The sequence below is a fragment of the Phaseolus vulgaris genome, chromosome 9 (genome assembly GCF_000499845.2).
Source record: "Phaseolus vulgaris cultivar G19833 chromosome 9, P. vulgaris v2.0, whole genome shotgun sequence".
NCBI lineage: Eukaryota > Viridiplantae > Streptophyta > Magnoliopsida > Fabales > Fabaceae > Phaseolus > Phaseolus vulgaris.
Genome location: NC_023751.2, coordinates 6,254,693 through 6,398,871, shown reverse-complemented (window position 1 = coordinate 6,398,871; position 144,179 = coordinate 6,254,693). Strand labels below are relative to the sequence as shown.

General features: G+C 31.4%; 12 protein-coding genes and 1 non-coding gene across 23 annotated transcripts; 6 read left to right on the top strand and 7 right to left on the bottom strand.

Annotated features, from left to right (window-relative positions):
• Nucleotides 1-19,424: 19,424 nt before the first annotated feature.
• LOC137821393 (F-box/kelch-repeat protein At1g22040) lies at nt 19,425-21,962 on the top strand. Its single transcript, XM_068625962.1, has 2 exons — nt 19,425-19,632; nt 20,262-21,962. Exon 2 carries the CDS (start codon nt 20,281-20,283, stop codon nt 21,709-21,711), a length of 1,431 nt encoding a protein of 476 aa, XP_068482063.1. The 5' UTR covers nt 19,425-19,632; nt 20,262-20,280; the 3' UTR covers nt 21,712-21,962.
• Nucleotides 21,963-27,857: 5,895 nt separating this feature from the next.
• LOC137820158 (uncharacterized) lies at nt 27,858-40,790 on the bottom strand. Of its 4 annotated transcripts, none has more exons than XM_068624024.1 (11): nt 39,654-40,790; nt 38,628-38,821; nt 36,138-36,338; nt 35,466-35,588; nt 35,190-35,231; nt 34,979-35,108; nt 29,881-34,644; nt 29,424-29,555; nt 29,107-29,211; nt 28,894-29,033; nt 27,858-28,438 (listed from the first exon to the last, which is right to left on the bottom strand). In XM_068624024.1, the coding sequence occupies exons 4-11, from the start codon at nt 35,492-35,494 to the stop codon at nt 28,198-28,200; spliced, it is 5,583 nt and encodes a 1,860-aa protein (XP_068480125.1). In that variant the 5' UTR covers nt 35,495-35,588; nt 36,138-36,338; nt 38,628-38,821; nt 39,654-40,790; the 3' UTR covers nt 27,858-28,197. The 4 variants fall into 4 exon arrangements, with proteins under 4 accessions (XP_068480125.1, XP_068480122.1, XP_068480123.1 ...); XM_068624021.1 differs by having other exon boundaries at nt 35,190-35,227; nt 39,654-40,001; XM_068624022.1 differs by having other exon boundaries at nt 35,190-35,227; nt 39,645-39,875.
• Nucleotides 40,791-48,473: 7,683 nt separating this feature from the next.
• Nucleotides 48,474-51,123, top strand: LOC137820030 (tRNA (carboxymethyluridine(34)-5-O)-methyltransferase). Its single transcript, XM_068623804.1, has 3 exons — nt 48,474-48,709; nt 48,948-50,010; nt 50,617-51,123. Exons 2-3 carry the CDS (start codon nt 48,974-48,976, stop codon nt 50,702-50,704), a joined length of 1,125 nt encoding a protein of 374 aa, XP_068479905.1. The 5' UTR covers nt 48,474-48,709; nt 48,948-48,973; the 3' UTR covers nt 50,705-51,123.
• A 1,547-nt stretch (nt 51,124-52,670) lies between these two features.
• On the bottom strand, nt 52,671-56,782 carry LOC137820029 (uncharacterized). The gene is made up of 7 exons (XM_068623803.1): nt 56,578-56,782; nt 54,819-56,165; nt 54,564-54,619; nt 54,217-54,450; nt 53,825-54,116; nt 53,456-53,652; nt 52,671-53,015 (listed from the first exon to the last, which is right to left on the bottom strand). The coding sequence occupies exons 2-7, from the start codon at nt 56,112-56,114 to the stop codon at nt 52,862-52,864; spliced, it is 2,229 nt and encodes a 742-aa protein (XP_068479904.1). The 5' UTR covers nt 56,115-56,165; nt 56,578-56,782; the 3' UTR covers nt 52,671-52,861.
• A 20,427-nt stretch (nt 56,783-77,209) lies between these two features.
• LOC137820190 (transcription factor TGA3-like) lies at nt 77,210-81,468 on the top strand. Of its 3 annotated transcripts, none has more exons than XM_068624110.1 (9): nt 77,210-77,833; nt 78,138-78,559; nt 78,654-78,728; nt 78,918-78,977; nt 79,045-79,122; nt 79,245-79,311; nt 79,852-80,123; nt 80,387-80,611; nt 81,032-81,468. In XM_068624110.1, the coding sequence occupies exons 2-9, from the start codon at nt 78,434-78,436 to the stop codon at nt 81,182-81,184; spliced, it is 1,056 nt and encodes a 351-aa protein (XP_068480211.1). In that variant the 5' UTR covers nt 77,210-77,833; nt 78,138-78,433; the 3' UTR covers nt 81,185-81,468. The 3 variants fall into 3 exon arrangements, with proteins under 3 accessions (XP_068480211.1, XP_068480213.1, XP_068480210.1); XM_068624112.1 differs by having other exon boundaries at nt 77,663-77,833; nt 78,398-78,559; XM_068624109.1 differs by having other exon boundaries at nt 77,686-77,833; nt 78,299-78,559.
• A 309-nt stretch (nt 81,469-81,777) lies between these two features.
• On the top strand, nt 81,778-84,728 carry LOC137820189 (uncharacterized). Of its 3 annotated transcripts, none has more exons than XM_068624107.1 (5): nt 81,778-82,300; nt 82,680-82,754; nt 83,155-83,294; nt 83,925-84,062; nt 84,363-84,728. In XM_068624107.1, the coding sequence occupies exons 1-5, from the start codon at nt 82,060-82,062 to the stop codon at nt 84,573-84,575; spliced, it is 807 nt and encodes a 268-aa protein (XP_068480208.1). In that variant the 5' UTR covers nt 81,778-82,059; the 3' UTR covers nt 84,576-84,728. The 3 variants fall into 3 exon arrangements, 2 of the variants coding, with proteins under 2 accessions (XP_068480208.1, XP_068480209.1); XR_011082568.1 differs by having other exon boundaries at nt 81,781-82,300; nt 83,925-84,175; XM_068624108.1 differs by lacking the exons at nt 81,778-82,300; nt 82,680-82,754 and adding an exon at nt 82,774-83,028.
• A 1,520-nt stretch (nt 84,729-86,248) lies between these two features.
• Nucleotides 86,249-90,230, bottom strand: LOC137821746 (phosphopantothenate--cysteine ligase 2-like). 3 transcript variants are annotated; one of them, XM_068626484.1, is made up of 10 exons: nt 90,073-90,230; nt 89,673-89,835; nt 89,462-89,585; nt 89,328-89,372; nt 89,165-89,250; nt 88,836-88,888; nt 88,634-88,693; nt 88,250-88,351; nt 87,547-87,666; nt 86,249-86,751 (listed from the first exon to the last, which is right to left on the bottom strand). In XM_068626484.1, exons 2-10 carry the CDS (start codon nt 89,818-89,820, stop codon nt 86,512-86,514), a joined length of 978 nt encoding a protein of 325 aa, XP_068482585.1. In that variant the 5' UTR covers nt 89,821-89,835; nt 90,073-90,230; the 3' UTR covers nt 86,249-86,511. The 3 variants fall into 3 exon arrangements, with proteins under 3 accessions (XP_068482585.1, XP_068482586.1, XP_068482587.1); XM_068626485.1 differs by having other exon boundaries at nt 90,019-90,106; XM_068626486.1 differs by lacking the exon at nt 90,073-90,230 and having other exon boundaries at nt 89,328-89,391.
• Nucleotides 90,231-95,395: 5,165 nt separating this feature from the next.
• TRNAW-CCA (transfer RNA tryptophan (anticodon CCA)) lies at nt 95,396-95,467 on the bottom strand. The gene has a single exon. It is a non-coding gene; the product is annotated as a tRNA-Trp (tRNA).
• An 88-nt stretch (nt 95,468-95,555) lies between these two features.
• LOC137821050 (inactive RHOMBOID-like protein 8) lies at nt 95,556-98,615 on the top strand. The gene is made up of 6 exons (XM_068625461.1): nt 95,556-95,887; nt 96,148-96,311; nt 97,011-97,174; nt 97,246-97,517; nt 97,649-97,775; nt 98,202-98,615. Exons 1-6 carry the CDS (start codon nt 95,619-95,621, stop codon nt 98,319-98,321), a joined length of 1,116 nt encoding a protein of 371 aa, XP_068481562.1. The 5' UTR covers nt 95,556-95,618; the 3' UTR covers nt 98,322-98,615.
• A 16,222-nt stretch (nt 98,616-114,837) lies between these two features.
• On the top strand, nt 114,838-116,860 carry LOC137820917 (protein BPS1, chloroplastic-like). Of its 2 annotated transcripts, none has more exons than XM_068625256.1 (3): nt 114,838-115,761; nt 115,875-116,097; nt 116,130-116,860. In XM_068625256.1, the coding sequence occupies exons 1-3, from the start codon at nt 115,405-115,407 to the stop codon at nt 116,480-116,482; spliced, it is 933 nt and encodes a 310-aa protein (XP_068481357.1). In that variant the 5' UTR covers nt 114,838-115,404; the 3' UTR covers nt 116,483-116,860. The 2 variants fall into 2 exon arrangements, with proteins under 2 accessions (XP_068481357.1, XP_068481358.1); XM_068625257.1 differs by having other exon boundaries at nt 115,875-116,140; nt 116,179-116,860.
• Nucleotides 116,861-117,956: 1,096 nt separating this feature from the next.
• On the bottom strand, nt 117,957-123,400 carry LOC137820916 (serine hydroxymethyltransferase 7-like). The gene is made up of 4 exons (XM_068625255.1): nt 122,126-123,400; nt 120,755-121,157; nt 118,855-118,947; nt 117,957-118,407 (listed from the first exon to the last, which is right to left on the bottom strand). Exons 1-4 carry the CDS (start codon nt 123,005-123,007, stop codon nt 118,184-118,186), a joined length of 1,602 nt encoding a protein of 533 aa, XP_068481356.1. The 5' UTR covers nt 123,008-123,400; the 3' UTR covers nt 117,957-118,183.
• Nucleotides 123,401-132,619: 9,219 nt separating this feature from the next.
• Nucleotides 132,620-137,644, bottom strand: LOC137821621 (uncharacterized). Its single transcript, XM_068626303.1, has 3 exons — nt 137,369-137,644; nt 136,247-136,759; nt 132,620-133,422 (listed from the first exon to the last, which is right to left on the bottom strand). Exons 1-3 carry the CDS (start codon nt 137,555-137,557, stop codon nt 133,213-133,215), a joined length of 912 nt encoding a protein of 303 aa, XP_068482404.1. The 5' UTR covers nt 137,558-137,644; the 3' UTR covers nt 132,620-133,212.
• A 1,687-nt stretch (nt 137,645-139,331) lies between these two features.
• On the bottom strand, nt 139,332-143,182 carry LOC137821945 (auxin response factor 17). The gene is made up of 3 exons (XM_068626762.1): nt 141,924-143,182; nt 139,942-140,573; nt 139,332-139,543 (listed from the first exon to the last, which is right to left on the bottom strand). The coding sequence occupies exons 1-2, from the start codon at nt 142,986-142,988 to the stop codon at nt 139,983-139,985; spliced, it is 1,656 nt and encodes a 551-aa protein (XP_068482863.1). The 5' UTR covers nt 142,989-143,182; the 3' UTR covers nt 139,332-139,543; nt 139,942-139,982.
• Between the last annotated feature and the right edge of the window lie 997 nt (nt 143,183-144,179).

The window sequence follows — 144,179 nt, the reverse complement described above, 5'->3', positions numbered from 1 at the left end:
TTCCCTTTGTCTGATTCCTTTTAACTCCTCCCACATATTCATTTTCAATTGTAAATTACAAGAAGAATACACATTTGCAATAATAACAGGAATATTACTCTCCCTAAAGATCCCAGAAAAAACTATGTACCACCTATTAATAATATGATTTGAGCATTGAAATTTTTTTTTGTGCCAAATTGTAAGAATACCACCTGCTCCATTAACCGGTTCGCTGTAAAAATAATCTAAATCATTATCCCCCCATAACTGATAACAATTATTTAAACTGAAACTAGCCATTTTCACTTCTTGCAAGCATATCATTTTGGCATCTTCCTTCCTAATGATATCCTTAAGATATCTCCACTTTACAGGATTCCCGAAACCTCTCACATTTATAGATAAAATTCTCATTTATAACCCATATGTTCCCCTTCTTCCCTTTGGGATTTTAAAAACCTATTCCTTTTTTCAAGATCTTCCAGATTTACCATGGTGTTTCCCTCATCCCCGTATGTAGCACCTAACTGTTTACCCAATTCCCATAATCTAATTGTTTCTAAACTTCCATGTTTTAGCCAAAATAACTGATTACAATTGTTTATAGCCATGTTAGATACTGAATTACTAATCTGAGATAAAACTGACCTTATATGCTTGCGACCTTTCCGCTTACTGTTTCTGCTTGATTCACCCATCCAGAAAACTCTTCTTTCCGTTGAGTCGATTGTGTTAAAAGACATCCTTTCATTGCCTTCCTTATTTTGTTTTCCTGTTTCATCTAAGATCGGTTGAGACTCCCTTTTACTTTGCTCATTGAACGGTAGATATCTTTCAATTATTCTACACGATCTCGACCCATAATGAAGATGATTTAGCGTGTGATTGTGCTCCGCGGAGGCTGAAGAAAGATGTGAAGGAGATCGCCCTTCCTCTCCCAAAGGTGTTGTGCTAAGAGAATCCTCCACCCTCGAAATTGATAGCATTGAAACCGCCTCCCTCACAATCACTTCTCCCGCCGATGACGGAACATGATAGGATGAAAATCCTTCCCTTTGCGCTGCCGATTTCCACGAATGCAATGGTTGACTCTTCTTCTCCTCCAAATCCTCTATTGAGTGGGATTGGAGTGTGATGGTTGCGTCATTGTTCGAGGGTATCTCGTGATCGTGGTGCGCAGATGCTTGGTCTTTCTGGGGTTGGTCGTGCGCACGGTGTACGATGACGACTTCGTCCCGATGTTGCCCAATCTGTTCTTCCTCTCCCAAATCGTTCATCCTTGCCACGCTAGACTGGCTTCCCAACGGCCCAATCCAAACTGAATCCTCCACCCTTCCAGTATTTGGGCCAGATTTAGAATCCATCTCAATGTGATTTTTTAATTTGCACCTCTCTTTTTCGTCCGTTGAGTGTATCCGGTTCGAAATGCTTTGGGCCTTTTCTGAAAGCCCATATTTCTTTGCCTTGTCAGCCCTACTTGTAGCCGTTAATGTTGCAGACCCTATATTTTCCTTTTTTTGTGAATAGGCATAGATTAGGTGCAGGTGTAGCTCTTAGGGGTTTTGTCGAAAAAGTGTCGCCACCGTGTGGCTGTGTTGATGGTTCAGATCTCCGGTGATCTTGTACACACGGTGACTTTGCGTTGCTCATCTCCACCGTTTGTTCCTCCTCTTCAAACTTTCTTGTATCTTCAAAAGCCCCACTCCCTGAACGCACTGATGCTTGTGACGCCATTGAATCTACTTCAGTATCTGCTCCATCAGATGTTTCGCCCAGTGGCATTGACAAAGTTTGTTTTCAGGAACTGTGCATTCTTCCTCCACTGATATCTGATATAGGACTTCGTTCATACTCATAAAAGTGGTTATCTTTGCCTCACATCCCACTGATACTCTAACTTTAAACCTTGCGTATTCTGACTCATCCAAAGCCATCATTGCTTCATCAACCTCAACCAGAGTTCCTAGTAATGCAGCAATATGTTTGAAACACTCTGTATTCCATAACTTCAACGGTAAGCCCCTGCATCTCACCCAAACCAATTTATCCACCTCTACGAATTGATCTTCCCGTGGTATAATAGTGTCAAACAAATCTTCGAACTACTCTTTGTTCTCCTCTACAACTTCTTTAACCTTCGATTCGTTTTCTCCCATCAATAAAACATGAAATCCACCCAGAAATTTCACCTTTAAGTAGCTGAGGCTTCCCAAAATAAAGCTTTCATTCAAACCTGAAATTTTGCTTAGATCCGAGACCCTCCCAATATAGCATTGTTTTAACCATTCTCTTGGTGTTTCTTCTGCTTTAAAGTGTATAACATTCATATTTGCCCTATTTTTTGTTTGTGCTCTGTTTCGGTCGCCATTGTTGACTATATTTGCGTAAGAATTTGTTCCTTTTACCCTCCACTCTGTTTTAGTCACTTTCTCTGATTCTATTTCCTTCTCTTTCATCTTTTCATTCCATTCCTTTCTTGTTTCTGCTGACTTGTTGTATTTCGGTCTATTAGCATTTAGTTTCCAACTTCCAATCCATATTGTCTTCAACTGATTCTCCAACTCCTTAATATTGTGTTCAAATTATTTTACATGACAAACTTATTTTAAGTTATTTAAATTTATAATTTAAATAATTCTTCATTTGTTTATACAGGAGAAGTTAGATGAAAGAAATAATTTCATTTAAATATTATTATTTTTCGATTATATTAAATTCATGTTAGCCAAAATTAAATAATGAAAAAAAAAGGCAAATAAATCATTTTCCATAAATTCATTTAAGTGAATGTTAAGGTTTTGGTTTTGGAATTTTGAAATTTAGAAGCCAATTCACTTCTATTTTATTACAAAATACGATCTCTATATATTTATTTATGATTTACTGTATTTATATTTTTTTATTAAGGTTGTGTTTGAATAAGAAATATAAAAAAAAATAAAGTTACAATTGTTTTAATTTAAATATGTTCTATCTTAAATATTTTGTTGAAAATAAGCTTCTTAAAATTTAAAATTCTTAGTTTGCACAGGAATGTTTATTTTTTACTATGTGGAAATTTCTAAATATATAATTAAAATTTGAAGTTTTAATATAAAACTGTAAAAAAATAAAAATAAAAATAGTGTCTAAATATTTAATACTTAAATTTAATGTGATATTTAATAATATGAATATGAACACTTGTTGCCTTAATATTGATAAAGATAAAGATTGAGAGAAATAAGATAGAAAAGAAAGTGAAATAAATAATGGAAAAAGACAAATTAAGTGAAGAAAGTAAGAAAGAGGGATAAGAAGAAAGACAAAAGATAAGAGATAAAAAGGAAAAAAAAACGAGAAAAAGAATGAGAAACGAATAAAAGAGTGGATGGAGGTGAGAAAAGAGACATAAACGAGACTCTGGTACAATTTTGATGAAATTTTCAATTTTCAATTTTAAGTAATAAAATTGTTTTAATAAATTTCTAAATTTTCCTCTAAATTCTCACTCTAGGTAATATATTTTATTACAAAATATTTTAAATTCTAAAAAAAAAATTGAATTATGTAACACTAAGTTATATTAAAGAAGTTATTTACATCTTATACATACGACTATACATGAAAAAAAATCATTTTTAAGACACCGATATATTATGAAAATGCCATGTATTTATTAACAGAATTATACACATAATAACAATAAATATCTACATAACACAAATAACCATTTCATACTAATAAAAGATTATTTTGACTAATGTATTAACTCATTTTCGTTTATTTAATAGCTTCTATTGGTAGAAGAAAAAAACAATACAGAGACGCTTTCAAGTTGTAAAGTTTATAAAATAAAAATAAATACCTATTCTAGAGAAATTTATTTTTTGAGTTTTAGGCTAGGATCTTTTTGTCGATTTTGATTAGTGTTGATTAAAAAGATTAGTATCAATTAATGGTAAAGAAATTTATATAAAAAATCATAATATTACCTTAAAAAAAATTTAAAACAATTAATGTGAGCTTTTTTTTCTTGTTGTACTGTTTTCATGTAGATTTCTAGTGAATGTGGGACTTATAACTCAATTGAATTCTTAATAAATGTGAATGATCATTAGAGTAATATTATTATTATAATGATTTTATTATTCCATTTGCACTTTACGCTAAATTAACATTTGAACGATTAAAAAACATTCCTCTAGAATTTAAATACGCAACTGTTTTTAATTGTTGCCTATGTAATGAATTTTATTTTCCTTTAAACCAAATATTGGCTAATTTTTTGAAAGCAACCGTTATTAAAGTGTATAATTAATATCCCACACTTTGTAAACTATGGGTATTTCTCTGTCTCCCTAAGGATGTGTCTATAGCCTTTCTTCTTCAACTTGGATGATCTAGTGGCAAAGTCAAGTTCGCCTCTGCAATTTGCGTCACCTAGCCCCAATTGGAGAAATTAAGGTTTAGGATTTTAGTTCATCAATTGAAGTGAGTTTCTGAGTTGCTATGTGGCCAATGCTTATCGATTACACTATGATTATGATGTTAGAGGTAAGTCTAGGAGGTTGCTTTGTTTAAGAATTCCTTGGATGTTTCGATTCAAATTGCATGTCAGAGTTACATATAACTACCTATCTGCATAACTATGTTACTGATGTTGGAAATTGTGTTTTTTAACTGCATATAACAGTTAAAAAAACACAATTTTCAACACTCCTCCTTTATTTTTTGAATTGTAAATTCTAATTTTCTTTCTTGAGAACTCAAACTTGTTAGCGGGAAATGGTTTGGTAAACGAATCTGTAATTTTTTTTTCATCCTCGTTTTGTTTAATCTCCATTCAACACCTTTTGATTTGACATAAGGTGCAAATGATGTACCTTTCTATCTCGAGGTATGTCAACAAGCTCCCAAGTTTTGTTCTTCTCAATCATATACACCTCTTCCTCCATTGCCTTTTTCGACTTTGGGTCATTGATAACTTCTTTGTGATCAACAGGTTCACATACTGCAACGTTACATTTATGATATATGTCAGAGAGTAATCGATTGCCTTTAATTGGTGGAACATTTTCCATTTCATATTTTTGCATCTTGAGAAGCCCTTGACTAGTCAGCTCCTCCTAAAATAGATCTAATGGGAAACTTTTGCCTCTCATTTGTACCTTGAACAAATCTTGTCCTGTAGTATGCTTGATCAAATAGTGGTTATCTTCAAAAAACACCTTGAAGCCTTTTTGTAGCAACTGACCAACACTCAATACATTTTGGTCTATGTTAGGTATATATAACACACCAATAATAGTTTTAGTACCTGAATGTGTTGCTACAATAATGGTTCCTATTCCTTTTACTGAAATGTGACCCCCATGGCCTATCTTGACCTTTGAAATTTTTGAAGGCTTCAACTTCTTGAAAAGTTTTTTGTCATGTTTTTTGTCATAAGTCATGTGATTTGTGCATCCACTATCAATTAGCCAAGATGCACTTGAAATATTGTTGGAGAAACCAGTTGCAACGAAAAGTACATCATCCTCCTCATTTGCAAATTGAGCATCTACATCTTGTTGCTCACTTTGGTTTCTACAAATGACTGCTTCATGCCCAAGTTGATTGCACTTGTTGCACTTAGCATCAGGTTTTCGCCAGCACTTAAATGGTGGATGACCTAACTTGTTGCAATGCTTACAAGGAGGGTAATTTCTCCTTTTGTTGTTATTGTGTGCAGCAACTTCTCCATTTTCTTGTTGATTTTGCTTGATCTTGCTATCTTTGTTTCTCTAGCCACCTTCATGTTTGGCTGTTAAGGCTCATTCTATTGCTCCATCTTGTCTCATGGCTCTTCTTTATTCTTGTGCTTGTAGAGCATTTAAGAGCTCTGCAAGAGAAATTTTTGATAGGTCCTTTATGTTCTCTAGGGTTGTTACGGTGGCTTCAAACCTCTCTGAAACTGTTACAAGCAGTTTTTCCACAATTCTTGAATCTTTTAACACAGATCCAAGCAACCTCACTTTGTTGGCAATGCTTAGAAGTCTGTCAGAGTACTCTTTTACGGATTCTGACTCCTTCATTCTCTGTAGTTCAAACTCCCTAATTAGATTCAGCACTTGCATTCCACGAATCCTCTCATCACCTTCATATTCTACCTTGAGGTAATCCCATATTTCTTTTGCTGACTCCAAGGACATTATCCTTGTGAATACCATAGGAGATACAACTGCAAATAGACATATTTTTGCCTTTGATCTTTTCATCTTCTTTTCCTTTTATGATTTTATTTGTGCCACAGTAGAGCTTTCTGGAAGGGACTGAATTTCTTCTTCTACAGCTTCCCATAAATCCAATGCTTCTAGGTAGGTCTCCATACGAACAACCTGTTGGGTTTAATAGTGCCAAAGTTCAAGAGGGGGGGTGAATTGATCTTTTAAAAGTTTCTCGCAGAATCAGTATTTAACACAGTGATGGAAACCAAGTAGAGGACGCCTAAGCCCATGAAGCCCAAACCCAACAAGGGGCCCAAGCCCAAAGAATCACTAGGAGCATGGCAAGAGCTTTGGGACAAGAGTATCAATAGATGACTCTTCTTATTTCTATTGTATAGAGTAGGGGTGCGGATATTAAATAAATAGGTGTGAATGTATTAGAGAGAGTCACATTGTCCATGTGACTTATTAGGGGGGTGTAGGTGTCATATAGGAGGTGCCAAAACTAGGAAGGAAGTCACACCTTCCTCATGCTCTAGTTGGCGCCATTTTAGTGTCATTTAGGAGGGAATTTGAATTTGATTTAGCTTCTCATTTCAGCACCTCTTAGGCTATAAATAAGGTGCTTGCCTTTGTAAATTTCTGAATTGGAAATTAGATGTAGAGAAACTCTACTCAAGTTGAGAGAGAATTGTGAGTTTTGTTGTCTCCTTCTTCCTTTGCCTTATCTTGTGTGCCAATGGCGAGCTTCAAGTGGCGGCAACCTTTCACTTATCTTGGAACAAGACTCCAAGTGGCGTGATGCAGTTCCAAATTCTCAATCCAGCAAGCTTCATCCAATAAGTGTTCATTCTTTCATCTTTTGCAATTTCAATCGGTAGTTTGGTTTGTTTTAGTGATCTTCATCCTTTTCACCGTTTGGTTTTGTATTTCTTAGCTTGTTCTTCATTTTCTGTTCGGTTTTTGGTATTTCTGTTTTCAATTACGTTTTGTAGCTTGTTCCATGGAAGTGTACAAGGAAATAGCACTCTTATTGAGTTTGGATCATCATTTTGGAAGGCTATGACTCCTTAAGCTTCCTTGATTCCATTTCTGTTTTCAGCTTGTTGTTTGTTGATGTAATTTCGTTTCCTTTGTTTTAAGCACTCTTTGATCCTGAAATTGTTGTTATCTTTCTCATAAAAATTTCTATTCAAGAGTTTTAAAGTGTCTATGTTCAATTCAACTCATATCACCCAATATCCATACAGGTACAACTTACACACCCAAAACAATACATTTTTAAAGCTAAGTTTTCCCTCTACCAGTGCTCATCACAACAAATTTTACCAAATAATCAAGCTTTCCCTCTTGTGTTGTTTGTTATGATGGTTTTAAAATTCAATTTAGAAGGTAAAAGTTATATCTTCCAAATAATTAACTAACCAATATTTAATATATAATCTCTCATTCTTGTTTGACAAATAAACAGTGACCTACCTCTTTTGATTGTCTAGCTGTAGTTTAATTTGTTTGAATATTGAAAGGTAGGAAATATAGTGTGGATTGTTGGAGATCCCACATCGACTAGAGATTAGAGCCTTTCATTGTATATAAGTCGGTGCAAACCTCAACCCTATGAGCTGGTTTTATGGGGTTGAGTTAGGCTTAAAGTCCACTTCGTAATATGGTATCAGAGCCATTTCGAGCCTATCCTAGCGAGTGTTTGTGTTGGGCCTATCGTGCCACCCGCTATCGGGCCGCTATCGGACCACCCATAATATATAGTCCCACGCACGAGTTGGTAGTCTCGGCGTGAGGGGGGTGTGTTGGAAATCCCACATCGACTAGAGATTAGAGCCTTTCATTGTATATAAGTCGGTGCAAACCTCAACCTTATGAGTCGGTTTTATGGGGTTGAGTTAGGCTTAAAGTCCACTTCGTAATATGGTATCAGAGCCATTTCGAGCCTATCCTAGCGAGTATTTGTTGGGCTTATCAGGCCACCCGCTATCGGGCCGCTATCGGACCACCCATAATATATAGTCCCACGCACGAGTTGGTAGTCTCAGCGTGAGGGGATGTGTTGGAGATCCCACATCGACTAGAGATTAGAGCCTTTCATTGTATATAAGTGGGTGCAAACCTCAACCCTATGAGCCGGTTTTATGGGGTTGAGTTAGGCTTAAAGTCCACTTCGTAATATGGATCTTGGAAATTACTTTTGTAACTAATTTTTCTGATAATAAAAATTTGTTTTTACCATTTTGCATGGTGGAGTCAAGACCATATTGGAAACAGTGACCCAATTTAGAAATAAATTAAATATTTTGTTAATTATAGGTCGTAATTACTTTTAATTATATAAGTGTGCTTTACATTAAAATATGTTTTTTAATGTTTTCAGTTGGACAATTATCTTTTCAATTATAATTATATTAGTTACACATTAATTACATTGCTAGATGTTATAAGTTATATATATATTTATTTATTCAATTTTAATTATATAATGTATTATACTTTTATATTACGATAATAATGTATCAAATAAATTAGTGACTTAATGCATAACTCATATTTTTATAAATATTATATTTGCAGTTTAAAGGAATAAATCACATTTCAAAATTATTATAAGTGTTGTTTAAGATGCAACTTCAAAATAGTAAACACATTTATAAAAGTGTTAAAATTGTTTAAATGTAATTGCAATAGTTAACTATCAATGACTTAAACGTCAACGTAACACTTAAAAAATCTTAAAATTATGAATTAAAATGTTGGTTAAATATAGATAAAAAAAAAGTGACTCATGGTCAAATTATTGCTAAAATTAAGACTATATTTCAAACAATATTTTTTATTTATTGTCTAAAATGGTGTAGTGTTTACACAAGTAAATGGTAACTATAAGTTATGACATAAGTATTTAAATTTGAATAATACAGTATAGATAAAATGTAGGTGTTTTATAGGGAAGAAGAAATGAAGATAAAAATTATTAGTGTAAAGTTATGGGTTTTGCCTGATTGTTGGTAATTATTTATGATCGTTATCTGATCCTGTATTTAATGTAATGTCAAAGCATAAGTCATGGAATCTCAATCAATTAGCTTTAATAATTTAATTAAGACAAAATTATGACCATAAAAAGAGAGGGTAGGGTTTTGTCCATATACACCATGTAACACTCTACAGAAATGATCATCTAATTCATACTAGTGAAAGGTACACTTATCCTTCGCTTCGAATGCTCTACGTTAGAGAAGGAACATTTTGTCGCTCACTATGGAATAGGTAAATTTACTCCTGCACCACTACACCACAGTATCAAGACTTAGGTCAGAATGAGAGGAACAAGACGAGCAACGACGGACGAAGAGGCAAATGGGGGGCACTAGATGGAGGACCCCCCACCGGATACAACTCGTATGTTGATGGAGATGATGCAGGAAATGAGGATATGCTTAGTTGATCAAAGTTCCTATGTGGATATGCTTTTTTGGGACGCTTTTGTGACCATGGGAGGACCATTAGACGAACTGGAGTCGTATGAAAGGGTATTGGTTGGCTTCTCAAGCGACTCAGTACAGGTGCGGGGCTACCTAGAGGCTTGAACGACCTTTGAAGATGGAAGGGAGGTCAAGACGATTAATATCAGGTACATGGTTGTCAACACTCCTTCATCGTATAATATTATGTTAGGAAGACCAACCATAAATAAGTTAATGGCAGTAGTACCCTCAGTTCATATGAAGATAAAATACCCCACTAGTAGGGGTAATGTGGGAGTAATAAGGGTAGATCAGAAGGCAGTGCGGAAGTGTTATGAAGGGAGTTTAAAAAATTAAAAAAAAATGTTGGCAAGTGGAAAAGGGCGAACGAGGTTGTGAGGAGGTAAAGTTGGATCCAATGATAGATTATAAGGGGGAGAGACCACAATCGGTGGAAGAAATCAAAACTATAGTATTGGGGGGAGGGCAAGATTTTGAAGGTCAGTAGCCACATGGAAGATGAGGTGAAAAAAGAGTTGATAGAATGTTTGAGAGAAAATTTAGATGCTTTTGCATGGGCGGTATAGAATATGTCAGGATAGATCCAGATTTCATGTGTCACCGATTGTTGGTAATTTATGGTCGTTATCCGATCCTTGTATCTAGTCATGAGATCTCAATCAATTAACTTTAATCACCCAATTAAGGCATAATCATGACCATAAAGAGAGAGGGTAGAGTTTTGTCCATATATACAATGTAGCACTATACACGAAGGATCATCTAATTCATACTGGTGAAAAGTACACTTATCTTTAACGGCTTCAAATATTTTAGATTAAAGATCGTCTATACTTTTGTCTGAAATAATTAATATTCAATTAAAAATATAAGAATCACATATCATATAAAATCTAAATCTAAGCTAGAATAGAATAGAATGAATGTTTTGGAAATACACTCAATTGTTATTTATTTAATGTGACTTTTGGCAAAAAAATAGTAAAATTACTTATTGACTGATTTATTATATATTTAATTTAAAATATTAAGTCGTCTTTTTGTTGAACCAACGTTGCTTTGGTCCATTTCTCCATCTAAGCATTGGACGAGAGTCAACCATGGAAGCAGGCAACAACATCGTCAAAGACAAGAGTAACGGTTGCATTTCTTCTGTTGCTCTGCACCCCAATTCCACACTCATTCATGCACACAATCAAACATATCATTGGAAACAGAACATTAATGTAGATTAGCTTTTTTCATTTACTATTTACTATTTACTATTTACTATAATCATGTAAAAACATTTTCCAAGCATATGATAGCACCTCAATCCCTCCACCAAGGAATGTAAGTCAAATTTAATTTAGATAAGATATGCTTTGAGTCTTTCAAAATTTGGTCAAAATAGTTTAAATTCTTCCATTTTAAAACCGGTAACGTAGGTCTGATCTTTGACTTTGCACTTCACTCTAGTACTAACATCACATTCTCAAATATAGAAATTAAAATTATTTAACCAAATTGCAAGAGAGATATAAAATAGTTTTATCCTTTAAAACTAAAAAAAATAGAAAAAAAAATAATGAGACTCATACAATATGCAATTTTCAATCATGTTTAGTCAATGCTCTTTTTTATTTCTTTCTAAGCGTAATTTGACTTGATATTTTAATAAAGTTGTATATGTACATTTATTTGGATATAGACATAAAAAAAATTAAATAAATTAAGAAAAAGAAGAAAACGCAGTAATAAATAATGTATTAATTAGAGAGTGTAGAGAGAGTATTATGGCAAAGAAAATAAAAGACATATATGAAGAAGAATTTAGGTGTGAGGAAGCCAGCTGGCATCTAAGATGGAAGGCAGCAGGGTTATAAAAGCAAACAAAATATTTTGAATGCGTTGATGGAAGTTCTTGTCCTCTCACCCTTTTCATTCGTAACGCAGGTTTTGCTTAATCAACTCCTTGTTTTACATATTCATTCACCACAACCCACGCCAAAAGACCTTCATATCCTTCAAACCCCTGTGGGAACCACTCTCTTTCTTACTCTCCACAATTCCCGAGTTAACCCAAACAAGGGGTATTTAAGGTAATTAACGCCACTGTGTAATCGCATACATCATCTACGTTTTCTTCGCTGTAAAACCGTAGCCTGCAACGCGTTCCAGATTGTCATCATTTTTCTTTCATTTTCTCTGTCCTTTTCCGATCTTTCTCGGTGTCAGAGAAAATGAAGTGACGCGGCGACACTCACTGCGGGCTCACTACCAAAGTAAGATCTCTCCTCTTTTCATATCTATTCTTATGTGTCTTTTTCGCTACCACTGTTCGATTCATCACCCCCGTAACATTGTTTTCTGCTTCATCTCAGATTTAATTTTCGAAAAACAGATATTTTTATTTTCATATCTTCGTTCTAGTTTTGCTCAAAACCTTTAAAGTTCTATAGTTGGTTTTCAAATTTTAAAACGGTTTGTGAATTTGATACGAATTCCTGAAAAAACATTGAAAGTCTTAACTGTATTTGACTAAAAGTAATATCTTTTCAACAAATTAATCCATCAAATAGTTTCTATCCTGCATTTTTGTAATTCTTCGCGCTCAATATATTTTATGAGGCGATTAATTCTGGGATGTTCTTGGTTAATCCGTGCAATTGCTCTCGTAAATCTGGATCGGTATTCATATATATGTTAACGTAGTCACAAGAAACGATAACTTAGCCTTTATTTAAGTCCTAGATTTATAAAGAAACAAAGTGTTTGGATTAATTGCTTCAACAATCCACTTCTTTTAACCCGTTAAGAGTCAACATTTTCAGTTTTAATTATGAGAACACCAACCAACCTTTTTATTTTTGTTTTGTTCTTATTTTCATGCTCAGGACACTAATTATCTTCTTTCTTTTATATTTTTTTTCCTGTGCACCGAAAGCCTACGTTGGGAAAATAATCAAAGGATACGTATAAAAAAAAAACTATAAGAGCCGAGTAGAATACACCTATGGAAAAATATTATTCGACACCCACTTTTTCATTGCTCCAAATTACATACAATGCAAAAATATATGAAATGTAAAAGGATATTTTTATCAATTAAAAAGGTGTAATTTAGAGAAGAGTGTCAAATTATCATTGTTATATATAGATACATGTCCTAACATTTCCTTTCATCACCAATTCAAATCCACAATTTCTTTTCAAAATTCATGCATTAGCATCCATCTTAATTTCTTTATTCAGTTATGATTTTTTTGGAAACATACAATGCAATCATTTACATCTTTTTATTTTTAGTTTAAGTTTAATATATTACTTCCTTGCTCTTCTTTATTTGAAAAAGTATTCTAAATTTATTTTCGTCTTATAAAATAGGTATTAATTTTTTTTTGAATTATCTTTAATGAATACTTTATATGTTTTTATATCTTTAATCAATGGACAGTCAATGAGAGCAAATGGGATAATTTTTAATTCAATGAATAATTAATGAGAGAAAAGATAATTCTTTTTAATGAACTGAGTAATTTACGATAGATAAGAAAATTATTTCATTAACAATAAATTTAACTATTTTCATAAGGATTAGAAATAGTACTTAAGGTACAATATTCTTGTTTTGATATAATAAAGATGTATATTTATTTTTATTTGTTTGAGGATGATTCTCCCTCTTATGCTGGAAGAAGCTGCTGGGCATAGGAGAAAAAGGAAATAAACTATCGATCTGTGTCTATGCTTTTTCAGGAAAGTTTATCTATCGAAATGGTGAGCAAATATCTTTCACACATCACATCATCGTTTTATAGTTCCATACTGCCGTGGAAAGCCAAACTAGCATTCCCATCGAAAAATACCCCAAAACGACACCGTACAGGTGAAGCAGGTCTAAAAACCCTATTTCACTCAGAATTAGAACCAGCCACGAGAGTTGTTCATCGCTGCACCCCAGAAGAAGCCGCGGAATCAGAACCGTCATCACCGCCGCCGCCGATATCACGGATGTGGTCAGCGGCCTCACGGGCGTTCCGAACGACAATGATGGGAGACGTGATCGGAACGGAGAGCGGGGACTGCATGATAACCTACGTAGAGGAATTGAGAATGGAACGTGAGTCTCCGATGGTGATTATAAGGTGCAGAGAGACGAGTGAGAAAAGGAAGAGGCAGTTGCCACCGCCATTAACGTTGATGAGAGAAACGGGAGAAATGCCTTGGACTTTCAGGAGGGAATGTAACGGTGACGGAAGGTTAACCGTAACGGCGGAGAAAATGAAGCGTGGTCACAAGCAGCACTGCACTATGGAAGTTCGTACAGAAGGTGATAGAGTCACGATGAGGTTGGTCCCTGAAGACGAAGATTACTGCGAGCAGTGTGATTACCCTATCGTCGACGACGAAGACGACGGAGAAATGCAATTTAATGAAGGGTTCGAGATTGAAGAGTGTGGTCTTGAGTTAGAGGAAGAGTTGGCGAAGAAAGTTTCGAGGGAAAGTGAGCGATGTGGGGATTTACGTGAGTGCGTCAGCCTCACTTACTATGCTTCTGGGCCTGGTGGGTTGCTTCAGCCTTACCATTCGGACTCATTCCCTGACATTTACGTGGGCCGGCCCGCATCTGCTCCAATAAGGCCCATGACCCCTTCTAAACGTTTATGTGGACAGTTTCTTTCTAGAGCTTCTACATTTGTTAAACAACCATGTGAAACTACAAATCGTAGTTTGACCTTGGTTTAGAAATTAAGCAGATCTTTACGTTAAAGGGAAAATGACAATTCATTTATGTGTTTCTAAATTCACGGATTATTAGTGTACTGGGCAGGACCGGTCAATGGTTTATCTTGAGAGTAGCTCGATCTTCAGTGTGGTGGGTTGGTAAGTGGTTAGTTCGGCTATTGGGTCTGGACAGAGATTATGAGTTTTTGGCTCAATGGAAGAGCCTTTTGAGAACAAACACAATGTGGCCGCCTCTATTTAGGGGTGAGACCTGTGTGTATGCGCTTATAGATAATTGTGTATGTTTGTTTGTTGCATGTGGGATACGTACACCGTATTGTGATAAATGTTGATAATAAACCTAAAAGATAAGTGTGTGCGCTTATAACAAAATAATTGACGCCCATGTCATGTGAGTTTTTCCGTTTTTATTTTATGTGCTCAGTTCTATTTACAGTTAAGATTTTATTCTCTTAATGGAGAAACTATTGCACGTGCGATTACATAAGGGGCCTAAGACCCCAGATGAAGGTACGTTGTCTTTGTACACGACTGAAATCTGTTTACTTTTTGTGAGCCCTTATTGACTTGATCGTCGAAGTGCAATCAACAGGTAGGGTGCCCTCTATCACAACAAAGCCACGTTTTAGTTCAATAGAGAGACACAAGTCAATACTCAACTGCGACAGATCTGAGAGAAGACGTTCAACCTAGTCAGCCGGGGAGAGAGTCAACCGGCAAGAACAATTAGTATGCTAAAATAAAAACTTATGACAAATAAATGTGATACAGTATCCTGAATATAATATTTACTAACAAAATATGTTTCTACTCTACCACCAACATTGAAGCTATAATGGTAACCTGCTAATGAATACACAAATTATTTGTACAGATTGAAAATACATAGTATAATATTTTTTTAGATTAATCTAAATTGTGATAATATTACTTTGATTTATGTTTCATATTAAAGTATGACTTCTTTTTTTATAAATTATATATTATATATAATTTATATTTGATATATATTATTATGGTTTAAAGTTTAAATGGTTTCAAATCATCACATTCAAGTCTGACATTCAATTCGAGTTCCTTAGTTTATAGTAGGAGATGTATTTTATAAGTTATAATTAGTTATGATATCTTCTAAATCTTATCTAATATTATATAATTCTTAAAATTTGTATTTTCCTCAACCGATTTCAAAAATCATAAACAAATATTTTTCTTATCTTTTGCTCAGATTATGAGTAGTTTTATTGGATCTTTATGTTAATGATTAATAGTCGACTCTTTAGATAAGGTACATTCTTTTTAATAAGAAACTAGGCTAAGTAACGGTACACATCTCCGAGTCTCAAGTTGAGTAGGCAAAGATGTTTATCTAGCAAAAAAACTCATAAATAAATTACGATGTAAGTTGTGTCTAATCGATTTAAGGTCTTTTCCTCTTATAGTTTTGTCTTAATTTAAATTACCTTACGAGTTAGACGATTGCCTAAGTTAAAAAATAAACTTGTATTAGTTGCATAGTGTTAGATTTTAAACACTGTCATGCTTTCTGATAAGGTAAGTATTGACCAGTGCAACCTAATAAGGTCAGCTTGCTTCCTCAAAGGTCAACTTTTGTTAATGCCACCTGATAAGGTTAATCGTTGTCGATGTCATTGAATAAGGTCGGTTAATTTCCTGATAAGGTAAGCTCTCAAAATCTTTTTGGGGGACTGAACGTCACAACGTTCCTTGTAAATTTCATTATGTTTTTATAGCTCCTAAAATTGAAGAGCTTTGTCTGCTCGTTGTTATGTCATTTTTTACTGTCTTCTTAATTTGTCAACTACTTGCATGATGTGTTGTAAGGTTGTAGAATCTCCTTCTTCTGGATCATTGTCCTCTCATGATGTATATTGAGTAGTCTAACTTATTACGTTTTTATTAAGATCAGTTTTATTGTTTCCCACAAACGACATCAAGACATTTCAGCAAAGTTAGATGGTCGCATTATGTTAGAACTTTTGAGTGTGTGTGATGGTGAAGAATTAGAAGGCTGGCTCACCTACCTCCACCCACTGGGTTAGGGGTGGCAAAATGGGTCAATCGTGCTCATTTTGGCCCAATGCCCTACTGGTCTGGCAAAAGTGGGCTAGCCTAAGCTAATCCATGTAGGTTATACGAGCTGAAATTTGTAACCTGCTTCGTTATAAGATAGGTTGATCCATCACCTTTCATTTTTTTTTAAATTATCTATTTTTTTGCAGTTTTTTTGTTTGTTTTGAACTTATTTATTTGATAGTAGTCATTGATATCACTTTTTGGACAATAAAAATGCATGGAAGAGCAATAAAATGGAATCAAACAAAGTTTAACGCCTAACAAAATAAAGTAAATATCAACAATAATCCAATAAAGCAAATTATATATAAAGAAATTGATGTAAATAAAGTTTCACATAAAATATTGACAACTCCAATTTTGATTCCAAAATCATGTCCTTCATGTTCAAAAGCACTATAAATAAAGGTGGATGGAATGGAAGTTTGACCCGTCCTACCTTAAATGTGATTCGGTGGATTGACGAATTAAGCGGATTAGACAATTTAGACTAACATGTTTAAAAGCTTAACTTATCTTACCTAAATAATGAATGGTTGGTGGGCCGACTAAATTTTTTACCCCTACCAGATTTTTTTAAGAGAAAACACTCTATTAAACCTTAATTTATTTTTTATTTTAAGGGGTTGATACTTTATTACACGAGATTATTCTTATTTCTTCAAAATTTAAATCATTGATTAGTTGGTTAATTTTTCTAAATTCGCAAAATATAGTCTCAAGAGCTTCTTATTCAATCAATCAACCAACATCTTTATGATAAGTATTATTCTAAAACTTGAAGCACATCGATTAAAAATCGACAAACATACTAATATATAGTTAAACCCAATATGTAATACCTAATATTCTATTATGCATTGTACAATTAGTAACATCACAGAATCGAAGATTATTATTTTTTATCATTCCTTTTGAGATTGATGTGTTTTTTTCTCTAGTTCTACCATGCACATGTAGGAGTAGAACTCGTTTTTAAGGACGAGGAGATAACTCTTGACACCTAATATATTTTAATTAAAATACTTTGGAAATCTTATTTTTATTCTTTTTCTATTGTATTAACCTAATTTATGTTAAGCGATTGACCATTGTTTTTCATAATTTTAGACACCCAGGAAAGAAATAAAAGAGTAAATATATGTAAGTGATTGGACACTGGCTTAACAACAACAGTTTAATTCCTAGAAACAAATACTGTAATTTGTTTTTACTGATTTGATTTCCTTTTTTATATTTTCAACCAATTAGAAATTATATTTAAAGTGATTATTGCTAAAGTAAAATAATAACGTAATAATTTTTAATTAACTACTAGTATAAAACGTTTTGCAGTTTTTTATTAATAAAAAAAATTGCATGGAGGAGCTTACTTTGGAAAGTGATGGGATGAATAATGGAAGAAAGAATGGGCTATTTGGTGAAGCAACGGAATGTGAATCATTATATGTCCAAATCAAAAATTTGAATTCGACGGCCCAACTGTACGGGCTTAGGGCCCACATGGGACTTGGAACCAAACCATATCCACAAGTTCACCGATTAGATATATTTTGGAGAGTTAGTTGATTATTAAGAACGTGAGCCATATTAATTTAATTTATTGTTTTTTGGATTTAAAATAAGAAAAGGTTATAAGCTAAAATTTATAATAGTTTTATACTATTTTAAAAATGTAATAGCATGATACTATGGTTTTGTTCTTACTAACTTTTATAATAATTATTTTAAAAATTATGTCAAACAATTATGCACATTTCGTAAATTCTTTAAATTAAAATGGAAGATTTCGATTAAAATAATTAAAATTAAGTAAATATTAAATTTTTATAATATTTTTGAATTTTTAAAATATTTATGTTAAAACATTTTAATTATTGTGAATATTTTCAAGAATTTTATTAACATATAATTGTTACCATCCTCATATAATTTATAATATCATAATAATATAATTATAATTAATTTTATGACTACTACATTATTATTATTTATTATCACTATAGTCATTATTAATATATTAGTAATTAAGATTATTATTTTTTTATTGCTATTATTGATGTTATTCCTCATAATTTGACAGTCTTAATCATAATAATAAAGATTAAGAGTGAAAATGGATTATATTGGGCATATTCTTATTAAAAAATAAAGTGTAAATCTAACTTATTTCTCCATTATAAAATACTTTTAAAAACATGATTTTCTTTTTACAAGAATTTTACCTGGTTTATGAGGCTTTTAAATGTCAATGACTTTGTATAATTGGACTTTTCTTATCATTGTATAATATATGTACTGTGTATATGTTATATATAATCATGTATATACAGTATAAAATAATAAATTATTTATTTAAAAACTTATTTTGTGTAGATTTAGCTTTCAATAATATTATGGTTTGTCATGTTTTTTATAAACGTGTTTAATAATTAAGAAAAACAAATAAATATATGATTTTATTAAATAAAAAAATGAGCAGAAAAAAATATTTATATTTATTGAAATAGGTTGACATGTTAGGTGTAAAAGATCTTTTTAAAAGACCTCAGATCTGAATCTTTTAACCAAATAAACTTTTATAAAAGTCAAATAGTGACTTTTGGCATCATGTAGATCAGGTCATATGTTTTTATCGGGTAACCTCTCACCGCGGTGATAAAAACAACGGTGGAGATAGTTTAATAATAATCTATAAAATAATGATAAATTTTAATATATGTCATATTTTTCTTCTTTTTTTTTGTCACGAATTTTCTCAACCTACTCAGAAGACACTATGGAATGTCTACTAAAAGTACAAGTAGAGAGTAACTACCCACTACACACACATAAAGCTAAGATTAATACCCTTTATTAGAAAAAAAAAAATATGAGATGATAAAGAATATTGTAAATAATAATAAAATAGATAGAATGAATATGTGTTTTTATGAAATATGAAAGAGAAATATGGGTGTAGAACGCACGTTGGGTTCTTGCAACTTCCAGTTTGAACGCAAAGCAAGACTTGGTTGTGAAATGCAAAGCCACTTTCCCTCACTTTTACGTTTTCATCTTTCATTCCCTTTCTTTATTTTTGCATCCCTTCTTCTCATTCTCTCCTACTGTTATCCCTTTTTCTTTTCATTTATGTCAACGTAAGTCTCTCTCTCTCTCTCTCTCTCTTCAATTCCTTCTTTTTTTTTCATGTGATTTCAATTCATTCACTGTTCCTTTTCTTACTTCAATCTCAATGCGCATCTTTTCGTTATTAGGTCTGTGTGTGGGGGAAGTAGCAAATTAGATGAAGGGCTGGGGGAGCCTCCTTCAAATTGCTGCTTTCAAAACTCTGATTTTATTTTTTGTAAAATTAGTTTCGAAATATTGTTGTTCTCTCTGAATTGCTTCCGCGGATAGTGAATTTTGAAAAATTGTTTAGGTTTGAGTGTTTCTTTTGGTAGGATCTGCGTCTTCTGGTATATTGAATGATGTGATGATTAGGAATTTCTCTGTGGGGAAGATTTTACAGGTTGTATAGTGGGAGTTTGTTTTCCTTTTAATTCTTTTTCAAAAACGAAGTTCCTATTGCCTTTGAAGTCCTGGAGGGTGTTTAAAGTGCATTTCTCTCATGTTTAATTGCTGTGTGACTTGCGAGTGATGGATTAGTGTCTGCTTACACCGCTTTTCTGTCTCACTTTAATTTTCATCGAATGGGGTTATTTGATGCTAGCAATGACTTTTATTTTGAGAACTCAAATTTCCTCTCGTGATTTGGTTTTCCTTGCAGATATTGAATTTTGCTAGATATGGGTGCATTTTTCAGTGTGGCCAGTACAAAATCTGGCAAGAGGGAATGGAATGGAGTCTCTCCGAATGAGACGTGTAAGAGACAGAGAATGTCTCCTACTGTTGATGAAGAGAGTCCTAGGCTCATTCCTAATCTCCCTGATGAGTTATCTCTTCAGATTATTGCTAGACTTCCTAGAATTTGTTACTTAAATGTAAGGATGGTATCAAAGAAGTGGAAGTCAACTACCATGAGTTTAGAACTGTATAAATTAAGGAAAGAACTTGGGACAACTGAAGAGTGGCTGTATCTATTGATTAAGGATGGAGAAAATAATCTTTTATGGCATGCTCTAGATCCTCGTTCTAAGATATGGCAGAGAGTGCCTAATATGCCCAATTTTGCCGATGAAGAAGAACCTAGAAAAGGTTCTTCTAGGCTTTGGATGTGGAACATGGTGGAGGGTATCAGAATTGCTGAAGTTATTAGAGGTTTTCTTGGACGGAAGGATGCATTTGATGAAATGCCCTATTGCGGTTGTGCAATTGGAGCTGTTGATGGGTGTCTCTATGTTCTTGGTGGATTTTCTAAGGCTTCAACTATGAGATGTGTGTGGCGATTTGATCCGATACAAAGTACATGGAGCAAGGTGAGTCCTATGTCCACGGGCCGGGCGTACAGTAAGACAGGCATCTTGAATAACAAGCTTTATGTTGTTGGAGGGGTTAGTCAAGGTCAAGCTGGATTGGTTCCTCTCCAATCTGCGGAAGTTTTTGATCCCTCTACAGATACATGGTCGCATGTACCCAGTATGCCATTCTCTAGAGCTCAAGTGCTTCCCAGTGCTTTTTTGGCTGACATGTTAAAGCCTATTGCCACAGGGTTGACCTCATACATGGGAAGGTTGTGTGTTCCACAGTCTCTGTATTCATGGCCCTTTTTTGTTGATGTTGGGGGAGAAATCTATGATCCTGACACTGACTCATGGATAGAAATGCCCGCTGGAATGGGTGAAGGCTGGCCTGCACGACAGGCAGGAACCAAATTGAGTGTAGTAGTGGACGGTGAATTATATGCTTTTGACCCTTCTAATTCTATGGATAGTGGAAGGATCAAGGTATATGACCAAGGTGAAGATGCTTGGAAAGTAGTTATTGGAAAAGTGCCCATATATGATTCTGCTGATTCAGAGTCTCCATATCTACTTGCTGGTTTCCATGGAAAGCTCCATGTTATTACAAAAGATGCCAACCATGATATTGCTGTTCTGCAGGCAGGCCTGCGGAATAATTTGGGATCCTCACCATCACTCTCAACTCTGTCACAAAGTACATTGCATGAATCTCCAGAATTGGCTTCTGAATCAGATGCAGCCGTTGTTTGGAGGGTAGTTGCCTGCAGGGATTTTGGGCGGGCTGAACTAGTCAGTTGCCAAGTTATTGACATATAGATGGAAAATCAGGCAATAAATGTGGCAAGCAGTTAATGCATCTGTTTGTTGCAGTTACACAAGTTAACCTTATGGGAATTGAATTGGGTCCATTTGTATTATGAGTCAGGTATCAGCAAAACAGCGAGTGCTAATAGGTACATAGTGCTGCACCTATTTATCTTTTCTCACAAGTAAATAAGTGCCATAGCAATTGTCAATTTCGTTATTGATAAGCTACAATAATATCACACCAATTCATTATTATGCCATTAGATTGCAACTGATAATCCAAAAAAATATGGCGCGGAAAATGTTAAAAGAGCATTCAGGCTCTGGTTTAAGGAATTAAAAGAATAATAATAGTGAATTTTTATGGAAAATGTAATATTTAATGTGAATAATACACTTCTGTTGTTACTTTATACTTTATTCATTTTCAAATTATATCTCATTTTAAAAAGTATTTTTGTTTTAAATTATGTTATTTTAGAAATTAAAATATTATTTATTCAAAAAATCTGATTGATTATTATTTTATCAAAATATTACAAGAAAATTATCAAATAAAAATTAATTTTAAAAGTAAAATATAATTAAATTACATATTATTTTAAATATTAAAAAATTATTAATGTATTGAGTAATTTCTATTATTAATAAATAATTTTTAAATTGATATTTAATTAACTGTTTGGTAACTAAAATCTTTATAGATAATTAATTAGATATTTAGATAATTAGATATCAATTTGATAACTAAAATCTTAATAAATAATCCATATCAATTTAATAATTAATAATTAAAATATTGGTAGCTAATTAGATAAACTAAAATCTTGATATTTAATTAGATATCAATTTAGAAAAATTATTTATCAATAATAGAAATTACTCTACATATTAATAATTTTATTTACTGAAATATTTAACTGATTAACAATTATACTTTCTTTAATAAGGATATTTTAGCCAAAGGGGATTATTTTATATATGAAGGTTTTATAATTGGGGTGAAGATTGAACTATTTGAGGACAATTCAATACTGAACATATAACACAAATAATGTGAAAATAAAAAAATATTCACAATTTTATAATAAATTTAAGCATTAACATAACTAATAACATCTGATATTTGAAATTAAACATGAAGCTAAATTAATATATAGTTACATTTAAGTTTAACGATCTATAATTAAGGCAATGATCAATCATCTTAATATATAGCTAGAATTGTATGATTATCATAATAACAGATCATCTAATTAAAAAAATAGTGATATGTTTCAATGGATTATATTCAATTGCAAAAATTGAAATAAGAAAAGAGTTTTATTTATTGTGGTATGTACTAAAGAGTGTAAACAGTGCCTGAGAGATTTGTTTTGGAAGCACTTATATGGTATCACATTGACATCCATGTGATGGAAGGGACAGAAGAGAGAGAGACATTATGACGTCTTTTAAGGGTTCTTCAATTTTTTTTATGGAACATGTTCCATCCACACCCAACTTCTTTAGTTATTATTACCAGACGTTTGGTAAATTATGAATATTTGGTATTATTTGTATCTATTCATTTATGTTAAAAAAGAAGGGGGAATTGTGACTGAAATAGGAAAGTTGATAAATTAAAGTATTTATTATTTATCAATTTATTTTCAATAAATATGTCCATTTATATTGATGGGTGAACGAAAAATAATTGAAATTAGTGCTTGCATTTTGGGAAATTTAAATTTAAATTGAAACCATACTATTATTTTAGAATATATATATATATAATAATAATAATAATAAATTACATCATAATCGATTAGTTATTGAGAGATAATATTATGCTTTATTAGATTATGACCCAATTTATTATTATATATTTTTGTTTTAATGTAAGGGAAATAAAATATAGTAAATATGTTTCTTAAACAAGTTGAGTAGTGGTGTCGAAATTTTATTTGGACAGGTGATATTATGAAAAAAGGTATAGCTTATGTTAATTGGGATACGATTTGTTCTCCTCTTGAGAATGGAGGTTTGAAAATTATTAACCTTCACCATGAAAATAATGCATATCTTCTTAAACTTGCTTGAAACTTTGCTTATAACAACAAACCTTGGTATTTGCTCTTGAAAGTCATGGTCCTTAAATCAAAATACGAGTTTCGAATGGTTTATAGATCTTCATCTCTTTGGCCTGAAATTAATCAGTTTTATTTTACTATACTTTATTATACTTCTTGGACTGTTAGTACAAGTTCTTTTATTAATTTATGGAATAATAAATGGTGTGCTACTACTTCTTTAACAAATATTGCAGGATTATCTCATGGTGTTAGTATTCCGAATACAGTCTCTCAGTTTTGGACAAGTGGTGATTGGAATATTCCATTGTCTTTAGAGCAGATGCCTCATCTTTTTAGTCATATCATGGTTAGGGAAAAACATGATATTCCTAATTAGATTCTAGATGAGTCTGGTCGTCTCACTCTTAAATCAGCTAGGAATTTTTTATTGGATCTAGGGGTTTCCTGTGGTTGGGGTAAATTTATTTGGTCTTCATATATTCCGCCTTCCAAAACTCTTATCCTTTGGAAAGTTTTTCATGGGCGGCTTCCTACAGATCAATATATTCAAAATAAATGTTTGCATATTTGTTCTATGTGTACGCTTTGTGAAAAGCACGAGGAATCTATTCAACATTTTTTTTTGAATGTGCTAATGCTTTGCGTATTTGGAGTTGGGTTCAACACATTTTTCCTACTTATGATTTCTCTAATAAGGATGATCTTCTTTCTTTTATTAAGAGTGATGGTAGTCTGTTGGTTAAATTGGTTAAGCTAGCTGTGATAATTTTTTCTATTTGGATGATATGGCGTATGAGGAATTATGCTGGATAAGATTGATGTTTCTAGGACTATTTTGGTTATTAAAGATTTAACTTGTCTAGTGGGTAATTCGTCTAAAGCTTCAATGAAGAATGATATGTTCGATTTCAATGTGCTCAAGTTTTTTGGTATTAACACTCGTACTAGTAAAGTTCTACGCCCTCTTCCTGTTAGATGGGAGTTTCCTTCACCAAGCTAGGTTAAAATTATCACTGATGAGGCTGCAAGGGGTTATCCAGGTCTTGCCGCTTGTGGAAGTATTTTCTGTGGGAGTATGGAGGAGTTTATTGGAGTTTTCTCTGCGTTTCTTGACGTTCAGACAGACTACTTTGGTTGCTGAATTTTATGGAGTTATATATGCTTTGGAGGAAGCTCAAAAGTTGGGTCTTACTAATGTCTAGCTGGAATGTGACTCTATCTTGGTTTGTGTTGCATTTACTGTTAGGACAAATGTTCCTTGGATGCTTCGTAATCGATGGAATACTTGTCTTAATTACTGTGGAAAAATCAGGTTTATGGTTATTCATATTTTTCGTGAAGGAAATGCGTGTGCCGATAAGTTGGCTAATTTATGATTTATTCATAGAGAATCCTTTCATAGGTATAATAGACTTCTATCTAGTATATTCTTAGAATTCTTTATTAATAGTCATAGTCTGCCTATGTATCGTTTTTGTTAACATATGAGTTTTGGTCTAGTCCCCCATATTTTTGTATTTTCTTTCTTTTTCTTTTTTTTAATAATATTTTTTTCATGTGATGGCAAATGATTGTTGTTACTTGAGGTTTCAGTCTAGTTAAGATGTCAAGTAGCATAGTGATACCTAACATAAAAACTTTTTATATAAAAAATATATGCAAATTATAATCTCGCGGTTGTAGTTTGTTGTTTGTTATCATTTAATCTATTTGTAGTTTGTTATCAATGAATCATTCATATATTTTTATGCATAATTAATTTTTATTTTTTTTTACTGTATTAATTACATTCGAATTTTATAATTTTATTTCTAAATCAAATTTAGAAATCACAACTTTTTAAAATTATTTAAATATGAAAGACTAATTGAATTTTATCCTTATTTCCAATTCAATACATGAATATATATAATTTCAATATTATAATACATGGTTCAAAAAAAAATTCCAATTACTCTAACATAATTATTCGCTATTCAAAATGGAATTTTTGAACATATTCTCTAAAAAAATTTATCTAATAGCATATTAATAATATTTAATATAACATAATTTTTATAATTTTTTTTAGTCATATCAATTCAATCTACTGCAAATTTTTATATTACTTTTTTTTAAATTCAAACAATTTCACTTTCTACTTTCTTTTTCATCCTCTCTTTTTCTTTTTATCTCCATCTCAATTTAAAACACAACATTAATTCTGAAAAGTAAGTTTTCCATATTTAATTTAATTTGTAAGAAATAACATTAATAGAAAATAAGGTTTAATTATTTAATGTTGTAACAAGTTAAAAATTGAAATGAAAATACAATCATTGCCTTTTGATTTCTAGAAAGAAATTATATAGATATTTTTAAGCATACTCTTTTATTAATCAAACAAAATTTAATTATTCTTATGAATTATATTTCTCGAAATAATTTAATATTTGTTTTAAATAAATGTTTAATAATTCTCCTTAATATCGTGTTCTCTTTTTGCAAGAAATTTCCCTTGTTGTAAGGTATTTATCTCATCCTCCTTCAATTCGCTCAATCGAAAGCTTTTGTAGGCTTAACACCAAGGGATGAAATAGACCCACTAAATTGCTATTCATTTGGAAAAAAATTATACTTTAGAATATTGGGAAGAAGTCAAATAAGAAGGATGAAAAAAGGTGAAATACACCGTAACAAGGATGACAAAGAAACTGTTAGTTCTTCATTTGACTCCTCCTACAGATTAGGTTACTCATAGATCAAAGGGAGGTATGGAAATTTCTCATGTTTATAATTTCTCTAAAAGGTAATGAAGTTTTTATTTAAAATTTACTTAATGGACTTTATACTTCACTTATAATGTCTAACTTAGTTGATTTTATAATATCTAATTCAATCTCAGAAAATTAATTTAATATAAAATTATTATTTATTTATATATTTATTGACAACAAGAATTAATAAATATGAGGTACTTAAGGGGTGACTCAACCCTTATACAAGAAAATATTTCATCTCCTCCTTCCTTGCAAGAGTAACCTACCAAATAGAACAACCTCAAAACTAATAAAAAACCAACTCTATGAACAAAACATCAAATAGTCAGCCTCATACAAACCACAGGATCCAAACACCAATTAGAAAAGGAGAACATCCTAAAGCGAGACTTAGAGTAAAGCCAAGACCAAACCTTGACTTAAAACCATAGCAAATACTTTTGACACATCGGCCTTTCCCCTATTAAAAATGACATTGTTCTTATGATTCCAAATTTCGCTCACGACTCCAATCCAAATTGCTCCCCAAAACTCAATTACCTGACTTGAAGCATTACACATTCTGAACTGAATAAAGTTTGAAACAGGATTAGAGTGAATCACAAACAACACACCAACAGAAACACCAGACTAGCCAAACAAATCTACATACGAAAAACAAATATAATTAACCAGCATTCTTAATTAATATGTTCATATAATATATTGTGAAATTTTTTTGGACATAGTGCAATTCACATTTGTTATTATAGAATTTCGCAAAATTGATCAAATCATACCAATATCACTCAACTTTACATAAACACAATTTTTATTATAAGGGTGGTCAAAATAAAATTGTGTCAAACAACTTCAATTATATTAATATTAGTTTACATTGAAATCGTGTTAGCATACACAACATTAATTAAACCAAAAAAATCAACTTAATCAAAGTCGTCAAGTCAAGTGCACACAACATTTACACTAAAGTCGTGGAAGGAAGGCACAACTTCTCTTTTAACCATCTTCAAAATAAAAGTCGTGTGCCTCTCACACAACTTACTTTTCCAAATGCGTAATAAGGGATATGAATTGCACCAAAAACCGTATATTGTGTACATGAGAGTCATATACTCCACCATATTTTGTGTACAGTATATATTTTTATTGTTCTAGATGTGATGTTGGAGAACTATTGCTTAAACTAGTTAAATAGCTTTTTAATTAACCAAACAATCAATATTTGGTTTAATCAATTTTTAATTACAAACACATCTAGTTCAGCTGGAAAAAAAATAAGTTTTCACAAAATTGTTTTAAATAGAAATAATCTTGTTCCTGTACAGAAAAACAATTGCAGCATTCAGGCTTTGGTAAAAGATGTTACAGGGATATATACTTCGATTCTTAAAGCAAATTATTTTATTTACACAAAGTATTATCTGCTGCTTAACTTCAGAAATGATGTAACACCAGACCAACCCTTCAAAAATATAACCTCTTGCTATGGCTGATGGGGCCACTTATATAGCATAATCTATCTATATATAATTAACAGAAGGGAAGATATGGTGAGGCCACGAATATCTTGAGCATGAATTATTATTAGCCGGTGCAAGGGGTAAAAAATGCTTCCTCACTGTGGCTACAAGCAATGGTCCCCGAACTGGGTTGATGAATTAACTTGAAGCCTTCTTAGATGCTCGAGTATTCTTTATACTCATCATGAGTTTTTGTCTCTCACCTTCAACCTCTGCAAATTGAAGACTTAATTGAGAGTAACGGTCATGCATCTCTTTCAGTTCTGTCTCCACAGCAGAATGTCTTGTCTTTAGTTCTAACATATCTTTAATTAGCTCATTGATATCCCTGAAGCTTCGGAATACTGCTTCCTCATCACCATGTTGTTTCAAGAAAGAACTGAAACATAGGAGAGAAATGTCTCAATGCTGATACCAAATAGAAAATCGTTTGATAAGTTTTAAGTTTAAGGACCAATTACAAACTTTTCCAGTGCTTCTACACAATAAATAGCTACCTCACAGACAAAAAAGAAAACAGCCCAAATGAAATAGCTTTAGGTAAAATGGTCAGATTATTTGTTTAAAAGTTGGATTTATGTCTGGCAACACCAGCTTCTGAAGAAAAATAAATAAATCATACAATAGATATATAATAATTGAACATGTGTAAACTCAAGCAGAAGTAAACAACCAAGACAATTTACTGTTACTGAGTTCAATAGTGTGGCAAAAGTTTTTACTAGTCATCACATTTTAATCAAGTGAAGCAAGAGATGGAATCTTAACGGGAAGTTCCTCCAACACTGCAAGTTTAATTACCAAATCTCATTACTGTTGCAAATGAGAGAGTACCTCTGAAATTGGATGTTTGATTTCTTGGTCCGCAATGCTTCAGCAAGCTCAATCTCTAAAGCAAGCACCCTTTCTAATGCATTACCGCTGACTGATAATTTATCGAATACAGGGAATATGTTTCCTAATTCTTGATTGGCCTGAGCAAGGTACAAAGTTAACATCTAGACAGAGGAATTCTTCAAAGCAGTTAATGCAACAAGAATCTTTTACCTCATGTAGCTGAATCAGTTCTCTTTGCAGACCTGGGAAACTTGGGTCATCATGACTATGACCATCTACTGAAGGGAGCATATTCTCATTTTTCATCTTTTCCAGCTGCAATCAGAAGACAGATCTTAGAGTTCCCACAGGACTAAAAATGTGACAAGTGGCAACCCAAAGACCAGGAATATACAAAAGCTATCTATATTCGTGCAAGATATTAGGCAAGGAAAGTACTACTTTTAGTCTAAAGAGTAATGGGAGCTGGAATAGATGAAAAAAGGACATGTAATGACCCTAACTTGTTTGTGCACTTTAAAAATTACCTCTTTACTCAAGTGGTCAATGCTAGATTTCAAACTTTCGGTTGATGCCGCATGCTTCATTACTTCTTGTTGCAAGTCCTTTTCACTTTCAAGAGTTTGTCCTCCATTCATAACACTAAATGCAACAGGATCCTAAAATTATACAAATATATTGTTAAGGCGTACCACTCATGGAAAGAAAGCAAATATTGGATTATTGCATTAAGTGAGAGTAAATAATCTTTTCTTCAAAATTAAAGACTTCGATTAAGCTCAAAAGTAAATATAGGAAACAAAGATGAGGGAAAGAAAAGAAAACAAAAAAAATAAAGGATATCAGTTCCAAAGTTTCCTTTCTATACTGTGCATAATCTTTTTATTCCATACATGTAAATTCATCCTATTAACAAGGTGATTTCTTCTTTTACGAATTGGTAACTAAAGAAGTTTAATAAAAATAAATAAATAAATCAGTTACCTCGGGTTGCATGTTGATGAGCAAACTTGCACTCTGTGTCTCATGATTATAAATTTGTTGAGGATTCAATGAAGAAGATAATGTACCATTGCCCTTGTCTAGAGAATTTGCATGAGATCTCGAAGTCTCCACCAATTCCTTTGCCAAGGTAAGTTCTACTTCAATTTTGGATTTCTCCAAATTGCATTTTACAAGAGAAGCTTCAAGCTCTTGCTTTTCTTGCTTACAACATTCAAGGCTTATTGCGGAACACTCTTTTTCAGCCTTTAGCAGGTCATAAGCATTTAACAGATTACGTTTATCAGAAAGTACAGCCTGTAACTCAGCCTCCAAATCCAAGATCTTCAATCCCAGCTCTTCGTTAATTTTTATTTGAGAAGCTTCAGACTTTTTTCTATTCTCCGTTTCATCAATTGCATCCTGTAGTTTCCACAGCATTTCCTCGCTGTGCTTTTTTGACAAAGACAACTGTTGTCTTAGTTCTTGCAACTTCGATTCATATTGTTCCTTGATAAATGCAATTCTCAAGGACTCCTGCATAGCAACTGGCGGTCCTTCATGTCCTCTTCTATCATGAGCATTAAGACACTCGGCCTCAGCTTTGTCTTTCAGTTCCTTCAGATGAATAGACAAATTCTTAAACTCCTCTGTCTTCAAAACCTGTTCAGCAAGCCTCTTGGTAAGCTCATTACATTGGTTCTGCAGCCTTATCAGTTCATCATCTGATTGTTTTAATGAAGTGAATGCAGTTTCCAGTTCATGCAATTTGTCCTGGAGAACTATGCACTTGAGTTCAGCTTCTTCCTTAGACAAAAAGAGTTCTTCAGCATCTCTACGACAACTTTCCAGCAATTGCTCCAGCCTTGCAACCTCAACGACATTCTCTCTTTCATGCACATACGTATAACTGACCTCTTCTGTCCTATTCTTGTGATCCTTAACCTCTGACATAATTGCACTGTTTTGATCAATTAGTTCTCTATTCTGAGCAGTCAAGACCTCTAACTCGGACTTCAGGAAGTCAAGACTAGTCAACAATCTTGTATTTTCTTCAATGCATGTCAATTCTCTGCAAAGACAGCGATTTAATTCAGATTCTACATCAAAATTCTTCTTGTGAAGCAGATCAAGTTGCCTGCAAGTGAAATGAAGCTTCTCAGCCAGCTCTTCCAAATGATCATTAAACTGAGCTCCAGTAAAAGTCATGACAATATCTGTAGCTACGCAAAATTCATTCATTTCAGATAACAGAGTTTCCAGAAAACTAATAGAAGAACATTCTTTTAAAGCATCTTTAAGATATTTCTCAGATTTCTGTAGAAGATCTGAGATTCTTGAATTTTCAAATTCTAAGTCGGACACCATTTGCTTGAGATGGACAAGTTCTTTTCTGTTCAGATCAGAATCCTGTAGCTGGCATTGCTTCTCATTCAATTCTGTGGTAAGATCTGAAACTGCTTTCTCCAAAATTTCTCTGACAGTTTTCTCAGCATGCAAATCATTATGCAGAGAATGCATGTTCTTCTCCAAAAAATTTAGCTCAGATGAGATTTTGGCAGATTCTTCTGTTTTATCCTGTAAAGATGACTCCAAATCTTTCTTTCCCTGCAGCTGAGTCTGCTTCTCATTTAATTCTGTGGTAAGATCTGAAAGTGTTTTCTCCAACTTTTGTCGGACAGTTTTCTCAGCATGCAACTCATTATGCAGAGAATGTAAGTCCACCTTCAAAATATCAAGCTCAGATGATATCATGGCTGATTCTTCTGTTTTCTCCTGTAAAGACAACTCCAAATCTCTCTTTCCCTGAAGCTGGCTTTGCTTCTCATTCAATTCAGTGGAAAAATTGGAAATTGTTTTCTCCAACTTTTCTCTGACAGTTTTCTGTGCATGCAACTCACTATGCAAAGAATTCAAGTTCTTTCTCAAAAAATCAAGCTCAGATGAAATCTTGGCAGATTCTTCAGTTTTTTCCTGTAAAGATGACTCCAAATCTTTCTTTTCCTCTTCAATTTTTGCTATGGTCAGTTTACACATTTCAAGTTCACTAGATGTAGTATCTAGCTTTATTATTTCCTGTGCAAGGTCCTGATTTCTGGAATTAAGTTGTTGCAGTTCAGCTTCCAAATGATCAAGACCAGACAAAAATTCTTTGTGATGCTGAGAGTATAATTCTTCAGCTTCAAAACCAGCACTAGTCCTGTCAATGATCACCTCAAAATCTAACTGAAGTTTCTGCAACAGAGCACCCGACACAGTTATCTTATGTAACATCTCTTGCAAATCATGCTCAAACTTCTGTTTCATGACTAGAGCATTTGATTCAGCGGAATTTAAAGATACTAAAGTTTTTTGTTTATCATGCACTAAAATCTCCTTCTCTTCAGTGAGTAGTAGGATTCTTTGAAATGCACTCTGTTGCAGCTCTTCTATTCGCAATAACAGACCCTCAAAGTCTTCACATTTTGAATCCAAATAAGCAGATCTACTACAAAGAGAAAGTTCACTGTGACTTTCTTCATACGAAGCCAGCAATTTCTGCAACTTATCAGACAAAAAGGTGACATTACTCTGTAGATTATTCTTCATCGAAACTTGCTCATCAATTTTAGTTCTCACAGACTTTAACTCTTCCTGCAAAATGGACATTTCATCATGAAGATGATTATTTTCTAGGCTCTCTTTTTTCAATAAACCCTTCAACTCTGAGTTTTCTGTACTGCATGCCACATACTTTCCCTCGTAACTTCTATACTCTGTCAGAAGAACTTCCATCTCATTAACTTTATCAATAAGAAGACTTTTTTCATGAGCAAGATTTTTTAAATTTGACTCTAAAATTTGGTTTTGGAGAGCAATATCATTGCTCTTTGCTGTGCAAATCTCCTTGTACTCATTTAGTGAAAGGATATCATTCATAGCATTCTGCAACCTCAAGACCAATAACTCATTGGATTCATGTGTAAGCGCCAGCTGTTGAGAGAGTTGAGAAATTTTCTCTTTCATGAGTTGAATGTCAATACTTGCTTCAAACAATGTTTCTTGCAGAGCCTTAGAAAACACATCAGAGTACATATTTGCAAAATGCATTTGGCTCATTTCTTCTTCAACTTGTACGTATAACCCCTCTTGCACCTGAAGTGATCTTTTCAAATCGTTAAGTAAAATGTCTTCACCCAAATGTTGTCTTTGTAAGGAAGAACTGTGATTTTGACACAGCAATCGATTGGAAGTATGACCTTCTGAAATTTTAGGATACACCACTTGTTCTGGGTTATCATCGGTGTTTGGAAGTGAAGAATCAGAAAGGGTCTGCTTTATGAGATTCTCATTTGTCTCATGCATAGAAAGAACTTGGCAAGAAAGCAGTTCAAGATCTTTTTGCAATTGACCAACAGCAATAGAATAATTCAATCTGGCCCTTTTAAGGGCTGCTTCAGCAGAAATAGCCCTTCTTTCAAACTCACTGTTCAGAGTTTCCAAAATGCGCTTGTCTTCAGAAAATTTCATCATCTGCTCATTCATATTCTGGTGCATTCTCTCCATCTCGGTCTTACCAGCAGAAATTGTGTACAGACAAGTAGAATGTTCATTCCTAAGGTTCTGCAACTCAGCCATCATCTGCCTTTGATTCTGCTCAAGTTCCTGAATAAGAGCTTCATAGTAGCATTCCATCTGATCCATTTTGCGTACAAGGCTTTCCCTTTCGGTTTTGGACTCGTCTATCTCTCTCAGAAGTTCAAAAATTTTCTCTTTCATGGCAAGGGTAGGATCAACAGAATCAAACTCGTGAGACACAAGGCCAGGTATGGAAAGATAATGAGCCATGCTTTCAGGTTGAAATAAACCTGCATCAGACCCAATATCTGTTAAAAATTGTTCACTTTTATGCAAATCCATTTTCTTGTTCTCCCTTTCATTGACAACTTTGGCCCCAGAAATTGGCTCTCCAGATTCTTGTTTGAGGTTCTGTAAAATTTCAACCAGTGCTTCTAACTCCAAGTTAAGGAACCGGAAATCTCTTTCAGGAAATCCCAGAGACACCTTCTGAATATCTCTTAACTTATCTTCCATAAGCAAAAGCCCCTTAACCCATTTGTGCTGCAAATTTTGAAATAATTTATCCTGATCTGTAGCAGTAGGATCTTTGTGAGGGAATGGTAAGCTCAATTTAGAATTTTTAAGCTGCTCAAACTCATCTCTAAACTTCGAACATTCAGATTTTAGTACTGCAACCTCCTTTGCTAACTCTTCTCCAGATGAAATTTCAGTTGCAAGTTGATCAGAAAACTTATGTGTTTCAACACCTATTTCATCAGCATGAGTTTGCAAAGAACTTACATTCAATTTTAGATCAAGAATAGATGACTCAACTGCTTCCAAATTTCCCAAAAGTCTACTACTGCTCCTATCTTCAGAAGCAGCAGCCAAACTATTGGCAGCTGAATAGTCTATGCTCCAACCATGAACCCGATCACTACCCTGTGCTGGAAACTGATTATCAGGTGCCTCCCCTTTGTCTGGCTGAGGACTTTGACTGAGGGATAGTCCACCTAAATCACCAGAGACTGTGCTTTTAAGACTGTCCACTTCATGTGTACTAGAGATATCATGCTTCTCAGTATATATGCTTTCAGAAGTACTAGAAGAACCATCAAAGCCAACAGCTGAATCAGCATACTCTTCATTTACCCCAGACTCTCCTTCAAGTGAAGAAATATGGGGGACATCTTTAGATTCTCTTTTCAATTTCACTCTTGAATTAACCTAATTTCATGAAATAAAGAAGGGGGATGTGTCAAGCAAATGAAAAAAAATGCTTAATTTTAGGAAGGGAATCAAGCCTACAAACATGTTTCTCCCCATATTGATACTAGATGATACATCTTTAAAAAATGGTCAGGTTTCCTCACTATTAACACATAATTGCTTAAATATTTTTCATTAAGATTAAAAAAGAACTATGTACATGTAAGTGTTTATTTTGTCAGGAATTTTTATTTTTATTTTTAAAGAATGTCCCAGGCCTTGACCCTTCCAACCAAGTAGAAGAGAGAAGGTATATACGAGTAATGCCAGTATAGGAGAGAAGGTAGGGAACCTTATTTATATGATTATTCATATTCTGGTCGGGAGATGACTCTTTGCTATCAGCAGATTCCTCATGAGTACCTTGGTCAGAGGTTGTCTGTAGGCCCCTCTCTCTGAGTTCCCTCTGCTGCTCAAATTCTCTGAAAGTAATAATAACACCAAATAAATTTATTGTTTTTAGAAGAAGCACGTCCTTAAATGTCATAACTCACTCATGTTACCTGAAGCCAGTTTTGGAAGTGAGAAGCTGCACTGTGACCTGGCTTCAAACAAGAAGAGAAATAAAACATTAAATGTGAAAGCAATGATGTCTCTAGCAACTGAAGAACTTGAAAACAAAAAATATGAAGAGTAGTATTATGTCATTGATAGGTATATAGAATGCACACAGCCATACACCAAGATTGTACTGCCAAAAAACCATGTAAGTGCATAACCAATGAATTAATCAACAAGAGACAGTTACATAAGTGAAATTTGAAGACAGGGATCCTTACATGTAGCGTGACTCCAGGTTCAGTTCCATTAAGAGGCAAAGCAACAGCTGTTGGCTTCAAGGCATCAACAAAATCAGCTAGATTAATGTTGGCCTCGCCAAGAATGCTAGATCGCGATGAACCCTAAAGTGGTTAGACCCAAAAAAAAGTTAGTAAGTTCAAACTTTTCTAACAAGATGAATGAGCACAAGCATCTATCTCATTAGAAAACACTAGAAAATATTTTGGTATTTCTAATGGTGCGAAAAAACAATGGAGAAAATAGCTTACCATAAAAATAGTGAAACTCAAATTTTACAAATGCCATGATGTTGTTTTGTTTTTAAAATGAGTCATAGTGATAATTAGATTTTATTGACAACATTATCATGCACTCGAAATCAGAATCAAATTATTTTGAATAAGAAAGTTAATACATTAAAAAGAATGATTCAAAAGTATCTATTCTATCACACTATTAGAGATCGCAATCGAAATCTCATCAAATCATCAATCAGAAAAACAAACAAAAATATGCTCATAAAATATGCACCAATAATGTGAGTGATATAATGGAGGTTAATATGATTAATTTTGCTTCATTGGGTGCCTACCATTCACACATGACACTTCTGTAAGTGCTATGATGGCATAATAAATTGCATTCAATTAAAAGTCATGAAAGAAAATTACCATCCCCACAACAAATTTATAAAACTTCTCTTCATATTGTCTACTTTTAATGTCTTGGAGGAGTCTTGTAGTTTCGTAGATTGGATCTGCCCACTTGCAGGTTCCATTTCTCACATTTGCTTTGGTGGTCTTTGATGTAGCCTTCCCAGAGTCGGCAGGGATGAAAGAGATAAATAGCTTATCCCATCCAGATTGTGGGATCTAGACCAAACAGAAACATAACTTGTCCTTAGTAATTGCAAAAAAAACAGATCTAAAGCAATGGAATCAACATCAATAACAATAATTCTGTCTCAAGAAAAGCTGTTTCAATACAGACTCTTCCAAATATAAATTTCAACTAACCATGTAAACTTCCTAGATATATATTCTCTTCAAAATGTTATCACCCAACATTGCTGAATATATTAAGAGCCATGTAACTTTACTAGTTAAAGAATTTGAAGTAGCTTCTTTCGTATTACATTGCCAAAATGGAATTTGAAAATGCCAAATAGTCCGGATAGATAGAAATAATTTGAAACAACCAATATAAATAAGTTCAAGAAAGCTGATTTGATATAGAAATTGACACTTGCAATAAGGGACCTCAAATCCTTTCTAGAGTTCAATTAACTTTTCAGTAAGATTAAGAAGTTAAACCTAATCAGCACAGAGGTCAGATAAACATGATCAAGAATGCTGAGCAAAAAAAAACATGATCAAGAATTATAATTCTTCTTCAACAAAGGCATAAACCTACAAGTATCTGTTTCTTCACAAAAAGATAGAAGATCATTTTAGTTTTAATTATGTCTGTGAACAATCCTTAACCCAATATAAGTTTAGAACCAGTATCAAACATTGACAGTTGAGCCATCACATAACATATATATGATAATGAGGACCATTTATTTTGGTTAATACTTGATATATGACACTTGAAAACTTCCATTTAGGTTTAGGGCTGGGGCCAGTGAAAATAAATCACTGTATACATTAAAAGGCTACGTATTCATCTATCTCTCTTTTTTTTCCTTGAAAATATTTAAGTGTGTGAAACTCTATATTATTACTTCTTAACCAATAAGACATCAGCAGCCATTTTTTTGTTATTGGAATAAGAGTTTGGGCCTAACTAACCCCAAAGATTAGTTTGAGAGGTAAGGATTACTTCCACTAGTATACTCTATTTTAACAATATCACTAATTGATATGATGAATTGGTGTGTTTGAATGACACCACGAAGTTTTATTCATAGCTTATTATAATAAAAACAGATTGTGTTCCTCTAAATCAGATATGACTTGCCAATAAACTGCTACTCAATAAATACAAAATATTTGAATTTGATTTTCAAAATGCATCAACCAATCACTAATCTCATAAAACAAATTCAAATTACAGATGGATTCTCAGTTACTAAAGCTGCACAATTATTTCTAAGACAAAAATGTTTCTCTAAATAATAGATGAGAAGTAGATCGTGGTGGATTGTGTATATAGCTGCATCAGATAATAAACAAACGTTAATAATAGTTATAGCTATGTGAAAAATAGCATATTCTTTCATTCTTTGACCTTGATATAGCATTATTTTACTTGTGGGAATCTTGAGAAGCTGGTAAATAAATTTTAGCAACCAAGGTAGAGCTACATGATTCAAATAATTAGTATCTGCTCTGCAACACGCTTTTTATAAAACAACCAATTGCCAATGAATTTGGTGCTCTGATCATGTTCCAAATTGCCACACATGGAGATTCTATCAGAAGATAAAAAAAATTCATTTTTGGTTTTACAATACAACCAAAGGCAAAAACATCATGTGACTGAAGGATAAGAAATAGTTTGGTTACACAGTTCCCAGTCCTCCATTGAAGTATGGACCAAAGACGAAGGGTTAGACTGGGATAGAAATAGGATGACACTGACTGTTTCAAGGTTGCCAATACTAGCTACTAGATATATATGATTGTCATAAACTAATTACCATTATGGAGAGAATAAAAATTAAAATAAGATAATGTACCAAAGAAAAAGAAGCTTATCAATTGGTTGGAACGTTGGACTGATAAAGCAATATCATATTGGTATGTTTAACTTAAAACTGATTGAGATGATAGAATCACAAGACATATGAACAATTATAAACACTCACTCAAACACTTGAATGCAAGACAGAAATTAGTATGACTAATGAGATTGTCAACCATCATATTGACAGACATCAGAGCATAAGATAATGCAAACTAATTCAACTGAACTTTGAACAAATTCTGAGAACTGTAGGTTTCATTGGCAACTCAGACCAAATGTTCTGTGGACTCAGATCATCTTTCAGAGACAAATTGGAGTTCTCCATTCTTTTATGAGTGGGAAGGAAAAATTGAAGTTCTCTAAGTTTCAGTGATTATTCTCCCTTAACGACCTAAAACAAGCTTTCTGGTGAAATTTGAAATTACCAAACCAAAGAATGAAAAAATAAGTTATATAGATGGGATACTTACATGTGTAGCATGAAATTGGAGCCGGAAAACCACCTTTACTTTCGTTTTCTCAATCTTCCACCTAGTGACCCTCGACATTGTTCGGAAAATTAATCACACCTTATATGCATTACTGCATAAGTCGAAGGTCCCGTTTTCATTCCCAGCTCCCACACAGTGTTAATTGTTTGTTAAGATGGCCACCAACGCAATACCTGAATGCAAAAATAACGGAAGGAATCCACATTCAAAAGTATCCTTTTCTTTGGCACAAACTTAAGCAATCATACTGCTATGATTCATGCTCCATTGACCAAAACTTTAAAAGCAGCTCAGTCATTAAGAATAAAATAAAAAAATCAAAACCTCAAGCAATTTAGGACCCACTGATCCAGAATTAAGGCACTACTACATAGATATTAATTATAATATCATAGATGAGATAAACAATTTGTTCGAGAGAGCAAACATGCAGAGCTAAAAGGGCGAAGCCAGCATACATTTTGGAACCAGAGAGATGGGAGAGAAATCCAAATTGATAATGCATCAATCTATTCTAAAGCACTTCACAGTAGCAGCGAACCACTAAAATTTTGGGTTGAAAGAGATCCAGCAACATAATTATGAAGGCTATCTTCGTATTCGCGTAATTAGTAATTATTAAACCAAAATCAAAAAGCTCTGAAGTAAGAGGCACAAAGGACCTAGAACTGAGAAATGACTCATAATTTCCAACTTCAAGTTAGTCAAAAATGACCCAAAACCATGGAACAAAAACGCCAGATCTCCAAATTAAAACATCAGACAACGCTTTGTTTCCTAAAAAAATTTTCAGAAAAAAAGTTGTGAGTCAAGCACATTTTTCAATCAGACAAGACTCCCTCCATCTGAACTGAAACACTACTTTCACCAAATGGAACCACGAAATCCAACATTCTCCCCCATTCTGAGAACATTAGAAAGAAAAAAAAAAAAAAAAAAAAAGAGGGTGGGAGCGGAACCCGATTGGAAAGTAAATTAAAAAGAGAAACTTTTTACCATGCATACCTTGGTGAGAGACGAAAGGTGGAAAATTTAACCGGGAAAAACCACGGATCGAGCAGAAAGAATTCGAATTTAAGCGGAGGTTGAAGTTGAAGATGGGAAAAGGAGAAGGACCCAGAGAGATGCTGATTTTAGACAATGGCACTACTAAATACTGAACCCCAAAAAGACTCAGAACCCAAGGACTGACAAAAGCATAGAGTAAAAGAGCATCCTAAAAAACCCAATGCTAACACAAAGCTGGTAAAATAATGTAGCTAAAAATAGCACTATTTTTTGTACTTTCCTTCTTATAGATATTTTTCGAACTTGCATAATTCTAACCAAAACATTACCAACGAGAATTACCACAGGGACAAAACAATCACCTCAATGTGTCACTTAAAGGCTGACACCTAAGATTTGTCAAAGTTACTAGGAGCAACTTACTAATTACTATTATTTTAATAAATTAAATAGTGTTGTTGTTTGTGGGGGGCTACAAAGCATCTTGGGCATATTGGGTAGGTACCCTTGCCTTGCCTTGCCCCAGATCTATGGCTGCTTAAGAAACAAAAATGATTGAGACTTTCGAGACAAGCATCAAGATTGAACCAAGACCCACATGAGAGATCTGAGGTGTAGTGTTGTGTGGTTTTTGGTTTGTTAAGATTTCAAAGGAACGACATAAGGGGCTAGCGTGGCGTGGATTAGCAGAAAATGTAAGAAGCAAGAGACATTATTAAGTAAGGTAAAATGGCGCTGTGAAGGATTTAGATGTCCTATCAACTTCACAAACCCTCTAAAACTATGCCTCTAATCGCTGATTATCGCTATCTAATTATCTAATTAAACATATAACTACGAGTTAGGTAAGGTTGTAATTTGAATATTAGATGACATTCTTAAAGTTATCTTGCTAGTGATTTTTTCTGAGTTGCCCCCTGCCTCAGTGGTTCTGACTAAATTGGAACATGATGAAGACAAAGTCCCTCCTTGATTTGTGCCTGGTTTTGGGGCTAGGAGCTTGTTGCTATCTTGGTGCTGTTCTTGGACTCTACAAAATGCTTACTAATCAAGAAAAATCAGCAATTTTAAGATTTTCTTTCTTTCTTTCTTTCCTTTTGTCAAAATAAATATTCATCTTCCAAAAGCTACTCTACACTTTCTTTGTTTCCATACTTTAAAGTAAATTTATTAGCAACCTCAAACCTTAAGCCGCCATCAACTGTTCAACCATATCTAGACTTTAAGTGTTACGGAAGCTATTTGGTTTTTTAAATAATTACATTTTCACTGCAATTATTATTAAAATGAGTTAATAATGTGCGTTATTATTCAATTTACAAACTAACTTTACGATAAATTATATTGATAATTTTTTTAATCAGTTCAGAATGTAATTTTTTTACATTAAGTGGAAATTAAAATGTCTGGTTTTCTTTACGTGTATTAGGATATAACAATTGATATAATTACTAGTGTTTAATTTTTTCGATTGGATTCAACGTAAAATGCCTTTTGCATTATTAATTTTTTAAAACGTTCTTAATTAAAAGTTAATTTTCTTAGTAACGTTATATAAAATAATTTTTTTGTTTACATAAATTTAACTTTGTAATAGCACTTTTGAAAACTTTATATTACTAACGAGGGAGATTAAAAGGAACTAAAAATCAGTACAACTATTTTTAAAAATAAAGACGTATGTCTCATTCATGTTAACAAAAATCTAGATCAAATTTAATGTACTTGTTAAAATAATTAATTTCTTTAATCATTATAAATTAAAATTAATTATTTTCATATGAACATTAAATTTGACTTCTTCCCAATCTTATAAAAAGACTGAAAAATAATTGAATATGTTTATGACCTTTTTGGCATTCATCGCCGAATTAAGTGCAGTTAGATTTCTTTTTCCTTATCACATTAGTCAAGATTTGTAATGATTAGATGAATCAGATGTAAAATGTATGTTTTAAATTTGACTTATTTAGTAGATAAAACATGAGTCATGATGTTATTTTCATCTGATAGTTTCAAGTTGCTAAATGCTTGAATATCAAGATTTAGATTCCATAGTTCTCCACAGATTTAGATTGCTTTGTTGTGAACAGTTCATATTTATAAATCTCAGTAAATCAAAATCCAGAACAGGTATTTAAGATCTTATTCATCCAATCTTCATTCAACTGTCACAAAATACTATAGTTTCTGATGTCAACTTCCCTACAAGGTACTTGGAAAGTCTGAAACTACAATTCCAAAGTGCAGGTATGAAGTCAATTCAGAATCAGAAATTACGAGACACAAAATAAAGTAGTGACTAATAGAATTGATTCATAAGATACGTGAACAAAAGAACAGATAAAACAAAAAATTCTCTGGAAGAGTACATTGTTGGAGACATGCAGACAAAAGGGTAGAGCCAAGGATATATATAAGGAGGTAGCTCCAACAGCTTATGCTACATGATGGATCATGTGTACTCTATGTAGTGATCACTTTACCATATAATAATAATTGAAAGACAGAATGGGAATTGTGGGGGTCCTTTTTTGTGGTCTCCATGCACATGCCTGTGTTTTGAATTTGGATGGATTTCAATTTCATGTCTCATGTCTGTCACATGCATCATGCACATGATCATCACTTCAGGAATGGTAAAGTTGTGGTACCCTCTTTCCTTGCTGTTTATTAAATATGCAGATTCTGAGTTTTGGAGGTTTGATTTGATCTTAATGGTGAAATATAGTGTAAAGGTATGAAGATCACCGAAAATAAGCATCAAAATAAGTGCTTTGCTTAATGATGTTATTAAATGTTTGATAATGATATTATCTTATATGGGTCCTGCCATTCACAGGCCACACATTAGCTTCTTCACAAGTCAATTTCGTTTCACGAGACCTCACACTTTACAATTCAACATAGTAAATAGAGTATGGCTCTTTTATATACACTCATTAAAACGTTTCAGATCATTTTTGCTATTACAATAGCCAAAAATGTATTTCTTCTAATTTTTTTATATTAATTTTCATTATTTTTAGTGTGTATACAAAACTCGAAGTATTATACTTTCTAATAAGTACTGATACAATACCAATAAGTATTGATACAAACCAACGGGCACAGAAGTTTATATGATATGTATTAAATTATCTTTTGTCACATGTCTTATTATAAGAACAGTTTCAACTGAATGTTTTCAGTTTTTAAAACATTGATATAATATTAGCTAATAGGAAAAAGGGGAAAATATACATTTTTAAACACCTTTTTTTTTTACAACACAATAAGCGACATTCAAAAAAAAAAATAATGACAATCAACATAAACATACACTACTACAAGAAAATCATGAAATAGAAACTAATTTTTAGAGACCAAAATAATTAGTTACAATAAGAACTAAAATAGAGACCATTTTAGAAACTAAAAAAAAATGGTTTCTAAATTAGTTTCTATTATTTTTTATTATTGTTAAATAGTTTCTAAAATGGTATCTAATTAGTAACTAAAGTTTTAACTACCAATTATTTAGTTTCTAAATTTGGTAGCAAAAACTTTGGTTGCTAATTAGATACCAATTTAGAAACTATTTAACCATAATAGAAAATAATAGAAACCAAATTTCTTTTTAGTTTCTAAAATGGTCTCTAATTTAGTTACTATTGCAACTAATTATTTTGGTTTCTATAAATTGATTTCTATTTCATGATTTTCTTGTAATTATATAGTACAATTGGAGTTAAAATTATAATACAAATAGCAAGGCATATATACAATTTGAAAATTTAAGAAGGAGATCTTCATTCTAAGGTTCCTTATAACTGTTTTACTTGTTTAACATGTAAACAACATAAAACTAAATAAAAAAGTTTCCTTTGTAAAAAAAACTATATTACTCTTATTATATGATATCATATATGAATTTTCAAGTAACTCACCCTTTATATTTTCTTAAATACTGTATTTATAAACTTCCTTCAATTTCAACAATAATTTGTTATTACAATTTTTTACCCACTTTTAGTAGTTTATTGAACTAAAATTACAAAGTTGTTTAGATTTGGGGCAATTCTTGGTGTACTTTCAAGTCTTCTTCATGCACTTTTATAGAAAAAGTAAAATGACAAATTTACCATTTTTTTCATTGAACATTTCTCTTTCCCTTCTTAGTCGCAACAATCTCACCTCTAAATTCACTAGTCGTAGTAGCTTTTCACCTTCATCGTCACAATAGTCCCTACCTCCAGCGTCACCACCACAGTACCTCCCACGTCTAGCACCACTGTTATAGGAGTCCCTTACCCTCACTGTATAAGTAGAAAAATTGTATTTCAGATTGCACAATTCATTATTTGTATTTTGGATTGCACAATTAAAAAAATAAATAGTATTTCAAATGACACAATTCAATAATACAAATCCATAACACAAAGGAATGAATTTAATGTATTATGGATTGTAGAATCCCAAATACAAATTTTATATTCCAAATCTTAGAATTCATAATATAATATATTTTGGAATCTACAGTTCAAAGTATAAATTCAGAATACAATATTCTGAAGTCTACAATTCGTACTACAAATTAAAAATTATATTTTAAATTGTAAAATTTAGAATAAAAATTTGTATTCCATTTTATACAAGAAAATAACATTTTATATTCTAAATTGTAATATTCGTAATATAAAATTTAAATTCCAAATGATAAAATTCTAAATGGACAATTTTAATATTTTTAAAAATATGAGATTGTAGAAGAAAGAAACTATGGAGGTGTTGAACGAATTTGCCTTAGATTTAATGGGTTAGTATCCCATAAAATGAATACGGTCCATCACATTGATCCATGCCCAATGACCTTATTTTCATTAAACCCCTTGTAATGGAAAACACATTATAGACTCTTAAGAGTAACAAACTAAAGAATATCCTATTTTTTTCCTTAAACATGAACATTGCTGTAGAGTTTAGTTATAATGAAATTTAGAACTATACTAGATAATACACACTCATGTTTATCTACATGTAACATTTTTTTCATATATTGTGTAAAATTTAAAATAAGTGAATAAGACATATTTTTGTTGACTCCAAAGACAAATGACATAGTGAACAAATCACTTATTTATGATTATGATTACAACACTTTTTTTAAACAAATTGTCCTATATGTATTCTGTTTATATTAGTCTCAATACTAATATCTTAACATTTGGTAGAGTACTAGTTTTTACGACCATATAAAAGAAAAACCAGAGAGAAAGCCATTAGTTGATTTGTGAAACTTACTAATTCAATATAGGTTTTGTGGTTATTTTTATGAACTGTTTTTTTTAGATAAGGGTATGTGACTATGCAAAAACTTACTAGAATGAAAACAATAAGTAAATATTTTAAATTTAAATTAAACAAATATTTTGGATTAATTCACACACCATTTAGGTTATCTTATTTTAATGTAATTTTTGAAAATTCATATACGTACTTTTTTCTGTGTGGAAATAAAAGAAAAATAATTATCCAAAGAAATTTGATAAAATCTTGTTGTGCTTTTATTTTGTGCCTTTTGTATTACTAGAGACTCTTATTGTTATTAACTTGTGTTTGACTTAAAATTATAAAATTTAATTATTACTAAAATATTATTAAATAAAAATTAATTTTAAAAATAAAAAATTATTATTGTTATATTAACTAAATTAATATTATTTTATAGATTAAAAATTATTTTTATTATTAATAAAAATTTATAAACTAATTTATAGAGATTTTTTCTATCAAGATTTTTATTACGATTCTAAAAATTGGTTTTATGTTATTATTTTGCCATATAAAAGTTGTGCAATAGTTTGGGTTCTTCATTCAAATTTTAATCTCAAATTAAATCATAGTTGTAACTTTTTTAATTTCATTAACCACTTATTTATTGAATATTAACTTTAGTTATTTTTAAATTATGCCTTACAATTTGAGACTAATTCATTGTCTTCTTTTGTATTTGGATTGTATTGCAGGCTATCACAAATACAATTAAACAGCAGTTTAAGAAGGATTGTTCCAGCTTTTTAAGATAAGTTAATGATATTTGTAAGATTGACATTTTAAAATGGGAGTTAGTTAAAAACTTGGTTGTATACTAACATTATAATAGTTGGAACTTGGATTTATTTTCATCACGCCATAGTTCTGGTGAGGTTTTTACAAGTTCATTAAGCCCTTCTCACATTACTTTTATTTCCAATCCAAGTTGAAATTTTCCATAAAATAATTTTCACCGTAAATAAAGTATCATAGGATATATTTATGGAGTTATATATGTTTTGGAGGAAACTCAAAAGTGGGATCTTACTAATGTCTGGCTGAAATGTGACTCTGTCTTGGTTTGTGATGCGTTTACTGCTAGGACAAATGTTCTTTGAATGTTTCGTAATCGATAAAATACTTGTCTTAATTACTTTAAAAAAATCAAGTTTAAGGTTACTCATATTTTTCGTGAAGAAAATACGTGTGTTGATAAGTTGGCTAATTTAGGATTTATTCATAGAGAATCCTTTCATTGGTATAATAGACTTCCATCTAGTCTCTTCTTAAAATTATTTATTAATAAGTATAGTCTACCTATGTATCGTTTTTGTTAACATATGTGTTTTGGTTTAGTCTCCATGTTTTTGTATTTTTTTTCTTTTTTTTAATAATATTTTTTTCATTTGATGACAAATAATTGTTGTTACTTGAAGTGTGAGCTTAGCTCAGATGTCAAGTAGCGTAATGATGCCTAACATGTAAGTTTTATATAATAAAAAAAAAGTATCATAGGTCATAAATTAATTATATGTTGGTTAATTTAGATATTCTAATTACTAGTTTGTTATTATTATACTGGAAACTTAATACCTATACTACCAAAATTAAATAATATAAATTTAGATTAAATATATTTGTTCGTTTTCCTATTATAATAAGAAATTCATTTTTTTAATCCAAACTTTAGATTTTTAGTATTCATGGTAAAGAAACTATTTGAATAATTTTTTTATATTTCTTTTATGAAACAAACAATGTGAACAGTTTCATAGTAATATTTAGTTCACATTAAAAATTGTTTATCACGTAAAAAAATTTAATAAAGATCAATTTTAATAATTTTATTTTTATAAATATCAAATTTAGACTATGATGTCATGAAAGTATAGGAAAAAACCATATTTAATCTTATAAATTTTATATTTATTCCTAAATTGACGAAAAATATGTTAATCCTATAAATTATTGATTAGTTCCTAAATTGGTAAGCTGAAACTTTATATTTTTTACATCTCAATTTCTATAATAAATATATATGCCACGTTATTTCTTCATCTTTGTTATATTATTTATCATATTATAACTTTTTATAATTTTCTCTTAACATTATTCACCCTTCAATGTGTTTTCTATAAAAGTAGGTGTTAAAAATAGAAAAAGTAATTGAAAATTGATTTTTTAAAATTAATTATTTTTTTAACCGATTGCTTTGATTTAATAATTGAACTAAATCGTTTACATTATTTAAATGTTATAAGTTTAGAGTTAGTTAATAATTAATATACATATGAGTGTATCTTTATAATATATTATATTTAAAAAAATATAATAATAAATTTGTATTGTAATTTTTAACATGTAATTTATTTAAAAATATATAATATCATGTAATTTATTTACGAATATAAGAGAAAGTTGACATTATAAATATGATAATAATTATACAAAATTATTCATTTTTTTTATTTGATAGTTTTTGTTATAAAATAGTTAATAGTTTTTAAAGAAAATATTTAGTAATTCTATTCTAAAAATGAAAAAAACTAATTTAATTTGAATTGCAACATGTTAGTGTAATGTGGTTTTAATTTTATATTAAATAAAAATCAAACTAAACTAAATATTTTTATGTTTACTCAAGTAAAATTTTGAGGAAAAATAATCAAATTAAGCTGCTAGTACCATTTTTAATAAAAAAAATTAGATAAAAATATATTTCAAAAAGCAAATACAGTAAAACATTTTAATCTGCCGTCAACTTTTATACTGTTAATTCCCAACAATGATAAGCTCATAAGTTAAACAAAACTAAAAAAAAAGGTTATATATTAAAAAATTCATATTACAAATTAATGGATTTGTATATATTCCCACTAAAAATTAAGATAGAAAAATATTATAATTATTAGTTTCCTAATAAACATACCTAAGGCAAATCAAGTGAACCAGCCATCAATAAAATGTAGTCATGAACGAGGGTTCTCTTGTTTTAAAGTTAAATAAATTTGACTTTTAATTAAATTAATTTTGAAGTGTTGAATGTATTTGAGACTTGTGCTAAATTAATCATAAATCATAATTTTATATTAATAATATGTGTATTTTATTGAAAGTATGAAAAATGATTTTTCAACACCAACAAAGAAAGGCTAAATATTCAAAATTTTGTTTATCCTCTTTCTCCTAGACTTTGCATCTAACCTATGCTAATTGTAAAAAACAAATTCCAGAATACCAAACGACGCCGTATAAAAATGGTAAGAACATTTGAAAAATTATAACAATTAAAATTCACTTAATTAAGTATATTATATATAAAGTTTACTTAAAAACAACAACATTAAAAATATATATCCAAAAGCATTTTCTTAATGCCTCCATTGATTAAAAAAAGGCTTCAATAACTACTTTTGAGAAAACAGCTTAACCTTAAAAAGTTATCACATCAAAAGCATATTTGTTTTAACTAATTTTAAAAAGATATGTTATAAAATTTCAAAATAATTATTAAATAAAAGTAATTTTTCTTAAGATTTAAGCAAAGAACAATGGACTTATATTCCTTAGACCCGACCAAGTTTGTCAAACCGGGTTTTGGAGTGTGTTGTCGGGTCTCAGCCACCATTCACTCAAAACAAGCATCAACCACCGACGATGTTCGTCACTTCAGGATTCTCTTCATCTCTCGTTTTTTCCGCATTTATGAAAAGCTTTAATCACTTTTCTTCTCTATTCAGAAGCCCTTCTGTTAATTGGTAAGCAATTTTTTGCCTCCAAGTTTGGAGTTTTAAGCCCCGCTTTCCTTCTAGTTTTTTTGATGATCTGACCTAACTTTTCTCACATTTTTTCATTTGGTTATATTATTACAAGTTTGCATATTTTGGTTTTGTTTTGTTTTTATTTGTATATGAATATGAATGAATCACTATTGGGTTATAGATTTTATACAAAAAATTAAAGACATCATTTGCAAAAAAATCGCTTTTTGCGCAGGTGCTCTCTGCCACACTGACTGGTTAATGATTCATAGTGTTCTAAAAACAAGTAGATTCCTCAATCCACATAGAGAAGCCCTTGGTTTGACCAGTGTAGTTGGTGATTTTGTTTGTCATTTAGCACTTAGTTCAATGAAACAAATCAATTCTAAAGTGGATTCTAGTTTGTGCACTCTTGCCCCCAGTAAGGAACCCTCAATTGCAGATTCCGTGTCAGCCAGTGGGAACGGTACTATTTCATCTATGAGTGTACAATCCACCCCTGAAATAGAAAAGAAGTTTGTTCATCATGTATATGATGCTATTGCTCCGCATTTCAGTGCCACTCGGTTCGCCAAGTGGCCGAAGGTTTCATCATTTTTGTCATCTTTGCCTTTGGGATCTCTTCTCCTTGATGCGGGATGCGGGAATGGGAAATACCTGGGTTTGAATCAGGATTGCTCTTTCATAGGATGTGATATAAGTCCATCCCTGATTAAAATCTGCTCGGATAGAGGGCATGAAGTTTTGGTAGCAGATGCTGTGAATCTTCCTTACAGAACTGGATTTGGTGATGCGGCTATATCAATAGCAGTGTTACATCACTTAAGCACTGAAAATAGAAGGAGAAAAGCAATAGAAGAATTGGTCAGAGTGGTTAAAAAGGGTGGCCATGTTCTGATTACAGTTTGGGCTGTAGAGCAAGAGGATACGACACTAATTACCAAATGGACTCCGCTGCCTGAAAAGTATGTTGAAGAGTGGGTAGGACCAGGTAGTCCTCGTGCTCGGACACCCTCACCCTTGCCATTAGAAAGTATTCCTGAAAGTGAGGAGAGTAGCACTGGTGAGAACATAAAAGTTTGCAGTGAGACAAATGTCTACAGAGATTTGGAGGAAGAAAAACATATAAAGAATCAACAGGAATACTTTGTTCCCTGGCATTTACCTTATCATCGTGCTGAAATCAGTGGTGCTTCTGCTCATGCTCTTGCTGCTGGTCTGGCAACTAAAGATGACAGAAAAGGTGCTGTGGTGTATAATCGATATTATCATGTTTTTAGTGAAGGCGAACTTGAAAGGTAACAAAGCATGGTTTAAATTTATGTTTTCCTTTATTCTTCCGCTAAAGTTACTACCATCAGGCTTCATGTTTGGTGAACTTAATCTTGGATGTCAATTGTGCTATGATTAGATTTACATCTGAATCTAGAAATATGGATTATATAAGCAAAGTAGGAAGAGATGGAGACGTTGCACTCGGTAAAATCTGTTTAAGGTTCAATTTTGAACTTAAAATTGCTGCTTCAGCGTTAGCTTGTTGTCAAATCGTAATTTTGCTTTCCCTCTATCATAAAGTTTGAGTTGCTATTTGTCTGAGGAAAAGGTAAGGTAAAGATAAAAGTTTTTTTTAGAAAAATTGCAATGAATGGTGTTTAAGAGTAACAAATATGGGATTGAAGTGAGTAGTGTCATGCCATCATTTATCTTCCCTGCTGCTTTGATCAATCAACTGGAACTTTAGGTGTATGACAAATTTATGATGGCCTTGGTGCCTGTTGGTCTCTTGCCACTCATGTTTCAAAATTGAAAGAGTATAATTCAGAACTATGTTCTAGATGTTTGACATGATTATATGCAGGATGCTCTAGTCCCCATTTCTAACTTATTTTCACATCCTTTTGCAGTTTGACAACTGGAATAAACAATGCTAGAATTGTTGATCAGTTTTTTGATAAATCCAACTGGTGTATTATTCTAGAGAAAACAGCATGACCAAGAAAGAAACCTGGTTGATATGTCAAGGAACAAGACTAGGCTGCTATCCCCTTTAAGCATCTGTCCAGCTTATTATCCTTGAGTGAGTATAGCAGGCCAGAGTGTTGTATGACAACTTTTACAAAATTTATCTTGCAAGTTAACTTTGTCTGGTATTCAAATTAATATAAATAAAAAATGGACAGCTGCAAAACTTGAAAAGAATTATTCTCTGGCCATTATCATCCAGATCAGGCTGCATTCTTCAAGAAAGCCTGAGTGTTATTTTTATTTTTCATTGCTTTTAATTGCAAAACCCAGTTTTGGTTGTAACAATAGGGCATGAAGTACGCATGTGTTCGTGTTATGTATCTGGCCACTGTGTCAGCCCAAACATTGCTGAATATTTTTTATACAGGAGCAGTTCTACAACGTCATTCATTGGAAGTTTATTTCACAGTTGGATTTCACTATTTTGTCATGATTTGTGCTTCTGTACCAGTTTTGAAGTAATTAAAACTCTTACAGGGCTCAAATCTAGTTTCTTTTTAATATCCCTTTTGTGATTATGGGATGAGGAAACAGGTGAGAAGGATATTTGGTTCCCAAGTAGGATACAGTACAAACCATCGTTGGATCCTTGCGTCTCAGAACATCGTGTGAGCAATTTAAAAACTTGTATTTACATATGAAATTAAACGTGGTAATCACTGCTGGATGTTTGCCTAGACAGCCGCCTGATTTTGTTCCGTCGTGAATTTGTGATTCTGTAATGCCGTTTCTGCTTCTGGCCAAATATCAAAGAAGCAAAATTTTATTATTTTAAACGCTCGCACAGTTTTGGAAATTGGCTAACCCTGCCTTCATACCTTATGCTTTATATCTACTAAGCAACATGGATAGAGAGAAAGTGCCTCTCCTGCCTTTGTATGTTTACATGTTTACATGCTAGTTCCCAGTTAAAACTAATTATAAAAGGTAGATTTTAAGTTTAATTCGATATTATAAAATTGATTTATAATATATTATTAATGTTTTTATTTGTAGTCTTGACAATATAAGAACTATGATATAAAGAAAACCTACAAACAAAAATACCATAATGAGAAGAAAACTGAGAACAAAAAAGCAGAAAAATAGAGAGGAGAAGAGAGCATAAAGAAAGAAAAAGAAGAAAACTGAAAAGATTGCAGAAGAATAGAAAATAGTATAGAGAAGAGAAGAGAGAGAGAAAGAAAGAGAAGAAAACTGAGGACAAAGATTGCATAGAGAAGAGAAGAGAGCATGGAGAAAGAAAGTAAAGTTTGTATTATTAGGAAGATGAAAAATTTCCAATAACTCCATATATTCTTTTTTTCACCTTCATAAATTTTCATATTTTCAAAAATATTTTGGATTACATAATCCAATTTTTTTTTTCAAATTTGTAATTAGCTTCCCGATTACATAATAAAAAAAAATTCAAATGCATGATTAGGGTTTAGAATTTTTAACTACAACAATTCATTACTGAGTTCTTCTATTCCACTTTCTAGATAATGAGAAGAGGGTATAAGGACAGGGAAACAACGCTCTTACTAGTTGAGTCCTTTGTTTAGGTATTTCCTGTTTTCAAACCCTTGGTTATAAAGAGGTTGACAAAGAATAATAAATTAGATAAAATATGGTAATTTCCATTCCAAAGTCAAATTTTCCATTTTTTGGAGTTCGTAAATAGATCTACATATATCAATCTAATCTCCAGATAATATCACCTCTTTAGTTTTTATCACTATTTAAGAAACTACACGCTCACGAGACTCAATCTCTAAGGACCGGTTTGGGAATCGCTCATTAAGCATCAGCTTCATCTCATTAATTTTCAAACATTAAAGAAATAGCCACCTGAGAAACATTACGAGTTCGAGCTCTTCAGTTCACGCGGATTATACGTGGTAAGAACCATTATAAATTGCATGCATAAAACATTAAAGAGCACAAGTAATTTTAGAAAGACAGTGCATATAGAACAGGAATTCAGGAGGTAAACACAATTTCGTCTTCCTCGTGTACATAGACGAGTGAAATGGGCAGAAAAAGTTGACATGCGACATTGAATACTTTGGTGGCAATTTGTATGAGGGGAAATCAGTATAAATATATGCGGGCATATTTACAGAACTTTGGTAGCCTATGCTAGCAGTTCAAACCCCAGTCATAATGCTGATATGTCACCTTCAACTCGGAAGTAGCAAGTAGGTCCAACAATACTTCAGACTCAGCTGGATCTAAGTAGTTTGAAACATGCTTTATCACCTCTACCTCGTTCTTGCCAAAATCTATACTGTACCTGAGAATGAACAAGGACCAACTATTTTCAGATTTGAATATCACCAAAATAAGCAACTAATTTTAGCACTGTTCACTATCATATTTTTTTCATTGATTTAGAAGTTAAATATGTAAACGCGTGCACATATTTAATTTCTACATACAAAATAATATTAAACATCAGAATGGATTTTCACCATTATATAGTTCGTTTGCATTTCTGCCAGATCCTTCATGCATTTTATAAGTACATGTGAAATTAGCCGCTAGCCCAACTAACAAAATTAAAGCTTAAAATACCTTTTTTTCGTACCATTGAGCTAAGGAGTTTGAAAGATTTGCTTTTTCCCCAAGAGAAAATATGTAGTGTACATACAAAATATTCGATGAGCAGTCTTTGCTTAAATTTACCAAAAATCACATCAATGATATTCAAAACCCTCGGTTGAAAGAACGTACCATTTGAGGATCTTACTAGCATTTACAGCCTTCGCACTCGAATCAATTACAACGCCTCCATTTCTTAAAAAATTACGGGCTGCGTCCAATAACTCTTCATCAATCTTTCCAGGAGAGTAGCAGCGAAGTGCAGGCCCAGATCGGGTACCATATACCAAAGCAAAATGAATAAGAGGCTCAGGGTAAGGAAGTGCCACCTGACAAATTTCACCAACTAAGTAAGCATTTTATTCTAGTAATTTCACGGTGAAAGCATATGTACCAAACAGCACAATAGTCTTAACATATAACTAAAAAATAATTTATTAATAGCAAAATAAATATTTAAATTGTTATCAGTAACTTACTAATACAGGTATTAAAGCTTACCGTCGAGCGTTTATCTTTTGCCCCAAATGGCTTCTTAAGGTTATATGGTGGCCGTTGGTTTCCCCGCAAAATGCCATTTTGAATAGCTGAAAGTGAGTACGTGGACCCGCCAATAACATATTTGAACTCTCCAAATAATTTCCTTCTTTCCAGAGCTCCATCTGGATGGCCCAACACTAAGATTGCATGGATTGCCATCATATTATAAAGATTAATAAAGAACGCAAGCTTCTCTTCTCTAGAAGAATCCGATATTTCCACTCTCTGGAGCTCTTCCACGATTCTCAGATACCTAAAACGATAATTGTAAAATCAATCAATGCATTATCAACATTGAAGGGCAAATGTCAGTTCTACCACGCAAGGCAAAAGACAGAAAACGTCAAATAAACCTCGCGAACTCTTCACTCGCATGAATACTTGTATAATCAACACGACGTCCATCTTCATAAGCATAGGCTTCAAATATTGCACGGGACAGAAACCTTAGTCTTGACGCAATTTCCGCTAAAGGCTTGGGCTTCAAGGTACTTATGCCTCTAGGAATGTTGTGACATTGTGACACCACAATGGGGTCATCATCCAAAAACCGATACAGATGGTTTCCATCCTCAAATAGATTTTCACTAAAGCAAAACAAAAACCATTGAAACCCATGAAGGATTATCAAATTTGCTAACTGACAAAACATAGTTAAAACATTGGAAAGTGGAAACATCAAATAGAGTACTGGACTAACTCAGTAACGTGTCGAAAGAAGTGTTTGTCGGCAAGCTTTCGTGCAAACTCAACAGCCTATACCACCGGAGAAGAATTAGAAGATAGCAATGACAGTATGAAGCTAGCAATTCGGTGAACGATTTGTTTGAGTATGTGATTGAAAATATAGCAAGATTAAATACTATGCAATAAATAACTGCATACAATATGAAGAGTCATAGATGGGTTGTGTACGGGCAATAGACCCACGCATCAGGCTTAAGACCAAGCTTACCTCTGGCCTTTCCAAATATTGATCTTCTGATAAGAAGTCGATAGCTTCTGAGCCAAGAAAACAGTTAGTGAACCTGCGCACTTTATGTAAGCGGTCCTTCACAGCTATGGATTCTTTCATTTTGCGGACAACAATTGCCATTTCATCAGGTAGGCCACTATTGGGCACATCATCCTCTCCAGAGAGAGGTGGCGATGGGGCCTCAGATAATGGTTCTTCAGTAATAAGAAAGTCAACCTTCTCATCAAGCTTGCCAGACTCATCTAGAACCTTCAACTCACTCGAGCCTCCAATAAGTATTTCATTGAAGAAAACCTTAGGTACAGAAGTAGATCCAGAAATCCTCTCCAGCTCCTTCTTTCTACTAGGGAACACATCGATGTTGATTTCGACATATCTAAGCCTTTTCAAACGCAAAAACAGCCTAATCTCGTTAGATTCTTGGCACCCTAGTTTCGTGTATAGTATAATCCTTCCTTTCATGACTATTGAGTCTATCTGCTCAGTTTTGTTTTCCACACCAGCATCGGATGACTTCTTGATGTAATTTAAGGGATTCCAGTCAAATTTCTCCGCTGCCTTCTCAGACGCCACTTTGTTTTCACCAACTTTTCTAATATCTGATACATCCTTACCTTCATCGTCAACATTATCCACAGCACCTTCGTCTCTTTTTCCAGAAAGGCGACGCATCATGGTGGAGACAGCCACCGCACTCTTCTCCTTAACAAAATTCTTAAGAGCCACAGCCTTCTCAACCACTCCTGGGGAGTCCTGATCTGCATCGTACCTACGGCCAGACATACTGCGGTTAGCCTCCATCCCTGGAACCTCTGTTCCATCAAATACAGGCTCCAAATTGGGGTCCTCGCTTGGAATTTCATCCGACTTATCAAACACCTGCGTTGATTCCCTATCATCCACTTCATTAGCCAAGTCAGTCTGTCCAGAATTACCATCTAGATTTGTTTCTTGGTTTCTGGACTCCAAATCTCCACCAGCACTCGTCTTATCACCAGAATCCTCTTGCCTATCAGTAATAATTTCAGTTTCAGATTTGGTTTCTAAGTTTTCGAGTTGAGTTCGAGATTGCAAATCCCTGCTCTCATCGTTCCTCTTAGACCTTACATCTGCCGCATCTGATATATCATCAAACTCGGGACCATCATGACCAATATTCTGAGCTTCAGCCTCCTTTGACTGTTTCTCCTGATCAGTTACCAAATCACCCACCCGCAAGTTCTCAACAGCTTGAGAATTCACTCCAGTCGTCTCCTCTGACTGTAGATGTTCCATGGTGAAAGCAAGCTAGAGTTCATACAATACGCCACACTCCAACAAATAGCCCTACAATAAATCATAAAACACATAAGTAAACTAATTACAGCGGGGCGCAATCCATTGACCAGGAATTTTTTTTACCAATAACAGAAAACCCTGAAAAAAATGCATCCGGAAATAGAAATAGCAACAGTATCAATACAATATGTTACATCCATGGGGATTGTTCTAGTTTTAGAGGAGAGCAGAGATTAAAAGAATTGAAAATATGCAGTGAGAAGGATCAAAAATTGGATACATCATAAGATCACAGACAGCAGCAACACAAGATTGACTTATTTGTGATGTATAGAAAAGAAAAAAAAAATCCGAAGGATAATCCTTTCCTAACAATGCATATCCTATCCAATTGAAGCTTGATAGAAAAACGAAATGAATCGCATATAGCAGGCGGTGAAGATGAAGAAGGAGAACTTACGGTCACGGATCCAAAGTTGATAGAAGAGCAAAGAGGATGCGTTTGGTTGACTATAGTGATGGTTGTGTTGAATAAATGGTAGTCTGTGTCTGTAACTTTTGGGGTTTGAAACCACCAAATGAAACCGCAATTCACAGAGGGAGAAGCGGGAAGTCCTCAGGGAAGCTGCGCCTAAAATTTTCTTTATATTTTTTTCCACCCAACCATTATACAACGTAATATTAATATTAATAATATTAATATTATTATTATTATTATTATTATTATTATAATATTAAAAAACAACTTCCTTTTTTTTTCTTAGACCCTGAATTTTTTGGGATAATGTAATGGACGAATCTATCCATCAGTCAGTTGAAAAAGCAGAGTGAATGCTCTTCGCAGTAACGTGTGTTAAATGAATACGTTTTTAGTTTTGATGAAAAAAAAACAAAAAAAATATTTTCAATATGTTATCTTTAATGAAAGTTATGATAAATAAATAATTGTTAATAAACTGTGATATGATTCAATAAATAAGTGGAATATCTCCAATTGAATAACTTGTAAATATCAAATTTAAGTAGACTTTGTAAGAAATGGTAAACTTCAAATCTCACTTAAAAGTATGAATTTGAAATTGTCAATCATTTCATTTATGTATTCTCTTGCATATTTGATCACAAAGTTTATTTGATCACTATCAGCTACATTTTTTAATTCATATTTTTAGGAGTTTTTTTTATTGGTGTTTGTTTATGTTTGCACAAATTTTTTTAATCAATGTTATTTTTTGTTCAAATTTATTAAAAAAATAATAAATGTTGATGGTAAGTTTTCAGCCAATTTGACTAGAATTATTTTAAACCATGGAGATGTAAGATTAATTTGGTAGAAAAATGGATGACTCGGTAGTATAAGTAGTTGATTTGAATTTTCGACAATTTTTTTTAACATATTAATAAATAATTTTTTTCAATAATTTCTTTTTGACTGATGTCATTTAAGAGAATTCCTATCCACATTCAAAAATTTGGTTGAAAAATAGCTTTCATTGACCTGACCTCAACTGAAAAATGTCATTAAGTAATAACTTTGAATTATTAATAATTATTTAATATAAAAAAAAATTATATTTTGTAATAATTGAGTTATTTTATGGAAATGAGAAACTTAAAATCTAATAAATTTAAACTGTTTTATTAAACAAAATATAAAATGTGAAATCCTGAACATTAAATGTTGATTTTGATATCTCTAACACCTAAGCTTGGTTCACGCTAATGTTAATGGAAAGTGTGACATTATTGTTGTGATCACGTGCAGGTTTATTTGGAAAGCTGAAAATGAGGATAATTCCTATATAGTTTTTTTTTTTCTCAATAACATGTGTCCTCTGTTTGTCTTTTATGGAATCAAAACAAGAATCTTATGTAACAAAATAAAGGATCAATTGAAAAGTAGTAAGAATCCAAGTTCATTTCTCTCAATAATATATAGCAGTTTGTTTGTGTTAAGAATTTAAGGGGAAATTATTTTATAATAATTTATTGATGAATAAAACATTATGAATTATAAGTGTCTTTGATTCTCTGCGATATTTATCTTTATTTATAAAACTTTAATATTATTGGGTGAAAAATTTAAATATTACAAACGAAAATGAATGAGAGGAAAGTTTTTTTTATTATTATTTAAATGAGAAAAGGTGAATTTTTTAAATTTCTCTTTTTTTTAATAATATTTTTGTTGTTGTCTAATAATGTTGAACAAAGGGGGAAATTATTATATGGAAAGAAAAAAAGAAAGGGAGGAAAAACAATTTTTTATTTTTAAATTGAATAAATTATTTGTTTTTAATATTTTATCTATTCTATTCTTTTTTTTAATAAAAAAATAAGCAAGAAAATGTCCTTCCTTTTTTTTAGAGTTAAAACTAAATTAAATATGACAAAATTTTGAAGTTTTGATCAAATTAGCCTACTTCATTTATCTTCTCATAGAATATATTGTATTAAATATTTATCTAAATAATATATTATGTCAAATGATTATCCAATTGATTTTATTTTTCATCTAAAAAGGAAGAAAAAATAATTAGTAATTTTTGAGATTTTAAAAAAATTATTATTTAAAAAAATTATTTGAAAATTATTTTCTTTTAAAAAATACTTAGAAATTATTTTTTATAGCAAATATTTACTTAAAAAATATGTAAATAAGATTTTTTTTAATAATATTAATATTATAAATTTTGAAATAATTTATTTTTGAAATTTTGGTTTGAAAGAATTATATTTAAAAGGAAATAAATTTTTTTAAAAAAGATGGAACTTTCATATAATTTAAATTATTGATTTGTGAATAATAAATATAATAATTAAAATATTTATAAATTTAATAATTCTTTTTGTAAATAATCATTCAAATAAAACTAATAATTTATAAAAATATTTTTTTTATAAAGAACATTATTCCACAATTATCCGTATTTTTTATCATAATTATTTTATTAGCTGTGTGTATAATTAAAAAAAATTATAAAATTTATAAATAAAAAAAATTGAAAACTTGACATAGAAAACTTTTCAACATAGGATTTTTATTTTACATTTTTACATTTACATCTACTTATTCTTTATTTTTTAAAATAAATAGTTATTAATATTTTATTTTTTTAATTCAATACAAAACTAAATAATCACTTATCTAAATATTTAATTTTCAATTAATTATTTATTAAAATAATTATTTTTAATTTATAATATGTAATAAATAATTAATTATTAATACAATTAGTGTTATAAATTATTGTTTTTTAATATATTTATTTTTCTAAAATATCATTCCTTAATATAATTATCTTTCTAAACTTTTATTATTTAAAACATATATTTTTCTACAATTTTATTTAAAATACTCTTTTCAATATAATATTTTTATTTTAATATTTTTAAATCCTTTATTTTAAATATAAAAAAACAAAAAAATCAAGTTGAAAATAAAAGCAAACTTTGAAATTCACAGTAAACAGAATTATTTAATGCAATATATTAATTTGATTAATAGTTGATAAAAGTATTAAGTATTTTAAATATGTTATTTTGATCAAAATTTGTATATTTTTTTACTTGACAACACAATGAAATAAAATGACACAAAAATAAATATCAGTGGCATGTCCATGTACAATTAATTTGATCTTTTCATAAAATGAATAGGGTGGGATGCCTTTAATTATTGCTTTCTTAGTTGACTCTACCTTTAGAATCAATCAACCACCTCCTCTTACATATTCAAGTCAATCTATTATATATATAAGAATTTTGTTAACATAATATTCTTAATTAGTTATGTAGATGACTAAAGCTATTATAAAAAAAAGTTTATTAAAAAAAAATGCAAAAAATTATCATCACTACTCTTTACATTAATGGTGAAGTTACAAAATTATATTTAGTAGAAAAGTTAAACAGCTATATTTGGGACAACAGAATTAGTTACAACAAAATATATATCCCTATTTACTACAGGATAAAATTGCCAATAAAAAAAAGTCAATTTGTTAAAAAATTATTTCATCATATAAACATCCTTAAATAAAATTCATATTCAATTATAAATTATGTTTTAATTCAAATAATATATAAAAACTAACATATAGAAAATAAATTAAAAATTTCAGAACTAAATTATATTTTCAGTTCATTATAAAACTTTAAGTTTAGTACTAAAATAATTAATTCATGTTTTAATAATTATAAAAATATAAATATAAAACTCTTAACCTTAATATGTGCGAGTGGTAATCCAAAAAAGAATTAATAAGAAAAAATCTATAATGTCAAAGTTAGCTCAAGATCATTAAAGTATTAACATATTAAAATTTACTTGTAATATCTAATTGCATCTAAAACTTGTATACGTGATATTGAATTTCATTATTTCAATGCATTTTCAACCTAACTTTATCTGATATATTTATATTGACGCAGATTAGGTCACATTGTAAAGTGTTAACTTTATTTTACCATAATTTCTTAAAATAATTAAATTAATAACTAAAAAACACCTTAATTTGGAAAAATATTCTTTGATGTATTCATGTAGATGATAGGAAGGCTAACGCATTTTAAGAGATTTTTTTTTCTTTTGATAGCACTATTTTTATTTTTATTTTCCTATTCAAAATCTTTTTGTTTTTATCTCTATGTATAGTATATTTTTATTTTTATTTTTCTATCTAACACAGTTTCTTCTCATGGTTTCATTTTGTATTTTTTAAAAATAATCCTCTTAGAATTTGGTTTTTGGGGACTTTGTTTTTAGAATTTTTTATTTCTTTATCTAGAGTGAATGAAAAAAAATAATAAAATAGAATAAAAATAAATTTAAAAACTAGTGTCAACCATAATAGCGACATGAAGTCATCCTTGAGGTATACATTCACATATAAAAAGGCATGACTAGGAAAACAACTTACCATAAAAAAAAGTATATGGCAATTGAGAAGAGTCATACAAAAAAATTGGCATTACTCCTAAATGCAATACAACTTTACGTTCCCAAGTTTATTTGCAAAATAATGACCCAACCTGCTTATGAAGGAAACCAATTGGACGCGGACCACGTCATCTTCAAGAGGGTATTTTGGACATTCAAATCATGCATTGATGGTTTCAATTTTTGCAACTCGGTGGTCCAAGTTGATAGAACTTTCTTGTATGGAAAATATTGAGGAACATTACTGGTCGCAGTTGCACAAGATGACCGGAACATGTTACCAATTGTCTTCCCCATCGTATAGGGTGAAACTGCTGAGGCTTTGTTCTTTTTTCTTGCGAAACCTACAAAGGTATGTCACTCCGCAAAATGGTCTTTGTCTCATTTTTTACCGCCACGAATTAGTAAAGAGTGCATACTCTAGAGACGGTAGTGGTTGGAACAACAATAATTTTGTGCATGTGTATTGCATTTGGTACATAGCACAAAACTTCATGAGATGGTTTAGAAATACTACACTAAAGAAAAATGTTGTCAACATGGGTAATTGTCCTCATATTAATCAACTCTTTCAAATTATACATATTGATTTAGTCAATTTTAATTATTAACTACATTTGCAACAAATAATTACATCATATGGAATGGCAGAGCCACATTTATTTTACTACTACAACATAGTTATAGAGGAAAATCCTGAGGCGGCTCAGTGGCTGGATGATATCCCGAGAGAGAAGTGGACTCTTGCATGGGACAACCGTCAAAGGTGGGAACAACCAATCTAGCTGAAGAAAACGAGAAACCTTCTATTTTGAAGAAAACAAGAAACCTTTCAATATATTCCATAATGATGACAACATACCTCCCAAAGGCAGACAAGTGGAAGCCATGGTGGCTGTTGGACATGTATACTCCGAAGTTACAGTAAAAATATTGGAAGATGCACCGTCAATATGCATTAGAAATAAAAGTGAAAATATTACTATGTGAAAAAAAAACCATTTTAAGATACAACACCATGACTTTTGAACTTGATGAAGTTGTATTAAAATGATAAAAATGTTTTTTTAGTTTTTAAATAAGAGAGGGTTGTGGATCAGAGTGATTTCACCTCAGTGATTTCAACCAGCATTATGAATTTTTGATTTTCAAATTTAAGCTTGAGTTTAGAATGAAATTTTTTGAAGACGTTCCGAATTATACCATCTAAAACATTAAACGTTAATATTTTTATATTTCATAATGTACAATTTGAAAAACAATTTTGTTTTCAATTGTATTTTTGGAATATAATTTTTCAATTCCCAATAGAAAATAAAAAATATATTCTGAAATATAATTTTTATATTTTAGATTATATATTTCAAAATAAAAAACTGTATTTTAATTTAAAAAACAAAATAAAAAAATAACTACAAATTTCATAATTTAGAATATATTTATGAATTAAAAATAAATTCTAAAATATATTTTATAAATGTAAATTTATAACACTTTTATCTTTTTGCCACTCTTGTGAAGGACACCTTCAAATTCTCCCAGCACCCTATAAATTCCAACTTAGTTTTTGGAAATGACAAAAATATTTCTTCAAAATGACGAAAATCACGGGGCGTAAATAAAAATTACTTTAAGAACCTTTTAACAAGAAATATTTCCGAATTTTAAATTATGAACAAATTTTTTTGAATTCCAGAAATTTGTATCTGGAATGCGTTTACAATTTTGCATTTTGGATTTTTTTTTGTTCAGAATGTATTTTTTAATTTTAAATTATATTTATTTTTTCGGATTTTTAAATATGGAATTAAAGTAATTTTGGAAATTAAAAAAAAATGATTGGGTGCAGGTTAGAATTGAGAAAAAATTGTCCACCTTCAAACTATTATGGAGATGGAGGACTATTTCTTCCTGCACCTCCATAGATTCTTCTGTCACCCCATATACAACGTGAAAATGCCTTTTTAACCTTTTTGTGCCACTCTCATATAATAGTTTTCGAATTATGTAATCCAAACACGTTTTTGAAAAAAGACTTCCGGATTATGTAATTCAGAAGCTAAAATAGACATTCGAATTACATAATCCAGAAACTAATCATGCATCTGAAAAAAGGTTTTCGGATTATGTAATTCGAAAACAAATTACGAATTTGAAAAAAGACTTTTGGATTATGTAATCCAAAATATTATAGAGGAGTATTTTTGGAAATATGAAAATTTATGGAGGTGGGAGAAGAATATATGGAGTTGCAGGAAAACAACCAGATGGAGAATGGAATGAAGTGATATTAGATAACTCACCAGCCCAAAAATATTTATAGGGCTCTACTAGATTTCGCATTGCATGTTTTGGTTGGCTGTTTCTTTTTCCACTTCCATATCTTCTTTTTGGCACCTCCTTCTTTTGGCATCCTATAAGGCGAAAAAACTATTTTGTTCTTAAAAAATATATTTTGAATGTAGAATTTGAAAGGTATTTTCATATCCAAACTTTGGATTCTATAATTATTTTTTTTCTATTTACACCTCCCATATTCTATAATCTAAAATGTACTTTTTGTCCGATTCTATAGTCCGGAGTGCTTTGGATTGTAGAAATTAAAAGATATTTTTAGATTTAGAAATAATTTTTGAATTTTACGAGCAATAATTTTTTTTTCTTAAATAAATACATTTTGATTATAGAATTTGAAAATTATTTTCGAATTTTATGCTAGTTAGATTTTATAATTTGGAGTTTTTTCAGATGATCCATTCTAAAATAAAAAATATTAATAAAATAAAATGTATTTTTAACATTTTAAGAAGTATAAGATATGGAATATGTAGTTGCATAAAAAAAACAGTCTTCCATTTATCAATCATGAAAAACAAAAGATTGGAACATTCACTCGCATAAAAAAAGAGAAGACACCAAAACCTATCAATATGTACAAATTAAGTTTTCACATTATAAATTAAATTTATTCGTGATAAACCAAAGCTTAATAACTTTATACCCGTACACTATTTAAATCAAAAGACTTAAAAAAATCAATTTTAACTTTAAAGTTTTCTATGCTAAAAAGAATAAGAAAAAGAAATCCGAATCATAAATTTCCAAACTGAGGTACAAGCATGCTATTAACACATTAAAAATCTTAACGTGTCCATACCCTTACTAGAGGATAGAGACCTTGGGAAATTTGTACACGGTCAAAGTCATAAAATTATTCCTAATTATACACACATTTTTATAATTATTGTATAAACACACACATATATATATATATATATATATATATATATATATATATATATATATATAAACTTGCAACTAAAGTCAGGGAGGAAGATAAAAAAATTTCTACATACTCTTGTATGATAGAAGTCGAAATTAAATATGTTTTGTTGGACTTATATTATGAATATAATTATATTAATTTGTTTTAACATTGCTCTTCATATATTAATATATACACATATTAACTCTTAAAATTGTTTTTTTAAATAATAAATAAAATAAATAAAATAGAATAATCCAAAATATTACAACCTTTATACAAAGATACTCAAGTCTAATCTCCTATGTCTTTTATGGAATTAAACAAATTCAAACTATATGAGCATGAGCATATTACCAATAACATTCCAATATCAAAAGGCAAAAACCACACATCAGAAGACAAGTGATAAATGAACAAATAAAATAAAAAAACTTCTTTGTTTCTATAGAAGCCGGGAAACAATAAAACACTACAAGAAAATCATGAAATAGAAACCAATTTTTAGAGACTAAAATAATTAGTTACAATAGAAACTAAAATAGAGACCATTTTAAAAATTAAAAAAAAAATTGGTTTCTAAATTAGTTTCTATTATTTTTTATTATTGTTAAATATTTTCTAAATTTGTATATAATTAGCAACTAAGGTTTTAACTACCAATTATTTAGTTTCTAAATTTGGTAGGTTGCTAATTAGATACCAATTTAGAAACTATTTAACAATAATAGAAAATAATATAAACTAATTTAGAAACCAAATTTCTTTTTAGTTTCTAAAATGGTATCTAATTTAGTTACTATTGCAACTAATTATCTTGGTTTCTACAATTTGATTCTTATTTCATGATTTTCTTGTAGTGAAATCAAGTTTTTTTGTGAGCAAGCGAGGGGATCTTTCATTAATAGCAAAAATATAACTGTTGTCCACTATTAATCTCTAATTGGAGTGTCTAATAGGGGATTGATCAATGTCAAATGTAGTTGCTAATATTTTATTTTATTTTTTTGCATAGAATATGAACTCGTGTTGTTTGTGCAAACATTGCTGTTTACAAATTTCTGAAAAAGGCTACATGTGAGAGAAATTATATTAGGCTAACAAAAATAGAAAGTATAATTAACACTTAAAAAAATAAAATTCATAAGGAAATCTTTTAATGTAATAATCCAGCAAGGTAAAGAGAGGCGTGAGTTAATGGTCACATGAGCACATAAAAAAGACATTGTTCAAATATGACAATGTGTTGTTCGTTACAACATGTGTTGTCTTATCTTTACTTTAGATTGAGAATTTCATTGACAAAGTTAGACAAATCTTTATAGTGAGATTGACTACTTATTGTTTAAGTATAATGACTTTAGAAGATTGTACAGTCTTCTTTTAAGATTGGTCTTAAGCATTTCAATCTCCTTCTTAAGCTTTACATCAACTCATTTGAATATAAACTTTTATACTTTTTTAAAAATACTCAGAAAAACGAAAAAGCTCATGACACTTTTAAAAACAATATTCAAGTTTGTTGGAGATCCCACATCGACTAGAGATTAGAGCCTTTCATAGTATATAAGTGGGTGCAAACCTCACACCTATGAGCCGGTTTTATGGGGTTGAGTTAGGCTTAAAGTTCACCTCGTAATAAAGTTAATTGTTAAATTGTGTTTCTAATTTTTGCTCATTAATATTTTCCTAAAACATATGTAGTTTCAATGAGGTTTTCTTAAAGAAACTTTAAGCTATACACAATATTATTAATATCATTAGTTACTAAGCCATAAACTTATCACTGAAGTCAGTGAATAATCTAACAGATTTATAAAACAATATAAAAATAAAACATAAAATAAGTTTATATGTTCTTAAAAAAATAACTATTTAAATAACTAAAAAATACTTATGGAATAATCATAACACTATCCTCCCAAACAACTGACAAGACAATCTTGAAATTACTTCTATTTATTTGCTAAATCTTAAGTAATGACTTTTCCTTCTAGGTTAAGTTTTTGTCTATATATATAATTGACTTTTTGAAGGTCTTGGCCTTTAGTTATTATCTTTCATTTTTATTAATACGTCTTTTTTATTATATAGTTTTTGTATATATATATATAATTTAATATACAAGTGTATTAATTGTTTTATGCTTGTGAAGCTCTATATCAGATAATTAGTTAAATATTATTATTTTTTTAGTTATTTATACTTATTATATTAGTTTGATAAAAACAACAAATACTAGTAGGATAGACTCAAAATGACTCTAATACCATATTAGAAAGTAAATTTTAAGTCTAACTCAACCTCATAAAACCGGTTCAATAGAGTTGAGGTTTGCACCCACTTATATAATGAAAGACTCTAGTCTCTATCACTTATATATAATGAAAGACTTTAATCTCTAGTTGACGTGGGATCTCCAACACTTGATATAATCCATTGCATTCATTCTATCAAATAAGAAAATGATTTTCTCTAAACCCTCCAAACTTGTAACATCAAACCTTATCCATAGAACTAACTAAATATCATGAAACTAACTTTGCCTAATTAACTATCATTAGCTAACTACCCAACTGCAACTAACTCAGATCACTAAAACATTGTTTCTTCACTCTATGATACCAGAATCACAATCTCTTCAACTACCACGCCATGTGTGACACCTTGTTTTTGCACCACACGTTTTCATGATTTGGCTTTTACGATAGGATATGCATGAGCATATGTTAACACATACACACGTGTCCGAACCATTCTAACCCAGCTACTTTTTCATTAGCATTTTTAATGAGTTTTATAAAAAATTTAGTCAAAAGCACCAAATAGTTCCTCTTTTTACCTTGGTTGAGGAAGGTGCATTTGCTTATTTTATAAGTTATCCCAGTTTTGCTTTGAGGTTCTATTTAAAGTAATGGAGAGACACCTCAATAAGTGGGGAGAGTAAGAAAAGGAAGGTGCCACTCGTCGAGTTTTCAGGAGAAATGGATAAAATAAAGAGACACCCAAAGTAAAAAGTTTCGCAGAAAAGACCTAGTTTTATGTTCCCCATATGTATAAATATTAACATATATATACATCTTTTCATTTGCACAGTCATATAGAATTCAACCAAAAATATTTCATGCATGTTACTCCTATGGATTTTATCTACAGATCGAGTTATTAAATTTTTTTATTTTTCATCTTTATATTACATATTTTGTTCTTTTGAGATATGTATATTATTATTGAACATCAAATTTTAACTGTATTACAAAGTGGACTTTAAGTCTAACTCAATCCCATAAAATCGGTTCATGAGGTTGAGGTTTGCACCCACTTATATACAATGAAAGTTTCTAATCTCTAGTCGATGTGAGATCTCCAACACATCCCCTCACGCCGAGACTGTCAACTCGTGCGTGAGACTATATATTATGGGTGGTCCGATAGCGGGTGACAAGATAGGCCCAACACAAACACTCGCTAGGATAGGTTCGAAATGACTCTGATACCATATTACAAAGTGGACTTTAAGCCTAACTCAACCCCATAAAACCGGCTCATGAGGTTGAGGTTTGCACCCACTAATATACAATGAAAGACAATAATCTCTAGTCGATGTGTCTCCAACAAACTGTATAATCCTTTTGGGGTTCCAATATATTTTTATCACTTAATCTTTGATCATGTTTCTTAACTTTACTTTCAAGGAAAATTCGTATAGAAATGTGAGTAAGTTACGTTAATTATTCATAAATAATTGTGAAATTATATAAACGTTGCATGTAACCCTCTTATAGAGAAACTTGATGATTCAATAACTTTTTAAACAAAGAGAGTTAATATATTATAAAGAACATCAATATAATATTTTTCAAGAAAATATGAAAATTAGTATATAGAAAAAGTATAACTAATTTACTATAAAACATAAGGAAAGTTTTTTTTTTATCATTTCTTATTTGTATTGCTTTTAAACAACTTCTAGAAAGAAAAAGAAAAAAAATGTTGTCGTCTTAGAATTGTTTTCACTTATTTCCTTGTTCTGAACAGTAATTGATAAAAACATAAATTAATATAATTTTAAAAGAAAAATAATATGAGAATTTTGAAAAAGAAAAAACAGGATGACACATAACCATTGAGAAGGAGACGTTGACTTATTTTCTTGTAAAGATTATAGATATTTTGGAGTAGAGAATGAACTTTGTCATACATAACCAAACTCTAAGTTTTATATTAGTCATCAAGTTTAGCTTCGTCAGAAAGAAATTACAGTAGCCTCACCAACCACCTACATTTTCTTCTCATAGTGGAGAAAGTTTAAAGTGTTTATGTTAACACACGTATAAAAGCTTGGCATAATTGCCACACACACACATTATTAAGGCATCGAGTTACACAATTTCATCTATTATTGGTTTATATTAAGTCGGAACTTTTTATGCAAGTTCTTAAAGATTTTTTTAACTTAATCAAAGAATTGATGTAAAAAAATAGTATATATAGCTTAAAAATTTTACGTTGATTTTTAAAATAACTTACATACAAAGTTAGCTTTTTGAAAGAAATATATCTTATCTTTAAAATAAATATTTATTTTCTGTTGATAATTTTTTTTTCTATAAATAAATGAAGCATACTATATAGTCACCATGGACAAAGTCATAGTGACGAGCACAGTAGTAATTCTATAATGACATTTTTACCGTGACGGTCTCATGGTAGTAGTCTTGTGTCTTGTTACGAAGAGAAAAGAAAAATGGCGGTGTAAAAATAAGTATAAGAAAAAAAAAACAATGAAAAATAAAATAAAAGAATCTTTCCATTTTTTTAATCTAAATGATCATTCATAATTTCTTTAAAAAAAAAATAATTTCATCACATACCAGTCTAATATTTTTTTGTCAAGTCCATATCTTTTTATTATATTAAAGATAAACATGTGATCATGTATTTCCCTCAAATCTTAATGTATTTGATTCAAACAAAAATCAAGAACAATAATATGTCTCATTTTGGTGATCAAATTATAAGAAGTAATCAACTCCCTTTTTATACTCTTTACTAATGTGACGTGCATTCATCTAATTTCGGTTCATAATTACATACGCTACAAATTCCATAATGATATGCAATATGTAATTTTCACTTTTGTAATTGAAAGTGAAACTCTACTCATTCGCAAAAACATTTTCCATAATTTAGTAACATGTACAAACAAAGTTTATTATCTTAAATTTGATAAAATTTTGGTAGCATTTCACATTTCTCCGTGAACACGAAATGAAAGTGATAACAAAGTACCACAATGTATGTACCCAGAGAACAACACAATGGTTTCAACCAAAATTTTATTAAATTTAAGAACAAACTTACAATATGTACGTATTAATAAATCATGAAAATAATTTTTTCAAACTATTCAATCGAACAATTAAAGATTTAAATTTGTTTACTGATCCTAAATTTTAAACATCTAATAACATTCATCATTTGTATTAAATAAATTTTAACAATTAAATTTAATATTTCAAATTTAAACACCCAAATAACACGGTTTTAATATTAAGAGTATCTAACAACAATTCAATGCAAAAATCCAATCACACCATGTAGTAGCTGAGAAGTAAAAGTAAATTTCTATCCAATTAAATTTTCAAATAGAGTAAATTTATTTTTACTCTAATGATCCATTGTTATCTATTTTTCTTATGATTTAGTCGTCTAGATGAGGACGATTCAAAAAAGTATTCCTCTCAACTTGTTTTACCATACTGAAATTTGGTAATGTTTGAATAACATGTTTTATGTCCTTAGATTATGGAATGGTGTCTCTATTTAAGCTAAAATTTCCACTGGAATAAAGAAATTTAGGTAAGAAAAATTATGTGTTTGAATAGAACCTTAGGGTAGTTTATTTACATAATAAATTAATATGAAAACTATATTATGCATGTTTAAGTATATAATTATTTAAATTGAATTTGAATGGTTTTGAGTGCATGAAATTGATTGAAGAAAGATGCTTGAACAAATAATAGTTTGCATTAATCATTCATAGTTGTTTAGAAGTGGTAATATTGAAATATTTGTGAAAGACCTTTGAAAATGTAATTTAAGTATGTTGTTGAGTCTGATTTACCGATATTTTTGCTCAGGTGAGATGATTCTCAGTTCAAAAGAAACTATCTTTTATTTGACTTCTTCTTCAGTTCTGTTCTCGTTCAAGTGAGCCTATTCTTGTTCAAACGAATTTATTCTCACTCAAATAGAAACCGCACTGAAAAATTTGTCCTCTTAGCCTCATTTTTGCTTAAGTGAACCCATTCTCCCATAAGCTATAAATTTTTGCTCAAGTTAGCCTAAAAAAAAAACTTTCATTCTTTCTTTTCTTTTCTTCATGTCTTTTAAATGATTTGAATTATGCAAGTTTTTTTTTTATGTAGAGTAGACATTTGTTTGTATATTCAATCTATTTGTAAAATTTTAAATTTTATGTAATTTAATGGTATGCAATATATGTGAATGATATTGTATATGAAACTTGTAGGAAATTGATTCAATACATTTGGGATAAGGTATGAAATGTTATGTAATGGTATATTAAGTACGAAAAACTTATGTTTTAAAAGAGGTCCTTTAATTTCAATGATGATATAATATAGACTAAGATATTAGGTGATGAGAAGCTTAAAAAATAGTTCATAAACATTATGAAATGCACATACACACAATATTGGATGTTTGAACTTACCTGATTCTAGATGTTTCAATGAAATGTTAGTATTTAGTAGAGACATACTTAATGAGTCTTTCAAAAAACGATAAATCCATATGGAATCACTATGATTGAAATTAAATCAAAAGTGATAAGGATTGAAAGGAAGTCGTATAGTGAGACAAACAGATTTATGAGTAGTAAGTATGAATGAAATGAAAACAATTGTGATTGATAATTTGATCCATATGATTGTTGGTGATGATATTGTAATGTAGTTGGATTGTGGTGATTAGTATTAAGTATTGCTTGTATTTTAAAAATATAACTGTACTTTTTTTAATATATATATATATATATATATATATATATATATATATCCAACATAAAAATTTGTGACATTATTGCTCCTTTTCTACTAATGGTGATTATTTTGCATTAGTAAAATTTAAAAATAATTTTATTTTATATAGTTATATACTTTATTGTTCTCTAAATTAGTGTTGTGTTCACTTTAGACCATAAATCCGGTTGGCACATGACCAGGTATCATGCAGCACCACTTGAAAAGAAGCTATTACTTTTCCTTTTTAATATCTTTTTTCTATCTTTAACAAATGTTTGATGCAATCCTTCCTTTTCCTTCTGTCACCTGTTTACACATCATACAATATTATATATACGCTTGGATTTCTCTACAAACTTTCTAAACCACCAACTTTATGTTTTTACCATGTTTCTTGCTTTTTTATTCCTTTTCATAAGCACATTCGTCTCTTACAATATTCATTTTTTTAGTTTAGTAAGCCAAATTTTAATTATATTTTTAAAATATTACAACTAATATATTAGCATGTATATTCTAAAAAAATAAATATGTTTTTCATATTCAAATTCGTCATAAATAAATATTTTAAATACGTAGAATAAAAAAATGTAATTATATTATAGATTCGTAATATCAGTAGATTTTTTTTTTCTCTGCCTCAATAAATAAATTTATTATTTAGTGTAAATAAATATCACACGAAAAACATTAAATATCAACTATTATTTTTATTCTCTAAAATTTATTTTTATTTAATAATTTTTTTAACATGTATTATTTTATAAACTAAAAAAATATTAATATTTAAAGTAATTTTTATTATTAATAAAAATTTATAAAATTTATTTTAAATACTAATAATTTTTTTAATTTATAAAATAATATTTAATTTGATCAATATAATGATTAATTTTTTTAAAAAATAATTAATATTTAATAATTTTTTTTACTAAAATCTCCGATAAAAATGATTCCATTGATGTTATTTTACAGAATTTGAAAATTAATAATATATATATATATATTATCTCACATATTAATTTTTTAAAAAACTCAAATTTATATATAAATTTTTAGTATAATTATAAAAATAAAAAATAAATTCTTTTAAACTAAAACATATTTATACACATAAATTTTTATTATCAATTTATATAATTTATAATTATATAATATATAAATTTGTTTTTTATTTTATTTTACATTTTAGATATTATTAGTATTATTTCAATATCCGATTTGTATCAGTTTAAATATCCTTTTTTATAATCGTGGTGTAAATGAATATTACCATTAAAGAACTACATTCCAATATGCTCTCTGAAATAATTTGAAGTTGCAGATGAAACTTTGAAATAGTTTCAATGGAATGAGATAGTTTTTTTTTTCAGCCATGGAATGAGATAGTATTAGTGATGACAAAAATAAAATATTATTAATAGAAATGTAATGGCTGAAAATATTAGTGATAGACAATTTAATGTTTATTAAAAAAGTTTTAAACTTTACTTGTGTTTATTTATAAAATGTTTTATTTTTCTTTCTGTTGTCAACATAATATATTTCTTTATTATTTCCGCGTTATATAAACAATTTATTTAATTAAAATATATTTTTATATGTGTGTAAACGTAATGGTTGTAACTATTTATTAATATCATTACATGTAATGATTTCATTCTTATATTATAATTTTAATATTTGAAATGTGGTTAGATTTAAAATTTAATTTTCATCAATATATTCGAATAAAACACTTTTATTTTTATATGCAGTTATCTATCTATATATATATAATAAAGAATGGTTATTTTAACGTATAATAATATTTATGAATGATAATTTTTTTTAATACATAGATTTTGTAATGTTATTAAATTAGTCTACATTTACAATTTGTTTAAATATTATTTTAAGATAAGATTTTATCCCTTATTAAATCTGGTGTGCAGGTATAAATCAAAATATAAACAGAAGTACAAGGAGACGATGATGAATTCACCTCTTAATAACTTAATCTTTTAAGATTGACTTATAAAATTATACTTAATTTAATCTTTTAAGATTGACTTGTAAGGTGATGATTGTTCTCTCTTTATATTTTATAATTTCTTATTCAACATGAGATCTCCAAACACTCGCTCATACTAATAAATAAATCTATAAAGTGTGAGATTAAATATTTATTAATAATTTAAACCATAAATCCTACATCTAATAATAATAACATAATAATTTGAAAGAACTCAAATATGATAAATTATGAATGACTATAATATCTTTTTTAAAAGATAATTTTAATTCAAACTTACAAAATTAACTTGTAAATAAATATTATAATTCATTTATATATTATAATCTGGTATTATTTTTAGGAAATATGAATTCTTCCTCCTAGTCATATATTTTGTGTAATGTGCATGATGTAGAGGTATTTAGTACTATGAGTGGTGGGAGTTTGTTCAATGGAACAGAATGAGATGCTTATTCATTTTCAACATTTTATGAACCTTATTGGATATGGTGTTACAAATTACATGGATAATGTTTTTTATTTGGACTTTATTTCTTGTATCTCTGTTGACATCTTTGATGTCTATTTATTATAATATTAATTTAGTTTCTTTAAAAAAATCATATCTACATTTCATACATAAAAATAAGATGAATGTCAGACATTTTTTTAAGTATTAATAGTAAGTAAATTAATTTCAAAGGATATTTTCCATTTTTTTATGTATATATACGTAAAAGAGAATAATATAATGTTCATATCACACTTAGAATAATTATAATTTAGTGAAAAATAATTTGTAAAATAATTTAACAAACAAATGTGTGTGTTATGGTTACAATTATAACATTATTACTTTTGTACTCGGATTTACTTAAATCTAAATAAAATCCTTAAATATCATTTAATAAGTATTAAGTTAGTTTATCTGTAAAACATGATTAAGGTGTAATTAGGTTTTTTTTGTGTTCTATGACTGGACCTATGACAATGATGATTCAACTATCTAACTAAAAGGTATAAATAGTAGAGACAACCAAACGTTAGAGTTAACTTTTCAACTCTCACACCTTCAAATTCTACTAAAATTAACTTGAACGTAAAATATCTTTGCCCTAATCATTTCATAAAAATATCACTAAATCGAAGGCTCAAAAGACCAGAAACAAATGACAAAAAGTCACTATAAAAAAAATCTGACATCGTAAGAACAAAATCAATTGACTATATATATAAAAAATGAAGTTCTTTAAACGACATTTCAAATTTTAATTCAATTATAATCAATACATTGTTATATTCGTAAACATACTAGGAAAACTTAAAATAATTTTTTATATTTAAATATAAAATACCTCATTTAATCATATTCATACACACAATGGTTATATAGTAAAACTTTGCCTATTGCAAATCTTAAATTGTTGTAAAAAAAATATGGTGGCATTGTTATTAGTATGAAAAATATAAAAGAAGGTGTGAATAATATAAACAAGCAACTCAAACAATTAAAATTGGTGGCAAAGTTTTGTTTTAAAATTTGTATTCAAATAAAAATAAAAGTTGATGGAAACAAAAGTCTTAAACACATGCACAAATGTGAGCATTAGGAGTATACGTGAAATGAGGAGTCACAAATTCAAACTTTGTGTTCTTCTAAGCATGCTGCAGGACTTTTTTTGGTATAAGGTGGAACAGGGTAGGACAGAAAATTCAAATCCACATGAAATGCTAATCAAATACGTGCTTCATAATTGATATCATGCGGGAAATTATTGGTTAAAGTTGATCTCACAATGATTTTTTTTTGTTTTATTTTATTTTAATGGAAAAGTGGAGAATGTAAATAGAGAAAAAAAAAAGATAGAAAATTGGGTACTTTTTTGAAAATCGTCATTTAGCTTCTCCTTTATAAAAGCATACTTATGAAGTGTGATGACTTTCCCTATGAGGTTGGAAGGGACAACATTGAATGAAGGCAATTTCTCCCTCCACCATTTCAACATGTACCAATCAGCTATAGAAAATGATAAAAATATCCCTTCTAAATGATGAAAATAACCTTAAAAAAATGGAAAAATTATTTTTGAAACTTTTATCTAAAATATTTTGGATTTCAATTTTCTAAACATATTTTTGAATTCTGAAATTTTTTATCCAGAATGTATTTTTAGTTTTGTGTTCAGAATTTTTTTTCCAGCATGTATTTTTTTATTTCTCAATTATAATTATTATTTTGGATTTTTTAATTTGAAATAAGGGTAGTTTTGGAAATTTTTTAAGAATTGATATGGTGGAGGTTAAAATTGATATGGTGCAGAAAGAATCTGCCTTGAATGAATAGTGGAGTAATTACAATATATATGATTAGGAATAATGAAAATCAATATTTAATTAATTATAAGTGAAAGGTTATTAAGTACAAATTACTATACACATCTCATGAAAGGAAAGTTAACCAATTCAACTAACCTTGTTTCGCTATTTTGCTTCAGTGTACTATATTCTTTATTTTATTTTATTTTTCTGTACAAAAAGTTAAAGTTGGAGTTTTATTAATTATTTTAAGATCTCATCAATTTTAAGATCACTATTTTTAGTTTGATATAATATTTTAAAATCAAATAAGAAAAGTGAATATCATTTTATTAAAATTATAAGGAAGATGAAAAACATTAATTAAAAAGAAAACTAAAGAGAAGATAAATCTTATTTTAGTAAAATATATAGATGAGAATTAGATGTCTATTTTAATATTAAATAAGATGTGATCAATGTTATTTAGCATAAATTTTGGAGAGATTTGTACAATTTTCTCATAAAATAAATAAATTTCAGTTTTTTTTATGTGTTTGGCTAATCTACTTATTTTAAAAGTAGACATTTTATTTATTTATTTTAATAAACAAATTCCATCCACTTCTTATTTTAAAAATTGTTTAATAAAAAAAATTAGTTTAAATTTGTACAACAATCGACCTCTGTTGTTACTGTTGACTCTTTTTTCTGTTATTTATTTTCTAATTGCAAAAAGGTTATAACAAAACATGACTAGAGATGGGTTTGTATGATAAGACTCAAACACTTATTTTAAATGAGGTATCGTGTTGAATACACGTATCGGTGTCGACACTCGCACGACACTCGTAAGATATGGTTCAAACATAATTTTAAAAGGTATAAATACAATAATTTTTTAAAAACTCAAATTTATTTTATAAATTTTTATTATGATTATACAAATAAGGAACAATTTTTTTTTGAATCAGTCATGAAAAATATCTTTATGCTCCCAAAAGAATCTAAAACATACTTTTGCATATAAATATTTATTTTCAATTTATATATTTCAAAATTATATAATATATAGATCTATGTCCCTGTATCTTACATTTTAAAGATTATACGTATCTCTGTGCTACATAGATGATAATTATTTATAAAGTATTTTAAAACAAAAAAATAACTTGATTTTGTTTTTGATCCAACCATTCTAAAAAATTAAAGAAAGTTTTCTTTAGAAAAACCACAGAGTAACTTTTTGATGTTTTAATTTTTTGTTAACAATGTTACCAAACAGCACTTTTTTTTAATTTAAAAAATATTTATTAAAAGTTATTTTACAAAAAAAAATTGAAAATAAAAATCTAAACACACAGTCAAATAGTTCAAGAATTTGCAAGCAATTTCACGAATATAGCATTTTCAATTGTTCATAGTAGCATTTTTGTTATATGATCTACAGCAAAATAACGAAGATGTGCAATTTTATCAATAATTTAAGAATCAAAAGTGTATTTCGAACACAATAAACAATATGTGTGTGTATATCTCCACACGTAAGTGGTCGCAGGAAAAGAGCAGGAAGGGATGACAATGGTGTTAAGGAAAGTGGGAGTTGCGAGCAAATAAAGTTCCTTCTTTCTTCTTTTTCATATTTCGTGGAGGAACGTTATTTCCCTTAAATATTCACACCAGAATTATTATAACAAAGAAAGAAACGAGAAACCAAAAAAAAATGAGATAAAAACGAGTGATGTGAGAAAAAAAATGTCTGTGAGAAGAGAACTGAAACAGCATAACTTTATTTTTAATGCATTATTGATTTTTTAACGCTGTCACACTCACTAATTTTTGTGTTGGAGTGGGAAGGTAACGAAGTTAGCAAGTTGACTGTTCAGAGAGTTTTCTAATCAAAGAAGAAAAAGTAAAAGTTGTGATTAGTTTTATTTACTGTAGCTTTTAAATTTCATTTTGTTATCTTTGGCCCAGCATTGCTTTTACAATTTGTTTGCATGCGGGGCAAGAATAATAAGGATACTATTAATCAACCAACTGAGCTACTCAGTTTTCACATGTACATATCTATATATATTCAATTCTGAGCATCATCTGGGAGATCTTCGACTAACCAAATTCCAAGGTTGCATATTCTATCAAGCTACCTAGCTATCTATATAGGTAGGTCTATGTTCTTCCCTCTGCAACAGTAGTATTAGTGTTTCGTTTGGTTCCAATTTGGATTCCTTGTCGTTTTGAGCAACACCTTGGACTTAACTGGGTCAAACACTAGTACCACTTTGGCCGATTGCTGTTTGGTTCTAGAAAAAAATTTCATGTCATGGATGACGTTGAATTTACTATGACAGAATGAATATGACGCTTTTGATTATTTGAGTTAAACTTACTTTATTTTTATTACCTTTTGATGGGAGTTTTCTGCTGATCTTTTTTCTATTTTGACCTGCTGAAACAAAAATTCTAGTGTGAATCTGGTTAGAGGTTGAGAGCTTTATTTTACTAGCAAGATTTTAGCACCATTTCTGCCAAGGGAGGCCTTGCAATCTGTCCTGCAGATGGCAACATAGATGCTGTTTTTGTTGCTGCAAACTGCTGATACTGTTACTCTATTATTTTTTGGGACAGAGGGAAGTTTTTGAGCTATTGGAATCAGAATTAGTACTGTAGCAATATCGTCAAGTCTCTTGTTTGGTGATAAGTGGCATCAAACTAATGTTTTTGCAGAGAGCTCTTCTTTTATCATTTTGCTACCAGAGATAAATGAAAATGGACATATACGAGCCATTTCAGCAAGTTGGCATGTGGGGTGACGGCTTTAAAGTTGATGGTGGCCTGAATTCAATTGCTTCCCCAATATTAATGGTAGACACTAATGTCGAGGGCAAGGTGAGGTTTAGTTTTTTGGGGGGTTAACTTTATTTTATGTGAAAACTAGACTATATATAAGTCTTAAACAGTTTTTTGAATTTGAATTCTCCAGTCTGAATATATTCCTCAAGAATCAAGAGAGCTTTCTGGAGCCGATCAGGAGACCACTGATAAAGATGTTAATAAGGTGATGGAATTTCTTCAATACATATCTCTTCTATCATATGCATAGCCATTGAAGTGTTTCCTTATCTCCTGTTTCAATTTTTATAGTACTACGAAGTTTTGTCAGTGACTGAAGAATTCTCTAAAACATGAATGTTTTTGTTGTTGTCTACTTGTCTGTGTCTGATAACCGCCTAATATGAATGTTTAGATGAGAAGACGTCTAGCTCAAAATAGAGAGGCTGCTCGGAAAAGTCGGCTAAGGAAAAAGGTAGAATAAATGAAGTTACAAGGTAGCCAGTATCTGTCTTCTGATTGTACCTTTTTGTTATGCGTAGGCGTATGTTAAACAGTTAGAATCAAGCCGCATGAAGCTCATGCAGTTGGAGCTGGAAATTGGGAAAGCAAGAAAACAGGTGAACCAAAACTCTAAAATCACCACCACCTTTAATCTTCCTTTCTTATTATTGTGATTTTTTTTTTATATTCCTTCCTTCTTTTTTCATGTTTAAGTTCATACCAAAATATCTACTTGCAGGGTCTGTACATGGGTACTGCACTAGATGCCAGCTATATAGGATCAACATCAGAAACAATAAATCCAGGTTCTTTCTAAAATGTGTTCTTATATCAATTTATATACATATCAGTTCTTCTCTTACAAGTCCTTTTGGTTTCATGTGCATATGGTATCCCCTTTTTCCTGACATGATAGACTAAAGGTGGAGGGTGAGTATGATGACCCTTCCATGGACTTCATCTGATACCCCCTTCTGCATAATGCACCTTCATTAATCCTTTTTTATTTCGTTAAGTTTTAACTTTTACAAGTCACAATTTGTTGATTAATATATGTTCACATCTCTAAGAGCAACAGATTATTTACAACTTTGTTCCATGAACTGCTAAGTAAAAATCCCCGCATCTAATATTGCAATATGTATTATGCTATATCCAATTTCCCATGCTTCAAATAGGAGAATATGATGCGGACAATTTTAATGACCCCATGCTACCATAATTATCAATGTTGGTTTTGATGTTAATTTTTTGTCCCACTATTGTACTTTTTCCTTTTGTGTATGCAGCACTGTGCTTATAGCTTGTTATATTGTTCTTAGTAGTTCTTCGGTTATATGAAACAGTTATTGTTGCTTTTGAAATTGAATATGGGCAATGGGTTGAAGAGCAACACAGGCGGAATGAAGAGCTTAGACATGCATTTCAAACTCAAGCACCTGATGTTCAGCTGAATGTAGTGGTTCAGAGTGTCTTGAACCATTACTCAAATCTCGTCAGAATGAAAGCAGATGCTGCAAAGGCTGATGTTCTCTATTTACTCTCTGGTGTGTGGAAAGCATCAGTGGAGCGAATCTTCCTTTGGATTGGAGGCTCCCGTCCATCTCAAATTCTAAACGTACATACCGCACACTAAATCTCATTTTGATAACTGCTTACGCTTTCTCTACACAGATTGTCAAGAATGTATTCACCATGTATTTGAATTTCAGTGAAAAAATTTCCTTAACAAGAGTTTAATCGCTATGTATTCACAATGTCTAGAACAAAAATATTTTATCTGATAATGTTTTTGTACAAGGAGTGGTACTTTACATGTTCATGGTGCAGTTTAGATATATTAAAACTCAATAAAACCGATCACTTAGCCGCTTTTTGCAGATCATCGTACCACAACTTGAGCCTTTGACTGATCAACAAATTGTTGGTATTAACAACCTCCGCCTAAATTCTCAACAAGCTGAAGATGCTCTTTCACAGGGATTGGAAAAACTTCAGCAGAGTTTGGTCCATGACATGGCAGTTGATCCATTCGGTGTAGGAAACTTCGAACTTCAGATGGCTGCTATGGAAAAATTTGATGCACTAGAAGGTTTTGTAATCCAGGTAACTGCATGCCCTTTTTTTTCTAATTCTTTTTGAGATAGTACAGGCTAATATATCCTCATTTGAAAAACCTACTAGTTACAGATAAAACTTATATGAAGTTCTCTAAATACTTTCAGTATTGTTCTCAAACCAGAATTTGAGTTTCATTGCACCAATCCTACATTGAAAATTAGTATGTTATTGAGATAAAACTCTATTTTTGATGAAAGAAAAACTGAAAAACATTTAAGGAATAGCATCTAAAATTTGTTCATTAGAAATCCTTTGAATTTTTAACCAGACTAAATCTGATATCAGGATGTCTTTACACACTTTATTTACTTTGGTACATTGGATATTCTTACAACTTTATGAAAGCAATATTTGCTGATTTGTAACACTGCCATGAAGAAGTCAAATGCATTATATTCTCCACAGGCAGATCACCTTAGACTACAAACTCTGCTTCACATGTCACGCATCCTCTCAACTCACCAAGCTGCTCGTGGCTTGCTGGCTCTTGGGGAATACTTTCACCGTCTTCGCACTCTTTGCTCTCTTTGGGCTTCTCGTCCATGTGAACTTCCCTAGTTTCCCTAACTTAGGCTCTTCGGGACTCTACAAATCATCTAAGATTGCTCCATGAAGGAAGATACATGTGCCTCATACTGCTTAACTTCAACTGGATGATCTGTTATGTGCTTTGCAGAAACTGTTAGTGAGTTTTGGATATGAATATATGATTAAGAAAGTTAGTGTCCTACCATGAAGCAAATTCTGTGATTTGCTGCTCTAGAGAGTATGATTGTACATAAACAGTGTATCATCTTAAGTACTACATCTTTATGAAAAACTTTCTGCTATCTTAAAAGAAACCGTATTCTTTTACTTTACTTTGAATTTATCTCTTTAGTTTATTGTATGTGAAAAGAGAAGAAAAAATCATTTCAATTCTATGGCCATACAGACATTTTGAAATTTAAAAATATACATGGATCACAATATAAATTGATAAGAAAAAGGTGTTTTTTTTTAATTTTTTTTTACGCATGTAATAGTAATTGTATAATAAGTTTAGTATTTTTCATATAATCACTTAAAGTCATGTTTATTTATGATTTTTTTATTAATGTTTATTTTACTACCACAACACATAAAAAAAAATTAAAACTTAATTGATAAAAATTCGCAATCAATAACCATCCTCCACAAGTTTCCCGGGAAAAATATTCGCGGCTCTCATTCACCAAAAATTGAGAAAAGAAAATCATCATTTCATCTCTAAAAAAAATTGCAGCAAAAAATTTGGCAACTTTAAAGATTCTGTGAGATTCATGGGTGTTAGTTATCGTTGAGGGGCCCAGAACCTCTTCTCTTCGTTCACGTCTTCCTCTAACAAGAAAGGGTTTTGTAATTGGTACTCGAATTGACACAGAGTGAAGAGCTTAAAAAATCAGAGGGAAACTATGAGCAATCTGAGAACCCTGTGTAGACCTCAGACGGTGTTCTCTTTCATTAGTTGCAGACATCAATTTCGATCTAGGGTTTTGTTTCCAAACCCTAATTGCAAGTCTCGTCTAACCTCGCCGTTTCTGTACTCTACAATCGGTTCTTGGGGTTCGAATCCATGGTTTCGCGTGAATCAGAGGAGAACCGTAGCCAAGGCGTCGAATTGGGCTGAACAAAAATCCCCATATGAAACTCTTGGTAATTTTTACTTTCAAGTTTGTTGACAATTGGCGTTACTGAGAAAATGGGAAAAGAACAACCGGCTTTAAGGTAAAAAAAAAAAAGGAATCTTAGAAAGACAAGAAATTATGGGTAACGCTGAAATTAAAAAAAATTGCTTAAGCCCTAAGCAAATCAACTTTTTAAAAAGAACTTATTGAAGAAGAAAAAAAATATCAAATTATTTTAACTTTTCCATAAGCTGAACTTATTTTTTTCTGCAACAAGTGTTTAGGGAAAATCTAAGCTTTAGGAGTGGAAACGAATGTCCTTTTTCTGTAGAAAGAGAATAGAGATGGGAAATTCCTCTGCGTACTTGTTTGACAGTTCCTTCTCCAATTGTCTGTGTGAACAACAGAATTGGAAGGAGATGCTGATGAGGAGCAGATAAAAAATGCTTACAGACGCTTGGCCAAATTTTATCATCCAGATGGTGTGTATCTCCATCTTAGCTACTTGCTTTCTTGAAGTGTCATTTGAAATGTATCTATCAATTTGATATTTAACTTTGCTGGTTGTGGTGGCCTGATGCTATATCTAGCAGCAATATATGATTATGCTCATTCAAGATGAAGCCAGGCAATTGCAACAACTGATCAGTTTTGATTTTGAGTTTTTACATCTTGTTTTAAATGCTAGTCTGCTGGAACGTGGGAGATATTTTGTTTTTTCTTTACAAGAATGTCCCTATGAAGCAGTTATGGCTAGTGAGTGTTTCTTCAACTGTGTGCCACACACCTTAGTTGTGAAACAGCTCTTCTGTGCTGGTATTGTTTATAAAAGCAGAGTATAATCTCTCAATACATAGTAACTTGTTTACTTTACTCTTCAAGTCTATGATGGCAGAGGAAACCTTGAAGAAGGTGAAACAGCAGAAGCTAGATTCATCAAGATTCAAGCTGCTTATGAATTACTTATAGATGGAGAGAGGCGAAGACAGTATGATGTTGATAACAGGGTCAACCCTATGAAGGTAATATTTTTGGGCTGTTTGATTATCAGCCGTTGACTGGCCACATTTGTTCCTTTAGAATTCTAATTTACACTTTTTGTACTTTTGGACCAGTATGGATCTTGTTATAAGGAATTTTAAGTGGATTATAATATGCTGTTGTTCCTAGTATCAAGCGTGAACAAATTCTTTTCAGCAATAGTGTTGAAGACTTTCAATTGCTTCTATTTTTAGGGTGGTCAGTAAAACTAGTATGTACTAGATGGACAGAAAAATAATGTTAAGTTGTATCTACTATATGAACCGTTTGTCAAGCATAGTCTTTAGATGTTAATGAACAGTCAAACCACTTCATTTTTTAATCCTTTAGGAAGGAAACAAATACTAAGATTTTATGTCCATTGTATTAGCATATCAAACTGCAGGACTTCATCAAATAACTTCTGTTTCATCTTTGTGTACAGAGAATATATTTTTCATGTTCTGCTTTCTTTTCTCGACAGTGTAACATCTAAATCAGAAGAGCCTCTAACTCTCTAAGCATTGTTTTTACTAACTTTTAAAATGGATAATAATGGAAGTGTACTTCTGCTGTAGAAGATGTTTACTTTGCTTATCTTGACCATTGTGCTGCTGCTTTGTTTCCTTCAGGCATCTCAGGCATGGATGGACTGGCTTATAAAAAAGGGAAAAGCTTTCGATCAGCGGGGTGACATGGCCATTGTTGCTTGGGCTGAACAGCAACAGCGCGAGTTAAATCTTCGCGTGCGTCAACTTTCTCATTCAAAGGTATAGTGCTATGCTTGAAAACGTGGCCAGCTTAATGTAAGCTTGAGTGGTCATAGTTTTGTCAAATTTTCTTCCAACCATAATCAACATGAGGACCTGGTTTTCTTACTTGAGTAAGTCTGTCACTTCCCTGTTTGAGTGAACTTAACATGATCCTCGCTTCATATATAACATTGCACATTTGTTTTTCTCTCCATAATGGGTGTTGGAAAGAATCAGTATCATATATTTCATGTGTTCTCTGAGCAATGTTCCAATTTTTTCTGTGCATCTGATTGGAATTATATCACATAATCGCAGACTGATCCAGAGGAAGCCAGGAAGATTCTTGCAAGAGAAAAGAAGGCCTCGGCCGATTATTACTCGAACACCCTTAAAAGGCATACGCTTGTACTGAAGAAGAGAGATTTGATGCGCAGAAAGGCCGAGGAAGAAAAGAAGACCACTATCAGCAGGCTCTTGGCAGCAGAAGGTCTTGAACTTGATGATTCAGACAGTGACGAGGCACTCTAATCAACATAGGGACTTTGTTTCCACAAACCAATACCATGATGTCTGCCTCAGCGAATCTAATTATTTTTGTAATTATTATTCACAACAAATATATGTACATATATTTTGTTATTTTCAATCTCAATTGAGAAGTTGGTTTTTCAGTTGTGAAAACTCAAGCGCAGGTGCAGGTCCTGTGTATCTGTATTTTTCTCTTTTTACTCAACTTTTATAACGATAGAAATTTAATATGCATACAAAAATAATATTACATACATACAAAAATAATTTTGGATGACTTGAAATTGAAAAACAAAAAATAACATGTAAAAGAAAAATGATGAATTGATTAAATAATTTTTTTTTTCTGGTTTGAGTCTTTTTTCTTCTTCAAGTTTTTTTTTCTTCCATTCCATTGGTAGTTTTGGGATCGGAGGGTGTGATAATGTTCACATCAAAGTTAGGATTGACTTGATAGTAGATACAAAAGAATAATGGTTTTACTAAAGAATATAGTTACTTGAAATGGAGTGAAGAAGGTGATTGGAAATGAAGATTATTTTATTTGATATGTGAGATTTGATGTGGACACAATATGTTTTTTTTTTCTCTCTTCCTATTGATTTCTTAAAATAAGAAATTAAGGAACTCTCCATCGCATGCTATACTCTCTTGGAAAGGAAGCTATACTCTTGGAAAGGAAGAAAATAGGAAAGGAAGAAAATATCATCTAGGTTAGTTTATTTTGGAATGTATTTAATATGTTCTGAAAATTTTATAAGTTTGTTCCAGAAAAGTATTGTATATGTTTTAAACAATTTGTTCTCGAGATTCTGTTCTAGAAAGATTGTTCAAGAATGTATTCTAAAATTTCTATTTAAAAAATTTTGTTCTAAAAATTGTTTTAAACATCATATTTTGAAAATTTTGGGAAGCTTATTCCGAAAGATTTCCAAAACAAATAATTCAGAAGTCACTAATATAAAAGTTCTATAAAAGGCAAAATGTCTATTTTAAAATTTTTGAGAGTGCATTTAGAAATTAAGGGGATACACGAAAAAAAAGGCTCCAGAAGTTTGGAGAGGCCTAGGAGAAATATCTAGTAACGTCGACTTTAGATTTCTATGTAAGCGAAACCTACAGGACAATTTCTTGTTGAATACTATTATGCAAGTTGAAAGTTTAATTTATTTTGTTCGTTGATTGGGGGAAGAAAATGAAACGGTGAAGGATTAATGAGACGTTTTTGGAATTTTATTTTATTTTTTTGTCTGCAGAGAATAGTTCATTTATCATTACATCATAAGTGAGTGATTAGTATTTTTACGAATTGTTGTTTAATTTATTTAAATAAATTCTATGGAGAACATTTCTAAAATATTAATTCTTTTCTATTTAAGAATAAAAAGTCCGCCATTTAACTGGGATCGTGTATTCTGTGACTGCACATTCTTAATCACCAACCTACAAAATAAATGCAATATATTTTTGTTTTTCTGGTTAATTTACTTTAGTGGTTTTGTCTTCATTACTAAAGTTCATACGTCACGGTAAGTTCAAGATTTGTCAGACCATGGGTTAATATTTCACTATACATAATCCTTTTGCTGTTTCTTAATGGTACCTGTTCATCTTAACTATTAAACTAATGGCCCTAAACCACAAAAGCTGTACCAAGTATCACGATACAAATATTTTTAATTGAATGTTATCGATTAATATGACTAAAAGGGTAGCCCAATTAACAATAAGAAGAAGCACAAGAAGTAAAATACAAAATTTATAAATCACTGAAGTACGTCAAAAGTATGGTTAGAACTGTCGTCTTCTGTTAAATTTCCTTTCTTCTATAGCCCTGCTCTGTATCCATCCCTTTTATTCATGTTGATGACTTATTGATGCAATTTTTTTAGTGTCCGGAACTGCAACGACGAGGAGCCAAAGTCATTGCTTAGATTCATCTACCGGGATGCTCAATGTAAGTGCCATGTTTGTCTGACAGAAGTTTAATCAGGGGATTCTCTACATCATTATCAGCATCACTCTTATTACGCATAACGAGAACCTTCTCAGCACTAGTGACAACCACCACTTGCTCCTTGCGAGATGAGAGTTCATTTGCAACTACCGCATCCATCTTGTACTTTTCAAGAGCTGCACCAGCCTTCTTTAGAAGAATGTTTGCATCTGTCTCTAACTGTCAGACAACGAAGAAAGGTAAATCTTAGTCAACCCGAATGAATGCTTTTTCTCATAACGTCATTTCATTCTGTGTTTGGACGTCTGTTGGCAAAACAACAGCAAAATAACATCACTAACATACCTTATCATTATACTCGTTACAAAAATGATGAAATAGAAATAAATTTTAGTTGATATAGTAACTAAATTAGAGACTATTTTAGAGACTAAAAAAAATTTGATCTCTAAATTAGTTTATATTATTGTTAAATAATTTCTAAATTTGGTATTTAATTAGTGAAAGAATTATTTTGATACTCTCAAAAGAAAGGCCATCCATTTTTATTTCTTCAAATTCTTAGAGAAAAGCATAGACAATGAAGTTCCTGTAGAAAGTTATACTTTTCTATAACTTTGGAAAGGACAGTAGTTGATATGCAGAGGTATCATCACATGCAGAGTTAGACTTAACTAACTTATACCCACGCTTTTGCGCCAACTGTCAACTTCCAATAAGACATCTACGTTATTGTCATACCAGTGATTGCAATTTAATATTTGTCAAAACGGCATAGGTTCGTATACATTTTTTTGTTACTGTTTTGCTAACCAGTGCCTGAGGAATAAAAAATGGAAAGTTACAAGTCAAAAGCAAAGCTTTTCAAGTTTCCTATCAGATGATGTACTTTGTACTTGAAACTTCTCATTTCTTGATTCCTTTATCATTCAGGGCAATGATTAGCAAAACCGTTTTTCAAAAGAAAAACAAAAGGTTTTTTATCATTATTTTTTTTCCGAATACCATCAATACCTTGAAAGATATGCAGAAAGCAAGAGGAGCCCAATCTTTCCTGAGCACTGACAACATTTTTGGCACATTAACTAGTTTCACATCCAAGAGGTGAGATCCTGACTGAATTTTGTGCTCTACCTGCAGGATTAATATACATCAAGATAAACATTACCAAGCAAAGTAAACTTTTTCATTGAAATGCTATAACTCCAACCCAGCATTATAGTGCAACTTTTATTTTCATAATCAACCACACAAAACTACTTTGATTTTCAAATATGTATCTTCCCATTTTAACATCTCTCGACTGTAATTTATCTAAAGGCACAGGAGTTTTAAAGTTCCACACACTTTTGATACATGTGAAAGAACCCAGTAGCATCTAGAAAATGCTACCATTTCTTGGGCGTTACAAACTATTGCCTTAAGAGTTATACTACTAATGAAGAAAATGCCACCATAAAGTCCATGTCTTACTGACACAGAAGTAAGGCTAGGAAGTATGTGACATTCCTTAAGTTTACTCATGAAGCTACATGCAAGTTCTCTAATATAATGTCTCCTGTACAAATTTTATATTTGATTCAAGCAGCGCTGGAATCTCTTCATAGAGATAAATTCTTGTTTGTAACCAACTACACAATCATTTAAACCAATATTAAAGTCAATACACTGCAATAAAACTTTCACGGAATGATGAACCAACATAGCATATTTATACCATTTCCTTCCAAGGAACATAATAGTCCGACGCTGCAGCAGCAAGATAGAACATTGCACGCGGGCCAATACACCTCATTGACACTGCAATAATTTGTAACATCTGCAAAAACAAAAGAAAATTAACAATGAAAAATCAGCACTGACAAATGTACTGATTAAACACCTACTAAAAGTTATAATAAAATAAGTGGCTCGCTATCTTGCAATCAGACCAACACATGATAATCAAAGACACAATAATTATTATATCCACCTCCACAGTCAATTGTCAGTAAACACCCAGACTGACTGAATGAGAACAAGTACAATATAGGAGATGTCAGCATTTCTTGCATCACATCAAATGAACACTTGCAATTTACAAACATTGACTAGAGCTAACCTGGAGATACTCAAATATGGTGTTGAAATGCAGTTTCAACAAGAGACCACCTGTCACTGCCTGCATTAGAATGAAAAACCCCAATGAGGCTATAGCTATATCCAAATAATTTGAATCTGACGCACCATAAATTAAAAAAATGACATGAAATCACGGAAAATAAGATAAATGAAGAGCACAAAATCCAAACTCCGCGTCATACAGTGTGATGATCCACGACAGCCCTCTTCACTGCTTCCGAATAAGCCTCGCAAACTGAAGTATAAAACAGAATTTGTCAAAGTCAGGACAACTCCAGGAGTTTGTAGAAAATAGCAATCCAAGGAAAAAAATTGAAGTAGAACTGCTAATTGACAATGTCACAAGATAGCAAATGAAATTAATCTGAGTGGACTTTGTCTGAGAAATTGAAGGAAAAAAAAAGACGATGCACGTTTTATAGGTAATTAGATATTTTCTAGCCTTCATTGAATCATAATAATTTTATCTTTTCTTATGGTGCGAGAAGAGAATAAAACAGAAACTCGTAACCTTGAATGTTCGACTCATCGATGGGCTTGAAGCATTCAAGTAAAGGATCATCAGGAAGGGATCTACAAAATGGCTGGAAACTTCCCCTGCACAAATTATCTATTGTTGATCACCACATAGATAAAACATAAGAAAATACAACTTTGCAGGTCCAGAAACTCACTTCCGGCACAGAAAGATAACAGCATATCCAGCCTTCAGAAAATACCTACAACACAACCACCAACCTGTTCTTCTCAAGAGAATTAAAAGAAATATTTACAGAACAAGAACAAGGCAATGCAAACTGCAACGTACTCAGTGGATGTGGCCCCTCTGTGACCCGAACTGAAATTGTCAACGTAACGAACACAACGTTGTTCCAACGGAGCAGTGGTGCCACCAGAAGTCACACAAACAATTCTTCTCGCTTTCCCATTTGCTGGAGAACCAAAATCCACCACACATCATTAATGGGAAGCACACAAAGAGAGAAACACAACATCGAATGTAGTAACAACCAACACACCTGAGGGAGAAGAATTGCGTTGAATGAACTGATCCAACTGTTGAGTTATTCCATCACTGTTCTGCAAAGGAGGAGCAGAATCAAAAAAGGCTTTCACTTCTGCTTCAAGGGTCTCACTTGGAACTTCCAATCCCTTTGCTGCATCCATCAAAATCAAAATTTCCTACATTCACAAGTCACTTATAAGAAACACGTGGCATCATCAATTGCGCGCAAACCTATCCGAAGAAGGGATTATATTTTATTAGACATTCCCCATCATCCAAAAATCTTAAATTGAGTGAAATTAAATAAACACTATAATGAAACAATTATGAACTGAAAATTGAAATGAGAAAACCCTAACAGTGCGTGATTTTGATTGTGAATAAGAGAAAGTTTTGAAGTTGAGATAACTAACGAAGCAGAGAAGAGAAGGAATAGCGACAGGAGTGAAGGTGAAAGTGTGAGGGAAGGTGATGCATCTTATATTGTAGTTGGGACTTTATGTTATTCCCAACAATAATAACAGAGAACTGTATTGTGTGCTTCCATTAATCACAAAAAGGATTTGTAATTAAAAGTGAATAAAATTAGTTGGATTTCATATTAAGATGATGAAATTATAGATTGATTTGTGGGCTAATAAATCCTCTATTTATTGCCTTCACTCCTTCTTTCTTGCAATCTACTTCTGTCCATTTAGGCTCTTCACTACTAAAACATTTTTATTTTAAAATATAAAATAATTTTTAAAATTATGTGAAAAGATGGAAAATGAATTTCTAATTGATATTAAAAATTAGATTTTAAACTTAACTTAATTTTATAACCTAAATTTATAGAATAAAATTTACACTTAACTATATATTACGCAATTTAACATATGTGAAGTTTTTTTATTTTAGTTTATTAATATATTGTTCTGACTATTTTTTCTTAAATAATTTTTTTACGATTGATTTTCCAAATACTGGTTATGTATATACTTCTAAAATATTTATAAAATTAAAAAATATATTTTAAAATTAAAATGTTTTATTTAATTTATTGATATAACATATTATTTTATACTTTTATCTATCTTTGTTGGCAATACTATTAGAAATTATATAATTCTTTATGTCATAGCTTAAAAATTGTAAAGATTTTCGTAATCAATTAGATATAAAAAAATTGAGCGTATTCTATGTCAATATCCATACAAATAATAATTAAGGGGAAAGTAATTACTCTTAGATTAAGTTAAGGGGGGTTACAAGCATCTTTCATATTTTCCCAAGTTAAAAAGAATATTTATCATACTTTTAAAAATAACATATTTGACTTATGATTTTAAATTAAGATATCTATCCCTTATATTATAGTAAAGTAATAATCATTTTTTTTTATTTGTAGTTATATCTGTATTAAAATCATATGTAAATATAATAATAAATTTTAATTACTTATTTTATAATTGTTTATTTACTTTTATATTAAACTATTATTCTCTCAAAGTTACAATTTTTATAAGACAATTAAATGAAAAAAATAATTGTTATAATTTGTAAATATATAATAAAATAATTTATTAGTATTATATTTTAAATATTTAAATTATTTATTTTTATTTTATATTTTTAATTGAAGTTTTATTTCCATTTTTTTTCTTAATTCCAATAGGAAAATCAGATTTATGATTACTCATATTTTTCGTGAAAAAAAAAGTGTGTTGATAAGTCGGCTAATTTATGATTATTCATAGATAATCATTTTTTTGGTATAATAGACTTTCATCTAGTCTGTTCTTAGAATGAATAAGTATATCTATGTATTGTTTTTGTTAATATATGAGTTTCGGTCTAGTCTTTCCATATTTTTGTATTTTTTTTAGTAATATTTGTTTCCATGTGATGACAGATGAGTGTTGTTAGTCTAGTTAACATGTCAAGTTGCATGCTTAACATGAAAGCTTTTAAAAAAAAAGAAAAAAAAAGAGGCGAGAATCACTTTAAATATAAAGAAGAAATAAGCATCGTTTTTAAAAAATTCAAAGAAGTAAATAATTATTTAGAATGTTAAACATAACTTCAAAAGAAGTAATTGCAATTGCAAATTTTCTTATAAATAACATACACATTAAAATTTTAATTTATAAGTACATACATATGAACTTAAACTTTTTATTCTCTCAAAAGTTGTTTGGTACCTTACTTAATAATGGATTTATAATTTGAAAACTATCCATCTTGTAGCTATATGTTAATATATTTAGAAAAAACAATTCACAACATTTAACATTAGTTCTGTAATTGAAAATGTAAGGATATAGAAATTAACCTTAGAGTATAATAGAAGTGGTATATTTTAAATAATATCGGAATATTTTATTATTAAAATGAAAATGACATATAAATAGAAAATTCAGTTATTCAGTTTCATTTTAAAATAACCATCATCTCTCTACAAGTTTCCATTTTCCTTTCTCTCCCTTCTCTCTAAGATTCTAATTTCCTCACTTATCACTTTGGCAATCGGAGTCTGTCATTGGACTCCTGCCAGCAAAGAGTATAAGACTGTCCGATCAGAATCTCTAAGTTCAGTTTTGTTCCTCTTTTTTTTTTCTTTTCATTCTCTCTAAGATTCTAACCTCCTCGCTTGTCTGATCGGAGTCTGCCATTGGACTCCTAGTAGTGAACCTATAAGATTGTCCGATCAAAATCTCAGATAGAGTAAGTTCATTCTTGACCCTTTTTATTTTGAGTTAATTTTGATCTTATTAGATTTATGCTTTGCATATGATTCTTTTAGCTTTAATTTTGTTAACAAAAGATGCTAGTTATATAGTTAGATTTTTATCAGGATTCTGTGGTGCAGGTTAAATTACCTTTAGGCTTTTGATAGATTTGGAGCTCCTAGTGAACATCAGCTAAAGTTCAGGTAAGGGAAGCTAGTTTTAAATTGTCAAATAGAACCCTAAGCTAGAAGATCTGGATGCGGACGTGGGGGTGACGTGGTCACCAGTTTCAAATTTTCTTGCAGAATCTCTTGTTTTTGTGTAGATTGGAAATTGTTTGAGATTGAAATGAAACATTTAGATATAGTAGATGGTGTAGAATGTATATAAGTGTAGAATGTATATACTGTATTTGAAAAAGGTTTGTGATGATTTTCTTGACAATTTCAGAGCATATATTTTGATTATTTCGTGATGATTCAGTTTATGAACTAAAAATTGTTTGTGACAATTTTTAAAGTAAATTATGAGTTGATTATTTAGATAATTGCTATGTTGATTGTAATATGAATTCTGGTGTTTTTGAGATAAATTAGTTGTTGGGTTTAACAATTGGTGATTTAATTTTCATGTTGTGGCTTTCCCATTCTTTTTATTAAATAATGTTGGATACATGGTGCTAGGTATATGTAAAGTAAAAAGAAGAACATTTATTGTTCATGCTATTTTCTTTCATTCTATAAATGCTATACAATGTTGGATAATACTTTTCTTTTCTCCTTTTGTAATTGGTGTAACAATCTTGCAATAATTCTAAATATTAAAGTATTACAATACATGTTGAAATTATTTCTTGCTTCTGCAAATTTGAAGAAGTTGAGAACTGTTGGATATAGTTGTAGTTGAGAGATAATTTTCTTTCATTCTCCTTTTATTGTCTCTATTTTTGGGTAGTAAAACTTGATGTTATTTAGATACACTTTGGAGCCCTTTTGATTTAAGACATTTATATGATTAGTAAATGAATTGTTGTGTATTTTGGAAATTCTAAAATTGGGAATGATTTGATTGTTTGATGTTGGAGATTGTGATGTTTAGAATATGAATTTTAATCAAAACATAGTATTTTCAAGAAAGAAAATATCGTCTTAAGATTGTTTAGGATGTGCATTGACTAGGGATTCGTCTAGAAGGAGATATCCTATCTCTTTTGAGATAATGGAATCATATAGATGAAGTTATTCAGGTGGTGAGAGTCGAATGAGGTTCATATGAATGGGTAGGTTGTTTGAAAGATAACTAACTTGACCTGTTATATGAGTTAACCTTGTCATACTAGGAGAGATATGATATTGAGATTCTTGTGTGGATTTCACAGTGAGATAGTATGACAGGTGCAGATCTCTGAGTCTAAGTCAACGCACGAGTCTATGTGTTGTGAGTCAAATGTCATATGTGTTGTGGGGGTCAGTAGAAGTCTGACGTATGAAAGATGAATTTTATGAATGTAATATGGTTTGAGAAATCATATGAGAATTGATGAATTATGCTTATAAATTTGAAATTTAAATTTTATTTGTTTGTGTTGTTTCTTTATCTGTGATGATCGTGATGATAGTTTTATTTGAATGCTTTGTTTTGTTGTTAAAACTTTTGATGTATATATTAAATCCCTATGCAGAGGGATATTTCTTTTGAGATACACATATGAGAAAGTAGTATATGTTTATTTGTTGGAGATCCCACATCGACTAGAGATTAGAGCCTTTCATTGTATATAAGTGGGTGCAAACCTCACCTTATCGAGCTGGTTTTATGGGGTTGAGTTAGGCTTAAAGTCCACTTTCGTAATATGGTATCAGAGCCATTTCGAGCCTATCCTAGCGAGTATTTGTTGGGCTTATCAGGCCACCCGCTATCGGGCTGCTATCGGACCACCCATAATATATAGTCCCAAGTGGGTGCAGACCTCAACCCTATGAACCGGTTTTATGGAGTTGAGTTAGGCTTAAAGTCCATTTCGTAATATTATTTGTAATTAGATATTGCTTGTTTTATTTTATTTCATTATATATGGGTAAAATTAAGGATGTTAAAAAAAACAAGAAAATAAATAAATAATGTATAAACAAATGATTAATTTAAATTTTTTTACCAAAAACAATCTAAAAGAGAAAATAATATATGCACTTTTACATCTGTCATCTAATTATAATTCGTGGTAAGTTTTTAATAATTATTTTAAAAGTTATATCAATAATGTTTTTGAACTTATTAAAGATCTAATTTTTTTTACACGGAAAGAGTAAAAATTAAACTATCTCTATTAAAATATAAATATAAATTCAAAATTTATCTGATAGTAAATCACTCTTTAGAGCCCATGGTATCTTATTTTGTTTTAATTTTTTGCACAACTGATTCTCCATATCAATTCTCCATATCAATTTAAACCCACCCAACACACTACCGGATGTCAATTTTGCCCTTAATAATTTTAAACTTTTGTCTTCTGGATATTCATATCCGTAAGTCAAATTACAAAGTTCCGGATATACAAATCCATAACTAATATGTCACTTCCGAATTTCACCATCCGGAAGTTTATTTGGACAGCATAAATGACCTTCTGGATATCAAGATCCGTAAGCAAACATAAATGAGTTCTGGATCTCAATCCTCAACACTATTTACAATACACCATTTCGGATACAAAAATCCAGAACTCATAACTCACTTCTGGATATGACCATCCGGAAGCTTAAATGAAATATGAAAATAACCTTCCGGATTTCGAAATCCGGAATGTATAAAAATGACTTCCGGATATTGAAATCCATAAGCAAATGTGTGAAAAAGGGTAGAATGGGATTTTAAAATTTTCATTGGGTGCAGGAAGTAATTGCCATAATTGAAAATCAAGGATTGGAATGCAGCCCAATAAGAAATGGATACTATATAAAGGCCCAAAATGTAAGAATTATTTTGAGAAAAAAATATCGATAGTAGCTTCGGATCGGGATTTTGAACCCGACGTGAATCGAACACGCAACCTTCTGATCTGGAGTCAGACGCGCTACCATTGCGCCACGGATCCGGATGCTAAACCTATCGCCCAATAAATTAATAATATAAATAAATATCAAAGCAGCGGAAAAGTGGTTTTATATCCCGCCAAAATCAACGAACTAATAAACTGTTTTCTCCTCTCACTCTGTCTGGAGATAGAATCTTGAAGATTTTTAGCGATGGCGGAAAGTTTGGAACGCATCGACGTGAAGCTCTCTCCTGCGCCGGACAAAAGGATTCCGTTGATGAAATCAAGAGGTGGACGGCGCCGTGGCGACACGTGGGTAATTTCAGTGTTCGTCATAATCCAAATCGGAGTTTTCATAGCAACCATGCTCGTTAACGATTGCTGGACCAATTCTCACGGAGATTGCGTCCTGAAAGGTCTTGGAAGGTTCTCCTTCCAGCCTCTCACCGAGAATCCACACCTAGGTCCTTCTCAGTCCAAGTCAGTCTCTACTATTCCTTGCCTTAATCAAATAAACTTACTCATATGCTGTCTTATTGCTAATTTAATTAGTTCTTCGGTTTAGGTTTCATTGTCACCAAATCTATTAATTATTAATGTACATTTAGCTTCGAAGCTTGATTGATTCAATTTGGAGGATCTGGTTTGAGAAATAATTGTAGATCTATAGGAGTTGAAATATAGTCTTATTAAGATAGTGTGTAGTTTGAAGGATGAGTAATGTGGTGTTGTGAGTGCAGATTAGATGAAATGGGAGCTCTTCGATGGAGCCTTTTGACAGAGCAGCACCAAACTTGGCGTCTTTTCACATTTCCATTTTTGCACGCTGGACTCTTCCACCTGTTTCCAAATCTCTCCAATATCGTCTACGTGGGAGTTCACCTGGAGCGCGAATTTGGACCCAGTAATTCTGTTTTTATTTTCTTCTCTCTCGTCTCATCTCTATTGCACATATCTATTTTAGTGAATGTTTCAAATATTTGGTTCCCCGCCACAATTTTATTCGGTGTCAAGATTTGCATAGTGTCTGGGATCACAACACGACTACAATGCTATATTTCTATTTGTCTGTAATTTCCTGAAATAACAAAGGACGTAATGAAACTGTGACTTTAAGTTTGATCAAACATACACTTTCAACTAATCATAAATTAGTATGTACGCTATATGAATTATTTTTTAATAATTATTTTAAAATTCTTGTAAACTATTTTTTTATTAGTTCTGTGAAATGTTAACACTCGCCGTGTTAAAAAATGAACTCCATTATAGTTCCTGATTCTTATCATTTTCTCAGTTTTTGGTTTTAATTTTAAAAGTTCAGTTGTAATTCTTATGTTTGAAAAGTGTAGTTTTAAGTGCCTTTACTTTTAAAATTGTGTAAAATTAATCCTGATCATCATGGTCACGTTTGGAATTTAGTCCCTATGAATCAATTCTTAATTCATAGTTTTTAAACTAGAGAGACTAAAAGCCAAAGGTTTAAAATGTGCTGAGTAAAACCCAAATTAAGAACAATTATAGAAATTAAAATGTTTTAAAAATAACGATTTTGAGATTTTCATGACTTACTAATTTATGAACGTTTCCTTTTGTTTTGCAGTAAGGATTGGTATAATCTATGCATTGTCATCTTTTGTGGGAGCCTTGGTGGCTTCTCTTTTTCTCCAAAACACCCCCACTGTTGGTGCTTCCGGTGCTTTATATGGATTACTGGGAACATTGCTTTCCGAACTTGTTTGGAACTGGAAATTTCATACCAATAAGGCCTGTCTTCTTCCCTTTCGTTGTTTTTTCTCAGTGTTCTGCTACTAATCAATTTTATTGGTTGGATGCAGATTTCAGCAATAACAACATTAGTCTGTGTCTTTGTAAGCAACTTCGTCTATGGTTTTCTGCCTTATGTAGACAATTTTGCCAGCATAGGAGGTTTTATATCAGGATTCCTTCTTGGATCTGTTTTTCTACTCAGCCCTCAGCTCCAACCAGTAGCTCCAAATAAAGGAGGTCTTCTTGAGTATGGTGTCAAAAGTTACATCAAGTTAAAGTTGAAGAAAAAGCTGGACAGACCAGTTCTCAGGATTGTTTCTCTTATCCTCTTCGGCCTATTGTATGTTGTTTTTTGCTCTTGTTTTTTATTATTTATCGCTATTTTTTTAATTTTCATGGTTAGCTGTCGTCTATAACTTCTGCTTTATGGCATGCGTCAAATCTTTGATGAGAAGCTTCTTCTATTCGTAGATTGGCCGGTTGTCTTGTGGGAGTTCTTCATGGAATCAACATCAACAGTTATTGCACATGGTGTCCATATGTAGACTGTATCCCTTTTCCAAGCTGGCACTGCAAAGACACAGAACCCTCTTGTGAGGTATTGTATACAACTTACTTCTGGCATTTCCCGAATTAAAAATTTCGATCAAAATATTTTTCACCAAGTTGAATTGTTTCAACTTCGTATCAACAGTATAGCAAAACCAGTAGGAATTCTTATAAACAGAAGTCCAATATAATTTTTCCATTATTTACGAAATCCTTATGAATAGAAGTCAATCGTTGTTTTGTTAACATTATTGCTAGGTGATCACGTACCGCAAAAAGGTTAAATGGAATTAAACCAAAAGGCATTGCCAACTCACTAACATAGACGCGCTGAATCGAACTTTTTGCAATGAACTAGCTATTTATTATTAACCAGTGCCCCCTATATTTATTAAATATAAAATTTAGAGGAAGCTGTTATTTCCTGAAAAGTAAGGCTTCATGCTAATGCTGGCTATGTGTAATGTAACTGCAGACAATGGTGAGCGATGCTCAGCTGACAATGACCTGTATCGGGAATGGCAACTTCAGGGTCTTTCCTTTTACCAACATTTCTCGGGCAAGGATGAATGATTTGTGCAATCTGATATGCTGACGGGACAAGTTGTTTCAATGGTTCTCTTAACCCCAAATTACCAGGAAATTTTGGATAGCTTATATCTTACCAAGTTGTCATATCCTTTTTTCTGAATGTAAAGAAATAGGAGTATAATTAGAAGCTCGAGGTGTTTGATTTGACAAATTGATGCAACAGATTGTGGAGCATGGCTTTGGTTGTAAATACCAAAATACCACCTGGGTGTAAACTTTCTAGTCCTTGGCAAGATGAATCCATGCTGGTAGAAAATTGAAGTTGTGGAAAAAATAAATAAATGATGTCATTTCTTGATCGCTACTTTTAATAATTAGATAAACAAGTGTTTCACAAAAGCTGGTTTTTCTCCTTTTGCTGTCATTGGCATATAGTCATTTTCATCCTACTATATGTTTTACATCTGAGTGCCAGCTGTGACATTTGGATCCACTTTTGCAGTCCCTGAATTTCGGCTTGATCTGTTATATATAGCTCTTTAGTATCTAACTTCCGCCGCAATAGCATAATTACATAGGGGTGCATCGGTGACCTGTGACCTGTTATTGAGTATGCTCCCGCCGCCGCCACCCGCATTCACAAAGGCCATCAAGCCGCGGTCTATAAAATGAGTGCACCGAGACTTAACAATCCACAGTGTGGGCCTAACCCTACCCAATTGCATTGGATTCAAATGCCAAAGCCTTCTGAGCAAACTCTAGATCCATCGGATAACTCTTGTACATCGTGCTCATCGCCAGCAGATGAATCAACTTAATAGAGACGTGGCAGAAAATATGGGAAAGATAACAAGCTGCCACTTTTTTTGTGTGTAGTTCTGAATTTTGGAATATAAAATAAAACGGTTGCAGGGCTCCACTTTAAAAATTAAAATTGGAAATTCTGCTGAGAAATTCAAGTCCTTTTCATTGGTCCCGGGTACTGTCGGCTAACAAAATATACACACTAGAGTAGTTTACCTCAAGCAAAATTTATTAGAGGGATAGTTTGACACCTATAAAATAAAACATACATTATACAACTTATAGTATTAATATTTTAATTAATTTTTTAACTTAAAATTGCAGTGTATATTATTATACTGTTAAGATAGTTGTTAAGTGAGTGAAATTTCCTTTGAAGAAAGTAAAAGTATAGTTTTCCAATCCATTAATATCCCCGCAAATGCTTGGACTGTGCATTTATATGTGTGGTCGATACAAAAATTGTGCATTATATGGTTGTAGCAGTCCTTCCTAGCCCACTCAATACCCACCTTTTATCTTATGCACTGAACCAGCTGGTCGGTCTGGTTGGTCCTCCTTTTGAATTGATCCGTTAAATTTTGAGTGGAAAATCCAAACAAGTTTGTTTGACAGGTCTAGGCTCTAAACTAAACTAACTTGTCCCAAAGTCACACCTGTAAGAAAGGTGAATATTTTAGGGACGTAAAAAGGCAATATTTGAAGTTTGATTGTCCAAGAATTGGTGGGTCCCTCCTTGTGAATATCCAAGTTGACCCTCCTCCTGCTAAGTGATAACTGAAGCATGCACCTCCACAAGTCAGAAGCAGCATTCGGTGACAAGCATCAGTTTTTGTGACATGTGGCATCTTCTCATGACAGTGCCACACATATATTACGAGGTGAAGGTAGTAAAATCTAATCGCATTGCTATCAGAATCACAATCATGAAAAAGGGCAGTTCCACATGAAAAGCCTCCCTATCTTGCCGCATTTACAGAGCCTATCACCACTACCATAAATTAATGTCTTCTTCATGGTTTTAAAGCTTTTCCCCAAAACCCAAATTATTATAATTTATAGAACCCAACCCTTCCCTTTTTTAGGGGATGGAAAAGATAACAGTGGGTGAGTGAGCGTCTACTACCCTTGACCCTGTTGAACCAAAAAGAAAAAAAAAAGAAAAGAAAAAGAGAAACCCTACTTTCGCAATGTGTTAGTCAAACATGGCAATAGGTTATATGATCAGACCCTATCCTACGGTAACACATAACATACACTAAAATATTGTATCATTGGCTCCTTTCTTCTGATATAATAATTTGAAAGCCTTTTACTAATTGGTTGACCCTTAACGAGTCCATTCCCTTTTGCTTCTCTTGTGTCTCACACGCGTTCTCAAGCACAGAGGCAAAACTTGTCCCACACACACAAAGTGATGCTACTTCAAAGGTGTGGAAATGATGGATGGGGAAGCCATGAGAGGTAGATCATAGTGGACGTGTTTCCGCACAGTTATCCCTCTCTTTAATCTTCTCTAATCTCTATGCCTCCCACTCTCTCTTTCATAACTATTCAACTAATCAACACACAAAGTTATTGCACCAACCAAATTACTCTCATTTCATCATCCTTCCTCTTTAACTTTCATTACATATCATGCTTCTCTCACGCTATATCTCTTTTCATTCTCTCCCACAGTTTTACAAATTCATCATTTTTTCTTTTCAATTTCTTTAATTACATGCCATTTTTATTACAGGAGGCTCAACAATTTAAACATCACTCAAATAATTGCACCACATGATTGGCTGCCCAATATTTATTTTGTTTTCATTAATTTAAACTGTTTTCTAAATGAAAATATGAAGAGAAGTTTTTATATATATAATAGAGTGATTAGGTGGCCCAGACTAAAAGAAATATTATTTACTTTAGAAGGTTGGGAATATAATTATGATCCAGTTGTTTAGTTTGTGGGTCCCAGCTGCCCATAATGTTAGCTACATGTTACTCCTTTACCTTACCTTTACAATTCTTTTTTTTCCTTTTCTCAAAGGAATAAGTTTCTGATGTTTGTGATAAGTTGGTAGTGGGGGAGTCTGGGAGAACCTCTTCCTCCTACAAATACAAAATTGCCCTTTATCAATTATCATTATTTCATTCACAAAAATTCAAACTTTAAATAATTTCATTTAATTTCGCGATTTAATGCTATATTAAAATCACTCATGCAATGAATAAATGTTCAAAGTACATTTGGTGGCACTTATGGCTCCAAGTTTCAAAATTGGAATCTTATTCCAAGTACTTGTGTCAAAATTTAATCATGCTACCTAATGCCCCCATAACATATTAAAAAAAACCCACACTCATCAATTAAACTGAAAATTTGGTAAACTACTTAAGTATTAGGTCAAATTAATTTTTTTTAAATCAACTAATCCAAAATCAATATAAAGTTTATAGGAAGAAGACGTTTAAAGAGTTTTATTTATTTATTTTATAAGTACATATATATCACTACAAGGAAATTATGAAATAGAAATAAATTTTTAGAAACCAAAATAATTAGTTGCAATAGTAACTAAATTAGAAACCATTTTAGAAACTAAAACAAAATTTGATTTCTAAATTAGTTTCTATTATTGTTAAATAGTTTTTAAATTGGTATTTAATTAGCAACCAATGTGTTTGCTACCAAATTTAGAAACTAAATAATTGGTAATTAAATTACATACCAATTTAGAAACTATTTAATAATAATAAAAACTAATTTAGAAACCAAATTTGTTTTTAATTTCTAAAAGGGTTTCTAATTTAGTTACTATTGCAACTAATTATTTTGGTTTCTAAAAATTGGGTTTTTATTTCATGATTTTCTTGTAGTATATATATGTGATAATTTTATTATAATTTAAGATTTTACCTTTATTATTTTACATCGTTTTATTTTAATTTCTTAAAATATATTTCATTATTTATCTTCATGATTTGGAAAGACCAAATTGAAGATTTGCACAAAGTATTAGTAAACTAAGATTAAAGGACTACATTTTGTGCAATTGAAAGTCCTAATGCAAGGAATCCAAATCCCTCTTCCAGCTAAAGTAAAACTAATATTTAACATGTAGAATGTAAAAAAAACATGTTTTATGTAGGTCACATTTGTAACAAACAAATATTTTCAAACATATAATCATACTATGATTAAAATAGATAATAAATAAATATTTCAAATATTATATTTAGATAATAATAATTTTTTGTAAATTCTAAAGAAAAATTAGATATTAAGGTGGAGAAATAAATCAGAGATAAGAGGGTAATACAATTTTGTGAAAAAGCTTATATTTGATTTTTTTTCTAAAGAAACTTGTTAAATTACCATTTTAGCATGTGTAATGCAAAATATAAGTATTTTTATAAAATCAAAATTTATAAAAAAAAAACCTTTTGAATATATAAATTAAGTTATTCATTAAAATTTATATTTATTAAATTTTAACATATAAATTATATTTTATAATTACGATAAACAATTTATATTGTGATATGAGATTATTTTAACTAAGATAACTTCTTTAAAAAACATTAGAGGGAATTTGTATAACAGGTTTAACTTAAAAATTATTTGATACTAATTGTGCCAGAGAGGGAATTTGATTTGTAATGCATCAAGGGTCTTCATGCTGTTATATTAACAATTTTTGTTTATTAGACGAGAACTTCAATATTTTGATTTCTATTTGTATTTTGATTAAATTATGTTGAATTCTGTAAATGATTTCGGAATGATAAACTAATTTTCTCTTACTTTTAACAAAAATATCCTATAAGCAAATTAAACTTATTTTTTTATAAAATCTATCCCACTTGTTTCCACTTTATCTAATTATAATATTTTTCTATTGTTTATATTTTGGTTCATATTGTTTTTCTTTTATTGTTGGCCTGTTAGCAAATTGGCTAAATCTATATAAAAGATTTAACATTAAATAGATTATTAAGTAAGGTACTGTGGAAAGTGAAAAACTTGATAGATGAAAATATTTACAATATGTTTGAAAATAAGGACTTATAAGAAATAAATAAAATTGACTTTATTATACATGGAATAATTATAATATCAATTATCATTACAATAAATTCTCATATCATAAAAGTAAATTTTTAAATATAATTATTTTTTTAAAAATATAATCTGATAACATAAACTTGTAAGATAAGATATACATTTATTTATTCAGTATAATTTAATCTAGTGAATGAGATTTTTAACTGTTAACTTATGTTGTTGGAAATCTCACATTAACTAGAGATTAGAGTCTTTCATAGTATATAAGTGAGTGTAAACCTCACCTCATTGAGCTGGTTTTATGAGGTTGAGTTAGGTTTAAAGCTCACTTCTTAACATATGTATTACTTACTCTATCAAAACTTTAATCTCAATTCTATATTATAGAACATGTGGTGAAATCCCAAGTTGGAGATACCAGGTTAAAAGAAATATACTAAGTATTTGTTTTCCTTTCTAAAAGCAACATTTTGAAGTTTTGTAATGTTACTTTACTTCAAAGTTAACAATGGTGTAAAGAAGGACTGTGTTATAAACAGATGATTGTTTATAATACATTATGTTGTAGATATACTTGAAGGAACGTAGTAATACTTGATGAAGAGTAATCACAATGACGATGATGATTTCATGGTGCTGCAAAGCTCCTGTTATCAGTTGCCTACTGAATCTATTTCCCCCTCAAGTAATAATTTTGGCTTTTCTTTTCTCTTTCGACAGAACTAAACAAAAATAAGTGAAAAGAGAAGCACAAATCATTAACAATCATGAAAACAACTTCTAGCAAGAGTGCAAAAAGAAGCTCTCCGATTGAATTTCATTTTCAAACCTTATAGTATTATTAATACATTATATCATGGTCAAGCTTAAGCTTTATTTTTTTATTATATAATTCACCTATTTATTACAAATCTCACATCGACTATACTTTATAATATATAAATTAGTATAAATTTAAAGTTGATTTTATAAAGTTAAGTTAAACTTAAAGTTTATCTATTAGTATGATATTATAGTCAATTTTATAAAATTAAGTTGTTAGTTTTGATATGAAAATGTGTATTTGAGATCAAAGATCGATGATTAAAGATAAAAACATTTCATAATGTATAAGGTTGAATTATACTTAATTACAGTTTACTTTTTAATATTACTTTTCTTTTTTAACTTTTTTTAATTGCAAAATATTGAGTGAGAATTTATAATTATGTAATGTTAAACTATATGGTAATTTCCATTCAATCATTGTCTTGTAAAATTTTGTTTTGAATATAATTTAATTAATTAGTATTGATTTTAAAAACTTCTATTGTAATCGTATTTTATAAGTATTGCGCTCATTTTAGAAAGAATCAATATTTTAGTACACTTAATTTATACCCTTTTTTTATATAACATCAATTCCTTTTGTTGGCACTTTTTTCAACACCAACTATAGGAAGAAATTACAAAAAGATTATCAATGTTAATTAATAGTCACTAAATATTAATTTTCGCAACATCAATATGTTACTTTTTATCAATTCATCTGGTTTAAAGTAAATGTTGTTCTGTATTCTAAATAATTAATTATTGTTGGTTTTTAGAAACATATTATATGTTATGGACTGCGATCATAATCTAAATAATGAACTTAAACTATAAAAAGAACATGCTGAGCCAATCTCAAAGTAATGTAAACAATTGACCGTTTGACTTAATATTGAGAATGTTTAAGGGTTGCATGAGAAATAATACAAGTGAATAATATCAAAATATAGTTGTCATCGGTTGACTTGATTTCCCTTATATAATTTTTTTATTTATTTGAGTTTTAAAAATAAAAATTAAAAATATGTTTTTCACTAATCACACTTCAGATGTTCTGTAAATTATGAAAACGTGCACAAATGTTTTCTGTAACTATTATATATATAATGAAAATGATCACATTGAAAAAAATAATTAACTTTTTCTATTAAATTATATATATATATGAGTTTAATCATTTATAACTTATTTAAATTTTTATTTTAAATATAAATTAATTTTAATTTTTAAAAGATATTTTTTTAACTAAAATTGTTGTGATTCAATGTAGTGACTTTAAACTAGTGAATTCATGTGTTTCATTCAACGGGCTACATATCACATTTTTAAGGCTTTTATTCGTTAGATAAGTTTAAATACTGAAAAACTAATTCAAGAAATAAGAGACATAAGATACCAAAAAAGCGAATTCTTAATCCATGGACTTTAGTAACAAAATCGTCATTCTCACCAATCTCGCTAGACCTTCCAAAGATGATGTCTCATCATCGATACAATCATCGTCAAAAGGGTGACTCATAACTAACAAACTTATCACCAAAAAACAACTTAATATTACTTAGTACTTACACTTTATATTTCTTTGACACTATCATGAGGTATTCTCTTCTCCACGTACTTGGTCAAACATGAGTTGGCCTCGAGTTTAGAGGATACAAAAATGTTTATGAAGAAACATAAGTAAATATATTACAAGTCACACTGTAGATTGACCATCCTTTTTTGGACCAAACTCATATGTAGATTGTAAAAGTTCAATTCTCTTGTGACATGTTCCTAAAAAAATCTAGTTCGTGTGGAATCTTTCCCTAACAAACACAAAAAAATAAAAATAAACTGTTTGTTTCACAAGAAGAGATGTGAAACATGCTCAATATAAATTGATTGAATAATTGACCCAGTTCCTTATTGTTTGAAGAAACCCTTAATTGAGGTGAAGTAGTTCACAAAAGACTTATGTCTATAACTCATCACAAATTTAAAAAATTGAAAATAAAGAAAAAAATTCCATTAAAAATTGAATATTTTATACAAAATAAGGATTGCTTTTAAAGTGTAGTGGAAAAAACTTAAAAAATAATATTTTATTATTTATTTAATAAATAAAATATATTAAAGAAAATACAAAATAAATCTAAAAGGAAATATATAACATTAAAATAAAATAATATATTTATCATACAACTATTTGTATGCATTAATAAAGTATTACATACTCCATATTATGTGCAAGAAATGTGTGTAGACTTGTGGGTTGAAATATACAACCATTCCATACTTAACTTGCATTACCTTATTATCTATGAAATATACTATGCTTTTTACTTTCATTATCTCCAATACATATGCTTCAAGAAAATACACATACTTTACCATAGACATAGCTAAATTTACGAGATTCAATCTTTATTTTAGTCTCTACCTCTCATTTTTTAAATTTCAAAAGTTTGTCCTTTGATATGATAGGCATGTCCCATTTCTAAATTTAGAAACTACTCAGCATAATATAATAAAAAATTAAGAAGAAACACCTGAATTAGCTCTAACAAATTGCAACTTGCAAGGTAGTCATGCATTTGAGACTACTTCACTTAATACTCAACCGAATATATCATACTACTTCACTTTGTGACTTGGGATCCCCATAAATAAAAGTAGCAATTTCACTAAAACAAATGTTCCAAATAATCTAAACATAAAAAATCTAAAAGTTGAAAGATTAATTTTCAATACAAAATTAAACACCAATCAAGTTTACTTTTCAATCAAATTCTTTAGGAGAAACAAGAAAAAGGAATAGGAAAAAGAATGGACCATGTATAATAAAAGATATGACAACAAAGAAATTGAAAAAGTTCTTATTCATAGTTATAACAAATACATTACAAGAACTTACACAACATCCTCAAACAAGGAGCACAATCAAATTTAAAAAGAAATAATTACCTGATTGAACCCTATTCTAAATGTTTCCATGATGATTCTAGTCTTAACATTTGCCTCAACCACCATGAATATGTACTTCTCTATATTAATGATGTCAACCTGAAAGTTAGACATTAAGTTCAAAGAAATTTTTATAATAGAGATTCATAACTAAACCAAAAAACAAGATAAACAAACATACTAAATATATACAATTTCATCTCCAGGTTTCAAGATGCACTCTAGATAACCAAGAAATGCAAAGTCAAAGCATAGATCTTCAATTGGACCATTAAAATGTAAATTAGCAATCGTATTAGTATATCAACCACCAAAATTTTTGTTATAACGTTTCTAGAAAACAAGGGCATTTAACTCTTGCAAAGTTTTCCCAAACTTGATATCAATGAAAAGAATGTCATGCAAATGCAATATATCAAATGTTAAATATGTATAAAAACTACTAAGATCATGTATGCATATGAAATCAGACAGATGACAAGACATCAATTGCTCAAATGGTGAAAAATATATGCTCCTCCCATCCTCCCCCATCGAGAAAAGGAAAATATGATAGAAAAGGAAAGGGAAAAGGAAAATATCTAAACCAAACAGTGAGTAAGAACAAAGGAAGTGAACTTTATTCCTGAATAGAAAAACATTGATACATAACCTTATACAAACTACATTTCAAAATAAATAAATAAATATTCACAAGACATATTGTTGGAGATCCCACATCGACTAGAGATTAGAGTCTTTCATTGTATATAAGTGGGTGCAAACCTCAACCTCATGAGCCGGTTTTATGGGGTTGAGTTAGGCTTAGAGTCCACTTTGTAATATGGTATCAGAGCCATTTCGAGCCTATCCTAGCGAGTCTTTGTGTTGGGTCTATCGTGCCACCCGTTATCGTGCCGATTTTATGGGGTTGAGTTAGGCTTAAAGTCCACTTTGAAATACATATATCACATTAATGTTGCCAAGTGAAGGACTTTATCACTTAGGATTCACTTCTCATGGTTGCAACTTTTGCAAGGGTTTCGCATTTGACTTTTAACCAACCCAGACATGACATCAATTGTGATTCATTTAGAATCTTGTTTCTAGCTTTCCGATTCCCAAAGGGGTACAAATTGCGACTCTCACTTCAAATTGCGATTTCAATTTGTGATTTCAATTCACAATTTATCCTAACCGTAATGGCTATCACATACGACAAGATTTCAGGGATGATCAGAGGTGTAGATGTGGTTTGATGACAATAATGGTTTAAGGATGAAAATCTATTTAATTTTTTAATAAAATATTTAATTTACATTCGTATGTAATAATTTCTTAATAAATATTGTGTTACTTATGTATGTAAAATACATATGTAAATTGTCATTAACTTTACATATGGATAAAGTTTTCTTTACCCATGAATAAATTCCTTCAAAATTATTGTCATGTCATGACACTACATTTATTCACTTATTTGTTCCACGAATCTGGGTGAAAAATAATTTATACGTGTCTATGAAAAAATTAGTAGGTAATACAAATTTATATACATATATAAATCAGTATGTAAATATTCGTAGCAAGGAATATTTATATACAAATTCTTATCTACATGTAAAATTTCGTAGATAATTATGTAATTTCTTCTAGTGAGAGTTTTATTCATTAAACAACTAACAAGTCCTTAGGAGAGCAAGTCGCTCATTGAGTGAAAAGAATAAGTAGTTGAACAAATTTTAACATATACTTAATTTGTTGAGCGAAAACAATGTTCTCTAGATATAAATAACACATTTTTAAATGTTTATAAATTAAAAAAAAACTCTACATTTAAATAAATTGTTATATTTTAGCACTATTATACTTGAGTTGTTATAATGTGATGAATGGTGGAATGTTAATCTTTTTAGTATATTTTTTTATGATGGAATAATTCTGATTTAAACAATAAATATGAATTAAATGTATGAAATTTGAGACCAAAAGTCTTGGAATATGTGAATCATTGATTGAATTTATTTATTAGATAGGGAAACATATGTAAATAGATATCATGACTTTGTTGATTATTAAAATTACATAGATTATAACCTTAGATAGTGAAAAAACTTAAAAGAGAGTTTATTTAACATATAGAATGTCACAAGTTTTGGGTTTTGGATGCTAAACTTATCATGAACCCATGAAATTAAGTATATATTTAAATGATAAAGTTATTATTCTTTTATTTTATTAATGAGTATTTTAAAAGACGAATGAATCAATAAGTATTTTTTTAGTAAATATCTTTTGTTATATAAATTCATGTATGATATATTATTATATGTATGATTGTAATGAAATTATATAAGTTTGTTTTGTTTATATAACCTTTTTATATGATAATTTATTATGATTATTCTCTGTAAAAGAGTAAATATAGATGCAAATTTGAGAAATGTAAATAACTAAGAATAATATACTAATTTATTATCTTATTTTTGAGAAAAAATTATTTATATATATATGTATATATAAGTTATTTATAATTTGAAACCCTTTTATATCTAATAATACAAATTATACAACGTATATTAAAAATTTATTAGTTCATAGGTGTTATACATAGATTAAATTGAATAATTTATAGATGTTGATGTTAAAACATAATAAGTATACACTATAAAAAAAACATTAAATAACAATAAAAGACAATAAATAATTAATTACTACATTGACTAAACTAGATAAACTAAAAAATTATTGACATCTAAAATAATTTCTATTATTAATAAAAATTTATAAAGTAATTTATAATACCTAAATTAGCTACCAGGTTTTAGCTAATAATATTTTATATCCTAAATTAGTTTTTAAAAGATTAATATAGACTAATCTAAAATTTAAATTACTTAGTAACTAAAATTTTGATATCTAATTGTTAGATATTAATTCAGAAACTACTTTATAAATTTTTATTAATAATAGAAATTATTTAGATACCAAAATTTTTTTATTTATAAAATGATAACTAATTTAGTTAATATAGTAACTAATTATTTTTATCTCCACGATTAATTTTCGTTTAATAAACTTTCTGTACATAATTAAAGATTAAATGAATACAATTAAACTTTTTATATATTCCATTAAATTATTAGGTATCATATGTGGTTTCATAGTTGTCCTCACTTTTAAATTTAGGTCTATTAACTTATTTTAGAAAGTTTTTTTTAAAATCATTTAATGAATGTTATTATCAAGTATATTTTAAAGTTAAACCGACTAATCTTAAAAAAAGGGGTAATTTGGACCTTGAAGTAACTTGCACTACTTAAATATGTAAAATTGTGGCTAACTAAACAAATTAAAAACTAAATCTTAATTGAAAAGGAAGGTTAGATTTATGTAATTTTTACAACTTGGATTCAAATCTTTTAAAATTTAAGCAGTTAATTTCTATCTTTTTTGAGGAATTCATTTGTATCATAAACAGTAGTTAACCCATTAGTCCAAATCGAAATCACAGTGTGTGTTTGGATTGGAGAGTAAATGTGTGAGGATTTGAGGGAGTGAATATGTGAAGATGTGAGAAGAAAGTGAGGTTGTTTGGATTGAGGTATGTTAGAGTGAATGTGTGAGGAAAATTTATGGGAGTTTGTGAGGGATATGATGATTGTGAGGGAGTTTTATTTATTTTTTTAAATTGTTAAATGTTACTTTACAAATTTATCTATGCCTATTAAATTTTTTTAATAATGAAATGAGTTATTTTTGTTTAAAAATAAACAACTTTCACATATTTTGTAGATTTAAAAATTAAAATTAAAAAATAAATATATATTAAATATAAATATATATAATTTAAAAATTATAATTAGAAAAAAATTAACAAATTAAATAAAAATAAAACTTCAAATAATTTCTTAAAATATTAAACATGCATTATAAAATTAGAAAAAAAATAGATCTTATATAAATAAAAAATAATATTTTTTATTATTAAAAACCATTTAATAATAAAAACTAAAAAAATACTAAAAAAAATATAACGTAATTAACAATAGAAAATAATTTCATAAAAAACTATTATCAAATAAATTACAAACTCATAAATATAATAATTATAAAAAATATATTAATATAAACACAACAACAAATTAAATAAAAAGAGAACTTCAAATAATTTATTTAAATATTAAATATATACTATAAAATTAGAAAAAAATCACATCTTATATAAATAAATAAAATACTGTTTTTTAATATTAAAAACCTTTGTAGATGAATGAGTGTAAATTCGTAAATAGTAATGCTGATGTGGTTTTTCCTCTACATCTGTTCATTTTGAGGGGCGAGGATATTTACTGTTCACAGGTATATTCTCTCCTACTCTTTCCTGCAAAACCTTGGATCCAAACCAATGATATTCTCTCACTTATTTCCTTATGAACATTACATCTATGGAAACAAGCAAAGCCTAAGAGCGACGAACAAGCATTTACACAAAAATGAAAAGAAAAAAATTAGAGAATACTTTATCACAAACTCAGTTATATTAATGAACAGCCACATTATGATATGCTTATCTATATATGTAGTTGACACTCATGCACAAGCACAAATTTGCAAGCATTTTAGGTTTGCTTTGCTATATCTTTTTGTCCTAAACGAAAGTGGGCTTTTGTAGAAATTCTCTTGTCAGAATTTAAGACAAAGAAGAATGAAAAAAAAGTGTCAGTGGTCCCCTCCAAACTCATTTAAATTGGGAATTAATGTGATAACCAACCTGTAAGACTAGGGTTACCATGCCACACCACATCCTATGTGGTTCAAATAGTTGCATTATATATGTTTCCACCTAATAAAAAAATCCTAAAAATGGAAAATAAAAGTAGTTTATGAATATTTTGAAGGATTAATTACATTTTTAGTTCTATTAAAATTAAAATGAACAAAATATTTTGATAATATTTGGAAGAATGTAACAATATGAAGTATTTTAAAAGTAGAAGAGGAGGCATGTGTTCTATCTTTGGTTAAATAGTGTAATTTCATTTGATATTTTTTGGAATGGATTTTTTTTTAAAAAAAAAATGGCCAAGTCATACTTGTCATGTATTATTTCAATTTTTATGTTAAATTGAAATTGTACTTATTATGTTAGACTAATCTGAAGTCGTATTTCTTCACTTATTCAATTTTAAAATGATTTTTTTTATTTCAAAAAGCACTAAATGAAATTACACCATATTGAAAAAAAACCTAAATTTGGCAACTGAAATCTCCATGTAAACAATTATTGATGTATGTCATTTTCTATTGTTTGAAGGTATGGACCATGGAGCATTAAGAGCAAAAACGAAATGAAATATTTTTGGGTGAGATTTTGTAGGTAAAAAAGATTATGAGGATGAAAGAGATTTGGTTTTTCTTTGGATGAATGAAGGAAAATCTTATTTTAACAATTGTAGAGTGTAAGAAAGTAGTTGGTTTAAGTTATTTTGATTGAGGAAATGGAAGGTTTTCCATAGAGGAAGAAACAAGCCCTTGGCCACCATGGGATCCTATATCCACAACTACTCCTTTTGACTAAACACTGTTTCGATTCTCATCTCTTCTTTTGTTTCGCACACAAGGATGGATCCAACCCTTCTTTCATTTTTCCCTTTAATTACACTTCCTGCTTCTCCCTATTACTCTACTACCACTCCTTTCTTTTCCTTTTCCTTTTCCTTTTCATTTTACCAACCCTATAATACAACAATACTCATCACTCTATTTCCAAATAACCAATTTAATGCAAAATTCCTCTTTATTTCTAGTTCTCTAATTACGATGACATCAGCATTTACATAAATTTGGCCTCACCACAAGAATCTTAAATATAAAAATAGAAAAAACGAGTCCCAATAATTTTTGTGCTCATTTTTTAATATTTGGCCAAATGTCATTTGACAAAGGGTTCCCTTTAAGTTTAAGCAATCAAAGTCTTTTCAGATTTTTTTTCCTTCCGATCTTCTTTTCTTGTTCAAGAGCTCGTGCAACTTCTGAAGAGAACATATATTCTATTGCGTGTTTGACAATATTATTTGTCATATAAATATAAATGAACCCTCCAATTTTTCTAAATTATGGTTAAAGAATTGACTCACTTATTTATGTTGATGTCATGGTTAAAGGATTGTCTCATCTATTGATAGGAATAATACGTCTTCTATCATAAAAAAAATACTGCTTTATGTTTAAAATGTCCACCCATTTTATACTGACATCGTTAATTTTGTAACAAAATTATCACATTGATATTATTCCGATTCTAGCATACATGATTTTTGGATGTTCTAGCCATTCTTAGGTATGATTGTGTTGATTTGAATGCCGCAACATGAGAATTTGCGAGTGGAAAATTCATTCATATTCGTAAATCAAAATAATCAATAAGCTTTGAGACTTTTAGCAATGTGCGGTGATTTATGGCGTAATATACAAAGTTGTGAAATCATAGAAAATGAAATTAATTTTTTTATAAGGTATTTTGCTCATCATCATCACTCGTAAGCATCAAAGAGTTATTTATATATATGACGATGACAAATTTAAAATATCAAAACAATTTTCAATTACCAATTTTAAGATAAATGAAAGTCAATTGTAACTAAATTAAATCCAATTTAACCGATGATGTTGGAGGCAAGTGTGACTTATAATATAAGTGTGTTTGTCTGGTGTAGTCACTAAAAAACTTTTAAATAAAATGAACAGCAATAAAATTAAGTAGTAGACATATACAATTTACACTATATATTGATGAATAAAGAAAAGTTTAAAGTAGATTTTTCTACTTTAGCTTGTGTTGGTTTGCATCCCTTTTGAAATAAGGTAAAGTTAATTGAGATTAGGTGTTGAAGAGGGATGAAATAAAATTTCCGACAAGAATGTATAAGAAAATGAAAAGGGCACCCTTTGCGACCTCATGTTTTGGTAAGCTAGGTTTGTTGTGACGGGTGTCCATATTAGTGTTATTTCTTGTGCAATCTCTTCTTTACCTATCTCCAATGAAATCTTTGAAGACCAACATGCTTCTAAGATGTCCCATTCTCCGAAAACCCACGAGCACTCGTCTCAACCAAATTTAATAAGATGTTACATTACCCAATGCATAATTTAGATTGGTGGGTAATGGTCCCCCATTCCCCCATAGCAAAATGAAAAGATATAAATAAGAATTAGAGTATTTTATACATAGATAAAAGAGAGAATCGCATACATTACATACACTTTTGGCAATAGAATAAAGGAAAGGAAGCATTTGGTGTGGTTGAATTAGTGACTAAATAGGATCAATCAATTGAAACCCATTCGGTATGATGCACACACAATGGGACCCAGTGCCAATACTGAACAATGATGAAGCTATGCAGCTCCAAATCTTTTTCCTTTTTTATACCCATATATCTGTCGCTTGATGGGTAGTAAGGCCTACTCAATCAATGGCATGGATATGTATTATTTAGCACCAGTAGTAGTAGTAGCAGTACTTTGCTAATAGCTTCAACAATATGTATATGTATGTGTGTATATCTATCTACCTAGTTCAGATTTGGATTACGCAACTTTGGAATTAAATATAATACTGAAGACAGAGGATTAAAAGGAAAGTGTGAGGAAGCATCATTGTTTTTTGTCATAAAACTAAGGTAATGAAATACTTGTGATTTTATGTATGGTAGAAGAAGAAGATTACGAAACACATAAGTACAAACACCCTCATCATTCCACCCCACCCCTTCTTCTTCTTTTTGGAAAAACCAACACAACCATATAGTCTAGGAAAAACAAAACTCCAAATTTCAATAACAAGAGCCCAGCACATTTCATAGCTCGAGGAAGAAATTGAGGAAAGAACAAGCCAAACACCACTCAAAACAAAAATGACCTGTATAGAACGCAAAACTCGTGTTTAGACAAACAACTCAGTCAATCCAGTCAAACCGTGCATCACCCCACCCACCAAAATCTCAATCTTCCTCACTATTTGCAAATAAAATATCAAAATCTCACTCACTTCCAACCCCTTTGCCACTATTTTATATACACAAATTCAACCATCTAATCTAATCTTTCTCACTTCTCTCACTCTTTCTCGTTTATATTTATTTGCTTTTGTTTAGAAATTGCAGAGATGTTTAATTTTGATTTGATTTGATTTAATTTATTTTTACCTGGTGTGTTGCGTTGTGTCCATTAAACAATGAAAATGGCATATTACCAATCATCCTTTCCCCTCTGCAGGAAACACCCATCATTGCTCCCAACAATCCTTTTCAACCTTAGAAACCTGAGCTTCCAAGATATTCCATTCTTCCATTCTTTTCACTTTTTGGGTCCTCATTCTTTTCCATTCTCCTCTTAAGCCTCTCCTCATCTTCTTCCACTCTTTCAATTTAAATATCAACCCTTTCTCTACATCCACCTCTCCCCTCCACTTCTTCTTCTTCTTCTTCTTCTTCTTCTTCTACTTCTTTCTTATCTTTCCCCATTCATTCATAATTCCAAACTTAAAATGGATCCCTCCTCCACCAACTCAGTGAACGGGTTTTACTCGTTCCTCACGCGAGGAATCGACGATCTAGACCGAGTCTTCCTCACCACCAACTTCATGTCAATCCAATTCATCCAAAGAACACTCTCTCTCCTTCGATCCTTCCACACCCAATTGACCCTTCTCGTCCAAAAACTCCACCTTCCCGTCGGCGACAAGTGGCTAGACGAGTACATGGACGAAAGCTCCAAACTCTGGGAAGCCTGCCACGTCATCAAGTCAGGCATATCCGGCATAGAAACCTACTACTCCGCCGCGCTAACCATCACCACCTCCCTCGATTCCCACCGCCACATCACCCCACAACTCTCTCGCCAGGTCAGCGCCCCTTTTTCAATTTACATTTGCTCTTAAATTTCCACTCTCTTTTTTCCGACATTTCGAAGGCAATTACAATCTTTTGTTAACGGGAGAATTTTTTTTTGGAACAGGTTATGAGGGCGATATCGGGGTGCCGGAGAGAGGCGGTGGGGTTGGAGGAGGAGAATAGGGCGTTGATGGAGACGCGGATTCAGCCTCTGTCGCTGCGGTTCGAGGAGAGGGTGTCGATCGAGTCGAAGCTGAACGGGTTCAACGGGTTCAGAGGGGTGCTGTACGCAATGAGGAACGTGAGTTCGTTGCTGCTCATGATTCTGCTGTACGGGCTGGTGTACTGTTGGGGGAGTCCTCGGATTTCGTGCTGGGCGGGTACGAGGGGTGTTTGTTTCTGGGATCGGCGTTCATGATGTCGACGGTGAGGTTGCAGCAGCGGGTGGCGGCGGAGATCGGGCACATGGGGGGCGCGCAGGGTATGCTGCTGCACGAGTTTCGGAGGTCGAAGGTGGCGATGGAGGAGCTGAGGGGGGAGTTGGAGAGGAGAGGGTCGCAGGGAGTGGAGTGGGAGAGTGAGGTTGCCATCAGGGAGAGAGTGGAGAATGTGAGAGCGTGTTTTGGGGTTCTCAGATCTGGTGCAGACAACATTGTTGCTCAGCTCGATGATTTCTTTGACGAGATTGTTGAAGGGAGGAAGAGGTTGTTGGACTTTTGCAGTCATAGGTAACTGAGTCAGTGAACTGAAACAAAACAAAATTGGACCAAGACTATTCAGGAATTCAAATAGCCACTAGGTATCTGCTTGCCTGCAAGGAAAAACCAAAAAACATAACAAAAAAAAGGAAAATAGAAACAAAGACAAGGTAGAGGAATAGTTGATGGGTTGTTGTACTTTTTATTAACCCTTTTTTATAATTTTATTATTACTATCACTTGGGGTCTTTCTATTGTTTTTCACAGTTACCCTAGTTGAAAATGAGCTGCGACTGCCAAGTCTTTTTCTTCCCCGCAGAAGCATGTAAAGAAGGTTCTCTCAAATTGAATGTAGTTCTGGGTTCGTATATGGGTTAATCAATGAATGAATGAAATTACTATTCTTCTTGCATTGGAGATAATAAGCTAGCGAATTGTTTTGGAAAAGAAAGAAACTTCGATTCCTCTTCTAATGGCAGCCAAGGAGGAAAAAGACAAAAGAATACAAGGTAAGAAAAAGTTAAAAAAAAAAAAGAGAAAGTTAGACACGGATAACCGCACAATGACATTGTGTATCTTATAATTTTAAAATGGTTTTGTTGATTGATTATTATTATTATTATTGTTTTTATTCTTTATTAAGATTGAATTTGAAAGAAGAGTTTGGTTGGCACGGAAAATGACTAATCATTGGGTTATAGTCCTGAAAGAATAATGGAAAGGGAGGTTTAGGACTGTAGAGAAAAGAAGCACTCTGAGATTCCTGGACTGCTTTAACGTCAAAGGCAGCTTCTTTTGCTCTTGGGAAGCTTTTGTCTGATTCGGTTCACTTTGAAAGCAATGGAGGTGATGATGATGAAAACTTCATCTCACCACATTGCCTGACAACTCTCTCTCTCACACACAATTTTGTTCTGTTTCAAAAAATTTCAACCTCCCCTTTTTGGGGTTTTGGGGTGTTTAATATGCTACAAAAATTGCAGCGGTCACTTTCTCACTTCTAACCGTATCTCATGCTTTTTGTCCCTTGCCGCAAATTCATGCCTTGCCTCCTCACAAGGGTTCCACATGAATGGTGCTTTAAAACCAAACAATAAATAAAATAACATTTAAAGTGCACACACAAGACACAGACAAAAAAACAAAACACGAGTAATATATCTTGGATATGATCCAGCATGCCTCATGCCAGACGGGCAGATTTTGTGTTTAAAGCATTGGTTAAACGTACAGTTGTTACTGTACACTCAAATCACAGCTTCTCATTAATCTTTGCTGGTCGGATATTACGTACTGTTCCCATTTTTTAATCTATATATGCCTATGTAACCTATGTGTCACCCTCCATAAACATGAATACCATAGAATAACATATTCAAGACAGCCGGTAAAATAATTTCATGACCACTTCAATTCATGTGCAATAGTAACATTTATCTTTATGTATTTCCTTTTAACTTTAATGGAGTTTCTTTATAAGCAAAGAAGGGTAGCCACAGAAGTTGTGGTTGAAGAAAAAGGTAGCAACCTCGAACAATTTCTACAATCTCAAGGTTGTTAATATGGTATGAGGACATGACTTCCATTAGCATACGTAATTTACATAAGCTGACTACTAATTTGATAGATACAAGAACAAGGGGGAAAACCTATGGGTTACTATGCAAAGAAAATTCAAAAGATGGTGTAAGCCAAGACGCGTCATAACGATGCAATAGAGGTCTACAATTTCAAATCAAGTATCGAATCCTGGCATTGCAAACTGGGAACTGAATGTCTCAACCCGATTTCTAAGCTCAGAAATATCTTTATTATTCTCAAGACCCTTGAGAAAATCTTTGCATGATTTCCCATGTTCCCTTTGCACAATGCTGGTAATCTGAGCTGCCCTCAGAAGAAAATCAGATATGGTCTCAAAATCTTCCTCTAAACAGCCTCTTGATGTCATTGCAGGAGTACCTGAATACCAATGAAAGCAACATGAGAACAAAACATAATAGAGAAAACCCAAAAGTAATACGTTTTAGCAGCAATAGCAATGAAATGGGCTTGAAGTACACACAAAAATGTGACTTGATAGATTCACATGAGGAAGTGGTAGACACTAGACATGATAAATACGCATTTCTTTCATTCTACCAATCAATTCCCTGGAGAATATAATATTTGAAGGACTGTTTACTAAATATGTGGAAGCAGGAGCTATTACAATTGAGTGTTCTTAAGGAAGTCTTGCTGCTAAACACAGTCATAAGCAGAGTAACAAGCATGGACCATGAACACTTAAATGCTAACCAAATGGTATGACAAAAATGTGATATTGAACACTCAGCTGGAAAAACTAAGTAGATTGAAATTATAGTGCGCTATACTAATACAATAACTTATAAGACGTTAGGTACTCACCAATTCTCACTCCTCCAGGAGAAATGGAACCATAAATGGCACATTTATTGAGAGTGATGTGACACGCCTCACAAACCTTTTCATAGTTTCTATCTGTAATAGACAGTAAAATTATATAAGAGTATATTCATGTCAATTTTAACGATATAATTTGTAAAAAACTGGAAAAGGAGTCTTCGAATCATGAGTAGTGTACACAGAACAAGCATAATGGAATTTAAAAATTGAAATAGTCGTTAAAACAGATACATACATTAGCATATTTACAACTCAAATTCAAACAATAAATGTTAACACTTAATATCTATTTCTTCTTTTCTATTATTTTCTTTTGCCCTGTTCCCTAATGGGATGGATCCTCTCCTACATAGCAGTCACGTTTAAATATCGTTTTGCATCTCAATAAATAGCAGATGATTCTCATCTAATATTATTTGTCAATTGAATTTGCAAGAAAAATCCCATATTAAATTCAAGTAGCAATTTCATGCAACCTATGCTAAATCTGACCATCATGATTTATTTAGAAAACACAATTTCAAGTTAATATATTTAGAATCCAAGACATAGCCTACAAGTCCACAGCGAATTTAGCTTTTCTAAAGTGAGTAAATGTGTAAAATGAGAAAGTATGGGTATATCTACCATTAATTTAAAGTAATTTAAGTTTATGGGATCAATTACAGTGGAAACACCTTTACTTTCTCTCTTTACACATCTCTTCACTTTAGAGAGGTTAAATCTATGCATGGCCTTGGGCTGACCAAATATCTTGATCAGAAAGCCAAGAAGGAAAAAAATTATAAGCATGGCCTAATTATCAAAGCAACTGATATAGCAAAAACCATGCATATAAGTTCAAAAGGGACAAATTTTTAATACACCCATTTTAACCCTTGGCCAATTTAGAAACCTTATGCATGAGCATCAGTCTTTTCTCTATTCTCTCTTCTCTTCAATGTAACCGGTTCCTAAATCATCCATGTACAACTTGCAAGCCAACCCCTCTTCAAACATATTTTTCATCTTAAGGTATTAGTTCATCAAGTCTCTTGGCCTTAACTTTTCCGTATGTCTTAAATATTATCCCAATCTATCTTAGTTACTGTGATAGAAACTAAGGAGATTAAATTAGAAAATACCTCCTAACTGAAGAAACTAAGTATCCAATCCAATTACACAAAGTACATATGAAGTTTGATGGCCAGCTCAACAGACATTACAAATCACAATAAAAGGCGGGCTGTGTTTAACTTTTGTTTCATGTTCAAAATTTTGAAAGAACCTAAGGGTTATGCACTAGCAAATTAATCCTCTAGGGAAGAAGAGTGATACTGCTATGTTTAAACCACATGGCAGCTAAATGAAAACAGGCCAAATCAAAGAAGCTTACATCGTAGAATTTCCCCATTTATTTTTACAATGCTTACTTAGTGGGATAACATATGGCTTTCGTTTCAATACATAAGCGGTGAGGTCCATAATTTTACACAAGCTCTGTGTCAATACATCACAAAATTTGAAAACTATGCAGTGCTCTAACTAAACACTAAAAACATTGTTGTGATTTATTCTATTGAAAAAGAATAAAATATAACTAAAATAAAAACATTTGATTATACGGCTTCTATGATTTTATATAAAATAATAATTTGAAATTAAGATTAACATGCATAGAAATACATAACAAGCTCAAGTAAAATAAGCATACAAATTTGATATTGTTAGGGACAAAATCATAACATTTAAGCAACTTCTGTACTAGCATCATTTCCCATCTCCAGACATCAGTACGCCAAAATAATAACTAATTATTATTAATAACGGGAAAAAAATAATTCCAAATTCAGTTTCAATTTTAACATAATTTATAAGAAAAAGACAGGTAGAAGTGAATTACCAATTAAACCAAGTGCTGTTAGATCCCATAGCAAAAGATGATTGTCGGTCCCACCTGTCACCAATCTGAAATTTCTTCTCAACAAGGCCGAGGCTAATGACTGCGCATTTCTCTTCACCTGCTGCATGTACGCTTTGTACTCAGGAGTTGCAACTTGTTTTAAAGCTATGGCAAGAGCAGCAATATGATTATTATGGGGGCCTCCTTGTAATGATGGGTACAAAGCAAAGTTTATTTTCTCCTCAAAATCATAATTACTATCGTCTCCATGATTAAGAACAAAACCTTGCCTCCTCGGTTTTGCCCCCCTTCTATAAAAGATGATACCTCCCCTTGGACCTCGGAGACTTTTGTGAGTAGTTGACGTTACAATATCACAGTAATCAAATGGACTAGCTACTTCCTGTAAAACCCACTGTTAATATACTTAAAACCATTTGACACAACCATTTAAGACATAAAGGACTGTCAAAACTACAGCAGAGTTGAAACGCATGGCAATTTTTCAATTAAATATATTATTAAATGAAGCCAAATGGAACCAAATTAGAAACACAATTTTAATCGATGCATATTTTGAGGTCCACACAAGCAATTTAACTTCCAGCCAGAACATATACAGAGGCGATTCATGAAAAAAAACAGCCTTGTCTAACTGGTAGAGGTCGGTTACATGAATCTACCATATCAAACATGCTAAGGGTAAGTTCGGTGCCCTTAATGAAAAGGAAAACAATTACATAATTTCCAGTAGAACTTCCATTCACAAAGGTAAATTAATCGAATTTCAAGCATAAAAATATTCAGCGGGGGATAGGGAAAAAAAAAAAGAGGTAATTTTTTGCTTTTGGTGTCTCCTGGTTGCTACAGGCCTATAAATAAAAAAGTAATCTTTATACTTGACTCCATTAGATCATATTGCTAGTGGATTCAGCTCCCTCTAAAACAAGGAGAAAGCACTGCAAACAAAGAGTATCATCATTTGAGATTCTAACAATATCATAGTCTTTATATTTTAGCATGTATGTAATCACAATCTCATTGTAGATTTTCTTACTAATACTTGTAACTGCACTATATACTCTCTAACATGCCATCCTTACATTAGAGGAGTCAAATTCATTTCCTGTACGTGCCATAGCACAGGAGTATAGATAGAAACTCTATCTGAAGAGTTTGATTCATAGTAGAGGAGGACAACAGACGGCTAAAGTATTTCATGCAACTCTATCTTACTAGTTCTAAAGCATACAAAACGACTACCTCTACCCTCCAAAGAAAACCAAATCAGAACTCCACTCACCTTTAAAATTCGTAAACAATCATGAAATCAATAATAACTGAAACAAGAGAAAAGACAGAAAAAAGCACCTTAGCCGCCACAAGACCACTGATATGCGCCATGTCACACATCAACACTGCCCCACACTTGTCAGCAACCTGCCTGAACCTCGCATAATCCCATTCCCTGGGGTACGAACTCCCACCGCAGATAAGTATCTTGGGCCTAAAATCCATTGCTTTCTCCTCAAGCTTATCGTAGTCTATGTAACCACTCTGAGGATTAACCTTATAGGGCAAAGTCTCGAAGAAAATAGAAGCAGCAGAAACCTTCTTACCCCCATGAGTATAATACCCATGACTCAAATGCCCCCCAGAGGGTGAATCCATACCCATAATCCTATCCCCGGGATGCAAAATCCCAGTGTACACGGCAAAGTTAGCAGAAGTACAAGAATAAGGTTGGACATTAACACCCCAATTGTTAGGGTGAAGGTCAAAGGCCAACAACGCACGCTGGCAACAGAGAAGCTCAATCTCGTCAATGTACTGATTTCCTGTGTAGTACTTGGCCCCAGGCATTCCCTCAGAATATTTATTGCTTAAATGGCTTCCTAAAGCTTCCATCACTGCCCTGCACACGAAGTTCTCCGAAGCAATCAACTCTATTCCCTTGAACTGTCTTCGTTTTTCTTTCTCCATGATTTCAAAAATCTGGGGGTCCGCCACTCCCAAAGGCTGGTTCCACCATCCCACCGAAGAATCCATCGCCACACGCTTCGAAGGGAAACAGGGTTGTTGATGTCCTTCTATCTTCCTCTTCACCCGCTGGTCCATGAAGTTAATCGTCTCACCGTTGTCTTCTTCCTCTTCTTCTTCTTTGAGGTGTCGGAACCGCCACGGAACAGAGGTGTCACTGAGAGGAGCCGCGGTTGACGACGCGCTCAACCCGAGAGAGAGACCCGGTTCCATGGGTTAAACCCGAAATCACAAAATGGGAAAGGGGAAAGTTTGCTTTTTGACGGGAATTGAGGTTATGGGTTAGTGCAACAATAACAAGAACAAGGAGAACAGGGGAACAGAGGAACAGGGGACGGGAGAAAACAGGGGAATGCTGAAGAAAGTGTGGGTATAGAAAGTGAATGCATTGGGAGAAAGAGTGATAGATGAAAAAATGGTGCGTGTGAGGTGAGAGAATGAATAGAAGAAAGAAGGAAAGGAAGGTAGATAAAGAAGGGAAGGTGGATGAACCTGGATGCGATTAGGGAGAGAGCAGAGTGTTATGCTGCGGATGGAGCAATGAAGGAATTCAACGTGGAAAATAAAATTGGAAAATATAAATACTAGATTAACCTTAATTACAATACTTAATAATAGTAACAAAAACTATCAATGTTTTATGGGACCATGTGATTCCACATCTGGACGCAATGAGGTCTAGGTTCACTTCAGATGTTCTTGTGGATTGTGGTCAACCATTTACAAGATTGTCGTCCAATTATATTTAATATTCTTCTTATTTTTCTGCTGGCAGAGGGAAGTTACCTTTTTAATTTTCGTGACTTTGGGTAGCATATTTTTGTCATATAAAATGCGATCCATTGGCTTTAAAGAATCATAATGTCCGTGCAAATGACATCTGTTTATGCGACAATTCTAATAACTTGGCTATGTTCAAGTTGACCATGGTTCAAAGATGTATGGCTGCTATGGCTTCTCTTCTATCAACCGGTGCTTAAAAGAGACTCATTAAAATATATTTCTTTTAAAAAATTTAATCATGTAACATGTTTCTTCCTAGATGATCATCCATGGTCAACTTGGAACATTTTTCCTCTAACTCCTTAATTTTATTTCCAACAAAGGAGTTAGCCTACAATGCCTCCTTCAAAGAGCTACTTGGTTTCCTTCTCTAAAAAAAAGTAAGAGGCATTTGTTGTGAAGGTATGATTGAGGACATTCTCAAGGAGCTATTCTTGGATGTTTGTGGAAGATGGTGCGGAAGTTTAATGGAAGAGATGAACAAGATCCTCCTGAGAGGTGTGGTGACCTTGAAGGTGCATGAAGAGTGTGGAAATGGGGAGGTTCGGCCAGCCCCTTTGAAGGTGGTGAAATGAAGATTAAAACCTAGAAGCTAGGCCAGGAGTAATGTATGGCACTAAATTGGCAGCATAACAATACTCTATTCAATCTTGAAAATACAAGGTGTAGGCTCCTCTTTTTATAGGCTAAAGAGGACCAGATTTGATGACCTAAATGCTACACAAATGTAAGCCAAATGAAATGTAAAGAAGTGGCACATGGAGCACATGGCACATGGGTGCACATGGCCCTCCAACTTACACATGGTCGAACTTGATTAGTGAAGGCTTCTAGAAACCTTTAGCTAATCAAGGTTAACTCTTCCTTAATTCTAATGTACAGAAAAATAAACATTTGTCCACATGGCTATGCTATTTACACCCCAATTAAAACTAGGTTGCACTTGATGGGCCTTCACGGAACATGTACCAATATGTCATTCTCCATTCATAGTTTGATCCAAGTCTTCTTGTCCTAGACGCTCCTAGCTTGGTCTTAGACGCTCCTAGCTTGATCTTAGACACTCCTAACTTGGTCTTAGACGCTCCTAGCTTGATCTTAGACGCTCCTAGCTTGGTCTTAGACGCTTCTAGCTTGGTCTTAGACGCTCCTAGCTTGATCTTAGACGCTCCTCGCTTGGTCTTAGATGCTTGGCTTGGGTCTAGACGCTCTTGACTTGGGGTCTAGCCTTTCATGGGAGGTTGTGCTTGGCCCTCCTCCATCAATGATGATGGTGTTGAAGTTGCTTGTTGTTGAGCAAGGAGAATGTGTTGAAAATGTCGGTGGTTGTGGCGGTGGTAGGATATGATGGTAGTGGTTGGCGATCATTTGTGGTGGTGTGACAATTAGAGGTGATAGTTTATTGGTGACTTTTCATTGTTGTGATTTTCATCTCTGTATATACGTGAAGGTGTGTATTATGGATTGGATAATCTGGTGCATCTACAGATTGTATAATCCATAAGCATTAGAAAAAACAATTATCTTCTGAATTTTCAGAACTCCAACCTAAGTCCAAATTAACATACCGGATTATGTAATTCATAATGCAATTATGTATATCGGATTATGCATTGTTATTAAATCTACCATTCACTCATCTTTAAAACAAATTTTTCGTGATTTTGAAACTAGTTTAGAAGTTTGGGAACAAGCGAAATTATTATTCCCAAACGTCTTGATGGTACAATGGATGAATATTTGGGTAAACTACATGCTCTTTTTCATGATTTTAATGAATTATTACCTCTTGCCTCCACTCCTACTCAAGAACTAGAGCAACATGTTATTGGGCTTACTAGCCTTTCTGATGATTATTCTCATGTTTGTTATCAGATTTTGGGATCTCCTTTTGTTCCCAATTATACTTCTAATTGTTCTACCCTTCTGTGTGTGTCAGGTAAACACATCACTGATATACCTCTTCCAATTAATGACTATTCTGCTTTAATCTTTCAACGTTATGATAGTTCTCGCCCTTCCAAGTCGGGCAAAGGACGCACAAGCATGACCATTGCGACAAACTTGACCACAAAATTGATCGATGTTATGCCTTACATGGTTATCCTCCTAGATTTGTTGCGATTGTCAAGAATGTTCCTGTGCAACCTTCTACCATGGACCTTACTTCATCTGATATCTCAGGTCAACCTGCAATTTAATGAATTTCTTAAATGGTATGAGGATCATCAGAACTCTGGTTCCACTGCTTTTGTTGCACATTCAAGTACACCTTATGTTGGCCTTACTCACTCCAATTCTTTTGGTCCTTGGGTTCTCGACTCAGATGTCACTCATCATATTACTAGTAATAAATTTTTTTTCTTCTTCTTTGTCTACCTTCGATTATTTACCAACCATTATCATGGCCAATGGCTCTAGAGTCTCATCCCATGGTGTTGGTACTATTCATCTTCTTCCTTCTTTATCTATTGATAATGTTTTTTTATGTTCCTAGGTTTCCCTTTAACTTATTATCCATTAGTCGTCAAACTCGTTACTTTACCTTCTGGAAATTTTGTTGTTGGTTGCAGGTGGATTTTTGCTATTAAAATTGGTCCTGATGGTACTATTGATCGTCTCAAAGCTCTTCTTGTGGCTAAGGGTTATACCCAAATTTTTTGTTTAGACTATGGTGATACTTTTTTTCCAATAGCAAAGATGGTTTTATTTCGTTTATTCATAGCCATGGTTGCTCTTCAACAATGGTCTCTTTATCAATTGGATGTCAAAAATGTCTTTCTTAATGTGGATTTGCAAGAATAATTTATACAAAGCAACCTCCCGGCTTTGTTGCTCAGGGGGAGTCTTCTGGATTGGTATGTCGTCTCCACAAATCCTTATATGGTCTCAAGCAATCTCACAGGGCTTGGTTTGAAAAATTTAGCAAAGTTTTCCAACATTTTGGTATGACTTGTAATGAAGTAAATCTTTCAGTTTTTTATTGTCACTCAAGTGTTGGGTGTATCTATCTTATAGTATAGATTGATGACATTGTTCTTACAGTCAGTGATCACCATGACATCTTACAGGTAAAACAACACCTTTGTCAACACTTCCAAAGCAAAGATCTTGGCAAACCCAGTTATTTCTTAGGGAATGAGGTATCCCAATCAAACAATTGTATTGTTATTTGTTAGAGGAAGTCTGCATTGGATCTTTTGGAGAAAATTGGATTAATGAATTCAAAATTTGTTGAGACACCTATGGATCCTAATGTCAATCTCCTACCTAGTCAGAGGAAGCCTTTCTTAGATCCTGAGAAGTACAAAAGATTAGTTGGAAAATTGAACTATTTTATTCACTTGTCCAAATATTTCATTTGTTGTTAGTGTGGTGAGTCAATTCTTTAATTCACCATGTGTTGATCATTGGAATGCAGTCATTTGTATATTGAAATACATTAAAGGTTCTCTTGGAAAAAATTTGTTATATGGTCACAATAATCATACTAGAGTTATATGTTATTCAGATGCTGATTGGGCAGGATCTCCGTCTGATAGAAGATCTACTTCTAGATATTGTGTTTCTATTGGTAATAATTTAATTTCTTGGAAGAGTAAGAAACAAAGTGTTGTGGCAAGATCTAATGCTGAAGCGGAATATATAGTTATGGCTTTAGCTACTTGTGAGCTTATTCGGCTTAAACAAATACTCAAAGAATTGCAATTTAGAGAAGTCAATCAAATGACACTCAGTTGTGATAATCAGGATGCTCTTCATATTAGCTCAAATCTTGTCTTTCATGAAAGGACCAAACATATTAGATTGATTGTCATTTCATTCGAAAAAATATTGTGTCCGAAGATATCAAGACTGAATTTGTTAATTCAAATGATCAATTAGCAAATATTTTCACCAAATCTTTATGAGAGCCTAGAATTTATTATATTTGTAACAAGCTTGGTACATATGATTTATATGCACCAGCTTGAGGGGGGTGTTGAATGTAACGGACTTAACCCATAGTTTATATTATTTTATTATTATGTATTGATTATGTTATTATTCTCATCTATAAATAAAGATCCATATGTGTGTATTTTACACAAGGGATATCAATCATATATTATTTTTTTTCATTCTTAACGATAATGAATAATGTCAAGAAGAAAGAAAAACACAGGATGAAAAACTGATTGGGATGTCGCACGGTGAGAGAACAAAGAAAGAACGAGGTAAAAAATTTTAAGGTTTTGGGCTTTTAATATCTACTATGGAGTGCCTAAAGAACATATGGGGGTGCAGGAAAAAGCATCCCCTACCTTGGGTGAGATCACACCCTTTTCCACCTTTGACCTTATCTTCTACACTAATACAAAAGTCCAAGATTGAGCCTTTATGAATGCATTCAACTTATACAATTCTTTCTTGGTTAAGAGACTTGTGCATTGACCATCAACTATAGTTTTTTCCCTACTGATAAGTGTTCAATGCAATAATTGGTATTAAAGTCAAGGTCATGAGTTTGATTGAGATAACATTTTTTTTTAGTTTATGACTATCGTTATATTTTCAATAATGCAAGAAACTTAACCATCTTAAATAATAAATAAAAACAAAAAATTGGAAAAAAACTAGATTAGGCAATGTTACACTTGAAATCTTATACTAGTTCACTCAAAAATTGGGCTAGGTATTTTAACATATAAAGCATTTCTCTAATCAAATATTTATTAGAGTATTATTACTTTCACTTTTGACTTACACCGAGCACACAAAGTCGCTCCTGACTATTCTTTCTTATCTCTCCTAAGATAAAAATCATATAGTTTTTAACACCAAAAGCCACATTTAGTTTTCCTGAGTATTTTATTACACCAACTCTTGACTACAACAAAAAAGTTATTAAAAGATTGTAAAGAAAACTCTCATTTAAGAGAGGATATAAGTTATAAACATTCTTTGTCAAGAGAAAAAAATACTTCATAAAGTGAAGATTTTACAAATAAAAGACAATCTTTTTACCCATTAAATGATTTATTAATCTTGCACTTAAATTAGCTTTACAATATTATTGTTTGCAGAACACTTAATTCCATTTGGATATGCATATAATTACTCTACAATACTATAGTCATTTATGCATGGGAGAACTTTTATTTATAGATGTCTTGGAAAGGAATGTTGGAGCTTGCATGTAGATCATTGCCTTGTGTTAATGCTTTATCAAAGGTATGTAACCTTTAGTTGACACCTTCTTTAATTGCACTCAACTTGTTATGTGAATGACAACTTTATCTTTGGATATTTCATCATAATACTTACAACACCAACTTGAGCATACAAACTCATAAAAGGGTGAAAAATAGTCCGTCTTGCAAATATACTTAAGGCATATTTAATTGAATCATGAAAACTTAATATTATTTATTATTAAAATCATGGATTGTCTTGACAAGATTATATTGATTGATGAGGATTAAAATTTCTATGATGAATCGTTTATCCATGTATCATAAAATTTATACCTTAACAAGAATGATAATGTGATGACAAGTATACTCTGAGAAAATTTCCTAGTCAGTAGTCAATGAGGTAACTTGTAAAAATATTCAACATCCCAATATCTTTAGTGGTCATCTTGGACCTCAGACACATATGATAACAATCATTTGGCTTTACCAACATATTGCAAAATTTCACCTTTAAAAGTTTTATATGACACATGAACAATGTGAATATAAATGTTATTGATTGACCAATTAGTGATAAATGTCCAATAAAGTCTCTCTACCTTGTACTATAAAATTGAAGGATTCTTTTAGTATTGGATTTAAATGAAGTGCCTTACACAAAACATGGAAAGCTTCTAGTGATGCACAATTATCAAGTGAAGTTATGGTGGCGCACGTTAATCATAGGAAGTACATCCATGGTAAATTCATCAAAAGAGAATCAAGCATGTACCTTTGTTCTCCACCATGACATATGCGGTTGATTGGAAAATATCTTTTTACCGTTATGATGTCATCATTTGCCAAGCTCTTCAATATATTAATACTATCAACAAATGCATTCAATACAAAAGACCACTTGTATTTGGAGAAATGTTTCATCACTTTTGTTTACATGGTACATCAATTGTTCTCTAAGAGATGCTAGATGAGTCAAGTCATAATTAAATCATAATGTTTTGATTCCTACATTATTAACTGTAAAAAGTTATATTTTGATTATCGGTTATAACTTTTAATTTAATAATAAAGATTTGATTCAACAATTAGTATTAAAGCTAAGATCATAAGTTCGATCACAAGTTCGATTTAAGGCTAGGTGAATCAAGTCACTGTCAAATAGTTTGATTCCTAGTAAGACAACTACTAAGGAGAAAGTTGTGACAACTCTCCTCAACCATTATATTATTTTGAAATGATGATTATAAACATGATTTTTTGAATTTCATTTATGTCCACCACTCAAACTTCCTCGTTGCTCACACATCCTAATAACCATTCATTGATTTAGACTCTTCATTTGTATTTCCTAAAGAATATGCCAATGAAGAAGTTTGACATGATAATTGTACCGGTATGGGCGAGGTCGACCCCTGGTCTCCCTGCCCGAGACCCACCTGGTTGTCCGAGACCTGGTCTACCTGACCGAGACCTGGGGAACCTGGCCGAGACCTGAGAGACTCGGCCAAGACGACGAGGCCAACGGTCTACCTGGACGAGACCTTAGAATACTTGGTCGAGACGACCGAGACCAGGGGAACCTGACCGATGGTCGACCCATATTACCGTTAACGCTCAAACCAAAGTCAGTGAAGTTAATCCGTCATTAAGAATTAGGTAATGCAACCCTAAGCAGGGTCCACTCCGATAAACAGGCCCAACAAGGTAGACCCATTAGAATAATATAAATAGCATGCATCCCAAGGAGTAAGGTATGTCATTTATTACTATTCACCTACCAGAGAGTTGACCACCCGCTTTACTGACTTGAGTTGCGGAATGCCTTCGCAAGTACCCCCACCATTCGGTGTTCACCCGAGACCGAGTGCCGAAGGAGAAGCAGGAGGACGAGAAGAATCCTAGTTCATCATCCAACAATCTGACCGACCGAAGGAAGGAGAAGAAGACTTCAATAGTTCTCTAAGTCTCATCTCTCTAGTAAGAACAATAATGATAAAATAATAATTTTTTTCTTTCCAAAATATTTTTCATTTATTATTTTATGTTAGAACCTTGGTCATATGTTTTAATATTTTTTATAAATAAATAAGAGTATTTGAGAAAATATTTTTAATATTTTAATACTTCTTGTACATTAGGACATATTTAGGTAAGTAATCAATTTATTATACTCTAAAGTATCAAAATCATTTTTGACATAATTAAAACACCCTAAAATATTATATGCAGATTTCATAAGATATATTATTAATTAATTATTGATCTACTTTAATCAATGTATTTTCATAAGCATTCTTACGCACTAGTACAAGGTTCAACAAAAATATGATAATTCAAATTTGTAGAAAGAGGATAATCCACTTAAAGAAGTTGGAAACATTTGAGTTTTACAAAATTGATGAGAGTTTGATAAAGTTGATTTCAAACAAGGTAAATGATGTCGGTATAAAAGTAGTCAACCATTAACTGTTAGACAATTCTTTGACCTCCATACCCCTCCCAATGTCTCTCCGCATATTTTTTTTTTCATTTTCAAGTGATGATGATTGATTATGGCTGGTGAAAAAAGTTGATAGTTAAGATATGTTTTGTGATAATTTTACTAATAGTAACATTATTTTTGTTTGTTTATTTTTTTTCATTTTTTTAGAAGCTTCAAAACAAAACAAAAAAACACAAATGTAAAAATAAAGTACAAAAATTATTTTGACACTAAAAAATGTCGAATAACAATCCTCTTAAATACACTCAAATAATAAAATTGTTCTCTCATGACTTTATTATCAATCTTGGTTTCTCTTTCTTGTGGTGCTTGCATGGTTCATCTCTTCTCTCTTATTCTCTCTATTTGAATTGGTCCAATTAATTTCCATCATGGCGTCATGTGTTGTGTTGTGTGTGCTTGGTTACGTTAGAAGCATGCAAACATGGCCTACATCATATGCTTCTTTTAGCATCTTATGTTGCGTCTGAGACACCAAACAAGCATGTACTTGGAGAGTAACGCATCCATTGCATCTGCCAACTCTATGCCCACTATAATATTCCATTTATCCTTTTCACTCAGAATGCGTCTGCTACAACTTCTTTTCTTCTTTGGAATTACGAATCTTCACACTTATATTTCTCATCAATAACTAAAATTTATACCATTGATATGAATATTCTCAACAATGTAACAACACTAATATGATACGTTTTTAGAGTGTTCATTTTTCAACTCAAGAAAAATTAATTTTTTTAACAACGTTATGAAAAACAAAGAATAAATGTTTCTAAAAATCACAAAAAAAAATAAACATCTTGCTTTTCAAATTTCTTAAACACTAAAAACTACCCCTATACTAATTGTCCCAAAGTTTAAAATATTTTTCATCCACAGCCCAGTGATGATTGCTTGTCATTCTCCACAAGTTTCCTAACAAATATTTTATATTCATTTATATAAACTTCTTAATATTTTTATATAATAAATAAAATAAAATTGTTTTTCCATAATTTAAAATTTCTTATATATAAATTAAAAAATTAAAATTAAAAAAAAAATTCTACATTAATTGATTTTAACTTATGAATAAATAAGTTTCATTATGATTTATATAAGTTACTTTCAGGTGATAGAGACAGGAAACTACAATTTTATATTGTATTTTACTCAATTGGCAATCCCAATATCGCAAGAGACAACTTACAGTAAGTTACGTATATGGTTGGTACTATAAGCACTCCAATGAGATGTGAATATTTAAGACACCATAATTTAATGAAGATCATTTAGTATTAAATAAAAAAGTACATAAGAACTTATCAATATTTTGTCTGTGATAATATACCATACACATTAGAGGTGCAGCAAACAACAGAGTAGGAACGATAAGAACTGAATCAAAATTGTGATTTGTTCAACACATAATACCAGAAGACCAGGAACAATAATATGATACGGTGAAAACATGATTCCAGCATAGTATGAAACTCATACCAATACCGAGATATAGATAGGTTTGAATGACTTTAAATAAAAAATAAATTATCACTTACAAGTTCTAGTGTGTAACTTGGCATTGCCTCATGAAAAGGTTTTGCTAGAGAACAATAGAGCGTTCTAACGCTAGACACATAACAGTGATCAGGCTTCATGTGAGCTTCACTTTAGAACTCCACATGCAGTTGATTTTTGGTTGGCTACAAGGCGTTTCTGCAGTTGAGACAAGGAACAAAAATGCCAGAAGAGCTATAGAATGAACCATTTTTGGCTTTTGGTTAAAAATGGATTGCACAAGAAACTCATCGTTCTCTCATGATCAAAATTAATTCCCTTTCTTAAAAATTCAAGTGTGGTGTGGGGCTACACTCACCTAAGGACCAAATACCAAAATATTGAATACTATAAGCATTTCAAGCTGAGCAATGTAAAGATATGACTAGAGTTTTAATGAGTTAAAAAAGTTGAAGAGACTATCTTTCATCTATTCCAGCAGCTGTTGAAGGTTGCTCCATGGAGTTGTCAGGAGACAGTGGAGATTTCTTAGTTCCAGGACCTAATGAAACCTTCACGAGGGCTGGCCTTAGAACTCGATCTCTGAGCAAGAAACCACGTCGGGATTCTTTAATTATAATCCCTTTCTTGAACTCTGTTGACTCCTCACGTGCAATGGCTTCATGTTGCTACAACAAAAGTAAAACAGAAAACAGATTAAACAATAGTCAAGTCACTGCGTGGATGACTTTCTCTAAGGTTTCATCAAAAATGCGTTCAACAAGCAGGTACAATCTACCCATTTTATTTTCAAGCTTATATTGCAATGAAAACTCTTCTAAGATGGGTAAAATGAGGAGAATTAGACAAGGCAAACCTGTGAATAAAACAATATTTTACACTTAACCTTTCCTGATCGGAAAATTACACCTGCCTCCCTACCTCATGCAATATTTTTACACATGACAACTATTATTTTAAAATATTACACATATCTACCTAATTTTTATGTATGGACAATACCTATAATACCTCAAATGGTAAATAGTTGATCCGGTTATTGACATGTTTCGTTTTTAGTACAATGAAAATAAATAACAGTGTAAGTACAAAGATTTATATTTTAATTTCATTAATTTTGTTTGAATCCCTTTAATGGTTAAGCTAATTGAGCATGTGTTTAGTTTTTAGTATTTGTCATGTGTATTCATTCAAAATAAAATTAATGTTAATATGGAATTAACCTTGAAAGTAAGGATTTTAAATTTACAAAACAAAGGCAAAGGATAAAAGTTCCCTTCAAGGTTGTTTGCATATTAAAGTTAATTCTTTCTTTAAGAACAAACACTGTCGATTACTAAAGACCAAACTCGAACAAAACTACGAAATTAAAGTTTATGTACTAAGACTATTATTTTTTCCTTATTGTACTACAAACAAAATATGGCAAATACTTTCTGTACTGAACTCATTCTTTACCCTACCTCAATATAACAAAGACGGAGTAAAGAAGGTTTAGATTTCAATAAAAAAAAATCCAAGTGTAATAATTAATAACCACAGGTGTTTACCGTAGATACCCATGGTAAATAATATGTTTAAAGTTCAACCTGTTCCTTTAGCACAAGAGTACAGTTAAAAAGGCAATGTGTAGTCTTTGGGATTGTGATGAGACAACCAATACAAGAATCATACTAGCTATAAGAAAATTAAAAGAAAAAACTTAGAGTCTTTTTAATTTCCTTCTCTCCTTTTTGTTTTATGTTATCTGATCCTAGTTTTCTTTCTATTTTCCAAGGTACTCTGTTCAGGAGTCAATTCACCACTCTTTTAGAAAACAGAAATGTGCTTTGGGAACAAACACTTTCAAATGTACTGAGAGTAGAAAATAGAAAATTGTTGTTGAAAACAGAAAACAAACCAGGGCTAAAACTCTAATTTGTAAATTTGTTTTCAGCTTGACCTCGTCAAGGCATCAGATATAACAAATTGATAGAGCTCCTGTTATTCAAGGATTATTTTCACCAACAATACTTAAACAAGAATAATCCCACTCATATTACTGGTGAAAAAATCCCAAACAAAAAATTTATTTGATTCTTGCAAAGATTATCCTCTTTAAGTTCTAGAAAAGGAACAACTCCAAACAAACATCTCATTTAATGGAATTTTTTTATTAATTAAAAATGTTAGTTGTGAGTCCAAATGCATTATGAGCAGTTGTGCACCTTATAACCATAAATCCAAAACCATCAGGGAGTAACTAGTGATAAATTTAAATATTCCAATGCAATACTTATGGAATATCTCCCCATATAAAAGTAACCTAACAAGCAACACTGTTCCCAAATTTAACCACTCATTGTACAAGGTACTCCATATATTGATTTGATCCAGATTCCTAGAAAAATACAGATCAATGAATGCCTTTTTCGAGAAAAAAAAAAGTAATACTATAAGAAATTATATTCTTGTATCCTCAAATCCTGAATGTAAAATCACTAGTTCCTTTTCCTTTTAGTGGTGGGCGGGGAATCTGAGAATCATGGTCTAATATAGAACACAGCAAAAAATTGAGGCATCGAAATTGTTTGCAATACCAATATTGTTGGCTAGAAATCTGACTCAAATTTTAAGGCTACTGGTATATTAAATCCTAACAAATTTTCTAGGATTGTCTATTAATAAAGGAAATAATGATCAATGAGTTTGGTCCATCTTAACCAATTATTTAAAGGGAAAAAAGGTCCATCTTAAATCTGATAAAATGCTATAGCGGGATAGCCATTATTCCTAAATTTATTTATATAGCTTACATTGCATACTATGCACATATAACTTCTCAAAATTATTAAAAATTCATGGCATTCATAATAAACCATAAAAAGTCAGAGGTGTCTTAAAAAACATACAAGTAAATACCAATCAGAGTAAATACAAGGTTATTAACCTTCAAAATCCAAGTCATCTTTATTATTTTCACTACACTACAGTTTCAGCTTTCATTTTTTGGAAATTCAAACCCCAAAAAATAGTCCCCCCCCCCATCCAACAAGCTCTAACGTCTCTATTCAGTGGCCTTTTGGGAATAAACACACAGTATTGCTGTCCTGGCAGCTGAGGCTGTTATTCAGCCTTTGGTTTGGTGCAGCAGCCCACACAACTATGCCACCATAGATTGCCATTTAAAACTGTTTAAGATCAATCTTAAGAATCAATGTTAAGATTATATTATTGAATTTCATCAATTACATTGTTCTGCACATTGCTTTAATTATTATTTTAGCTATTTCCTACTCAAAGTCCCTTTGCTTCATTAATTGCACTAATTTCATAATAGAAATAATTTTCTTCAGTCGATGTAGTAAATTCAACCCTAGGCACCATTGTACTCAAATTATTTTCTATAGAGTAGTGATAACATTTGTTGGATTACACAGCCAAGTACCAACTCAGAACAAAAGGAAAGAAATTTCGCACACAAGACCAAAGGTGTTTGTAAATATTACTTACCAAGGGATTAAACGGCTTGCCCACTGTTGCTACCACTGAAACATGATGACTCCTCAGAATCTCTACAAATTGCTTGTAAATGCCTTGATAGCTAACATCAATTTTCTTCTCTTTCTCTGTTGCTGCTTTAATATGCTGTTTTGTTTTCTCAAAACTGTCCACCATCAACAAAAGCTTTTCAATGAGTTCTTGTTGGGCATCAGATTGGATGCTAAGTCTTTCTTTGTCAAATCTTTTCCTAAAATTGTCAAAATCAGCTTGTAATCGAAAATATCTATCCTTGGAAGTAGCTTTGTCTGCTGATAAACTTGATACTTTCTGAATCAATTTATTTTTTCTATTTAGTTCTGAATATATTTTCTCTTCAATCAGAGCAACAACATTTTCATCACCATTAAAAAAGGCTTCCTTGTATGCTTCAAGGAGGACCATTAAACTGGGTAATGGCTTTTTATCTTCATCACCGTCTATCCCTCTTAAATCTTTCCGGGTCTCACCTGTCTCATCATTTCTCTATGAAGGACAAGAGAAAAAGAATTTGACTAGGTTAGGTACATAAATATAAAATATAGGATCTTTAACAAGTGAAACAAAAATAAACTACTGCACCTTAAAATAATCAAACATCTCGAAGTTCTGAAGTGTAAGAACAATATGTATAAAAATAAAATAAAATGGGTAAATTTTAAGTAAACTATTGTTCTATTTTTATTTTTTTTGTACTAGGATACCCTCCTGCAATCGATAGTGCAAGAGACTAAGTATCAGAGGTACAAGAAGGCAAAATTGAAACATTGAGGATTCAATATCTATGAAGACTATCAGAAATGCTAGCAACACATTTCACATTTCTTTAATGCAATTTTCTTACTATATGAAAATTACTAGAAATTACAAAAAAGAAAATGCAGAATCTCACGTTTAATTTAATGACTCCCTGGTGATTAATAATGTGAAACAACATAATGGTGTGTGAGGATGTGTGTGATAGCACTCCTCTAATCCTATTATGACAAAGTAGCAAGGAGAACAGTACTCGTGACAAATCCAATATGCAGTAAATTAGAATAACTAATTATCAAAAAATGAAAAATTGTAAGATTTGAACGAGTGAGAGCGTACAGTTGGAGGGGAATCTTGAGAATACTTTAATGGGGTTCTTCGATTGAGAGAGGAATTTAGAGGGCGTGGAAACCCCCGAAATGGAAAAGATATGATTTTGGGTTTTAGGGTTTGAAAGGGCTTAGAAGAGAAGGGAGTAGAACATGGACAAGAAGCCAACAGAGATTGATTGGAGAGAAAGGTAGCCATTGATTGCTTCTCTTCTCTTGTGCTCGTCAGAGGGTAACAAGACACAGATACTTTCTGTTCGTGCGTTCTGGAATGTTCTAGGATGTGTATTTGTTCAAACCAAGTATCATTGTTCTATTTTTACTGTCTTGTCACATTCATTTTTTTTAAAATTAAGTTAATAATTTGTTAGTGTTTATGTCATCACTAAAATCAGTTTTAGTTTCTTTTTAAAATTTTATTTTAATTTTTTTGAAGTTATTTATAGCAACATTTTGTGTTAATTAATATTAATACAAGCAAGGATTATTAAAAAAAAAGGAGTACCTACAATATATTATGAGTTATTGTTATTTACAAGAGAGTCACTTATTCCATAGAAAGACTTTAAATATAATTCATGCACACAAACTAATTTTTAAGGTGAATTTTTTTACAATAATTATAATTATATATTTATTTGTTGTGAGATATGTAATAACATATATTATAAATATTTAGTTTTGTTTCACTTTTTTTTTCTCATGATTGTGATATATGCAGAGGATTGCTCTATGTTTTAATAAGATGATTTTTTTCTGTCTTCCTTTAATAATTGTTTCTTCCTTTCCTCTTCTGATTTATGGTTATGCATGAGTGATATTTCAATACGTTAGATGTTCGTAAAAATATGCTTGAGTGAATCTAACATTATAATATAAAAAGAAAAGATAACCCAATACAAAAATGTATAGAATATAAAAATAAAAAACATAAAAAAAAATATTGTAAAAAGTCACATTGACTATAGCCAAATTTAGTATCACCTTTAACAAGACAAACAAACTTTATTTTATCTATAATTAAGTTGATGAAATATATTCAATTTTGTATAATATAGTATGATAGTTTTCTCTCTGTGCATAGTTTAAAAAAAAAACTAATGAAGTTAGTGAAAGAAACCTCTAATTATTATAACTTTCATGGAGTTTATATAGTGAAAAAATCAAAACAAACAATCCCATTCTCTTTCTAATACCTTCAATCTAAGTTTAGTCTATCTTTTGAGAACACTTAGACAAAACTTATCTTATAAATTCACCTCTCCAAATATAGAATTGTCTAAAACGATTTTCTCAAATATTTGGAAGTGTGTTAAGAATTTGAAAAGTTTGTATGAATACAAATACTTAAAATATTATTTAAAGAAACAATTAAAAATACACTTGAGTTTCTAAAAAAATACTTGTAACTAAAAATACATATAAAAAACTGGTGTGATTTGGTGTATTTGTGAATAATTGATAATGTAGTTTTAGTAGAGAAAACAAATCGGTATACAAATACTTTTTAGATCTTTCGTTATCTGATTTTGTTTAAGTGTTTTCCAAAATTTACTTTTTAGATGATAAAAAAAAAGTAAACAAAATTCTTTTAGCTACAAAATGTTCTTCTTTTCAGTGCCAAGATGTTACTCGTGAATTTTAAAATCCCTTTAAGATATTAAGAATGAGTATTTGGGCATGATTTAGATCTAATTGTACTCACCTTCTATTGGATGGGACTAGATCAATTAAAAATATTTTGAAATATTTTATATTTAAAAGTTTTAATAAGTTAATATTTCAAAGAAATATTTAATTAATAGAAATAAAATTAATTAATTAATAGTTATATTATTATTACTTTCAATATTAACATTATTTAATAATTTTGGTCATACCAGATTCATTATAAAAAATCAGTTACCCCTCAGTAGAAGAATTTAATTGAATCTAATCTCATTAATGAGGATCAAAATCAATTGCGTATAAGATATGTAAAAATGGAGACATCAAATTAAGCAGTAAACTAACAAAAGAATCATTTGTCCAAATAAAAAGAAAAATAGTATTCAGAAATATCATAAATTGTGCAGTAAGAAAAAAAAATGACATAAATTGTGAGATATAAAGGATTTGTTTTTGAAGTATTGCTTAGTCCAGGTTCAGAAGGGTGGTCAGCTTCCAGCTGGGAAGAAGTTCCTACCTGGATGAAAAGCAACCACCAAAGTTAGTAAAAAAACATTTACATGCTTTTCAATTACATCAAACTAACCAGGGTAAACTATTCAAATAATATAAAGATTATGCCAAATTTTCATGTTATAAAGAAGTCCCCACACCTTTTATCCTCTCCCAACAAATTTTATGATAATCAAAACAAACATTCCTCTAATGTTTTTCTATATATATGTACTAGGCACTTGGACGGAACAATCCTTCAAATTATACAAGTTGTACATTCAAACAACATTATAAAAAACAGAATACATGTAACTGAGCTACATAATCCATATTTTCAGCACAAAAATGTCAATAAAGCATCAGTAGCTGATTTGTAATTGTTGGCAGTAAGAAATTCAATTTACTCGGATATATGCATACCTGTACAGCTACTTATATGTATCGTATAGTCACAGTCACTTTCACAAGTAAGAACCCTTATATTCCAAGGCTTTTTTATCTCCTGTGCTAGCGCAACCAGTGCCTGTCAAACTACTTTGAACAGGTTGTTCTTTCCGAATGACTGCACCAAATAGCTGAAATGAATCAGACACCGGTTTTGTTGAGTTGCTTTTGTGATTCCCAACAGTGTCTATGACACAGGAATGCAAACTGCTACGGCTATCAGGGGATGGATCTATGGACAAATTATTCAGCCTTGAAAATGTGCTGTTCCCAAAGGAATTACACATACCCAGATGAGACATGTCCCTTGGATAACTGGAAAAACTTGATGCAGAAAATACATCATGCCTGGCTCCCTGCATGCCAGCAGGAAAAGTACTATAACTCCACAACGCTTGATTCAGGTGTCCCATTGCTGGATTAGTGAATCCGGTCATAGAAAAGAGGTCTCCCTCTCCATTAGCATACACCCAAGAACCATTAGCAGTTCTAAGCCTTTTTGGTGAGGGGAATGCTGAATGAAGGGCAGGTGTGGTGGAAACAAGTTCTACCTGCCAAGGGCTAACCCACTTTGCATTCTGCAACCCTTCAGGTTCATCCCATGTAACCTATGATAAATAGCAGTATCAGTCATTTGAGAGAGAAAATAACTTCTTGAAGTACAACTTATTTGACAAATAGTTTCTTTCAATAAAAAAGTTTTTTGTTACGGTATCCGAGACTACACATTAGAAATTAAGGGCAGTCAAACTCTAATTACAATTGTTCCATGCAAAAGTGAAAAGGCAGTTAGATACATGCATGAACAGAGAGCATCCCAGTGACATTTGTTGAGAATTTGACATGGCAAGTATAATCAAGACCGACATATAGTATATCCCAAAAAGGAAACATATATTAATTGATCTTCTGGTAGAAATTGTGACAAAGACTTTATCCAAACTGAAAACAGTTTGGAAACAAAAGAAAAATACTATCCATTGGTTTGATAAAGTTTTGCGAATCCTACCTCATCTAACCGACCCACGACTTATGAATTAAACCCAGCAACGTAAAACATCTAGACAAATGTGTAGAAATTCAACAGGCAGAACAGACAAAGGCAAGACAACAAAAAATGTCACCTCGAAATAGCAGACAACCAGAGTAATCATACTGCCATTTTCCCAATTCAATCTCGTCATGCATTTAACATACATTACCTAAAATGATAAATATAAGCCGCATCGAACCTTCTCCAATGCTTTTATGCCCCAAAGAACGTGTGTCAGTCTTCTGTTCTTATATTTTACCAGCAAAAAGGTGATTATATTTTTCATTGCCCGCATTCCAATGAAAGCAACATTATATACAATGATAGAACCATAAACCACAAAATCATTCTCGGGAAAAATCCTTTATAAGATAAGTAAAGTATAAGTTTCACACTACTACAACAAAAACCGACCCCTATCCAACTAGGAGAATGAAATGGTACAATTAGGGGTTTTCAGCATCAGTTTCTTGTCGAATAAAGTACAGTTCTACAGTCAACAAATGTTAATGAGAAACTTAATCCATGCATAAATGAAAAGTTATAGAGAATCCAGAACAGACCAAGAACTGTATCATACTCGTATAGGTATAGCCAAACATTTTTGCGAGCAAATGAAGAGTTCTAAGCAGATAAGTATCGGTGGCTGGCTAATTAAAAACTATGCAGCCCCACCCGCATCCATCCTAGTCTCCCTTCCTTATAAAATTCAACAAGAAAGAAAGCAAGACTCAGTGTGGAAGTCATCCACAAGTTTTATTTTACCATCTCCACCTGTATCTGCTTTGAAAGCCACTAATCCTTATACCAAAACTTATCCAAGAAAGTAAAATTCATTAAACATAGTACCAACACACACACATACATAAAAGACAAACAAAAGAAATCACGCCATTCAGAAAGAATTGGCCATTATATATTATACCTGAAGCATGCGCCAAGGAGAAGAGCACCATTGGCCATTCTCCTGATATGAAACAGCAGAGACCGTACCCTGAAACCACGTCGTCCTGGAGGAATCATCGGTCTCCACGGACATCTTCACTCTCATTCCATCTCTCCATGCAATCCTCATCGCTGCATCCACCACTTCAGTCTTCACTACGAACTCGGACCAACCAGCCTTGGGGTAATAAACAACCTCAAACTGCATGTTCCGCACCGCCAACTCCGCCGCCTCCACAACCTCCTTAGCCGACAGCTTCCCCTTCCCGTCCCTCGAGAAAACCCCTCTCACCTCTTCTTTTTCCTCCTCCTCCTCCTCCTCCTCATCAATTAACCTGAGTTTTACGCAGCTGCCCCTTCCCGGAGCAAAGCGCGTGGCGCGGCGAATTCCGACTAACAAACGCTTGTCGGCGTTCTTCATGAACAAGACGGAGTCCCCGGCGACAAGCTTCTTGTTGTTGACGAACGTGCTCCAGCCGGTGGTAAGCAGGTGGCGGCGCGGCGTCCCACGGAAAATGTGGCGGAACTCCCAGGTGAAGCCGTGCACGTCAGTGACGGAGAGGTTCTGCACGGGCGGGTCCTCGTCGTAGTCCAGCGGCGGGAAGATGGAGTCCGCGCAAAACCTGGGCACGGAGAAGCCCCCGCCGTTGTTGGCATCAGACGGCGTGAGAATCTTGGCGAACGAAACAACCTCTTTGTCATCTTTTTGCGGGGGAGCAGCAGCATGATTATGAAGGGGAGCAGCAGCAGCAGCGAAGACATTAGCAACAGGTTGGAGAACCATCTTTGCGAAAACCTCATCGGTAAGAGGATCGGCAAGAAATCGAACAGCGACCACGTTGCAGGTAACGAAGGGTCTGGCCAGAACCGCAGAGGAGACGTTTCGCGGAGGCGAAGAGGCTTGATCAAAGTGTCCCTGAGCGAAGTAGTAAACCATAGAATTTGGCTTGGGGATTTCCACAGACGGTCCTGCGCAGGCTTGCCATACCGCCGCTTCCAAAGCCCCGGGCTGCTGCGGCGGTGGTGGTGGCGGTTGCCGAGGCATTGTTCACTCACGGATTCAAAATTAAAAAATTCAGAATTCAGAATTCCTCACCCAATACAGAACATTAAGAGGGTTTGCTTAGGGTTTTGGAACATACGATACGGAATCCAATGGGAGTGTTGTTTTTATAGTGCTAGTGAACCACTGTCTGTGACGGAAAGATAACACTAACTGAAAGATAGACTCATCTCCTCAATCTTTCAACTATTATGTCTCCTGAAATTCCTATACCCTTTTGCATTTACTATTTTACCCCTCTCTATTTATAACAGACTCACCACAATCTCAATTTATCTCTAATTCCATCAATATTTTATTAATTATTTAATGCTACTTCTCTTTCTGTTTCTTCATCTCCATCTCTTACTTCATTTAATATTGTACTGTTTAAGATAAAAAAAAATATTGTCATTAAGTTGCTAATTTTATTTAGTATTAATTAGTTATACCAAAAACATTTTGTACCAAGGTGAATTTCACTTATTACTCTTCAGATTTTTGTAAAATGCCCTTTTATATTTCTTGTGGTCTTAGAATAATAAAGTTGTTGTTATTTTCCTCATTCAGGCAACTACTTTATGGAAGTTGTTAGTGTAAAATGTTTTTGCCCCTATATAACGGAAAAATAGGTAGAGATTCTCTTATATATTATATTTTTAAAATTCTGGTTAGAATAATAACAACTAGTATCCCTACCCTATAACAGACCAATAACCAACTACTAGAAGAACACAGATTTCTGTTACATTACATTTCAAATTCCTCTGTAGGTAGATATTCACATCCTCTCATATTCAAAACAAAATATTTAATTCTATTAATTTAATTATAAAAAGTTATTTTCTTTTAGTATACTAGATTATAATATTTTTATAAAATGATTATTCATAGTATTAGTTTTGGCTTATAAAATTATACATTATTTTCTTTAATTAATGTGTTTATATTTTACTTAAAAATCAGTTTAAAAATTGTTACCATACATATGATGGAAATATATATAATATCTAAAATGTAGGACATAAATATATATATTACATAATTATGAATTATATAAATTAATAATAAAAATTTAGATTTATGTGTATAAGTATGTTTCAGTTTTTTTTAACCGAAATATGTTTCACACTGGTTCAAAAGTATTTTTTCCTTATTTTTATAATTATAATAGAAATTTATACAATAATTTAA

Excerpts from the sequence above, each read along its gene's own strand:
- LOC137821393 (XM_068625962.1), top strand. The coding sequence starts at position 20,281 with ATGGGTGCATTTTTCAGTGTGGCCAGTACAAAATCTGGCAAGAGGGAA.
- LOC137820158 (XM_068624021.1), bottom strand. The coding sequence starts at position 38,705 with ATGTCGAGGGTCACTAGGTGGAAGATTGAGAAAACGAAAGTAAAGGTG. Across the intron at positions 35,109-35,189 it reads ACTTCCAAAACTGGCTTCAG|AGAATTTGAGCAGCAGAGGG; the intron begins GTAACATGAGTG and ends TATTACTTTCAG. Across the intron at positions 28,439-28,893 it reads TCAAACATCCAATTTCAGAG|TTCTTTCTTGAAACAACATG; the intron begins GTACTCTCTCAT and ends CCTATGTTTCAG.
- LOC137820030 (XM_068623804.1), top strand. The coding sequence starts at position 48,974 with ATGATTCATAGTGTTCTAAAAACAAGTAGATTCCTCAATCCACATAGA. Across the intron at positions 50,011-50,616 it reads AGTGAAGGCGAACTTGAAAG|TTTGACAACTGGAATAAACA; the intron begins GTAACAAAGCAT and ends ATCCTTTTGCAG.
- LOC137820029 (XM_068623803.1), bottom strand. The coding sequence starts at position 56,114 with ATGGAACATCTACAGTCAGAGGAGACGACTGGAGTGAATTCTCAAGCT. Across the intron at positions 54,620-54,818 it reads AATATTTGGAAAGGCCAGAG|GCTGTTGAGTTTGCACGAAA; the intron begins GTAAGCTTGGTC and ends CCGGTGGTATAG. Across the intron at positions 53,653-53,824 it reads CAAAAGATAAACGCTCGACG|GTGGCACTTCCTTACCCTGA; the intron begins GTAAGCTTTAAT and ends GAAATTTGTCAG.
- LOC137820190 (XM_068624110.1), top strand. The coding sequence starts at position 78,434 with ATGAAAATGGACATATACGAGCCATTTCAGCAAGTTGGCATGTGGGGT. Across the intron at positions 78,978-79,044 it reads AAAGTCGGCTAAGGAAAAAG|GCGTATGTTAAACAGTTAGA; the intron begins GTAGAATAAATG and ends TGTTATGCGTAG. Across the intron at positions 79,312-79,851 it reads ATCAGAAACAATAAATCCAG|TTATTGTTGCTTTTGAAATT; the intron begins GTTCTTTCTAAA and ends TATATGAAACAG.
- LOC137820189 (XM_068624107.1), top strand. The coding sequence starts at position 82,060 with ATGAGCAATCTGAGAACCCTGTGTAGACCTCAGACGGTGTTCTCTTTC. Across the intron at positions 82,755-83,154 it reads CAAATTTTATCATCCAGATG|TCTATGATGGCAGAGGAAAC; the intron begins GTGTGTATCTCC and ends TTACTCTTCAAG. Across the intron at positions 83,295-83,924 it reads ACAGGGTCAACCCTATGAAG|GCATCTCAGGCATGGATGGA; the intron begins GTAATATTTTTG and ends TGTTTCCTTCAG.
- LOC137821746 (XM_068626484.1), bottom strand. The coding sequence starts at position 89,820 with ATGGATGCAGCAAAGGGATTGGAAGTTCCAAGTGAGACCCTTGAAGCA. Across the intron at positions 89,586-89,672 it reads ACGCAATTCTTCTCCCTCAG|CAAATGGGAAAGCGAGAAGA; the intron begins GTGTGTTGGTTG and ends TTGGTTCTCCAG. Across the intron at positions 86,752-87,546 it reads CTTTCTGCATATCTTTCAAG|TTAGAGACAGATGCAAACAT; the intron begins GTATTGATGGTA and ends GTTGTCTGACAG.
- LOC137821050 (XM_068625461.1), top strand. The coding sequence starts at position 95,619 with ATGGCGGAAAGTTTGGAACGCATCGACGTGAAGCTCTCTCCTGCGCCG. Across the intron at positions 97,175-97,245 it reads GGAAATTTCATACCAATAAG|ATTTCAGCAATAACAACATT; the intron begins GCCTGTCTTCTT and ends GGTTGGATGCAG. Across the intron at positions 97,776-98,201 it reads ACACAGAACCCTCTTGTGAG|ACAATGGTGAGCGATGCTCA; the intron begins GTATTGTATACA and ends ATGTAACTGCAG.
- LOC137820917 (XM_068625256.1), top strand. The coding sequence starts at position 115,405 with ATGGATCCCTCCTCCACCAACTCAGTGAACGGGTTTTACTCGTTCCTC. Across the intron at positions 115,762-115,874 it reads CCCCACAACTCTCTCGCCAG|GTTATGAGGGCGATATCGGG; the intron begins GTCAGCGCCCCT and ends TTTTTGGAACAG. Across the intron at positions 116,098-116,129 it reads GCTGTACGGGCTGGTGTACT|GGTACGAGGGGTGTTTGTTT; the intron begins GTTGGGGGAGTC and ends TCGTGCTGGGCG.
- LOC137820916 (XM_068625255.1), bottom strand. The coding sequence starts at position 123,007 with ATGGAACCGGGTCTCTCTCTCGGGTTGAGCGCGTCGTCAACCGCGGCT. Across the intron at positions 118,948-120,754 it reads AACAGCACTTGGTTTAATTG|ATAGAAACTATGAAAAGGTT; the intron begins GTAATTCACTTC and ends TGTCTATTACAG. Across the intron at positions 118,408-118,854 it reads TCCTGGAGGAGTGAGAATTG|GTACTCCTGCAATGACATCA; the intron begins GTGAGTACCTAA and ends ATTGGTATTCAG.
- LOC137821621 (XM_068626303.1), bottom strand. The coding sequence starts at position 137,557 with ATGGCTACCTTTCTCTCCAATCAATCTCTGTTGGCTTCTTGTCCATGT. Across the intron at positions 136,760-137,368 it reads CTCAAGATTCCCCTCCAACT|AGAAATGATGAGACAGGTGA; the intron begins GTACGCTCTCAC and ends TGTCCTTCATAG. Across the intron at positions 133,423-136,246 it reads GCAAGCCGTTTAATCCCTTG|CAACATGAAGCCATTGCACG; the intron begins GTAAGTAATATT and ends CTTTTGTTGTAG.
- LOC137821945 (XM_068626762.1), bottom strand. The coding sequence starts at position 142,988 with ATGCCTCGGCAACCGCCACCACCACCGCCGCAGCAGCCCGGGGCTTTG. Across the intron at positions 140,574-141,923 it reads CTCCTTGGCGCATGCTTCAG|GTTACATGGGATGAACCTGA; the intron begins GTATAATATATA and ends TATTTATCATAG.